The sequence below is a fragment of the Monodon monoceros genome, unplaced genomic scaffold (assembly GCF_005190385.1).
Source record: "Monodon monoceros isolate NGI ecotype Baffin Bay Population unplaced genomic scaffold, NGI_Narwhal_1 Super_Scaffold_13, whole genome shotgun sequence".
NCBI classification, from domain to species: Eukaryota; Metazoa; Chordata; class Mammalia; order Artiodactyla; family Monodontidae; genus Monodon; species Monodon monoceros.
This window is the reverse complement of record NW_021703769.1, coordinates 70,542,967-70,680,819: the sequence shown is the minus strand read 5'-3', so window position 1 is coordinate 70,680,819 and position 137,853 is coordinate 70,542,967. Positions and strand designations below refer to the sequence as shown.

General features: G+C 48.9%; 10 protein-coding genes across 14 annotated transcripts; 7 read left to right on the top strand and 3 right to left on the bottom strand.

Annotated features, from left to right (window-relative positions):
- The first annotated feature begins 15,971 nt into the window (after positions 1-15,971).
- On the top strand, positions 15,972-18,226 carry SEPHS2 (selenophosphate synthetase 2). The gene has a single exon (XM_029222238.1). It carries the CDS (start codon positions 16,130-16,132, stop codon positions 17,483-17,485), a length of 1,356 nt encoding a protein of 451 aa, XP_029078071.1. The 5' UTR covers positions 15,972-16,129; the 3' UTR covers positions 17,486-18,226.
- An 8,340-nt stretch (positions 18,227-26,566) lies between these two features.
- DCTPP1 (dCTP pyrophosphatase 1) lies at positions 26,567-29,637 on the top strand. Its single transcript, XM_029221389.1, has 3 exons — positions 26,567-26,697; positions 27,385-27,495; positions 29,143-29,637. The coding sequence occupies exons 1-3, from the start codon at positions 26,600-26,602 to the stop codon at positions 29,441-29,443; spliced, it is 510 nt and encodes a 169-aa protein (XP_029077222.1). The 5' UTR covers positions 26,567-26,599; the 3' UTR covers positions 29,444-29,637.
- Positions 29,638-32,528: 2,891 nt separating this feature from the next.
- On the bottom strand, positions 32,529-40,960 carry ZNF771 (zinc finger protein 771). 3 transcript variants are annotated; one of them, XM_029222362.1, is made up of 3 exons: positions 40,584-40,952; positions 40,082-40,231; positions 32,529-33,586 (listed from the first exon to the last, which is right to left on the bottom strand). In XM_029222362.1, exons 2-3 carry the CDS (start codon positions 40,220-40,222, stop codon positions 32,783-32,785), a joined length of 945 nt encoding a protein of 314 aa, XP_029078195.1. In that variant the 5' UTR covers positions 40,223-40,231; positions 40,584-40,952; the 3' UTR covers positions 32,529-32,782. The 3 variants fall into 3 exon arrangements, with proteins under 3 accessions (XP_029078195.1, XP_029078196.1, XP_029078198.1); XM_029222363.1 differs by having other exon boundaries at positions 32,532-33,586; positions 40,882-40,960; XM_029222365.1 differs by having other exon boundaries at positions 32,532-33,586; positions 40,082-40,244; positions 40,584-40,829.
- A 3,737-nt stretch (positions 40,961-44,697) lies between these two features.
- Positions 44,698-48,836, bottom strand: ZNF48 (zinc finger protein 48). Its single transcript, XM_029222361.1, has 3 exons — positions 48,670-48,836; positions 48,416-48,509; positions 44,698-47,296 (listed from the first exon to the last, which is right to left on the bottom strand). The coding sequence occupies exons 2-3, from the start codon at positions 48,492-48,494 to the stop codon at positions 45,495-45,497; spliced, it is 1,881 nt and encodes a 626-aa protein (XP_029078194.1). The 5' UTR covers positions 48,495-48,509; positions 48,670-48,836; the 3' UTR covers positions 44,698-45,494.
- A 7,183-nt stretch (positions 48,837-56,019) lies between these two features.
- On the top strand, positions 56,020-60,056 carry SEPTIN1 (septin 1). Its single transcript, XM_029221955.1, has 11 exons — positions 56,020-56,405; positions 56,577-56,667; positions 56,760-56,846; positions 57,096-57,219; positions 57,526-57,660; positions 57,760-57,877; positions 58,531-58,632; positions 58,753-58,852; positions 59,035-59,200; positions 59,432-59,522; positions 59,631-60,056. The coding sequence occupies exons 1-11, from the start codon at positions 56,403-56,405 to the stop codon at positions 59,715-59,717; spliced, it is 1,104 nt and encodes a 367-aa protein (XP_029077788.1). The 5' UTR covers positions 56,020-56,402; the 3' UTR covers positions 59,718-60,056.
- Positions 60,057-60,243: 187 nt separating this feature from the next.
- Positions 60,244-62,505, bottom strand: MYLPF (myosin light chain, phosphorylatable, fast skeletal muscle). Its single transcript, XM_029221173.1, has 7 exons — positions 62,411-62,505; positions 61,689-61,784; positions 61,361-61,436; positions 61,056-61,160; positions 60,868-60,946; positions 60,533-60,581; positions 60,244-60,441 (listed from the first exon to the last, which is right to left on the bottom strand). Exons 1-7 carry the CDS (start codon positions 62,411-62,413, stop codon positions 60,337-60,339), a joined length of 513 nt encoding a protein of 170 aa, XP_029077006.1. The 5' UTR covers positions 62,414-62,505; the 3' UTR covers positions 60,244-60,336.
- Positions 62,506-66,290: 3,785 nt separating this feature from the next.
- On the top strand, positions 66,291-78,368 carry TBC1D10B (TBC1 domain family member 10B). The gene is made up of 9 exons (XM_029220321.1): positions 66,291-67,234; positions 70,664-70,763; positions 71,069-71,176; positions 71,278-71,384; positions 74,628-74,742; positions 74,869-74,934; positions 75,154-75,343; positions 75,672-75,826; positions 75,915-78,368. Exons 1-9 carry the CDS (start codon positions 66,291-66,293, stop codon positions 76,482-76,484), a joined length of 2,355 nt encoding a protein of 784 aa, XP_029076154.1. The 3' UTR covers positions 76,485-78,368.
- A 691-nt stretch (positions 78,369-79,059) lies between these two features.
- CD2BP2 (CD2 cytoplasmic tail binding protein 2) lies at positions 79,060-83,608 on the top strand. 2 transcript variants are annotated; one of them, XM_029220323.1, is made up of 7 exons: positions 79,060-79,208; positions 79,746-79,849; positions 80,076-80,208; positions 80,336-80,493; positions 80,578-81,013; positions 81,095-81,201; positions 81,289-83,608. In XM_029220323.1, exons 2-7 carry the CDS (start codon positions 79,772-79,774, stop codon positions 81,397-81,399), a joined length of 1,023 nt encoding a protein of 340 aa, XP_029076156.1. In that variant the 5' UTR covers positions 79,060-79,208; positions 79,746-79,771; the 3' UTR covers positions 81,400-83,608. The 2 variants fall into 2 exon arrangements, with proteins under 2 accessions (XP_029076156.1, XP_029076155.1); XM_029220322.1 differs by lacking the exon at positions 79,060-79,208 and adding an exon at positions 79,215-79,392.
- A 30,725-nt stretch (positions 83,609-114,333) lies between these two features.
- SPN (sialophorin) lies at positions 114,334-117,852 on the top strand. The gene is made up of 2 exons (XM_029219355.1): positions 114,334-114,455; positions 114,841-117,852. The coding sequence occupies exons 1-2, from the start codon at positions 114,334-114,336 to the stop codon at positions 116,144-116,146; spliced, it is 1,428 nt and encodes a 475-aa protein (XP_029075188.1). The 3' UTR covers positions 116,147-117,852.
- Positions 117,853-120,956: 3,104 nt separating this feature from the next.
- QPRT (quinolinate phosphoribosyltransferase) lies at positions 120,957-134,487 on the top strand. 2 transcript variants are annotated; one of them, XM_029221125.1, is made up of 4 exons: positions 120,957-121,015; positions 132,526-133,061; positions 133,637-133,768; positions 133,848-134,340. In XM_029221125.1, exons 1-4 carry the CDS (start codon positions 121,003-121,005, stop codon positions 134,064-134,066), a joined length of 900 nt encoding a protein of 299 aa, XP_029076958.1. In that variant the 5' UTR covers positions 120,957-121,002; the 3' UTR covers positions 134,067-134,340. The 2 variants fall into 2 exon arrangements, with proteins under 2 accessions (XP_029076958.1, XP_029076957.1); XM_029221124.1 differs by having other exon boundaries at positions 133,637-134,487.
- Positions 134,488-137,853: the final 3,366 nt, after the last annotated feature.

Here is a 137,853-nt window from a genome sequence, read left to right as displayed (position 1 = left end):
GGGTGTATAACTTGGGTAATTAAAAAAAATAAAAATATTAAAAGCACAACAGAATAGAGGAAGTGTATTTGTTTATGGGAAAGCAATACTGATACACTTCTTATTCTCTCTGTTGTGAGGAAATCCTGCTCAACCTGCAAGGCCACTTCCAGTGTCACTGCCCTGGAGAAGGCTTTTGCAGTCAGATTACCCATAATTTACCGCCAGGCAGTTACAACTTGACAAGCTGGCTCTTGTTAATTAGATGATATTAAACAGCCTTTTTCAAATTCAGTTAAAATCAGATAAGTCAGACTGATTTCTTTGATTCTCTGTACAGCAGTTTCAATTTACAGCTAACCAAATTCTTTTGTTTTGTTCTGAAATTACAAAAAGAATATACATTTTAAAATTCAAACATCACAGAAGTGTATGAAGTAAAAGGATAAAAACTCTAGAATAACCATGGTTACCAGTTTGGAGCCCTACGTCCTTCATGACAAAAAATTATTAGTTCTAGTAGTTAACCATACAGGTTTGATCTGTTTGGAAAAACTATAATTCTCCTCTCACCACGGAACATCTAATCCAGAATTAATAGTCAAGTTAGCCATCTCCAGTGTGAAGGTTTTCCTTTACACCAGCTTCAAATTTTAGATGCTTGAGTTAGGGCTTAAGTTTATAGAAACTTTAAGTGTATCAGTAGCAACGAATAGAACACCTGGGATGAAAGGATTCAGGAAACAATCTCAGAGTCTCCATTGCTTGGATTATATTAGTTTATGTGTATGTTTCAGTAGGTGGGTATACTCATTTGTGTATTTATCATGTTCTGGTTTTCAGTTTAAAAAAACAAAAGAACTATACATATATATATATTATATATATATATATTTTTCCCCCCACTTCTTTTCAAGGTTTATAAGGCTGAGGAACTATAAAGTACAAGTAAGCCCCAAAGATTCTAGGAAGTCAGGGGCCCAGTGCAGGAGAGAGCAGGTGATTCCCCTGAAGAGCTGGGCTGCAAGGATCTCAGGCTGAGATCACATGGGGAAGGCCTGAGGGGCAGGATGCACCTTACATACACACAGACACACACACACAACTTCTTCCCTAGTCATGTTCGCCAGCTGCCTTCATCATAACTGAGACTGTCAGTTCTCTGAGGGCCCAGATCCTCTGAACTGTCTCTCAATTCCATCCCTTCTGTTAGAACCTCCATCGGTTTTCACCTGAACAATTTATTGCCACTGCAGCTCTTCTTTCTCTCAGTCCCCTCCCCCTAGAGAAGGTTCTACCTCCCAGCTACTCGCACAGTAGCCTTGAGAAACCTGAGCATGTCTCTCTCACACTTTAAAACCCCTGATGATTCCCCTTTTGCCCACACAAGATTGAGTCTGAGCTCCTTGGTATGGCTTTCAGGGGCCTTGTTGCCTCTCTGTGCCCCATGGTCTAACCTACTGAATGTCTGCTCAGTGGGCAAACAGACCGAGCATCTAGAGAAAAGTTTATGAAACACAAAGTGTTGGCCATACTCGCACCCCTTTCTGAGGAAAGCAGCTTCAATAGGTGGTTTCTGTATGATGTCATATTGACTGCATCAGATGAACAGTGTGGAACGGATTCTGTTGGCATGGTGATGGCTGAATGGACCTGAGGTGATGCCTGGGGCAAAGATGGCCACGGATAGACTGGACCCAACACATGCAGCTCTCTCCAGGATGGCTTGGTTTTTCCACTTATGAATTGTTCCCCACAGGGTCATGAAAATGGACTCAAACATATCATGTCACAGAGGAGTGACAAATGAGATCTCAGATTGGGAAGTTCCAGGTTACACAGAATCCACGCAACTAAGACTGAGCCAGTGGGCTGGATGCCTCAAGTCTGTGTGTCCTCTGCGGGGTAAAATGACCTTAATGATGTCTTATTTTTCTGTAGGTTCATCTGAAAACGATGAGAGAGAATTTTCTCTTGCTCCACTCAAGAGAGCAAACAGGACTTTGTATCATGCTCTTTTGTATCTTCATCACTGCTCATTCCATGGTCCAAGCCATCACCATCTTGTGCCCAGATTTTTTTTTTTTTGCATCAGATTATTTTATATTTTTTGATAAATATATCAATGCAAATAATACTGTAATCCATGTTCCCTTCTCCTTATGCCCTAGAAGCAATAATTACAATTGTTTGAGGGTAATGATGCTTTTATATTTTAGTATGTATAAGTATCACAATATATATATCTATATATGTGTGATATTTATGACTTTTAATTGACATAAAATGATTTCAAAACTGTATAAAATGTTCTGCACTTTGGTAACTCATTATTATGTCTATGAGATCAATCAAAGTGAATATATATAATTCTGGTTTATTCATTTTGATAGCTGTATAATATTCCATTGTTTTGATATGCTCATATGCAGTCTTCCTTTTCTGATAGATGTTGAGTTGCAATGTTTCAGTAAAAATCCTAATATATGTCTTTTTGTATATTTTTATAAATTCCCTTATGGTATACCCCCAAGGATAAATTTTAAGTCATAAGGCATACACACCTTCAAAGACAATGTATAATAATACCTGATAATAAATTGTCTTTCAGAGTAGTTACGGCAATTCTACCAATTCTCCTTTTCTTTATTTGTCAATATCTATCTCACTTTTTTCCCCTTGATGTTGTTGTTGACTGAAAAAACACTGCACACCGTAAAAGCAGTGAGTTTCAGTTTTTGGTTTTTTTTTAATTTTATTTATTTATTTATTTATTTTGGCTGTGTTGGGTCTTCGTTTCTGTGCGTGGGCTTTCTCCAGTTGCGGCGAGCGGGGGCCACTCTTCATCGTGGTGCGCGGGCCTCTCACTGTCGCGGCCTCTCTTGTTGCAGAGCTCCAGACGTGCAGGCTCAGTAGTTGTGGCACCCGGGCCTAGTAGCTCCGCAGCATGTGGGATCTTCCCAGACCAGGGCTCGTGTCCCTTGCATTGGAAGGCAGATTCTCAACCACTGTGCCACCAGGGAAGCCCGAGTTTCAGTTTTATTGGGGGACCTTATTGAGAACTATAGCCCAGGAGACAGCCTCTCAGATTGCTCTGAAGGGGTAGGGGAGGACCCAGTATATATGTGATTTTTTTGGCTGGGAAAGACATGTAGTCAAGCATATATCTTGGTAAAAGATTACTAATCTAATCATAAAACCCAGATACCTCAAGTTAATGATCTTAGTATTTTCTGTGTCTGGGAAGATGCAAGAATCTAGGGTCATTGACATTCTCCCTTAGATATGCATCTTAATTATCTATATCCAAAACACAGGAAGCTCCATCTTACATTTCTCCTTCCGGAATTCCCTTCCAGGGGCACTGTTGGTGGGCAACTGCAGTGGGTTGCAACTTAATCCTTATAGAACTGGAATGGTGGGGGGCAACATTCTTTGTTTACCTTGTAATGTCCAGTTCTGTCTATTAAGCCATATATGTAAATATATATATATCTATCTTATTAACTTAATTTCCCTTCTCTGATAGACCTAGTGGCAGGGCAGGAATAAAGACGCAGGTGTAGAGAATGGACTTGAGGACAAGGGGTGAAAGGGGAGGCTGGGACGTAGTGAGAGAGTGGCATGGACATACGTACACTACCAAATATAAAATAAATAGTTAGTGGGAAGCAGCCGCAAAGCACAGAGAGATCAGCTCGATGCATTGTGACCACCTAGAGGGGTGGGATAGGGAGGGTGGGAGGGAGGTTCAAGAAGGAGAGGATATGGGGATATATGTATACGTGTAGCTGATTCACTTTGTTGTACAGCAGAAACTAACACAACATTGTAAATCAATTATACTCCAATAAAGATGTATAAAAAAATTTCCCTTCTTTTACAAAGTTATAACAGATGATAAAGTAGGAGATTTAGATCACTGGCTTATTATAAAAAACTATAGTTCAGGAGCAGTCAGATGGGAAAATTGCACAGGGCAGGGTGTGAGGAGTTTCCCTGCCCTCTCCAGGCACCTCCACATGCTCACCAACCCAGAAGCTCCTTGTGCCCAGATTTTGTGGCAGTTTCCTAACTAATGGGTCCTGCTTCCAACCTTGCCTCTGCTACAGTCAGAGGGGTCCTTTAAAAATATGTCAGATCGGGGGCTTCGCTGGTGGCGCAGTGGTTGCGAGTCCGCCTGCCGATGCAGGGGACGCGGGTTCGTGCCCCGGTCCGGGAAGATCCCACATGCCGCGGAGCGGCTGGGCCAGTGAGCCATGGCCTCTGAGCCTGCGCGTCTGGAGCCTGTGCTCCGCAATGGGAGAGGCCACAACAGTGAGAAGGCCCGCATGCTGCAAAAAAAAAAAAAAAAAAATGCCAGATCACGTCACTTTCTTGCACAAAACCTTCCAGTGGTTCCTCATGTCACTCAAAATACCAGCCAAAGTTCTCACCAGGTCCCACAAAGGCTTAACTCATCAGACATCTTACCATCTGTTTGAGCTCATCCCCCTCCAGCTTACTCCTTTCCAGCCTCACTGCTGTCCCGGCCCTTTGATCATCCATCACTCCTTTGCCTCAGGGCACTTGTTCTCCTGCAGGCTCCTTCCCTCATCTCCTCGAGGTCTTTGTTCCTTAGCACTTATAAACTGCTTCTACTGTCTAATTTCCTTATTCATCCAGTTTATTGTCCATCTTCCCTACTGGAATGTAAACTCCACTTGGACAGTTGTTGTTCACTGCTGTACACCCAGTACCTAGAACAGTGCTTGGAACAGAGTGGATAAATACTGAATCAGTAAATGTTTACTAAATGAATGAATGCTCGGGGCTGCCCTTGTCCCTAAGGTTAGTTAAGAGGCTTTTGCTTTCCAAGGTCTAGGCTCTCGGAAGCAAAAAGCTGTATCATTTTAAAACGGAGAGGCTGAAGGAGTTGAAAGAAGAGGGCTGGGGGCTTCCCTGGTGGCACAGTGGTTAAGAATCTGCCTGCCAATGCAGGGGACACAGGTTTGTGCCCCGGTCCGGGAAGATACCACGTGCTGCAGAGCGGCTGGGCCCGTGAGCCATGGTCACTGAGCCTGTGCGTCCAGAGCCTGTGCTCCGCAGTGGGAGGGGCCACAGCAGTGAGAGGCCTGTGTACCACAAACAACAACAACAAACAAAACCAAACAAACAAACAAAAAAGAGGGCTGAGTTCCCAGAGCCAGGAATTTATTTAATGACTATATAAAATGACATAATACACTGGGGGCAGGTAAGCAATCTGTTGGCTCCTTCCAGACTGTGAACTGGAGAATAGAGAGAGGATTGGCCAGTTATAAGAGAGGAGAGGGCAGTTCAGACATTCATAGAAATATGTGTCATGAGAGATATAAATATGAGCTCCGTGAATGAGGAACAGCGATAACTTGGAGGGCGGCGTCCATTCCTAATGGCCTCTCTAGCCCCAGTTCACATGGACCCTCCTGCTGAAACTTTTCTCTCCTGTGGCTCTTGGATGAATAAAATATTGACTAGGCAAGGGTGTGGCAGTAGGAAGCTTCTGGGCGCTCAGGGACCAGCGGGCCTCTGGCTGATGTAGTTGGCATTAGGAAACACAGGCTGGGGCCTCCCAGCCTCCCACATGAAACCACAAGGCCCAACTGTCTCGAAACCCAAGACAAATCAGGGCAAAGTTCTCTTTTCAGATTCACATGGAAGATCCGCTGGTGCAAATGCTGCTGGCCGCCATCAGCTGTCTTCTCTCGGCCCAGGCTCTTCACCCACGACTTCCTCTTGGGTGCATCAACACAAGCTGCTTTGGCCCGGATGGTTCTGACACAAGTGTCTGGGTCACCACAGGGCTCTTTCCCCTTCTTCCCACCTGCCAGGAGGTTAGAAGGAGAAACTCCCCAGAGGAGGAGTTGGAGCCTCGGGGGAGAGGAGGTCACTAAGGCCACCACCCTATTCCAAGGCCCTTATGATCTCATGGCTAGGTGGACCGTGCATTCTAAGGTTCTAGAAACTCTACCTGGGTTTTCCCTTTACCTGGAGGGAGGGTTGAGCTGAACACACCACAGGTAGGGATCTTCTAAGGATGGCACCCCTTGGGCATTCACCTGTAGTCCATGGGGCCCCCTGTTGTCCCTGATTGACCTCACTTCGAGGGCTCCATTTCCAGCATCTGGGTGTGGGGTTCATTTTTGTGGCCAACAGAGCATACAGTTCAGGGCCAGCAATCTGGGAATCAGTTCTGGGCCGTATTGTCTGGCTATGTTGTGCCAGTGAATCTCTTCACCTCTCTGGGCCTTGGTTCCTTCTTCTGTACATCGCCCAGACTTCCACGGGACTCACTAGTCTGTGAGCTCAGATAGGATCGTATTCATCTTCATACCCCCATGTTGTTGCTTTATGACCCCCACCTGCTAGTACAAGATCTCCAGCTTCCTGCAAATCTTCTGTGCTATTTCAGGAAGTCTCACATACCATTCCCTGGTGTGTAAGCTGCTCCAGACTTCATACCTTGGCTGCTCTAGCCTAGATAATAGCCACTGTGTATAAGAAGGATCTCTACTCCCCTATGACAACTAAGACTTCATTCCTGGGTCAAGCTCATTGTCATATGAGTCTCCCCCACCTTCAGGAAGCTCCTCTGCTCCCTCTTGAAAACGTCTTCTATAGGGTCACCTTGGAAGTTTTCCAGGCATGCCCAGGCATTCTTGAACTTCCAAAGTGGCCACAACCCAGGTTTGGCCTGCTTTGTGTACAATGAAGATATCAGTAATGCCCACCTGATAAAATTTTTTCCAACAAGGAAAAATTTGTTAAAACAAGGAAAATGACTCCCTGCCATCACTATACCTCAGTGAGAAAAAAGAAAACATTTCCCATCTTCTCACTGGGTAGCTTGAGTCCATCTAGAAAATAGGTCAAGAGAATTCCCTGGTGGTACAGTGGTTAGGACTCCGCGCCTTCACTCCTGCGGGTCCAGGTTTGATCTCTCGTCCGGGAACTAAGATCCCACAAGCCGTGCCGCATGGCCAAAAAAGAAGAAAAAAGAAAAACAGAAAAACAGAACCTGGAAGGCTGGTTATTGTAGGATGTGTTTGCACGGTCTGAAGCGTTTGGGGGAATACCTAAATCATTAGGAAGGCCTCCTCCCAGGTCTCACGACCAATCAGACTCTCCTCAACCCTTTCTGCCGTCCCTCCTCCAGCTGAATATTCCTGAAGCTCCTTCAGGAACTATGGGCGACTCCCTTCAAGGCCTCGGATGACTCCCTATGAATTTGGAGGGTCTCGGCCAAATCTCACATTGCGGTAAGTAATAGGAGCCCATTTGAACTGGCTAAAATTAAAAGAATAAATTTGTTTGAAGAATATCACAAAACCCTTAGGGGAACCCCAAAACAACTGGGTCCTCTGGGTGGCTGGAGAGGGCACCCCATCTTCCCCCATTCTTCCCTTCCTCTCTGCAGGCCACCATTCTCTGCAGCTTCAACAAAGCTCAGAAAAGTTTGCCCTTTATTGACCACCTCATCCCAACTTTATATATGCTTAATCGAGGGGCTAAGATCTCTGAATTTCCACACCCTTAGGAGGGAGAATCTGACTGACCAGCTAGAGTCAAATGTCAACCCCACAGTAACCAGCTGAGGCCAAGGGAACAGAGTCACATCCTAAATACAAACCAGCATCTGGCCACCTCGTCCTCAATCTCTGGGTGGAAGTAGTCCTCAAGCAGAGGTTGTGGGGCTAGGGCGAGGCAGAAACGCCAAAAGTTATTTGTTTCGTGGGGTAAATTTCAGTCTTACAACATAACTTGGCTCAAACTTTCTTTAGCCTCACGTCCCACTTTTTCTTCCTCAATCTCTCATCAGCCTATCCCACTTGCCTAAAATGTGCATTCCCCATCACCACGTGTCAAAATCTGCCCAAGATCTTCTCTAAGGCTTTAAAATAAATAAATTTGGGCTTCCCTGGTGGCGCAGTGGTTGAGAGTCCACCTGCCGATGCAGGGGACACGGGTTCATGCCCTGGTCCGGGAAGATCCCACATGCTGCGGAGCAGCTGGGCCCGTGAGCCTTTCTCTGAGGCTTCATGCCAACTTCTCCATGCCATCCTTTATGATAGTTTCCACTAGAAGTGTAGTAAAAACAATTTCAGATATGAAAGATCTCCTGAATTCTCCTGAATTCAACCCTCCCTCGTCTCACACAAGTCCCTTATGTATTACCTCCCACTAAATCTTCAACCAGGCCCCGCTCACACACCTCCAGAGCTGGGATGCTCATGACTTCTCAAAGAGATCCATTGTGTCTCCGGTGTCTCTGCCTGTAGGAAAATGCTTTCTTGTATTACACGCCAATTTGCCTTCCTGTGACTTCCATGCTTTAGACTTGGTTCTGCCCTGTGGAAATGCCTAGGACTAATCTTTTCACCTTCCCACCAGGAAACCCCTCAGCAATTTGGATATGGCTCATGTCAACCCTTAGTCTTCTCTCTTCCAGGCTGAACATCCTCAGTTATGTCTAATATTCCCCATAAAACAGTCTCAAGTCCTCTGACTATCCTAGGAGGAACACGTGTCAACTACCCTCCTAAAATCTGGTGTCTCAAAATAAATACAACAGGGATATTCAAGGAAATCTTTAAATTTTTTTTTAAAAAAGGAAGAAAATAAATTAAATCTCCAACATAATAAGAATTTGGTTATATCGATTAAACAAATCGATTTTATACAATACTATTCAGCCTTTATCAAAATACGGTAGATTTACATATACTAGCATAGAAAGATTGTCATGGTAGAAAAAAAGCAAGTTACAGAGCAGTGTGTGTTACATCTTATTTGTCTGCTAGGCAGGAAGTCTATCTTTCTCAGCTTCTCTCTCTCCCATCTCTCTGTCTCTTAAACATTTCGTTTTTTCGTGTATATATAAAACAAATTAGGGGGAGGATAATGACTGAACTCTGCATAGTTATTTCTAAATTCTAGAGATGTCTTGAGTTATTTCTAGAATATAGAGGATAAGGTTTGGGGGATCTTTCATGCTATGATTGTTATGTCTGTAATTTTTTTTTTTTTTTGTAAAGAGCACATATTACTTTCATAATCAGAGAACAACAACAGCACTAATAAAGGATTTGCAATGCTTTGGTGAGCTCTGAATATCAGGGTGTTGATCTATTTCCTCCTTCAGATTCTTTTCATTTATTCATTCAACCAACGCTCTCTAAGGCCTTCTCTGTGCCAGACCTGGTGCTGGGCCTCGGGCTTCTAGAGGCTAGTGAGGTGTGATTCCACCTGTGAGAAGCTCACAGATGTCAGAGAAAACCTAGCATGATAAATGCTAGAACAGAGGAAATCACAGAGCTGAGGGATCACAGTGGGGGGACTTCCTGGAGTCTTGAAGATAATAGTGTTTGTTGGCCATAAAGGGCTTTTGGGTGATTGAGAGCAGCCTTGCAAAGGCCTGGAGGCAGGGAGAGCTGTGCTGTCCTCCGTCCAACCCCTCCACCTTCTTCCCTCTAGTCCAAGCCACCACCATCCCTCACCATCCTCTGCAGAATTCTTCCCCTCCAGTCTCTTTTCAACCTAGCAGCCAGAGTGATCTCTCAAAAACACAAAGGCAACCATGTCATCCCCCTGCTCAAAACTAATCTTGTGGCTTCCTCTTTCTATTAGGAGAAAAAGTCCAAAAATCCTCCACATGACCCATCAGATCTTGCACTCAAGCCATCAGGAAATCTGCTGGTTTCAAAAAATACCCTGACTCTGACTGCCTCTTACCATCTTCACTGTAGCCACTGGTGCAAACCACCATTGTCTCTCTCCTGGGTTTTTGCAGGAGCCTTCTCACTGTCCCTATGATTCCACCTCCCGAGCCCATCTGCCCTTACCTTAGGCAGAGTCATCATGTCAGTCCTCCAGTCTAAACCCTCCAATGGCTCCTACCTCACCCAGAGCCAGAGCTAAAGGCCTTATAGTGGCCCACAGGCCCTGCATATCAGGCCTTTCATTGCCCCTCTGACATCACCTCTTCCTGCCCTTCTCTTGCCCAGCCACTGGCCTCCTTACTCTTTCGCCATCGCATCAGGGCCTTTGCTCTGGGTGTTTCTCTGTTTGGAATGCTGTTTCCCCAGATGATCACATGACTCCCTCCCTCCTCATCTTCAAAGCCGCTCTGGTGATCTCTATCTCTGTCTCAGAATCCTCCATTCCCTGAGTTCTGCCCTCACCCCAAGTCTCTTTCTCTCTCTAGGTCTTATGGCAGGAGTTCACTCACTAGGGTTTCTCACATTTGCCCCAGACACAAAGATGAAACTTCCTGGCATTTGGGATGGTGGAAGGTGGTTAACAGTGTGAGAGCTGTGGCCATGAGTGTCATTTCTCAAGTCTTCTGAGGCAGAGCCTGTTGCTAAAAATCCCATGAGGCACGTCCAGGAGAGGTGGGAGTTGGGAACTAGGGCTGAACCTGGCCTGGGTCAGGTCCAAGGCAGGGACCACCAATGGGGACACTGACCTGGGTGTCAGGCCAGAGCGGTGGGGGCTCAGGCCGATGGGAAAAGTTTTGGACCTTTGGGGTTTGACTGCAGACTAAAAACCATAACAAAGTTAGATTATGTCACTCCTACAATGACCTGTGAAGCACTCTGTCCTGTGCTACCTCCTCCCTACCCTGTGCCACATCTGTCTGACTTCATTTCCTTTAACACTCCCTACTCACTATGCAGCAGTCACCCTGACCCCCTTGTTGTTCCTAAACCACCCCAGGCACACTCCTTCCTGCCCCAGGACCTTTGAACTTGCCAGTCTCTCTGCCTGAAACACTCTTTCCCAAATACCTGCATCCTTATTCCTCTCTTCAGTCAGGTCTTTATTTCAAAGTCACCTTCTCAGTGAGGCCTTCCCTGACCACAATCATACAATACACACTCACATGCAAGAATTCTTACCTCCTTCTCTCCAGACTTTATTTTTTCTCCTTAATATCTATCCCTAACCAACAAAGGATTGCTCTTATCTAGTGCTATCCCTCTCTTCACTAACATGTCAGCTCCATGAGGACAGGGATTGCTGTCTGTTGTGTCCACTGATATAGCTCCAATATCCAGTGCAGTGGCTAGCACAAAGGAGGTCTTCTATACATTTTTGTGAATGAACCCAGGGAGAGTCTCCAGCATCTATTACATGCCAGATATTTTTCAGCCATTATTTTATTTCTTACTAGAAATAAATGGGATGATCCCATTTTTGTTTAAAAAAAAAAAAAAGTGTATATAATACACAGAGCACACACTATGTCGCTCCGTACAGCCTGGAGGGAATGGCTGGGCGCCCCCTGGGGCCCATTGTGAGGTGGTGGCCCTCCATATAGCATGGAAAGAAAAATGTCTAAACTTAGCTCTGCTCCACTAAGGTTCAATAGCAATTCTCTCTGGGAGGAGGGATTTCAAGTGGTTTTAACTTTTTTCCTTTTTACTAAGTTGCATTTTGTGATTTTTCTACAATGACAAGACAGTGATTTTGTAACAAGAAAAAATTTTAATGGAGAGTGTACTGAGCCTACTGAAGTATTTTCAGTGTACTGAAAATGCACTAAATGTATATTTTCAGGAATTCCCTGGTGGTCCAGTTGTTAGGACTCTGTGCTTCCACTGCAGGGGGCGCAGGTTCTTTCCCTGGTCGGGGAACTAAGATCCCACATGCCTCGAGGTGTGGGGCAGGCCCCCTCCCCAAAAAAGTGTACTGAACCCTAAAGTGCAGTGTTATAATTCTGAATGATTATCATAATGGAAAAAAGCCCCAAGGCTCTTGTTGTATGTGAAAATCAAATGGGGGTGGGTGAGGGGTGAGATAGGAGTAGGGGATTAAGAGGTACAAACTACTATGTATAAAATAAGTAAGCTACAGGATGTATTGTACAGCACAGGGAATACAGCCAATATTTTATAATAACTTTATTTTTTTAAATATTTATTTATTTTGGCTGCACCGGGCCTTAGTTGTGGCACACTGGATATTTGTAGTGGCGTGCAGGATCTTTAGTTGCGGCATGTGGACTCTTAGTTGCAGCATGCATGAAGGATCTAGCTCCTCGACCAGGGATTGAACCTGGGACCCCTGCATTGGGAGCACCGAGTCTTAGCCACTGCACCACCAAGGAAGTCCATAAAATAACTTTAAATGGAGTAAATCTATGAAAGTTTTGAATCACAATGCTGTACACTTGAAACTAATATATTGTAAATCAACTATACCTCAGATTCTCTTATTCTTTAAAACCCCTCTTTCTTCTCCTTTGCCTGCTCTCCCAACCCCACCTCCAGGTTTTTACCTTTGCAGTCTTTGACCCAAATGGTAAATGTAGTTCAATGAATCTCTCAGTGGAAAAATAAGAAGAAGATAAAAAGGATACTTTCGAAAGCTCATGATCCACCCGGGTGGATGGCCTGCACAAAGGCACGTGAACCCGTCGTTCTGGCCCAGTAGGTTGGTCACTGGCCAAGGCAAATTCATGACTTTTTTTGCACTGGCCCGGGTGAACATTGCTCCCAGGTAGAAGTGACAGGGAGGGATATGGATGCAAATCTTCCCCCAAAAGAGTCCTGCTTCCTTGAGGGGCGTGGTAAGGGTTGTTAGTATTATCAAGGGGACCCCTGGAATGAGGGGTAGAGCACCAGCCTTCCAGTCAGACAGACTTGGGTTTACAGTTCTCACTAGGTTGATTCCCAGCTGGTGACTCTGTGCAAGACTCCTAACCTATCAGGGACCTCAGTTTCTGCATCTGTAAAATGGAGTTAAGAAAGCCAATTTCCTGGGGCTGCTCTGAGGAGGAAATGAGGAGATAAATAAATGTAAAATGCTCAGCACCATCATATGGCTCATTATATGTGCTCAGCAAACTGTATTGTATAAAATGATGTATTCATTCAACAAATGTTATTGCCATGTAAAGTGCTAGGGTGGACGAAACAGAGCAGCCCCTGCTCTGTGGAGCTTACAGACTAGTGGAACAGATAGTCGTGTAATCACGTGAATAAAGAATTACAATTGCACTAAATACTGAGAAGGAAAAGTCCAAAGAACTAAGAGAACATATAACCAGGGGCACCTGACCTAGCCACTTTTTAACCCAGAAAAGGTGACTACAGATGAAATGGAATGCTTTTGTTTTTCCCTTAATGATAAGAGAATCCTTCACATGTACAATATGCTGAACGTTTTGCAAAGAACTTTTCGTGGATGAGATTTTCATACGATCCAAAGCAGAGATGATGACCCTCATTTTACAGAAGTGGAAACTAGGGTGTAGAGAGGTTATATAACTTCCTTAAGGCCAGACAGCTCATTGATAGCACACCCAGAGATCAGACAAAACCCAGAAGTCCTTTGCTTCCACATCTATTGCTTTTTTAGTATATCATTTATTTAAAATTCTGAAATACAGCATACTTCCTTCTTTTTAAAATGTTGAAATATAGTTTACTTACAAAAAGCATGGGGAAATATATGTGTATGGTTTAAGGAGTACCTATGTAACTACCACCCAGCCCAAGGAACAGAATTTAACATAGCTCAGAAGTCCCCTTATATACACTTCCCCAGAAGTAACTCCTATGTTAAATTTTGTTAATCATTCATTCTCTTACCTTTTAAAAGAGTTTTTATCATTTATGCATCTCAGTGATATATTATTGCTTATTTATAAATGGCATCTTAGTTTATGTTTTCTATAGCTCGCTTCTTACTGCCAACATTTTGTTTTTGAGATTATTCATGTTGATGATGCCTATATCTCATTTTTACAAATAAATAATATTCCATTGTGTGATTATTTGTGCACTCCCCTGCTAACAGACATTTGGATCATTTCCAGTGTTTTACCATTATAGCTCTTCTTTTTCCTTTGGGAGATAAATGAATTTGTTTTTATAAAAAACTTTTGAAGATGTTATAAGTTTTGTGAATTTAAAGTCCAGTTCCTACACCCACATTATCAGTGCTGTATGATAGTAGGTCCTATCATTTATTTTGAGTTTACCATCAGCCAGGAACTGCGTTAGGAGATTTACACACATTTTAAAAATTTAATTCTCCTAACATTCTTATTTGATATGTATTATTATCTTCAGGTGAAAGGACTATTTTTTTTTAGGCAATGAAACTGAGGTCCCTAGAGGTTAGACAATTAGCCTAAGGTCATTAGGAGAGCCAAGATTGCAACTCGGTCTAATTCTAACGTTCTGGTTCCTTCCAATTCACTCCAGGACTTAATACCGTATTGTGCAGTAATAAAAACCAAATGTAATAATGAACTATACTATCTATAATTATCTACTCTATTTTTTATATTTGTGATTGTGGTAAAACACACATAACATAAAATTTACCATCTTAACCACTTTTAAGTGTACAGTTCAGTAGTGTTAAGTACATTTACATTGTCGTGCAAACATCTCCAGAGCTCTTACAGCCATTCTTGAACATATCATCTGGGGCACACGTGCAGGAGTTTTCTCCAGGACATGTCCTATGGGTGGAATTTCATGGGTTTGCATGTGTCCAACTTTATCAGTTAAGGCCAAACTTTTTTCCAAAACGTTTGCACCAATTTATACTCCCATAGGCAGTTACTTATTTTTCAAGTACGCATTACATTCAAATGTTTAAAAAAATTATTTTGAGTTCCAATGTTAAAAGAACAAAAAGACAATACAATGAAAAAATCTCCTGTCCCCTAACCACCTCATTCTCTCCCCAGAGGCAATCAAAATTACTTATTACTTATGTAATTATTAGTATAAGGTCTTTATGAGAATTAAATTAGTGAATATATGTAAAGTATTTAGAATCCTGCCTATTAGAACTGTAACTACTATCAGGATAATCACATCGATGTTTTCTCATTCTTTTTTTTTTTTTTTTTTGCGGTACGCGGGCCTCTCACTGTCGTGGCCTCTCCCGTTGCGGAGCACAGGCTCCGGACGCGCAGGCTCAGCGGCCGTGGCTCATGGGCCCAGCCGCTCCGCGGCATGTGGGATCTTCCCAGACCGGGGCATGAACCTGTGTCCCCTGCATCGGCAGGCGGACTCTCAACCACTGCGCCACCAGGGAAGCCCTCATCCTTTTTTACAGTTGCCTGATAGTCTATTATATAAATGTATCACTATTTTAATCATAATTGATAAACATTTAAGTTGTTCCTGTATGTTTATAGCACAGCAGTAAATAACTATTATTTCCCACTCACATAGGTGAGTACATCTAAAGGATAAAGTTCTGGAACTGGAACTGCTGGGTCAAAGGTATTTAACACAGTTATAATTTTAATGGATATTGGCAAACTGCCCTTCATGAATACATCACAGATTCTCATATATATTAACTTAAAGAGATAGAAACTTTGGAATAGAATAGACCTAGGTAAGCTACTTTGTTGTTCAGATGAGTCAGCTGATGCACGGGAGAGGGAAAATGACTGGCACAGGCAGTTAGTAGTGGAAACAGCACCAGAACCCATGCAGATGTCTGGACTTGGAGTCTTAAATGCTTTAAAGTCCATGTTAATATTTCATTATTTTGATGCTGCGGCTTGCTTATATAATGGTAGTAACTTAATAATTAATTTCTCACTACCCTTTCCGATTTTTCCCTGGGCTATTTTCCTACCCTGGATTGATCATGCGCGCTATCTTGGACAATTCTGACCGGCTTGAGGTTTGCCAAGTGACCCAACTGCCCTCGTCTTAGAAAATGCTGGATTTGGTAAACTGCCTCTAGGGAAACAGAGCTCCGCCAGCCACTCCCAAGAGATCATTTAAATTACATCAAGGGAAATGAACCAAGGTATTTGTTCTGTAATCTCTCCGAGGTCAATTTCCCAAGCTGGTGGTTGATTAGTTAGTAATACATCTTTTAGACCAAAGGAAGCCCGCCTCTCGAGGGCAAAGTGATCATTGGCTGGTATGGCTGTCAATCACAAGGGATATAAATAAGGGATGCCGGCGGCTCCTCCCCCCGGACGGCCAGGAGCGCGTGGGGAGGCGGCAGTCAGGCTGCGCGAGTCGTGCCGGGGAGGCGCTCTGCGGTAATATCTGACTGTTACTCCTTAATAACTGGAGTGGAAAGTAAAAAGGACCTCTGCTCCTCTCTCCTCTTTTCCCCTCCCTGCCGGGCAGGCGTGATGGCGGAAGCCGCGGCGACGGGCGCCGGCGGAGAGGCGATGGCGGCGGTGGCGGCGGGGGAAGGCTCCTCGGGCCCGACAGGCTTGCCTCTAGGCCGGGGCTTCTCGAGCTACCGGCCCTTCGAGCCCCAGGCGTTGGGCCTCAGCCCGAGCTGGCGGCTGACCGGCTTCTCCGGCATGAAGGGCTGAGGCTGCAAGGTCCCGCAGGAGACGCTGCTCAAACTCCTGGCGGGACTGACGCGGCCGGAGGTGCGGCCTCCGCCGGGCCGGGGCCTGGTCGGAGGCCATGAAGAGACGGCCCAGGAAGCCGGCCTGCCGGTTAGGGCGGAACCCAGCCCGACCTTACCAACCCTCGGCATTGGGATGGACTCGTGCGTCATACCCCTGAGGCACGGGGGCCTGTCCCTGGTGCAGACCACCGACTTCTTTTACCCCTTGGTGGAAGATCCCTACATGATGGGGCGCATAGCTTGTGCCAACGTGCTGAGTGATCTCTACGCCATGGGCATTACTGAATGTGACAACATGTTGATGCTACTCAGCGTCAGCCAGAGTATGACTGAGGAGGAACGAGAAAAGATAACACCACTCATGATCAAAGGCTTTCGGGATGCTGCAGAGGAAGGAGGGACTGCAGTGACTGGTGGGCAAACGGTGGTAAACCCTTGGATTATCGTCGGTGGAGTTGCCACTGTGGTGTGTCAACCAAATGAATTCATAATGCCTGACAGTGCTGTTGTTGGGGATGTGCTTGTGTTAACCAAACCCTTAGGAACCCAAGTTGCTGTCAATGCCCACCAATGGCTGGATAATCCTGAAAGATGGAATAAAATAAAGATGGTGGTCTCCAGAGAAGAGGTAGAGCTGGCCTATCAGGAAGCCATGTTCAACATGGCTACCCTAAATAGAATTGCTGCTGGATTAATGCACACGTTTAATGCCCATGCAGCCACAGATATAACGGGCTTTGGCATTCTGGGTCACTCCCAGAACCTTGCAAAACAGCAAAGAAATGAGGTGTCCTTTGTCATTCATAATCTGCCAATCATTGCCAAGATGGCTGCCATCAGCAAGGCCAGTGGGCGGTTCGGGCTCCTTCAAGGAACCTCAGCAGAAACTTCTGGGGGGTTACTGATTTGTCTGCCAAGAGAACAGGCAGCTCGCTTTTGTTCGGAAATCAAATCTTCAAAGTATGGAGAGGGCCACCAAGCCTGGATCGTCGGCATTGTGGAAAAGGGAAACCGGACAGCCCGGATCATTGACAAGCCTCGAGTTATCGAGGTCCTGCCTCGAGGAGCCTCTGCTACTGCTCTTGCTCCTGAGAATTCCAGTACCTCCTCTGAGCCTAGCTTGTGAGACGGAATAGGGGAAGTTGTTTGGACTGTAGAGCCTTTGTACAGAATCATGGACAATTCTCAAGAGTCGATTTTAGGAAATTTCCAAAGAAGGCTGCCTGCATAATAGTTCCAGCTGCCCTTTGTAGGTGATTTGAATCAGCCCATCAAAAGCTGCACATTCCAAGGCCAGAAGTAACATTTTGGACTTTCGGGGGGTAGGTTTGCTAATCTCTCGAGTGGAAAAAGAGCAGAAAACCCTCTGTTTCCTCTTTCCAAGAGCAAGATGAGGCTACTCAGGTTTGAGAGATTTTTCTCAGCACAGGGTTCATTGATTTCTGCCCAGGGAGTGAGATTATTTAAAATTACATAGACACCAAAAATAAGTTGCAAAAAGAAAAACAGATCAGAAGCAAATAAGTTTGGACCAGTACTGTTGATAAATCTAAATTGTTAAGGGAGATTAAAATGCAATGTCAAATTCTTATTAGATTACTCTGAAATACTGGCTCTTTCCTACTCTGGACAAGAATTGAGCAGCTTGTCCCATGACTGGGAAAGGAGGACCTCCAACCACCTTACTTGGTCTCTGTTAATGACGTCTCTCCCTCTAAACCCCTTTAAGGACTGGGAGAGGCAGAGCAAGCCCCAGAGCCCAGGCCTTGGTGGACATTAAGATGTTAAATTCTTGTGTTGAAAATTCCTGGTGATTTAATCAATAAAGTGATTTCTAATGAAATAAAGAGGATTTTGTTGAAAAATTCTTCTGGCTAATGTTTGTATCCTTGGAATTCTGATTCTTTAACAGTCTTATAAAATGAACCAACTGATACATTTAGCGTTGACAGTAAAGGACTCGAGAACAGGCATAAATCCCAAGGACTAGGGGGTGGGAGAGGAAATAGGTAAAGAAAGGTGTCAACAAATCTTGGAACATGGAAAGTGGGTGGAAGAGGGGTAACTGACTTAGAAGAACAGAGGAAGGCGAAGTATAAATGCCTTCAGAGCTGGGGAACACTAACAGGAAGCAAGGAGATACGCTCCGAATGTCCTAAGGAAGGTGGGGTCAAAGGGTGGGGATGAAAACGGAGATACTGGTTAAAAATTTATGCACAGGGCAATTAGATCTTTGCAGTTCTCAATCTTCTCCCCTGTGTCATACAACCAGGTGACTGCCTCGCACCTGTGTAGGTAAATGGAGGTTTGTTTTCTGGAAAATGTGAATTTAAAAAATATTGTAAAGTCAGGGGCACCAGGCAGAGCAGAGGACAGGGAGCCTCACCAAAAACAAGAATAAAGACAAAAATGAGATTGTCCAGCCCCCTCCCTCAGCTTAGCTATTAGAAACACTGTCCAGGAAGCTTATACCGCCCCTGCCTGGCGCAGGTGGAATATACTCCTCTGGAGAATATAAACCTGCCCAGAAAAAAGACCTATAAATACAAACATTTAGGGAGTCCCCGGTGAAAATCCCTGTACTGGGAAGCCTCCCAGTTAAAAAGCTTCACTCAAGCACGTTCTTTTTAATGCCTCATTCTCAAATATGAGCAGGCAAGGATCACCAGATATTTGAGGCAAGCCTCCAACTTGAAAGAAGTCAAAGCAAACAAACAAACTCAAGAAGGAGACAATACAGAGAGCAAAAGAAAAAAAAGAGCAGAAATAAAAGAAGATAAAGTATCCATTAAAAGATAATAAGAGAGCAAAGCACTTAGAATATAAAAATATAGCTACAATCTTAAAGTTCAGTAGAAGATTTAGACGGTAAAGTTGACATTTATCAGAAAGGAGACAAACAAAAAGATGCACGATAGAAGGAAAAAAAAGTAGGAAAATCAGAGATGAGCCAGGAGGTTCAACGTCTGAGAAGAGTCCCAGAAAGAGGTAATAAAGCAGATGGAAGAAAGAAAACGATCAAAAAATAATACAAGAAAGTTTTCTAAAGTTTAAAATTGCGACTGTCACATGCCTTTTGAATTCCCAGCATTGTGAGTGGAAAAAGGCCTACACTCATTTTACTGTTAAATTTTAAAATGCCAGGGATAAAGAGACCCTAATAATAACAATAGCAAATTCTTACCTGGTACATACTCTTTGCCAGGCACTGTTCTAAGTGCTTTTATATGTATTAACTCCTGTAAACTTCCAACCACCCCATTTCGCAAATGAGGAAGCTGAGGTACAGGGAGATTGAGAAATTTGTCCAAGGTTGCCCTGGCAGTCTCCTAAACAGCCTGGTTCCAAAGTCCAGGCTTCTAATCATTGCGCTCTCCTAAATCTTCTGGGGGGAGGGGAAGATCACAAACAAAGGTTTGGTATCAGACTTCTCAGCAGTGAATTGGAAGCTAAAAGACAACAAAGCAATGCTTTCAAAATTTTGAGGGTAAATGATCTTCTCTGTGTAATTCTATATTTAGCTACATTTTTCAAACAAATAGTATAAGGATATTTTTTAGACATGGAAGGTATCAAAGTGGTTTCATCCCATTCACTCTTTCTCAAGAAACTACTGGAAGATGTGCTCCAGAGAAACAAGGGAGCAAACAGAGAAAGAGAAAAACATGGGGTCCGGGAAACCCAACCCAGCACAGGTGGAAGGTGAAGGGAGCTCTCAAGGTAATAGCGGTCCAGCAGGCATAGAGAAGAACCAGTCCATGCTGGAGCAGAAGCCTGGAAGGCTTCCAGGAAAAGGAAAATGGAACTGATAGAGGATTGGTATGTTTAATTGTGTGATAAATTGTATTGGAAGGTTATCAGAAGATGTAAATAGAATTAGTGACAATTACCAATTATGTAGAAAATTAGCCAAAAAAAAGAATGAGGCAGTTATCAACTCCAGCCAAAAAGAAAACCTTGAAAAATAAACAAAATGTAATCTAACAACAACAACAAATAAATAATAAATAGATAAATTCAATCGGGTTTTCTCCTGCTCAGAGCTCAAAGCTCTCAAATAGCTTTCCACAAAATCCCTGCTTCATCTTGTGACCCTTCATCTCACAGCACTCTCCCTACCTCTCTCACTAAACTCTAGCCCATTAGCCTTTCCATGGTGCTTCAAACAAATCAAGATCCTTTGTTCTCCGCCTGGAACCTCACATCTATGCAGCTGGCTCACTCTTAGTCCTAATTCAGCTCAAATAAAACCTCTTCATAAAAGCCCTCTCTGACCTCAGCCAACACCCAGCTACTCTCCCAACTCATCACCGTATTTATTGGCTTCATAGCTTTTATCCTAATCTGTAATTATCTTGAAAATGTCTTAGTTTACTTTATAATTGTCCCTTTCTGCTTGTGTGTAAGCTCCAGGATGGCAGAGGATGTTCTGTATCCCAGCACTGGAACAGTGTCTGGCCCCCAGTTAGTGTTCAGAATAGTCTGGCCCACAGTTAGTGTTCGGAATATACTGAATCAATGATTGAGTGAGGTATACACTGGGGACCCCAGCACCCTCTGTTTTCACACTTTCCTTGCTCTTGGTGTCTCCTAGTGGTGGAAGTTGGTACCACCAATCTCTTAAGACAAGGCTTTGGAGAAGAAATTTGGGCCTTGGTTCTGCTTATCAATTTACACAGCTCTCTAACTGGTTTATTTTCTTGCTTGGGGTGGCCAGTAGAAAAGGGCAGGAAAATGACTGGATGCTTCCCTGGCCTGGGTCCTCTTAGTTAACCTAGAAAGGGTTAAGGGTTGGAAGCAAGGTAGGCACCCAACTATTCCTTGGGGAGGGGCTGGGCAGCAAAATGGAGGTAGCAGGTAGTGGAGGTGACAGGCCTCGGGTGGAAATCAGAACAGAATCACAGGCATAAACAGAGGTAAGAAAGGTGATGGAGGAAAAGAAAGAGGAAGAAAAGGAAAAGGGAGCCAAAGGAAGAAAAGAAAAAGGAGAGGAAATTGAAGGTAGAGAAAGAGAGAGAGGAAGATGAAAAGAAAGGACAGAAGGGCAGAAGGAAAGGCAGTGGCAAGGTGACCTCAGCAGATACCCAAGCACATGTGAGCTGCCTCCTTTACTCCTTTGTGGGGAGACGTCTTTCAGTTGCTGAAGAGCACTGGGGAGTGCTGGTGAGCTTCAGCCTTCGCCTTTCTGTGTGGTCTCAGACAAGTCTCCTGACCTCTCTGGGTCTCAGTTTCCTCATCTGTAAAATAGGTGCAGCCATACCCACCTATGGCAGGCAAGTTATGGAGAGGATCCCATGAGACCTGCTCCTCTAAATTAATATTTATTAGATCGACTCAAGTACCAGGTCCCGGGGAAACAAAAGCCGGACACTACTTTTGTTCTCCAGGAGACCCAGTCTAGGGGGAGATCTAGAACAGGAACACCAATCAGCCCCAAATTAAGGCAAGAAGTGCTAAGTGCCACGAGAGTGAGAGTGGATGAAGTGCTTTATAAAACCAAATTATGTCCTGGGAATTCCCTGGCGGTCCAGTGGTTAGGACTCTGTGCTTTCACTGACAAGGGCGCGGGTTCAATCCCTGGTCGGGAACTAATGTGGCCAAAAATAAATAAATAATAAAATAAAATAAAACCAAATTATGTTCTTTTGGAGGAAGTTTAGGAAGACTTCCCAGAGGAGGTGGCTTTGAAGCAGGGCTCTACAGGATGGGTGGAATTTGGATTTGGCTATGCAGAGAAGGGGGATGGGCATTGCAGATGGAGGGAACTATGTGAGCAAAGGCAGGGAGAGTGGGGAACACCTGCTCAGCATGTGTGTAGGGGGATACAGCTGGGTAAGTAGGTTGGGGAAGGACTTCTAAGGGTGTTGGGGACTCCCTGGCCTGACTGAGCTAGGCTAGAGGTTCCTAAAAGCCTCTGTCATGACTCCTCCTGAAAAATTTAAGAAGAAATATTTTTTTCTTTTTTTTTTTCAAGAAGAAATATTTTTAATTATAGCAGCACCCTTTCTCCTGTCCCCCAGTTCAAAACCAACAAGGCCTATGGATCTACCTCGAATAAGAACAGCACTGCAGTAGATTCTCGGGATCCAGCCATGAACAAAATATATATTGTCCTGGTCCTCCTAGCACACTTGTGGAGGCCACCTAGGCCAGACCCCCATTATATAGAGAAATTGAGGCTCAGAGAAGAGAAACAATCTTCCCAAGAGCATTGGTAGATAGGTTCCCAATCACCTGACTCCTAGTTTCCCACCACACGCTGCTGTCTCTGGGACCTCCGACTGGCTTAGGTTCCCCCACCCTGATACCACCTACCCAGCTTATGGGCTTCTGTTATTTTGTTCTCCAGCTGCTGTTGACACTTCTACTCCAGGGTTTCCCAAAGAGCCTTACTGGAACCAGCTGCATCTGTTTGGCTGTAGTGGGGAAGGTGGCCAAACTCCTGAGTACCAGAAGGGCATATGTGTGCATTGACACATTTGCCTGTTCCAGCCCGTCCACCCTGTCATTAAACATTTATTAGCCTGCACTGGGGAAAACACCTTTGGTTTGAAAAGACTAGGGCACCTAGTCTCTGGGGGGATAGACTTCTAAAGGGTTAATCACAAATGTGGACCAAAAAGCAAGACCAAGTACACTGAGGCCCTGACTAAAGAAGTCTGGTTGCCTAGATGTGACTGAGGAGAATGGAGAAAACTAACAGGATGTGGGGTGAAGGTTCAGGAAGAGCCTGGGATGAGAAGTCCAGATGATGGGGCCAATCATATATTCATGTCTGTTCCTTCTCCCTCGTGAGGGTCTCCCCCGCCCCCACCCCCAACTCCATGCCGTGCTGATGGTTGGTCTTTAGAGGATGATGCCATTGGAGCAAAGAACTTGGATGTCCCTGCAGGATGCTTTGCAGGAGCTTTACAACTCAGCCAGGGAACCTCCTAGGGGAGATGGGCAGAGGCAGTCTCAGAGAGAGCGCCTCCTCCTTCAGGTCCGTCTCCAAGGACCATCTGACCTGGGAACTCTAGAAGTCCTGGAAACCTGACTCTTCAAAAATCCGAGATGCAGAGGACTCCTGAGAAAACTGCTCTCCAAGTGATGTTTTACATTCCAGTAAGAGTTTGGGTTCTGGTCTGGAGAAGCTTAGCAAACACCAGGGAAGGTGCTAGGGGTGGTACTTGGCTCCTGAAACTTTCAGTACCCAGATCCATAAGGTAGTTCAATGCTCTGAACTTCAGACCTGTCTGTCCACCTGCCTGCTGGACATCATCTGGGTGTTCTAGAGTCATCTTGGACTCAACGTGTTCCAAACTAAAATTCGTTGTCTTCCCTCCTACCCCAACTCCCAGGTCTTCTGTGTCCTCATTTCAGCAAATGACAAAACTATCCATCCAATTTACTCAAGCCAGAAAACAAGGAGTTACCCAGGACTCCCTCTTATCTCCCGCACCCTATATCCAACTTCCATGTTGCCTAATCTAGCAAGTTCTGTGCTCTCATTTTACCCAGCAGCTCAGCCGCATCAGATGTCCACTCGTTCTGGAACACTTTCCTCCCTTAGGCTCCGTAACTTCACACTCTGTCAATTTTTCTCCTACCTCACCTTTCTCTTCTGCTCAGCTGCCAAATGTTGGAGTAGCCCAAATCTTGGTCTCGTCTACCTAGATTCTTATACTAGTTATTCTTCTCCAATTCCCTGACTTTAGGTACTGTTTAAATGACTAAGACTACCAAATCTGAATCTCTAGCCCTGATCTCTCCTCTAAAACTTAGGCTCATAAATCCACCTGCCAATTCGATACGCGTCTTCAACTTGCTTTGTCCTAAAACACGCTTCTGATGCCTCATGTGTTCAATCCTGAACCTCATCTTCCACATCCCAGTATGAATCACCATCCATCCACCAGGTTGCTCAACACTCAAAACCTGTAAGCCATGCTTGATTCTATCCTTTCTCCCATCTCACTAGTTCAAAACCACCAAAGCCTATAGATCTATCTCCAAAATATGCATCCACCTCTCTTCATCTTCACCCGCCATCAGCAGTCCAAGGCACCAACATCTGTTGCTGGAAAACTGCAGTAACTCATCTCTCTGCTTCTACTCTTGCCCTCTTCAGTTCATTTTTTTTTCTTTTTTTAAATATAAGGTCAAATTACATAGAATGCTACTTTTTAAAAAATATTTATTTATTTATTTGGTTGCACCAGGTCTTAGTTGTGGCAGGCGGGCTCCTAAGTTGCAACACGTGGGATGGAACCCGGGCCCCCTGCATTGGGAGCGTGGAGTCTTATCCACTATGCCACCAGGGAAGTCCCCCCTTCGGTTCATTCTTAACACAGCAGTCAGAGGGCTCAGAAATACAACACATGATCATACTGCTCCCCTGCCTAAAATCCTCCAAAGTGTTCCCGTAATAGTTAAAATCCAAAATAAAATAAAATATGAAATAAAATCCATGGTTGATTGATCTGATCTAGCCTCTTTTTTCTTCTCCAACACCATATCCCACCATTCTCCCCCTTGCTCACTGCATTCCTGCCATGCTGGAATTCTTTTTGCCTTTAGAACATGCCAAGCCTTTCCTGCTTTAAGCACTGGTGTTCTCTCTACCTAGTACTCTTGATTTTTCCCCTTGACTTTTACTCAGCTTAAATATCACTTTCTCAAAGACGAGTAACAACAAAAAAAACCCAAAACAAACAAACAGAAAACCCTAAAAGTGGCTTAACCAATAAAGCAATTTTTAAAAAAATATTTTATTTATTTATTTGGCTGTGCCAGGTCTTAGTTGTGGCATGCAGGATCTTCAGTTGCAGCATGCGGGATCTAGTTCCCTGACCAGGGATTGAAGCCGGGCCCCCTGCACTGGGAGCATGGAGTCTTAACCACTGAACCACCAGGGAAGTCCCTCGATAAAGGGATTTATTATATTATATAACCAGAGTCCTAAATCAGGGCATCTCTGTAACTTGTAAAAGTAAGTGGCTCAGCAATGTTATCAAGGATCCCGGTCCTTTCTGTCTTGCTACCTACCAGTCCCAGATTCTTTTTTCATCGTACTTATCACCATTTGAGACAATATGACATAGGGGTTAACAGACTCTGAAGCCAAACTGCCTGAATTTGAAATCTGGCTACCACTTTACTAGGTGTTGAGTTAAACTACTCAATCTCTCAGTTTCCGTATCTCTAAAATGTGGATGATTATTATAGTATTACCTACCTCAGAGGGTTGACTTGAGGATTGAATGAGTTGCTGTGAGGATTAAATATGTAAAATGCTTAAGCAACCTAAATGCCCATTGACAAGACAAATGGATAAGGAAGATGTGGTACATATACACAATGGAATATTACTCAGCCATAAAAAGGAAAGAAATTGGGTCATTTGTAGAGACCTGGATGGACCTAGAGACTGTCAGACAGAGTGAAGTAAGTCAGAAAAAGAAAAACAAATATCGTATGTTAACGCATATATGTGGAATCTAGAAAAATGGTACAGACGAACTGGTTTGCAAGGCAGAAATAGAGACACAGACGTAGAGAACAAACGTATGGACACCAAGGGGGGAAAGCGGCGTGGGGTGGGGGGTACGAATTGGGAGATTGGGACTGACACATATACACTAATATGTAAAAAATAGATAAGTAATAAGAACTTGCTGTATAAAAAAAATAAATAAAAATCAAAAAATAAAAAGAAACTATAGATTTAGCAGGGCCTCCAAAAAATAAATATGTAAAATGCTTGAAACAGCTACCCTACTTCTAGTTTACTCCTCAGGCTCAGCTGTATCCTGGAGACATTCCTGTATCCTTTTAATAAATTCCCCTTTCTCGTTTAAACCCTTCATTGCTGGGGTTCTCCACGGGGCTCCCCGCCATCATCTTGCTTTGGCGCCATCTGGCGCCCAAAAGGGAAGTGATGCGCCTGCGCTCTCCACTCTCTGACTTTTGTGTCTTCCCTTGGTCGAATCTGGTACCTATACCTTTAAGATGCTTGGTCAAGACTGAAGAATTAGGGGGCCGGCGCCAAAGAACGCAAGCATGAAGTCCTCTTAGGTTGGTCCTGTCCGGGTAAGGGGCGGGCTGTAGCAAACTTCACATAAGAAATTGGTCTTTCTTTTGGTTCCGCCCCCGTGAAGCAGTCATGAACGCCTGTGATTGGTCAGGCGCTCTGGAGGCGGGGGCTCCGAGCTTGGCTCCAGGTTCTTCAGCAAGTCAGGGCTGCGGCGGGGTGGGCGGTATGTCCGCGGGTGGGGAGACGCGTGGGGATGCAGGAGGAGAGGGCACTGCTGCTGCCGCCCCCTTCAGCTTCAGCTCGGAACCAACGCTCGAGGACATGTAAGCCGTCCTTGCCCAGGCTGGGCTGGGGAGATCGCCCCCTTTCTCCCTCCGTTTGGGGAGGGCCCCTCCACGTGGTCGGGAAGAAGGCTAGCTGCTGTGCTCAGGTCCTAGCTCTGCTGGCTGACCCCCCGCAGGCGAGCCTTCTAACCGCCTCCTCTGTAAAATGGGCTTAATGCACACCTGAGGCAGGGGATATACCGGAGTACGATGCTGCTTCTGCCCTGTCTCTGCCCTCCAGGAGCGGGAGGTAGGACGGTGGTAAATGTAGTGTTGAGAGGTGGGAGGCATTTCTTGCTGGAGGAAATCAAAGAGGGCTTCTTAGGGGAAGTATCCTGGAGCTGTATTCTGTAAAATCAATAGGATTTAGATATACAGAGATAGGGATATTCCAGATGGAGAAAAACTGCAGAAGCAGCAGCAGGAGGTGGAAAAACGAAAAAGAAGGTATTATTAGATTTCGATAATTTAGGGTCTGTGTAAGGTCCCACCCATTTTATAGATGAGGAAACCAAGTTCCCTAAAGAGGAAACGACTTGCTTAGGCCACCCAAGGAATTAGTTGCAGAATCCCCCCTGATGCCCATGCCCCCATTACATATCACTGAGGTACCTGCCAGGGCCCTGCATCTCCTCCCCCATCCCCTAACCTTGGGACCTGGACTTCCACCCCTTTCTCCTATTCCAGCCGCCGCCTCCATGCTGAGTTTGCTGCTGAACGAGACTGGGACCAGTTCCACCAACCTCGGAACCTCCTCCTGGCCTTGGTGGGGGAAGTAGGGGAGCTGGCAGAGCTCTTGTGAGTAGATGACAGGCTTCTGGAAGAGTCTGTGTGTTGGGGAGGGGAGGGGAGGATTTATTTGACCATTAGATATCCCTGGGTCCAATTTCCCCTCCTCACTACCAAGCTCTGTACGTGGTTGCTGGGCATACAAAGATGACTTATGGGTCCCTGCCCTCTAGGGGTGCCCAGTCTCCTGGGAGAGAAAGGTGTGAAAACAGCAAGGCAGGTCCAGGTCTAAGAGGGGACAGTGGTAACTGTCCTTTACCTCTGCCTCTGGGGTGGAAAGGCAGGTATTCTATAGAAGACCTGCCTCTGGCATTCCAGACAGGGGGAGTTTACATTTGCAAAGGTAGTGAGGTGGGAAAGGGCAAGTTAAATTCAGGGAGAATATAAGATTCCTTCAGTGTAAGCTTCTTGAGGAAGAGCAAGGCTTTTGTCTGTTTTGGTCTCTGGTGTGTCCCAAGTGGCTGGGATACAATAGGCACTCAATATACTGTGGCTGTGGAGGACAGGGGTAGGATAGGAACACAGAATGATAGAATCAGGGCTGGGAAGTAATGGAGTTTGGACAGAACACCTGACCGGATTTGAATGGTAGAAAGGTCACTGTGTCTGCAGGGTGCATTGGATCCCCAAGAGAATTGGGTCAGGGGAGACCAGTGAGGAAGCTGGTGTAGATGAGGCAAAAGGTGGTGAGACCTAAGTCAGGGCAGTCACTGTGGGATGGACAAATGAGGGCACTGATGTGTGTGAGGGCAAGCCATTTGTTCATTACAGATTCATGACCACCATCTGTGTGCTATGTCCTCTAGAATCGAGATATGGCCTTGAACAAGATAGACACAGTTCCTACCATCACAGTGCAAGGAGACTGACAATAGATAAGTGAACTAATTTTAAAAGATGTGGAATTGTCACAAGTTCTATGAGGAAAGTAACACAAGGTGATGAGAAAGAAGGTAACAGAAGGGAGAAGGCTTTTCTGAGGAGGTGACATCTGAGCTGAGACCTGAGTAACAGCCAGCCATGGGAAGGATGGGGGGAAGAGCATTCAAGGCAGAGGGAGCAGTAAGTGCAAAGGCCCTGTGACAGTTTAGCCCATTTGCAAGGCAGAAAAGGCCAGAGTGGGTTTAGGTGGGGAGTGAGAGGGAGCATGGTGGTTGATGACACTGGAAGAAAGAGTCAGTTCATGCAGGACCTGGAGGGCATGGTAGGAGTTTGGATGTTATTCCAAGCACACTTGGGGGAGTTTTAAGCAGGGGAGGGACAAAATGTAATTTGTGCTTTTAAAAGATGGTGCAGGGTAAGACTAGAAGATGAGTTAGAGGCTTCTGCAGTGGTCCAGGTCCAAGGTTTAGTCTGGGGTGGCAGTGGCTAAGGCCGGCAGGGGAGGAGTAGAATTGTGTCTCGATAAGTGAAGTGTCCTTTTGGCTACTCCTTGGCTCAGGTAGGGACACAGAGGTCTGGGTGAATCATCTGATGGGGTCTCTTCCCCACCATGAAGATTCCAGGGCCTAGCTGGGTTGACTTGTCTTTGGAGGAACTTCCTAGGAGGTGGGAGTTCATTGCTGCAAGGCCTGGGGTGTGCCCCTAAGAGAGGTGGAACCCATTGGCCTAGCTAGCATCTATGTGTGTGTGCCTGTCTTTGTGTCCTGTCCCCAGTCAGTGGAAGCCGGATGAGGAGCCTGGGCCCCAAGCCTGGCCCCCCAGGGAACGAGCAGCCCTTCAAGAGGAGCTCAGTGACGTCCTCATCTACCTGGTAGCATTGGCAGCCCGCTGCCGTGTAGATCTGCCCCGAGCAGTGCTCTCCAAGATGGACACCAACCGGCGACGCTACCCAGTGCATCTGTCCCGCGGCTCTGCCCGCAAGTACACAGACTTGCCCCATGGGGCCACCTCTGAAAACCAGGCTGTGGGGCCTGCAGACCTCGCCTGTGAGTCCACAGGTCAGGCCTCAACCTAGAAACGTGGGCACAGAACCTGCAACTCAGCACGGCATCTGAGGAGCAGAGGGTGCTGCAGCCATGCTACCTCATTCTAGTCCTTTCCTAACAGATCATGGGCCTGGGCGCTACCCTTCTTGAGGTCTGAGGCCCAAGAACCTCCAGTAGGTAGCCTCCTGGTTTTTTCTCTCTCAATAAAAGTTTTGGTTAGCAACTTCTGGATTCTTCCTGGGGCAGCTGCCCTGACTTAGGCTCTCTGTCTCAGCACATGCTGGAGAGGGGTACCAGGGATACCTGTGAGCCCAAAGCCCATGTTTCTCTATTATACTTCCCACCTGCAGAGCAGAGAGATCTGATTTCTAGTAAGTTCTCTGTCTGACCTCATGCAAGTAAGTCCCTTCCCCTTATCTAAACAAGACTGGAGGCTTTATGTAGTGTTGGATAAGAGCCCAGGTTCTGGAGCCAGGCTGTATGGGTTCAAATGCCATCTTTGATACTGGATGATGTTCTGGATTATATTGGCATCTTTCTGTGCCTCCAGTTCCTCATCTAAAGTGAAAATAAGGGACTTCCCTGACGGTCCAGTGGTTAAGACTCTGCGCTTCCACTGCAGGGGGCGTGGGTTCCATCCCTGGTAGGGGAACTAAGATCCCACGTGCTGCGCAGCCAAAAATAAATTAATTAATTAATGAAATGAAATGAAAATAATGTTATCTACCTAATAGGGTTGTAAGGTTTAAGTAAGTTATTCTAAGTAGAGTGCTTAGGACAGTGTAAGTTTGCAGTTGTCATTATGTTTGCTTTTTCAACTCAAAACTTTCAGGGGCACAGAGCAGGAAGTTTCAACAGTTAAGGCAGGTGTGGGCCTTGTCCATCAGGACCCCAGCCCTGAGAGAGCTCTCTGCCCCTCTCCCTTGGCCCCCAGCACAAATCAGGGTCAGGTCTGTCTGATATGAAGCAGAACAGGGCTTCCTCTCTTTTGGGGCTTGGACCCCTTAGCCCCCTCCTTCTCTCCCAAGGCCAATTTGCTTGTTCCACTTCTACACCTAAAGATAGTGTTGGGTATGTATGATTCACCCATTGTGTGACCCCAGGCACATCACTTTCTTTTCAGAGCTACCCAGGGAACTAGCAGCCTGCCGCCTTCACAGGGTGAAACCTGATTCCACATCAGTAAAATAAAGCATTTCCCTTCACTGGCCTCACTCTTATTAATGACGTCACGTCCTCCTAACCAGTGACCTCTCTTACTTCCTAGGTAAAAGAGAATCCATCAGATTGGAACTGCTTTAGCTTTAACTTCCCAAACCCTCCTTTCCTCTGCCCACCAGTGATAGCAGGAGCCTTAGCTTATTGATCTCTTATTTCATCCTGCCTCCTTGATCAATTATCTCCTCTCTCCTCCATATAATCGAAGTCTTTTCCTTTCCATTAGCCCATCCCATTAGCACATAAAGCATACTTGAGGGCTTCCCTGGTGGTGCAGTGGTTGAGGGTCCACCTGCCGATGAAGGGGACACAGGTTCATGCCCCGGTCCGGGAGGATCCCACATGCCGCGGAGCGGCTGGGCCCGTGAGCCATGGCCGCTGAGCCTGCGCGTCCGGAGCCTGTGCTCCGCAACGGGAGAGGCCACAACAGTGAGAGGCCCGCGTACCGCAAAAAAAAAAAAAAAAAAAAAGCATACTTGAGTCTCTTTCGTATTGACAAGACAAAACCAACAAAACTCTAGCTACTTCCCTCATGCTTTTCACAGCCAAACCTCTTGAAATGGATCTACACCCATCCACTCTGCTTCTTCATTGTCTCATTTCTACCCTAACCCATTCAACGCTGGCTTTCACCCCCCACCCCTCCACTGAAACCGTTCTCATCACTTTCCCCGAATTCACACACAGTGGACACCACAGCAGCATCTGACTGAGCTGTTTCCTCCATAAAACACTTTCCTCTAGATTTCCCAGACAAGACACTTCTGCTTTTCTACCTCTGGCTGTTCTGTCACAGACTCAAGTTCTCTGCTACCCTCTTCTGGATGTGGTGCCATGCCCTCCAGACCTGATATCCCCAAGATGTTACTTCCAATCACCTCCCTGACCCGTCCACATTTACTTCACACTCAGTGTGTCCAGGTTGGGGTGTAACAATTGCTGCCACTTCAGCTCCTGCTCCTGCTCCTGTGTCCCCATCTCAATGACACTGCCTGTGGTCACCCAAGCTGAGAAATGAAATCAGCCCCATCTCTCCTTTCCGCATGTCCACTTTAACTCCTATTAATTCTAGCTCAATAATATGCCATATGCCTCCCTCCCCTCTAATCCCTCAAGGCTTCTTTGTGGCCTTGGAACCTTTAACCTGGCTTCCAGAGTCCTTAGTGGTCTGTCTCCTGCCAACGTCCTTGCTTGTTGTCCCTGCCTTCCACCCCAGAGGACATCTGCAAGCTCTAACAAGTCTGGCATGCAGGTTCAGGGGTTCTCTCCATACATCCCCAACCCCAACTCTCTTGACCTTAAGACCAGCTTAAATGCCACCTCTGAGAAGAGCCTCTCTAAACTCCAAGATTGCACTGAAGACCTCTCCTATCCAGCAACTCCCCCATCAGAGTTCCAATGACAAGGGACTGCACTTGCCTGTGTACTTGTCCTCACTGTGCCATTCACTGGCTGTCGGTACCTATTTACTCATCTGCAGAAATGGAGGTAAAAGAGTTACCTCACTTTGGGATGCTTTGAGGATGAAAATGAGCTAATAATAATGTAGCACTGAAGTTCTTTAACCTCATGCTAAAGTTTCCACTATTGCTTCTCTTTACTAGACCAAGTTCCATGAGGTTCATGCCGGCTCACTCAAAGCTCTGCAGAATGCACTGCCTGTTGATCACAAATGCGCTAAATTTATGGACCCTTCTAGGTCTGAGGTCATGAAGACATAACCAAGGGCCAAGCGTGGAATGACTCCACACACAGACAAAACCAGTTCCTGGAACACTTTTGGGCTTATAGCCCCACTTGACTCCATGACAATTCACCTAAATCACCTAAGCCTGGAGAGACCCCCAACTTTCCTCCTAATTCACACCCCACCCACCTCATTCACAGGCACGGGTGGGGTGAGGATATAATACTTTATTCACTCTAACACGGGCCGAGGGGATGTAATGAGGGGGAGGTGGGTGCGTTTCCAGGGACCCCCGGTAGGGGATCCTCCCTGTCTCCCAGTTCCAGGGCAGCCAGGCCCGCCGTCCCACCCCATCTGAGACGCAGGAGGCGGGGCGGGGAGTTGTCCAGGTTAACGCAGCCCCAGGTCGGGATACTAGCGTGCCCCTCCCCAGCTCGCACCCCGCGGAGACAAGAATGGCGGTTCAACTGCCCTCACAATCTGGGCAGCGCTCAGTGGCAGTGGCTCCGGCGGGTAGCTTGAAGTCCCGGCCGCAGCCCGCGCAGATGTAGAGACGGCGCCGCATGTGCGCGCGACGGTGGCGGATGAAGTGTGAGCTGAGGCGGAAGCGCCGGCCGCACTCGGCACATGGGTAGGGCCGCTCGCCTGTGTGCGTGCGCGCATGCTCCGCCAGGTTGGAGCGGTGGCCGAAGCCGCGGCCGCACACGGCGCAGCGGTGCGGCTTCTCGCCCGTGTGCACGCGCCGGTGCTTGGCCAGCGCCGAGCTCTGAGCGAAGCGCGTGCCGCAGTCGGCGCATGCGTACGGCCGCTCGCCCGTGTGCGTGCGTCGGTGGCGCGCCAGACACGAACTGCCGCCGAAGGCGCGTCCGCAGTCCGGGCACGAGTACGGCTTCTCGCCCGTGTGCACGCGCAGGTGCTGTGCGTAGTTGGAGCTCTGCGCGAAGCGGCGGCCGCATTGTGCGCATGCGTACGGCTTCTCGCCCGTGTGGCGCCGCCGGTGCTGCCGCAGGTTCGAGGCGGCCGAGAAGCGCTTGTCGCATTCTGGGCATTCGTAAGGCCGCTCGCCCGTATGCGTGCGGCTGTGTTTGGTCAGCGCTGACTTCTGCGAGAAGCGCCGGCCGCACTCGGTGCACGCAAAGGGCCGCTCGCCCGTGTGTATGCGGACGTGCTTGGCCAATGTGGAGCGGCGCGCAAAGGCGCGGCCGCAGTCCCGGCACGCGTGTGGGCGCGCCGGGTCCGCCGACGGCGCTGGCGCCTCGCTCGGGACCTGCGGGGAGAGGGGACAGGGGACAGGTCAGCCCTGACCGAGAGGCTCGGGAGCCAGAGACCTGGGGCTCTGCCGGCTGCAGCCTCTCCGTCCCCGTTTGTACAGTAGGAAAAGCCACGGGGTGCGCCTCTCAGGACGGTTGTGCGCTTTAAATGAGATTAACATAAACGCACATAGCACAATGCCTAGTGTAATTCTAGCTATTCTTTATTAATTCATACAGTATTTATTGAACGCGTACAATGTGCCAGACTCTGTTCTAGGAACTGGGGATTCAACATTAAATTTTTTTTTTAATTCCTAGTTTCAGGAAGAATGGGTAAGGAGTGCTGGTATTGGAGGGGGTGCTGCAAATTTAAATAGGGTTGAGGAACCTCGCTGATGTCACATGAGCGAAGACCTAAGGAGGTGAGAGAGCAGGTTCCAGAGGGAAAAGCAAGGCCCTGAGACAGGAGTTTTCCTGTTCTACGAATGGCCAGAAACTGCTTAGGGCGGACGGCAGGAGGGGAAGAGTAATCCATGGAGTGGTCCTGAAGGGGATATCTTAGCATAGGGCCTTGCATGTGAATGAGGTGAGGACTCAATAGAGATGTTAGACGGTTTTGAGCAAGGAGGGGAACAGATTAGACTCATATTTTAAAAGGTTTCAGGGGCTTCCCTGGTGGTGCAGTGGTTAAGAATCCGCCTGCCAATGCAGGGGACAAGGGTTCAAGCCCTGGTCCGTGAAGATCCCACATGCTCCAGAGCAATTAAGCCTGTGAGCCACAGCTACTGAGCCCACATGCCTGGAGCCTGTGCTCCGCAACAAGAGAAGCCCACGCACCACAACAAAGAGTAGCCCCTGCTCGCCGCAACTAGAGAAAGTCCATGCGCAGCAACAAAGAACCAACGCAGCCAAAAAAATAATTAATTAAAAAAAAGAAAAAAGAATAAAGGAGGGGAGGGGGCAGGAACCCAGTGAGGAGGCTACTGTACTGCAAGCCAGAGAAGACAGTGGCTTGGACCCAGTGACAAAGTTGGGAAGTGAAGGTGGTGAGAAGTGGTCTGCTTCTGGACATATTCTGCAGTTTGAGACAGCAAATTTGATAGTAGATTAGACATGAGGTGTAAAGAAAGGAGTAAAAATGACTCCAAGGATTTTGAGCTTGGCAACTGCTAAGGCGGAATTGCCATCTACAGAGCTGAGGGTGGAGGGAGGCGCAAGTTGGTACCTACTATCCGTTTCTGATCTTATCTGCAGTTCTCCTTGACACATCTGGAGCTCAGGAGAGAGGCCCAGGCTGGAGATGTTAATTGGGAAGGCATCAGCGTGGAGGTGGTTTTTAAAGCCTTGAGACTGGATGAGTTCGCCCAAGGAATAGGCAGAGAGAAATGGGGGTGGCAAGACAAAAAGCAGCCAGCAAAGGAGACTGAGCAGAAGCAGCCAGTGAAGTAAGAGACCCAGGAGAGCACGGTGTCTTAGAAACCAGGCCACCATCAAGTCCAGGCTCTCTAATAAACTTTCAAGAGCAAGCACCTATCATTTTTTAAGCTGCAAAAAAGGCAGCCAGGGTGAAACCCAAATACTATTCTGAGGCCTGAAATGAAAAAAATCAAAAATAAGCCAGTTTCATGAGGTCTGGGCCTCTGGAGATAAAATCAGAAAAAGAAATGCTTTATAAGAGGCAGATGAAGGGAAAACAGTTTGTACTAACAGTAAAGAGGAATACTGAGGAAACATTGCTTCCTCCTTAGAAAAGAGAAGGCTCATCCTAGCAAAAGTGGTGTTAAATCTCTACTATGGACTAAGCAAATAGGATATTAATTCATGACCAAATGAAAAACCAGGCACATATTAAGGATAAGACAGTGTTAGCTTCTTTCTCCCCATATTCCATCTCCACCAAGTGATTATCACTATTCTTCTTCTATAGATAAGGAAACAGGTTAAGAGAGGGTAAATGACAACTAGGGAGTGGCGAGGCCTCTTCTTTCTGAAGTTGTAAGGAGGGCACCTTCAGGGCCTTCAAGATCCTTTGTTAAAAAGACAGTAGCTTTTTGGTAACCACCTCAGAAATTTGAAAACAAGGCAGTTTGGGAAACTGGTCACCAGCCAAGGGAACTCTGGCTTAAATACTATTATCATGATAATGATAATAATGATAACATTACAGTGTAAAGATCTGACAGTGCTATGTTATGTACATTATTGTATTAAATCTTCCTGTCACTCCTCCTTGAGTCAGGCATTATCTTTTGAGAAAACTGAGCTCAGAGAGATTAAATTCACATAGCCAGTGGGAGTCAGGACTGACCTTAGAGTTCTCACCCTTAACAAGTAGGCTACACTGCTTCCCTGCACACACAGCATGAAGATGTGACAGCCGCTGGACTCCAAGTGCCTGGCACTCTCTAAGAGGGATTCAAGGTTAAAATACAACTTGATACTTTAAATCGAGAAACTCCGCACAGCAAATTCGGCAGTCTGAATTCAAGGTCATGGTTTCCAGTCTTGCCCTGGTTTTGACATCTATTTCATCACGTCAGCCATCGTGGAGAGAATTTTTCTCATTATATCTGTATTTTTTGGCCCGTTTTTCTTTGGCACCCTTCTTTAAGGTGACTTTGACCAGGCTGAGGACTTCCTTATGCTGGATTCACTATCTTGTGAAAAAGAAATCCTTCACACAAGTACCCTTGGTATCTCCAGCTCCAGGAGGAGGGGCCTTGGGTGCCCTAGGAAGAATCTTCATAAGAGGGGCTGAGTCTAGCTCATTAAGACCCCAGGCAAGTCCCTCCCTTCCCCTGCCTCAGTGGACCAAGGAAGGCAAGGTAGGCTAGGTGAGATCAATATTTCCCGACTTGAGGTATGCACATCACAGAATGCAAGAGGATTCTAAGTGTTATGTAGGCTAACTCTTATCTTACTATGATCATTATGTATTTATTTTCATGGATATTAGAAAAACAACAGATCACATGAAACCCACAATTTCATCAGTATTATTGCTCAGATGAGGGTAAATTTATTTAACAAAACAATGTGAATCTATCTGAAGAAGAGCATTAAATAAATGAGCAAACAGGTAAGTGACTGAAGCCTGGCAAATACCAGACTTACATGCCTTTTAAGTTCTACAGCTGTTAGATTTAAAAATTAGAATACAGGGTATCTGTACTATAACATTAGGGTACTAGGGGGATACATGTAGTATAAGAATATGATAATCCAAGTATTTAAAGTTAGTGATTTTGGAACTTCCCTGGTGGCACAGTGGTTAAGAATCTGCCTGCTAATGCAGGGGACACAGGTTTGAGCCCTGGTCCGGGAAGATCCCACATGCCACGGAGCAACTAAGCCCGTGCCCCACAACTACTGAGCCAGTGCTCTAGAGCCCAGAAGCCACAACTATTGAAGCCCGCGTGCCTAGAGCCCGTGCTCCACAACAAGGAAGCCACCGCAATGAGAAGCCCTGCTCACCACAACTAAAGAAAGCCTGAGTGTAGCAACAAAGACCCAATGCAGCCAAAATAAATAAATAAATAAATTTATTTTAAAAATAAATAAAAAATAAAGTTAGTGATTTCGTCTTCCTGCTTAAGGTGTTTTTGTTTTAAACCAGAGCAAACATTCCAGTTTTTTCCTCAGCCATTACTTTTCTAATTAATAACAATAACTACCACTTACTGAGCACTCACTATGTGCCAGGAAGTGTGGTAAGTGCTTTCCACCCATGTTCTTATTTTAAATTCTCACAACCCTTTGGGTTAGGCTGTATTAGCACCATTTTAAAATAAGGATATAAGACTCAGAAGTAAGTGACTACCAAGGTCCTACAGCTAATCCATCGGCAGGGTCAGGGTTTACACTGGAAGTCTGTCATTATCTAAAACACCTCTTCTCTCATAGAATGATGCAATTCTATCTCACTGAGAAGTTTAAGGTTACCTACACAGTTTGTCTCCCTCACCTGGGCTTTTTTAGCTGTCAGAATCTCCCTTCTTTTGAGTACAGAGTATAAAATACAATCCCTATCCTCTCGCTCATTGCTAAAGCAAGTGTGGTCCACAGACCAGCAGCGTCAGCATCACTGGAAACTTGTTAGAAATACAGAATCTCAAGTCCCCCCCATACCTACTGGATCAAACTCTTCAGTTTAACAAAATCCCCAGGTGATATGTACGCATGTTAAAAATGAAGAAACCTGATCTAGGAGATGCACTACTCCTAGGGAAAGCAGGTGGGAAAGGTGAAGAGGGTTTTACAGGTTGAAAGACCACATGGGCAAAGTCTTCGAGGTAAGAAGGGTCAGGTGTGTTTGAAGCTGGGGCATGGGATGGGTGCTGAGTGACTAGAGATGAAGCCATGAGGTCAGACGATGAAGACCTTTGAATGCCAGGCGCAGGAGCTGAGGGAAACAGAATACCACTCAAGGGTTCAGTTTTAAGCAGGGAGAGACAGGACTGGATGTACATAGAGCCCTCTGACAAAACCCTTCTATTCATTAAATCTAGTTTGGATTTTAATAGGCAGTGAGAGAATACTCCAGCTACTGAGTGCAGCATAATTAAGGCCTGTTCTGGACAATGACCGGCCATGGGACTGGGTGAGAGCTGAGAGTCACAGAATGTTGACACTAGAAGGAGCTTTGGAGACCACTATTTCATAGAAACCGAGACTCAGGGAGACCACACAGCAAGTTGATGAGCTATCTTGTGGGCACAGTGCTAAATCTTTGTGGGATGTGTGTGTGTAACTCTCATTTCCACCCTCCTCCAAATCCAGTCACCCACGTGATACTTAGACTGGATTTCAAAGATCTTACTTTCATTATCTCATTTTATAGATGAAAAGGCTGTCGAGGCAAAACTGGTAAATAGTGGTTAGGATTTGAGCCAATGCTTTTAACCGCTACATGATACCATTCAGAGTCTAGCTCTACAGCCTTTTCATGACTAGCCATGCCTACACCCACCCTTCCCATCCTTAGCTCCATCCAGTCCAATCAATGTTCCCCAAAACCCCCTTATTTCCATCTTCTCTCCCCTGCTGCCACTACCTTAGAGCAGGCTACCAGCCATACCTGACCTGGTCTCCCCACAGCAGCCCACGATTCTTCTAAATAGAAAATCTGATCATGTCTCTCCTCTGATTTGAGGCTTCTGATGGCACCGCATAACCTAACAGAGTATGTCCAAATTCCTAAGCTGGCTTTCAACACCTTTTACTCTCTGGCCCCGCCTACTTCTCTGGCCTTATCTTCTCTGAGCATTTGCTTTTGCTGTTTCCTCATCCTGAAATGCCCTTCCTCCTCCTCCATTTGCCAAATTCCCACTAAGTTTTCAAGGCCCATGTCAAAGTCATTTCCATGAAGCCTTCCCCACTGCCTTGAGTTATTTGCCCTCAATCCTCTAGGCCTCCATGTTCTAGGTTTCCCTGTTCACTCCCAAGCCTCAGGATTCAGCCCAGAAAGGCCTTGATAAAAATGAGTAGAAAAATCTCCAGAAGGATGACCTAGCCCAAGGTCCTGAACTTTAGGGAGAAGAATGAATAATAGCAGCAAATACTTACATAGTGTTTATTATGTGCCAGACACAGTTCTAACTCTTTACATGTATTAACTCATTTAATCCTCCCAACCCCAAGAAGTAGGTGCTATTATTATTTCCCTTGTACCAGTGAGGAAACTGAGCCACAAAGAGGTTAAACTTGCCTAAGGTGACACAGCTGGTGAGTGACAGAGTTGGAAGTCCACCCTAAACTCTGGAGTCTGAGTTCTTAACTTATAGGCCAAAGGTGGAGACCAGGGGATTCACAGGGCCGGAAGAGGCAGGCTGAGCTAGGAGGATGGGCCAAGGAAGCCTGAGAAAACAGAACTAAACGGGCCACCGCAGTGAAAGCGCAGAGTCCTAACCACTGGACCGCCTGGGAATTCCCTAAATAGTTATTTTGACTGGAAGAGGAGGCCACAGCAGCCAGCCCCCTCCCCCTAGGGCCCACCACACCCACTAGGGGGCAGCAGAACTTTCTTTTTCTGGGAACTGGCGCCTGTGCAGGAAGAAATCAGAGGGAGCCTGGGCCCACAAATCTGGCCCAGGAGTCTTCCAGCTGGACTCAGGGCTGCTCTGGCTGTGGGTGGGAGTCCTGTAGGGTTTTGGGAAGTAGAACTATACCTAGTGGCCGTTAGGGTCTCTAATGGGTAAATCTAACTCATATTTTGATCTCCTTAAAACTCCTCTCTTTAAACCTTCAACACCCTTGTCAGTCTAACCCTGCTAGACATCAAGCTCCTCGAGGAACCGAGGAGAGCGTGTACTCTCCAGCACCCAGCACAGAGCCTGGCACAGTAGGCGTGACATCTGTATGATGGCAGCATGGACTGTGGGACAGAAGGATGGGTGGCCAACCCTGAGAGTCAAGGGAAAGTAGGGACAGGATCCCTGGATTCTGTGTGAGGGAGGCTGGACCTGCACCAGGTTTAGGGGCGAAGGGACCCCAGGGTGTGGAACACGTACCTCCTTGTTGTCCATGGGGATCTTGAGTTTCACCACTTCATACTTCTCTTCACCCTCATCCTCCTCACCCTTCACCAGCAGTACCATCTCTTCTTGCATCTCTTCCTCCTCCTCCTCCTCTGTCTGCTGTTCACCGGGCATCTTGGTGTCCTGGGGCAGGGAGCTGAGTCAGAAGCTCAGGACCCGCCCCCCCACCATGGCTCTGGCCCACACAAGGCGGTGCAGCCGTGGCTTCTCCTGTGATGTTTGTGTATGACCTTCTTCCCTCTATCCCAGCCCGGCCCTAGGCCCCAGCCCTATCCCGGGACCAGCTCGGAAGACTCTCGTTCACCCCACTCATCCCGGCATTCAAGGCCCTGAACACTTCGAATCTCTAGCCCCAGTGAGTCACCACCCTCCCCGCGCTGAGTCACTCCCCGGTGCCTGGGTCCGCGGCCCGGAGCTCTAGGGCACGGGCTGGAGTCAGGATCGGGACGGAGACCCTGAGGGGGTGCGCACTCACCAGCCACAGGTTCGGGCGCTCGAGCTGCCCCAGGCCAGGGCGCCGGGCGGTTGGGCACTCTGCGACGCCGCGACTCCGGGGGCGGGGAGTAGGCGGGGCCTCGGTGACGACTGGCCATTGGTCAGAATGCCTAACCCCGCCCCCTAGGGGAGGGGCCAGAGGACCCAGGCGTCCGGCCCAAACTGCCCCGGGAGGGTGGCGAGCCGACACCCAGTGCCTTCCGCTCAACTCCGACTCCCAAAGACCCCGGGCTGCCCTACTCGGTGTTCAAGGTCCTCACAGTCCGGTAGTGACCTACCTTAAAGGCTCGTCTCCTGCGGCTGGCTCGGAGGTCTCAGCTGCGGCCAAGCGCGTCTGCTCCGCCCGAAATAGGCCACGTGCGCTCCCGCCCCTGCCTGGGCCTCTCGCTGGCGCCCCGCCTGGAGGGCGGACCCTGTTGCCTCCTCACCTCTTCCCTTCCCTCTTTTTGCCTCTTCTCCCATCTTTTCTCCTTTCGCAGCGTCGCCTTCACGGTCTCCTGGTCTCTGGAATATCTTGCTCCTCGAATACATACTTACCAACATACACCCAAGCAACCGCTGCTGTTTGTTGCGTGGTGTGCCTCTTATGCGCCATCGTTATGCTAAGCCTTTTGCACATCTGATCTCGATCCGCACAAAGGTGGGTCCGTTTCACAGATGAGCTAATTGAAATTCACAGATGAGCTAACTGAAGCTAACTGACTTGCCTAAGTTACACAGTAAGTGTTGTCACAGCATCCCCAGCAACCCAGTAGCCTAGGTGGAAAATTATGGCACACGGACCAGATCCAGTCCACAGAAGTATCTTGTTTGGCTCTCAAGCTTAAAAGTTAACTTCAAAAGAAGCACGAGAGGTCTTTTACAAAATTTAATTTCCAACATTTAAAAATTGAGATATTTCATGTAAAGATCTGTATTTTCCCACTTCTCTTGAAAAAGATACCTAATTCTCCCAATTTATGAATGGGGCAACGAAGATTCAGAAATGATGAAAGAGAAATTACATTCAGTAAGTGCTTACAATCCCTAGTTGTCTCTTTACAACAACCCTGTGGGGATCAATCATATTACCTTCCTTTGACAAATGACAGAACTAAAAACTTAAGTAATTTGCTCAAAGTCACATAGCTGGTAAGTAGCCAATTCCAAACCTCATGCTCTTCCTGTTGCACCAAATTCTCTCTCAGAAATGAGGTTACATGAGGAAATTGGTAGCAGAGCCAGGACTCAAGCCTGATCCTCAGTCTGCAGAGCCCATAACATAATTTGGATGTTGGGATTACATCTGGTCAAAGTTTTGCTCTTCCTCAGAGCTGGGAAAAGGGGGTAAATGAGTGTGATACTCACCCTCAGGATCCCAAAAGCCACTTTGATTGTGTTAATTCTCTCATCAAATACTTATTGAACCCTACTATGTACCTGGCACTATTCTAGATATTGGAGATGCAGTAGTGAACAAAAGAGACAAAAATCTTAGCTACCATGGCACTTCTCAAGGTGTAAAAAATGTCAACAAGTAAATAAGATAATTTCAGGTAACGATAGGTGTAAGAAGGAAATAGGGCCAGATGATGCACCAAGGAGTGGCTATGGTTGGGAGCTTCTTTAATGTGGGCAGGGAAGGCATCTCTTAGGATATAATATATGAGATGAAACTTGAATGATGAGAAAAAGTTAGCCATTTGAAAATCTAGATGAAGAATGTTCTAGACAGAACTACAGAGACTTTAAGGTGAGATTAAGCTTGGCATGTTTGAGGAAAAGAAAGAAGGCTTGTATGGCTGGAGCCAAGTGAGTTAATGGAAATGTAGTGTGGGAGCTGGAGAAGAGGCAGGCAGGGCCAGATTATGGCAGGAACTCTAGCGAAAGGCAAGGCGTGCTTCCCCTAATTCAGAGAATCAGTGAGGACGCTCAGCTGGGAGCAGTGAAAGTCCCTACTGGAAGGTCCTCCTACTGTGGGAGGACTTTGGAACAGATGCTTGCAAAAGGAGGAACATGTACAAGTATCTATCTGGAATCAGAGCTAGTTCTTGTTCTTGAGAATCTCACAGTCTAGTAAAGAAGGTGATTTAAAAATATATATGTATATGATATATATATTATATACATATGAAAAGGAAACAATAGGTGTTCTGACAGCCCCCTGGAAGGGAGTGGATGTTGGGTGCAGGCCTCACCAAAGAGATAAATGTAAAGGACCTTCAAAGATGAGTGGGAGTTTGCCAGATGGACAAAGAGGTAGCAGTTTGTGGGACTGTAAACTCTCGTGAAGAGCACATCATGTCCCAAGGACATCGTTCACCAAAGTATTGAGTGAGCCTTATTGTGTGCCAGGCCCCTTTTAGGACTGGGAGGTAGAAAGTTGAATGTGGAAATCTTTATCTTACTTTTCATTATTCTGCATTTCACTATTTGCCTTCAGCCTCACTAGAAGTTTACTTGAGTTCTTGAATCCCAAGGACTTGGTGCATAGAACACACCATCCGCCATCTCATCTCCCACCTCCTCCTTTCTCGGCTTATTCCAAGTCATTCTTTACGTCTTAACATAATTGCCTCTTCTTTGGAGAGGCATTGAACCATGTGGGAGTCTCTCCTGCATGCCTGCTTCCTGCATAGTCTTTACCACGCTTGAAAATATTTGTTCAATGTCTAGCTTCTGCGTAGAAACTGAGGGCAGAAACTTTGTCTTATTCATCTTTCTATGCCCAGTACCCAGCACACAGTAGGTAATGCTGTTGAGTGTCTCTTTATCCTAAAGAAGCTCTCGATGTGTTAAAGGAGCTAAACACATCATATGAAGGGGGTTCTAACCCAAGCTGGAGGTTTAGGGAAGGCTTCTGGGAGGAAGTAACACTTGAGGTGTTTGGATAGGTTAACACGTTGGGAAGGGGGGCATTCCAAGTTAACAAAAACAGAATATTTAAGAGGCACGGGTCTGAAACCACACAAGTGGAAGGCCTTGAATGCCATCTAGGAGTTAAGTTTTATAGAGAGGACATGCGCATATACGGCAGGGTTTTTAATAGGGGAGTGAAGTGGTCAGATTTTACAAAGTTCACTGCAGGCTACGTTGGAGGCCAACCTGGTAGGGAGGTGAGACACGGCAACCAGCAGGGAGGATCTTCCCAAAGCCCCAAAGGCCTCCATTCAGGTCTATGGGTGTTTGTGTGCACTTAGGACAGAAGCCGCTGAGCACTCCAGGCCTGAACTCAAAATTCTGGTATTTCGAATCTGTTTAACAACTTGGCAGGGGTGGGAGGACTGGGAGGACCCGCGCTGCAGCAAGCTTTCATTGGTTTCTAAGGAAGCCCGGCCGACGGTTAAGATGTCGCGAGAGCTTCTACCCGGGGACCGTTCCCGCACGCAAATTAGCTGAGACGCCAAGCCTGCGAAGTTGTAGGGAGTCTTGTACTTCATTTCTTAGATGGGTGAACCGCCCTAGTCTTTTTTGTCCCTGGCCAATCAGGTCAGTTCCTTTTTCCCCTTCCTCCCTATTGGCGCCCTCCTCGGAAAAAGCTAGGAGTTGGAGTCCTGCACCTAATGACGCATGGATGGCTGGGAAATACGGTTGCCTTTTCTGGGGTATAGAGACATCCCCTTGGCCCTGCCTTTGGACTATGCAGCCAAATGACCTGTTTCTCGACAAATAAAAAAAGGGTCACAGGGAGGTGGGGTTTCCCAGAAAGCAGAACATCAGTGTCGGGGTCTTCTGAGCTGGTACCAATTCCTGCCAGCCACTTTTCTCCCGGTACCTGTCGCCATAGCAACAGCGCTCGCAGAACACCCGCCCACCCCCCCACCCCCCACGCTCCCACCGAGTGTTTTTCCTTTTAAGGGTCGCGCTCGAGCCTGTGGCGTAGGTGGCTCCTGTGGGCAGCCAGAACTCAGGTCTGAGGCATCAGCTGACAGGCCTGGTGGCCGTTTTCTTAACCCGTTGTCAGAGCTAAAAAGCAGCTATGACAACCCAACTTCTTTATTTGACAGGGCTCAAAGAGAGCAAGTTTACAACATGGCTTATGGGTTTTGCCTGTGGCGACCCTTCGGCACCTTTTTCACCCCTCACCACGCACACACGCACACAAGAGTCCAAGCCTCAGACAAGAAGCAGTTTATTGGCGAGACACATGGAGATGTGGCTGTCAGGCCTTGGTGCTTCCCTGGCTTCTCATCCCTGTACTGCCCTTCTGCCAGTGTATCTCTGCTGCCATCCACCAGGACCTGGGCTTAGCACCCAGGGCAGATGACTGCTCTTTCTGCTGTCTCTGACCTGTTCTGCCGTGTCCAGGTGTCAGGGCAGTTTGGGCTTCTCCAGGGCAGATAGGTCTGGCCTCTCCAAGTGTCCTCTTCCTGGCTAAGACCACGTCCAGCAGCCTGAGGCTGGGTACTGCCTGCCTCACAATACTCCCACCATCAGTAGGGTGGTCAAGATGGCCTTGCCTCACTCTGTCACCCTAAACTTCAGAAGTCTCATTGTTGAAGCTCATAGGTCTAACAAACCCTGGTTCAGGGTGCTGGTCTCCCAGGGGCAAGGTTGGGAGGGGTCAATTTACAGGTTAAGAGGCAGCAGGAATTTAGAGTTCTTTAAGGGCCCTCAGGCTAAGGTCAGTTTGTTCATCAACAAATATTTATTGCCTACTGTATACTAGGCAGTGTTCTAGAAGCTGGGGGTATAAACCACACTGGCAAGGTCCTGACTGAGCCCAGCCAGGAGTTTCCTGAGCTTCAAGGTCATGGTCTCCAAATCTCTATTGCTATCTATCCACTCCTTTCTCCCATTTGTTTCTTCCCCTCCTTCTCCCTCCCACTGCCTCCCAGGCCCTTTCTTCTCTGCTTAAGCAGCAGATACCCTCCCCTTTGGTCTCCTGGGCCTCCACCCACCCTGGACCCCATCATTCCAGTCCCGTTGGTGGCTCCTCTTTGAGGGGCCTTGCCCGACCATCCCCTGTCCCAAAGGGCCTCAAGACCAGGTGCCCACGCTGGTGTTTGATGCGGGCAGAACTGTCACCAAAACCCTTGCCACACTCTGCACACTTGTATGGCTTCTCCCCGGTGTGTGTGCGCCTATGTTTGACTAGATCCGAGCTCCGGGGAAACTCCTTCCCACAGAAGCCACACACGTGGGGCTGGCTGGGCCCAGAGGGCTGAGCCCGGACTCGGGATCGAGGGGCCGTGGGTGCTGAGCCAGGGGGGTTGTGTGGCCTCAGGAGAGTGGATGGTGGTGGTGGCCGAGCCCGTTCACCACGGTGGGTGCGGAGATGCTTGACTCGGGCAGAGCTGTCGGCAAAACCCTTGCCGCATTCAGGGCAGAGGTAGGGTTTTTCCCCCGTGTGTACACGATGGTGTTTCACCAGGTCCGAGCTTCGGCGGAAACCCTTGCCACACTCAGGGCACTTGTGGGGCTTGTCACCCGCCAGCGGTGGAGGTGGCTCCCCAGCCTGTGGGCCCCCAGGCTCCGGCTCCAAGCCAGGCAGGCCGAAAGGGCCATCACCTGAGTGCGAAGGGCTTCGAGGCGTCAGCGGGGGGCTGGTGCCAAGGGGAGGTGGGGGTGGGCTTGAGCTGGGGGGTGGGCTGGGGATCAGGGGGGCGAGGGGGTAGCCTGGGAAGCTGAAGTCCTGGGGCTCCGCGTGAGTGAGGCGGTGGCGGAAAAGGGTGGAGCTGAGGCTGAAGGTGCGGGCACACTCTGGACAGGCATGAGGCCTCTCGCCACTGTGGGTGCGGAGGTGCTTGACCCGGGCGGAGCTGTCAGCGAAGCCCTTGCCACACTCGGGGCAGAGGTAAGGCTTCTCTCCTGTGTGTACCCGCAGGTGCTTCACCAGATCTGAGCCCCGGGCAAACTCCTTTCCACACACATCACAGCCAAAAGGCTTGGGCCCCAGGTGACTGCGCTGGTGGCTCAGGAGGCTGCAGCTGAGTACAAATCTTTTGCCACAGTCAGTGCAGATGTATGGCTTATCCTGGGCCTTAGGTCCCTGTGCGGCTGCCGTGGCTGCTCGAGATGGCAGCCGTCGGGGCACCACGGGCCGGGGGGGCTGCTCCCCCCGGTGTGTCCGCTGGTGCTTTATGCGGGCAGAACTGTCACCAAAGCCCTTGCCACAGACCCCGCACTTGTAGGGCTTCTCGCCTGTGTGTGTCCGCTGGTGTTTCACCAGGTCAGAGCTCTGCCGGAAGCTCTTGCCGCACTCACCGCAGATGGTGGGGCGCTCACCAGCAGGGATCCTGGATCGAGGAATCTTTGGGGGGCCCTGGGCTGGTGGCCGGGCTCTGTAGGGCTTTTCACCACTATGAGTTCGCTGGTGTTTGATACGGGCAGAGCTATCCCCAAAGCCCTTGCCACAGACCCCACACTTGTAGGGCTTCTCCCCTGTGTGGGTTCGCTGGTGTTTCACCAGATCTGACATCTGCCGAAAGCTCTTGCCACACTCGCCGCACACGGCAGCCCGATCACTAGCCTGGCCCCAGCGTGGTTCTCCCAGGAGCCGAGGGCCTCTGTCCCGGGCCTGTGGTTTCCCAGGTCCCACTCTCTGGACCCACAAGTCATCCCAGGTCTGAATGCCTTCGGGTTTGAGAGAGGCATTTCCTACTTCATGACCTGGGGCCAAATCTTCCTCTTCCTTGAACCCCAAGTCATCCTCCTGTGGGGCATGTTCAAACTCATCTGGCTGAGAAATCTCCACGTTCTCACTCCCTAGACCTGGGGAAAGAAAAAGGAGTTGTAGACCCTGCCCTTTGGCTATCTTTGATAGCAACCTCCCCAGAAAGGCGTCCTTGACCATCTGTGGTTGCAAGGATCTCTCTTGCTCTCTCTCCTCTGAATTTCTGAAGCACTTATTATTGTCTGTGCCTCTCAGTAACAGTAACTTCCTTTTACCGTGCCCTTCATATGTGCCAATAACTTAACCAAGCATTACTGAATCCTTGCAAACAATCCTATGAGGTAATACTGTTAACTACCCCCATTTTACCCAACATGGAGACTCTGAGAATTTAAGTCACTTGCTCAAAGTGAGTTATAAAGTAGCAAAACCAGGTTTCTAACTCAGGTCTGTCTGATTCTCAAGCCTGTGTTAACCCCTACATTATATTGCCTGGTATTTGCTAATTACATTATATCTTTTTTATATTAGCCCAGTCTGTAACTTATTACTTCAATCATCTTGTGTGTACCTGAGAGAACCCAGACACACACCTGTCCCTCAGGATGGGTAAGAGAGATAGGCACAAAAAATTATAATTGCAGGCTCAGAATAACTGTGCTGTCACGAGAGAGAGGAAATAAAGAGACAGGGCTGGGCTTTCACAGCAGAGAAAAGAGTAAACCATGGAAAGGGATGCTGAGACTAGATTAAGCATGTAAGATCTGGATTGAACACTAGGCTAAGGCTTTTAATTAGTAGCAGAAGGGAGCTAGGGAAGGTTTTTGTGAAGGGAGACAGGATTAGATCTGGACTTCGATCAATGTGGCTGCACAGTGCATCACTGGAGAGAAAAGGGCTGAGGGGAGGCTGCTGCAATTGCCGGGATGAGACAGAATGAGGCCTGAAGTAGGGCAGAGGCAGCAAGCCTGCTGATCACTGTCGGGGACGGGGAGGGAGTCCTTGAAATGATGCCCCTCAAGGCCTGGCGCATAGTAGGTGCTCAGAAACACTGGCTCCATCCCTTGGCTTTTGCTCCCCTCCTCCCCCCCCCCCCCCCCCCCCCCGGAAGCACAGTTCATGTCCGATTTTTCTGGGTCTGGGCCAGGCAGAGCCCAGCACCGGGGTCCTCACCCGGCCATTACCTGCCCACGGCGGTGCACCGCTTTGGCCCTCACCTGTGCGGGTGCCTCTCAGCTGCTCCCTGTCCTCTGAGCCATGGAGATCCGCGCCCCAGGTCCCCACCGAGCGCTCCATCGCCGGCACGCCGCCCTGAGCAAGGGGACAGACACAATTTCACGGTCACACAGCCATGTGCGGACGGCGGCGCCCTGCCCTCTGCTGGCCGGCACGGGGACCGGGCAGCGTTCGGGTCCGAGGTGCGGGCGCGGCTCCCGGTGATCCCCGCCCGCGCCGCCAGCCGCCCCTGCACCTGCTGCTCCTTCCAGAGCGCAGCCGCTCCCCTTCTCCTCCCGCCGCCGCCGCTGCAGCAGCCGCCTCCGCCACCCCGGCGCCCTCCGGAGCTCCTCGGCGGGGCTCCGTTGCCCGCGCCGCCAACGGCTCGGGGATGTGGGCTCGGCGCCAAACGGGGAGGGGCTCCGTCCCAGGCGTTCCCCTGGGGCGGCCGCCAGGGGCGGGGACGGGAAGCGGAAGCGCCGGGTGGCACCCGGCCGCTCTAGGACCTTGGAGGAGCTGCACGCTTGTGGGGGCAACCCTCGTCCTCCAGAGCTCTGTGGCCGGCGGGCAGCCGCGTGCCGCGGAGAGGGCTACTCTGAGCCGAGGACAGTTGCCCGAACTCGATGGTATTAACCGTGTGCCTCCTGGTCTGGAGCTGGATGTGGTGGGCCGAAGACTTCTTAATTGTCGCTGTGTCGGGCCACCCGCGCGGAACTCCGGAGCTGGCCAACAGCGCCAGCCACCCCGGCCCGGAGAGACAAAGAGAGATCCAAAGGCCGACCCGGGGAAAGGGGTGGGGGAAAGACCAAGGCAGACAAAGGGCGGCAGAGGGCGGCGGAGACCCCAGATGGGGCGGGGGCGGGGCGCCGAGACACGGGAAACAAAGCGGGACCGGTCGGCGAGGCAGAGGGCCGCGCGTGGGGGCTGGGCTGGGCTGGGGGAGACAGGCAGTAGCGGGAGCTAGTGGCAGACGCCAGATAAATGCTGAGGAGAGGCAGGCCGATGGACACAGACCTGGATCCGGAGTCGTAACCTAAGAGCCCTGAATCAGAGAGGATGCAAAGGCAGAGAGACAGAGACTGCAGCAGACCAGAAACACAAGAGCAAAAGATTGGCCGCCAGAAACAAACACATGTAGAAACAGATAAGAGAGACATAAAGTCGTTGAAGCAAAGTCGGAAGAACTACAAGAAAAGGCAGGGAACCTGGAGAGAAACAGAGGCAGAGGAACGAAGAGTGAAACAGGCAGAGACAAAGAGAGACAGGGACACAAAGAAAGAGGCCATGGGGAGACTAGGGACAGGTCTACAGCCCTACCAAGGGAGCCCAGGGAGAGGCTAAAACATTAAACCCTGTTTCCCAGCTTGGTGGGACCCTGGCTGGGGCTGTGTTCCAGTGGTCCCAGGGGAGTGATCCCCAGTATCTGTACTCTGGGCAAGGTTGCGTTTGGGGAGGGGGTGGGGTGCCTGTAAATGTCTGCAGCCCATCTAATGATGGAGAGGGGTAACCAAGGTTTGTATATTAATGAACATTTATTAGCACCTCAGTGCTATGTCAAGAGTTTGATAAAGAGATTAAACACGTGTAAGAGTTGTCCTTGGGGTGCTACCAGTTTAAAGGGGCAAGCAAACAAATCATGATAAATAAGAACAAAAAGGGCGTGAGAGAGTTACGTTCACCGATTCAAGATAGTAGGAAGAGTTCTTATTTGTGGGAATGAATCTGTGTGGTTTTGTGTACCTGGTATGCATGAATGTTAGACATGGGTAAACATGGAGCACAAGTCAATCAACACATACTTATGGATCATCAACCATAAGTCTAGACCCTGGAAATACAAAGAAATCCCTCAGGGAGCTCTCTCTGCTCAGTAGAACATGGAGACATACAGATGATATGACAGATTGTATACCGACCTAATAAACAAAGATGTGATAGGAATGCAGTACAGAGAGAGAGAGACCTGTAGAGTTTAGTGGCTGTAGACACTGTCTTTAAGTTCATTCATGCAGAGTTTGATTCCTGACCTTGTCATTTGCTCCCATTTAACCTTGGGTGGGGAAGTTACTTCTGTTTCCTGAACTGTAAAATGGGGATAATACTTAATTTGAATGGTTGAGGTGTAAAGTACTTAGTAAAAAATATCAGTTATTACTCTTTGGGCTGAGGTAACCAAGGAAGAAGGTGGCATTTTTGAGCTGATCCTTTCAGGACAGGTAAGATTTCAGCCAAGTCCAGAGCCTGGCTGAAGTGGGCCTAAAATGAAGAACTCCAGGCAGAGGGAATGAAATGAACAATGGCCCACATACTAATTGCAAACCTACTATGTGCTAGAAACTTGGGATCCAAAGATGATTAAGATCTATCCTCAAAGAGGAAGATAGATAATAGTTCTGTTTTAATGTGTCAGAAGTTTACATAATAGGAAAGTAGTGGAAGCTGCAGATGAGATGGTAAGTTAATCACCTGTTCCACAAACATTTCCCGGGGTCCAATATGTGCCAAGCACATGTGCTGGGAAACGGAGGTAAGAGGGCACCAAAATGGCAAAGAGCCAGCCCCTCTTGGAGGAAACCCCCAAAGGCTGGCCAGCCCGCATGCCATACTCACTTGGAGAGCTAGCTCTGACTTTGAGAAGACAAAGCCTGGAGTTATTGGGTCTGAACCTGAACTCAGGTCTAAAGACATAGAAACCCTCTCAGGGATGTCTGGTAGGGCCATAGGCAGCTATGAAGATATGATGGAGAGATGAAAAAGAACTAATCCAGATGATTATTAAATGGGAAGACTGCTGTCTACCATTCACTGCCCTATAGGAAACTCAAGGGGGGATCTTCCTTTCTACAAACAGGCCCCAAACCTTATCACAGGAATGATTGGGCATAATTTGTTGGAGTTAATAAGCATGTAAATGGAATATTGTGTCACTGCTAATTCATATCATCTCTGCACTTAACCAAGCCAAGAGCCTTTTCTGAGGGCATTTATTAGTATGCACAAACGCCTTAAATATGTGACTTCCTTTGACTCAGTAATTCCCCTTATAGAAATGAGGCCCAAGGAAATGGTTGGACAAGTGCACAATGATAGCACCACAAACACAGTCATCCCAGCTCAGTGTTGTTTATCACAGGGAAGAATGGGAATCAGCCTGAATACTAAGCATCTAGAAAAATGATAATGTAGATGTGTATTTGTGATCATAGACATAACATATAAGGTGACGGAAACAGGTTTCCAAAGTTATGATCCTAGTTTTGTGAATATATATTTATTCATATGTACAGGCATATGAGAAAATCTAGAAGGATGAAAATCAAAATGAGGATATATCATGGAATGATATTAGATGTAAATTTTTCTAACCATTTGCATATTTTTCCCTGAGAATATGTATTGGTTATACAGTAAATAAATGAATATAAATGCCATTTTTCTCTTTTTTCTTTTTTTTATTGAGGTATAGTTGATTTACAATATTATGTAAGTTTCAGATGTACAACCTAGTGATTCACAATTTTTTTGGTAAATATTTATTTTATTTATTTTCCTTATCTTTTTGGCTGCATCGGGTCTTAGTTGCAGCACACGGGATCTTCGTTGAGACATGTGGGATCTTTCAATGCGGCGTGCCATCTCCTCTTTGTGGCCCTTAGGCTTCTCTCTAGTTGTTGTGTGCGGGTTTTCTCTCTCTAGTTATGGCGCGCAGGCTCCAGAGCGCGTGGGCTCTGTAGTTTGCGGCACGCAGGCTCTCTCCTTGAGGCACGAGGGCTCAATAGTTGTGGCGCGCGGGCTTAGTTCCTCCGAGGCATGTGGGATCTTAGCTCCCCGACCAGGGATCAAACCCATGTCCCCTGCATTGGAAGGCGGATTCTTTATCACTGGACCACCAGGGAAGTCCCAGTGATTCACAATTTTTAAAGATTATACTGCATTTATAGTTATTATAAATTGGCTGTATTTCCTGTGCTGTACAATATATCCTTGTAGCTTATTTTAGTTTGTACCTCTTAATCTCTCAGCCCTATCTTGCCCTTCTCCTTTCCCTCTCCCCACTAGTTTATTCTCTAGATGTGTGAGTCTGTTTTGTTGTATTCGATAGTTTTTTTTTGTTTTTTATATTCCATATATAAGCGATAATATATAGTGTTTGTCTTTGTCTGACTTATTTCACTAAACATAACACCCTCCAAGTTCATCCATATTGTTGCAAATGGCAAAATTTCATTCATTTTTATGGCTGAGTAGGTAGTATTTCATTACGTGTGTGTGTGTTTGTGTATGTATATATATATATTTTTTATATATGTATATATAATACCATATCTTCTTTATCCATTCATCTGTTGATGGACACTTATGTTGCTTCCATATCTTGGCTATTGTAAACACTGCTGCTATGAACATTGGGGTGCACGTATCTTTTTGAATTAGTGTTTTCGTTTTCTTCGGATATATACCCAGGAGTGCTATTGCTGGATCATATGGTAGTTCTATTTTTAGTTGTTTGCAGAACCTCCATACTGTTTTCCACATTGGCTACACCAATTTATATTCCCACCAACAGTGTACAAGGGTTCCCTTTTCTCCACATCTCGCCAACATTTGTTATTTGTGGTCTTTTTGAATGATAGCCATTCTGACAGGTGTGTACATGTTATTTTCTTAAATATTATTTGAATAATTCAGGGACAAGCTGATTAGAGTCTGAACCCAGGGCAGGGGCAAGACGGTGAAGGGTGTAGAAAGGAGGGGCCAATTTTTCTCATGGATAGAAAGGACTTGGAAACCAATTGGATATACTTGTGGAGAGCAAAGGAGGGAGGAGTTCAGAGTTTTAACTAGGATGGTAGGGCTGCTCAGCCTGGTGAGAAATGCAGGGGGAAGGGTTGTGGTGCAGGGGGAAGGGTATAATTATCCCTTCCCTTGGCTTCTCAAAGTACTCTGTTTATCTCATTATTACACTACATTTTTAGCACCAGTGCCGTGTGTCACTCTTGCTTGTGGCTGTCTCTGTCTCCCCAGAGGGCGGCAACCCTGGCTGATTCACTCTCTCTGGATTCTCAGCAACTAATGCAGAAGAGCAGTAGCTAGATTGGAGCTAGCGGCACTGTTTCACCCCTCAGCTCATGTAATAGCAATAACTAGCGTTATGTGTGAGCTCATCTTTTATGCCAGGCACTGCTGAGAACTTTATATGTGTTAGGTATATAATCCTCGTCATGCCCCTATGAAGTGAAATTATTAATAGCATTATTTAACAGATACAGAAACGAAGTCACTGAAAAGCTAAAGATGCCCAAGGTCACACAGCTCTTAATTATTCTATGTCTTTATAATCATGAAACTTGAACAACTTCTGTGAATTCAGTGTGGTGGGAGCGTCCAATCCCATATGGTAGATGAGGAAAGTAAGGCCCAGAGAGGTGATTTTTCCAAGGTTACATGAAAGGAGCAGTACTAGAAATGAGGTTGAAGTAAGGAAAAGGTGGTAGCATGGATGGATCTTAAAAGATAGCGCTGATTGAAAAAAATTAACAAACAGAAATACATATTAGTATATACATATATAGCTATTTGTGTAAACATGTACTATGCACTGCACATTTTTCAAAATGTGTACAAACTAAAAAATTACACATTAAGCACATTAGAGTGGTTGCCTTAGGCTGAGGAGAGGAAATGAGTGAGCTATGAGGTGGTATAACAGAGCACCACAGACTAGGAGTCTTAATCAACAGATGTTTATTTTCTCATAGTTCTGGAGACTGGAAGTCCAAGATCAAAATGCCAGCAGGGTTGGTTTCTGGTGTGGCCTCTTTTCTTGGGTTGCAGACAGCCACATTCTCACTGTGTCCTCACGTGGCCTTTCCTTTGTGCATGTGCAGAGAGAGATTGCTGGTGTCCCTTCTTATAAGGACACCAGACCTATAGAATCAGGGCCCCACCCTTCTGACCTCACTTAACCTTATTTCCTCCTTAAAGGTCTTACCTCCAAATATAGTCATATTGGGGGTTAGGGCTCCAACACATGAAGTGGGGGGTAGGGGGACACAATTCAGTCTATAACAGGGGCTAAATGGGAAATAATAAATAGAACCATGAAGAATAGAGAAAGAAAATGGGGTTGGAGCAATAGGCAGGATCCAGATTGAGCAAGGCCTTATAGGCCATACTAAGGGGACTCGCTTTAAAGTTTCAGAGAGGTCACTCAGTTCATAAATGCTAAAGCTAGGGTATGTGTGTGTGTGTATATATATATATATATATATATATATATATATAGTATATTGTATACATAACTGATTAACTCCAAAGCCCATGTCATCCGAAACCACTCTGAGTCCTGATAACAAAATATAAATGTGTGTATTTCATCTTACTATGAAAAAAATGGAGTTCAGAGAGGGCAAATCACTTGCCCAAGGTCACACAGTAAGTGGGAGAGCTGAGGTTTGGGAAGTTCTTTCTGACTCCAAAGCCAAGCTCCTTTTTTTTTTTTTTTTTGCGGTACGCGGGCCTCTCACTGTTGTGGCCTCTCCCATTGCGGAGCACAGGCTCCAGACGCAGGCTCAGTGACCATGGCTCACGGGCCCAGCCGCTCTGCCGCATGTGGGATCTTCCCGGACTGGGGCACGAACCCGTGTCCCCTGCATCGGCAGGCGGACTCTCAACCACTGCGCCACCAGGGAAGCCCAGCCAAGCTCCTTTTACAAGTTCTGCAGCCTGCCAGCCTTTGTCCCAGACTAACTTCAATCACTCACTCTTTCGTGCATTCATTTATCTAGTATATTATTTATTGGCACCTTCTTTATTTTTTCTTTCTTTCTTTTTTTTTTGCCGTACGCAGGCCTCTCACTGTTGTGGTCTCTCCCATTGCAGAAAACAGGCTCTGGATGCACAGGCTCAGCGGCCATGGCTCATGGGCCCAGTCGCTCCGCAGCATGTGGGATCTTCCCGGGCCGGGGCACGAACCCGTGTCCCCTGCATCGGCAGGCGGACTCTTAACCACTGCGCCACCAGGGAAGCCCTATTGGCACCTTCTTTGTGCCAGGCCCTGTGCAAGACACCAGGGATATAGAAATTAGAAGACATGGTCCCTGTCCTCAGAAAACTCAGCGGGGAGTAGAAGAGACATCCAGATAAGCAAAGGTGGGCAATGGAGGGGCCTGTGAAAGGTGCTGGGGAGTCCAGAGGATGGAAAATGACTCTGCCTGGGGTGGGTGGGGAAGGTTTCATAGAGGAGGAAGAAGAGTCCTTTGAATCAAACCCTAGAAGGATAAAGAGCAGTTCACCTGGTGCAGAAGAAGGTAAAGTTCAATATACACAGAGCCTAGGATATGGGCACTCACTAAGGGTGAGTGAAAGATGGGGTGATGAGGTCAGATGGGGGAGGCTTTGGCTGCCAAGTCAGGACTCAGAATTGATTCTGAGACCACTGGGAAGCCCATGAAGGGTTTCAAGCAGGGGAGTGCCTTGGCCAGGATTCTGAAGGACAGTCTCTCTAGAAGAGGTGTCCAAAGACCTGAAGTCCTTTTAAGAATCCAGTGCAAGAGCTGGCGAGGAAAATTGATTGCCCCTCCCACCCTCAATCTTTCTTATGGCTTTTGGTCCACTCAGACCCTTGGAACATTTTTTTTTTTAACCACCTCTGTCAAAGCCTTCATCTCACTTGCTAGAGACACCAACCCACTTCCTTCCTCTCTGCTTACACCCTACCTCCCACCAGGGTGATGGGGTTACAATGGGGCTTGGAATAAAGGTGTACAGAGAACAGAGGGGTTGAAGCTTCCTATTGGGGTTATGGGCAAAGGTATCCAGGAATTGAGGACCACAGCTGTTCTTGGTCTCGGCTTTTCCCACCTGTCCGGGCCAGTTTGAGCATCTCAGCTTCCTACATTGCCCGCCCCCTTGTTTGCCGCCCTCAACTTCCTGCCCCACCAGAGGAAGTGGGGAGAGACAGCAGGTGCAGCGACAGCTATCGGGGCCATGGTGAGTCTTTATGCCCAGGAATCCAGGCATCTCTGCCCCCAGTCCCCTACCCCCAGGTTAGCCAGGTCAACCCACAATAGGCTGACTTCTCCTAGCCTCTGAGATCAGGTTATCCTGGGGGCCCTGCCTGCTGCCCCCAGCAGCCTCATATTGTCCACCCCCTGCCAACAGGACAAGGAGTATGTGGGTTTCGCCGCCCTCCCCAACCAGCTGCATCGCAAGTCCGTCAAGAAGGGGTTTGACTTCACACTCATGGTGGCAGGTCTGGGGGTTTTGGAGAGGGGCCTGGCAAGGGGTCCTCAAGAGACCTTGGCTGTCCCCTCACCTGACCAGTTGGGCCTGTCTTGTCCACAGGGGAGTCAGGCCTGGGAAAATCTACCCTCATCAACAGCCTATTTCTCACCAACCTCTATGAGGATCGGCAAGTCCCAGAGGCCAGGGGTAAGACCCCCTCCTCACCGTGCTCTCCAGGCACTCTGACCCCCTCCTCCCATGTCCCTAGACTGCACTCTCTTCCTTTCCATCTGGGTTTCCCATGACATTCTGGGGGACTCAGGCAGCTCACTGCTTTTCTCCGAGACTCACTCTCCTCCCCTGAAAAATGGGTGGAGGCAACTGTGAGCCTGAGAAAGGAAATTAGTCCTGCCTCAGGCTCCTACCCAGCTCCCTGACCTCTCCCCATCCTCATAGCTCGCTTGACACAAACACTGACCATCGAGCGCCGGGGCGTGGAGATCGAGGAGGGGGGTGTTAAGGTGAAGCTGACCCTGGTGGACACGCCTGGCTTTGGGGACTCAGTGGACTGTTCAGGCTGGTGAGGAACGGGGGAGGACCTGGGGCTCAGCTTCCCAACGTGGCTACTCTGGAGACTGAGGGGTCAGATTATGGGCTGGTCTGCCCTGCCCTACCCCCGCCCCCCGCCAAAGGTGGGGCCTGTTTCTGGTGGCCTTGTGGCCCAAAGTGCCCTGTGCTTCCCGACATCTCACCTGCCAGTTTCCTCTTATGTCTTTGGTTGGAGCCAAAGAAACTACTTCCCACACCCACAGTCCTGGCTAGCCTGTCCCCTTCCCTGTGCTGTGGTCCCTGTTCTCTGACTTGCCGCTCTCTCCCCACACCCCAGCTGGCTGCCCGTGGTGCGCTTCATTGAGGAGCAATTTGAGCAGTATCTTCGGGATGAGAGTGGCCTGAACAGGAAGAACATCCAGGATTCCCGTGTCCACTGCTGCCTCTACTTCATCTCACCTTTTGGCCGGGGGTCCGAGGGGCACCCTGGGGAGTTGGGACATTTGGGGAGGGCTGGAGGGGGAGTGTCTCTGTGCCCTGAAACTGAGCCCTGACCAATCCCTGGGTGCAGGCTCCGGCCCCTAGATGTGGCCTTCCTCCGGGCGGTGCATGAGAAGGTCAACATCATCCCAGTCATTGGCAAAGCAGATGCCCTGATGCCTAAGGAAACACAGGCCCTCAAGCAGAAGGTGTGTGTGGTGGCCTCTGACATTTGGCCTCACATGAAGCCAAAAGTCATGATCAAAATCGAACTCAGCCTTGACTTCTTTGATCTTGGGGTAGCCCTTTTGGAGCGTGATGTGTCAGGCTAGACTGTGGAAGAAAGTTTCTGAGGAAGGTGGGTCATAAGCTGCCTAAGGAAGCCATGTCTCTGGAGGTTTGGAATAGAATCCCTGGGCTGGATGCTTGGCTAAGGCCTGTCTGAGGCCAGGGGTGTAGACATAATGACCAATATTATCCTTCTGGCCCCAGGATGCTGACTGCCCCACCCCCCCACCTTCCCACCCCCCTGTGTCTTCAGAGCCCTTTCCCACTGTTTCCACTTATGCCTCTCTCTCCTGATCTTTCGGTATCTGCTCAGCTTCAAAACTTCCCAGGCATCAGTCTTCCCATTAGGGTAACTGTCTCAGTTTTTCACCATCTACGTCTCTGTCTCTCGTTGTTTGAGATTTTGTTTTCAGTCATCCCGTATGTCCATCTTTCACCATCTCTGTCTTTCATGTCTTCCTCTCTGTCTCTTCCACCCCGTGTCTGCATCTATATCTCACTGTCTCTGGTCATGCAATGCCTGTGGTTCACAGTCTCTGTGTTTCTCACCGTCTCTGCATCTGTCTCCTCCAAGATCCGGGAACAGTTGCAGGAGGAGGAGATCAATATCTACCAGTTCCCCGATTGTGACTCTGATGAGGATGAAGACTTCAAGAGGCAGGATGCGGAGATGAAGGTGCAGAGGCAAAGGAGGAAGGGGCAGAGAAGTCAGGGAGGGCGGATGTGGAGGTGGGAGCTGAGAAAGAGGTTTCTGCCCAAAGGGGACCAACGGTGATCGCTGACTCCTGCCCTCTAGGAAAGCATCCCTTTTGCTGTCGTCGGTTCCTGCGAAGTAGTGAGGGACGGCGGGACCCGACCGGTGAGGGGACGCTGCTACTCCTGGGGCACCGTGGAGGGTGAGTAAGGCCAGGAACGCATTCTGAGGCCAGCAGGGAGCCCAGGACGCCTCCGAGTCAACCGCGCCCAACAGGTGAAGTTGGGGAGAGTTCTGGTCCCGGGGGTCCTAAAAGTCAAAAGAGGGGTCCTTGGGCAGCAGACCCGACCCAAGCCCCCCGACTCTTGCCGGTCCGCCCCCCAGTGGAGAACCCACATCACTGCGATTTCCTGAACCTGCGACGGATGCTAGTGCAGACACACCTGCAGGACCTGAAGGAGGTGACGCATGATCTGCTCTACGAGGGCTACCGGGCGCGCTGCCTACAGAGCCTGGCCCGGCCTGGGGCGCGTGATCGAGCCAGCCGTAGGTGAGAGCCAGAGCTGACTCCTAGGTGCTTCCAAGGCTCCGCGCTCACCATCCATGACCCCGGCCTTCACCTTCTAGACCTCTCTCCCGGAGCCTTTCTTTCCCTACCCACTTTGCTTATGGCCTTAACCTGAAGGACATGGTCCCGCCAAACCCCAGGCCCTGCCTCGCCGCAGTGACTCACAACCACGGTTCTCGACTTTGATTCCTGCCCCTTTCCTCCACCCCCTAGCAAGCTCTCCCGCCAGAGCGCCACAGAGATCCCGCTGCCCATGCTGCCTCTGGCCGACACGGAGAAGTTGATCCGCGAGAAAGACGAAGAGGTGAGCAAGCACCTCTCTTTCCCCCAGATCAAGGCCCCAAATCCTCTTCGAAGTCCCTTTCTGGCCTTGCCCGCCCAGTCCCACTGCCTGCAATCTTGCCCCGCACAGCTGCGCCGCATGCAAGAGATGCTGGAGAAGATGCAGGCCCAGATGCAGCAGAACCAGGCTCAGGGCGAGCAGTCGGACGCTCTCTGAGACCCCCGCCCGGACCCTACTTTACCTCGCCTCCGCCTTCAGTTCGTCTCTTGTCCAATCCTCGAGCCCTAGGCTGCCCGGCGCTTAATCCCGGAGCCCCAGCCTGTAAGGCCCGCCCTTGCAAGGGGTTAGCGGGCTAGCAGGTTCTCCCAATCCTGGAGTGTGTAGCCCCGCCTTTGGCTCCGCCCCGACCCCGCCTTGGCTCCGCCCCAATCCGCCTCGGCCCACCTAGCGAGCCAGAGCTTCCCTCCCATCCCCTAACTCTCCCGGCCCCTAACTCTCCCACCCCGCCCCACTTCACCCAAACTGCGACTTCAATAAAAACTGAATTTCCCTGAGGCCACGCAAGTCTTCTCTTTCCCAGCGGGAATAAGCGGCGGGCGTAGCGGGTGGAACCGTTCCACCCAGGCCTCTGGGCCACTATTTATTCATTCATTTGCTGGGCACTCGTTTCGTGCCAGCCGGTGTTTCAGCGCAGCCTCCCACCTGAGCCCTGCTCACACAAACGCACTGAAGCCGTCGCGGATAAGAAACGAGACCAGTTTAATTTATTAGGAGTCAAGGTGGGGTGGTCGCACTGGCAGGAAGGCGTTGCCCAGCAGAGGCCTAAGAGGGTCCCCTACTCCTGGTCCTTGGCGTCGCCATGCGTGATGACGTAGCATATGTTCTTGTAGTCTACGTTGCCGCCCACGTCGGGGGGGAAGGCCGCCCACATATTCGTGATCTGGGGAAAAAACGCAGGGGTATCTCCAACCGGTTCCTTACGTTCCCCTTCCCCCAGCCCTCCGCTTCTCCTAGGCCCTTTCCCCACTCACCTCTTCGTGGGTGAAGCGGTCACACTGCGTGGTAAGCAGCTCCTCCAGGCTGGAGAGAGGTGACAGAGGTTGGGCTTCGTGATTCCTTTCCACTCCCTCCCACCTCATCCCCGTTGCCATTCCCAGTCTCGCCTTGAAAACCAGGGTTACTCTGGATTCCTCTTTGGTCTCCCAAACACTCTGGCCTCCCCCCTTTTGCCCTTCCCCCTGTGTGCTGTGAAAATTTAATCTCATCGCCACAGTCCTAATTTTTCCCTTATCTCTGGCAGTGCCTAACTCTTGGCAGGAATTTAAGGAGGCTTTCTGTGTGGGAGCAGCTGGAGGGTGTCACTTACAACTGCTTCTTGATGGTGCCCTTCCCCTCAGGGTCCAGGACCTTGAAGGCTCCAGTGATCACATCCTCAGGGTCGGCACCTGGGGGGGGGTCAGAGGGCACATGAAGCTGAAGGGTTGCTAAAGGGTCAGTCCCTGAAAGGTCTGGGGAGAGGCATCTGGGGGTTTGGACCCAGGACACTTCATTCACCTTTGAGCTTCTCCCCAAACATGGTCAGGAAGACAGTGAAGTTGATGGGCCCACTGGCTTCCTTCATCATGTCATCTAGCTCCTCATTCTTCACATTGAGACGCCCTGGAACAGGGTGGGGGAAGCATGGAGTGGAGTGGGGTCTAGGGGCCAGGGAATAATGCTTCCCATAAATTCACATCATCCCATCCATTTTTTATCTGGGTAGACTGAGGCCCAGGGTGGACCTGGCAGGGCTGGAACCTAAGGCTGCTGAATTCCCAGGACTCTGTAGCCTTGAATCTTTACAGGTGGAGTAGGCTCACCCATGGCTGCGAAGGTGTCCCGCAGGTCCTCCTTGTCGATAATGCCATCACGATTCTGGTCAATTACTGTGAAGGCCTGTGGAGGGCCAGGGTAGGGAGAGGTTAGGTCCCCCATGGCCAGGCTTCAGCATCCTTACTCTAGGCAGATCAGATTCTGAGATTCTGGCCCCCAGCCAGCCGTCCACTTCCACTCCAAGCAGGGAGGAGTACAAGGAATTCTAAACCCTTCCCCTCCCGCCAACAGGTGCACATTCCAGGGAGGGGTGGGGGGAGGGGTAGCAAGGGGAGTCTTTGGTCAGCCTTCAGTCTCCCTTCTCCCCGCCCTTACCTCCTTGAACTCCTGGATCTGGGTCTGATCGAACATGGAGAAGACATTGGAGCTTCCGCCCTCTGCCACTGCCTTTCTCCTGGCCTTCTTGGGTGCCTGAGGGATGAGGGTTGGGCAGAGGGGTTCATGGACCAATCCCTACTCCTCTCTAGAGGCGCTGGAATAGATTCAGGCTTCTTTGAGTCCATTCTTCTAAAGCAACTTTTCTGGCTCTAGGCTTCCCCTTCCTTATGCTGAGGAGACCTGCTGCAGTTGTACCCCCGAATTCCTCTGGGTAGCCCTCAAGTCCCCATCCTTCCGTCCTACCCAACAAGTGGAGTGTACCTCCCCTTCTCAGTGCCCTGACCCTGCCTCCTCTGAGTCCCAGACTTGCTGCGTGACCCTGATCACTCACTCACCTGAACCTCTACTTCCTCATTTATAAAATGGGAGTGGGAACACTTGTCTGGCTGGTCCCAGGGGTTTTAGGAAGATGGAGTGCAGGATGGAATGGAGCATGCTTTGAGAGGGACTGGGCTCCTGCGAGTGGAGTGTCTAGGCAGATTATCCTTGGTTGGATCCTCTAGGACATCATTCTGTACATTCCCCATTAGTGATATCAAGAAAGGGAAGATTCATCTTTTTTCCTCTTGCCAGACCGGGAACCAGCTACTTTCTTTCAAAGGATGAGGCTGCCCTGAGGTCTGAGGGATCTGGGCAGGGGCTGGGGGATTCTCACTCACCATATCTTAGGTCTCCTGGGGGCCAGGCAGTGGCTCTGGCTGGAAAGGAGCAGAGAGTCAGCCTGGGGCGGTCCCTCTGGAGTTATATAGTCCTGCCCCAGGGAGTAATTAACATACCAGGGTAACCTTAGCCCTGTGGGTGCCCACCCCAGATACCAAAATAGCCCAGCTCAGGGCCTCTCCTTTCTTGGGCTGGCAACAGCTGGAGCCCAGGGAGGGAGGGAGGAGGGAGGGAGTCTTGGGATGCAGGTATCACTAGGACCTGGGCAGGAAGGGATGTTCTTTTCCCCCAAAGGAGGCTGGAATGTGCCAGAGTTCAGAGAGGGCCCAGGCTGAGACACAGGACTAGGAAAGAGATGCACCAGGCTCCTGTACCCCTGTGTGGGGTGGGCCCAGATTTAAACCCAGTAAATTTATTGAGTACCTACAGTGTGCCAGGCACTGGTCCATGCTTTGCAGGTGCACTTTGACAAACACAGTCCCCCCCACTGTGGAGTTCACAGTCAAGGGTATGTATATGTGGGGGTAGTGACAGAGGTTACAGGTGGGAGAGAGCTGCCTGGGGAAGCTGAAGGATCAGGAAGCCTTCTACATCCCCTTCAAGAAGAGGGGGGATTTTTTGAAGAAAGATGTGGGGCATGGAATCACTAGGTATGAAGAGACTAGACAGCCTGGAGCAGAGAGCCTGCTCTGTGACCTTGGGCTTTGCACTCCAACTCCCTGGGCCTTGGTTTCCCCCTCTATAAAATGGGGATGTAATTCCCATCCCACAGAACTTCTGGATGTGAACACTATTTGGAAACAGTTAGTGAAGTATAATCATTATTTTTATTTTTTGGCTGCACCATATGGCTTGTGGGATCTTAGTTCCCCGACCAAGGATCAAATCCGGGCCCTTGGCAGTGAAAACCTGGAGTCCTAACCACTGGACTACCAGGGAATTCCCATAATCATTATAATTAATGTTCAGGCCCTGCCTTGGTAGAACTTACAGTCTAGATGTGGAGACAGGGTAAATGCAGAAAATGACAAACCAGCTGGTCAGGAGTACAGAAGTAGAGGGCATAGCAGCCCTATCTAGGAGTATGGGAATGACGTTATAAAGGCTGGTAGAAGTGAGTCAGGTGAAAGTGGAGGAACAGCCATGCTAAGTGGTGGGCACAGATGGGCAAAGGCCTGGCGAAGTGAAAGATCAGAAGTGTTCAGTTCGCCAGAATTGGGATGGGGCTCGAGCAGAGGATACAAGGGGCTGGACATCAGACACTGGAGGGTCTTCAAATGCCATGCTGAGGGCTGAGACCTTGGGAGCCTTGGAAAGGTTTGAAACAGGAGAAGGACATGGTCTAGTGTGAGTCTATAATCACTTTTTTGGATACTGGTGTGAAAGTTGGAACTCAGAGGAGGGGAGTCAAGGACACCAAGAGGGAAGCTAATTGGTCACCTCCTCCTCGGTGGCTGGGATGGCCAATGGCTTCTCTCTCCAATCTGGGCTAGAACCAGCTAGGCTGACTGTGTGACTTTGAGGTACGCTCTCCCACCCCTCTGGGCCTCGGTGCCCCAGTCCATTCCGTACAGTGGAGGTCTGCGGAAATTGTGGGTGAGGAAGCCCCAGGAGGCCCAAGGTTGGCAAGGACACCCGTGTCTCCTCCTCCTCCTGTTCCCTCTCCTCCTCCTCCTGTTCCCTCTAGGACCTGATGTCCTAAGGAAGTCTCCTCCTCCCCTCCCCCTCCTCCAGCCTCATACCAATGCCTCTAAGACATTTGCTTTTCTGGTCACTGGGGTCCAGGCACCTGTTGTCTCTAAGAAGAGAGACAGAGCCACCCTAAACTTAGCAGCTGCCCTTGGCCTCCTGCACTGGCCCCTCCCTGCCTCAGTCAACAGCTGCCTCACCTTATACGGTTACCATGGGGGTCCAGGCCCAGGGAGGAGCCCACTTATTACTGGGTTCTGGGAGGGGAGGAGAACTCCAAAGAGGGGGATGGGGGAAGTGCTTAGGAAGCTTGGGCCAAATGGAAAGTGGAGAAGTGGAGGAGGAGGAGATCGGGAGAGGCATATCTCAGACACTGGTTCACAGGATCTGAGTCTGAGCTGGGAGTAAGGAGCCTCAGAGAACTCAGCAACCAAGTAACTGGGAAGCTGGGAGCTAGGCCTGACTGAAATTTCAAGATGGTGGACTTTGTATGGAAATTGGAGCCCTCCTGGTGCTGAATCCTGAATCCTGGACCTAAGGGGAATGAGAGCCAGAGAGAGAAGGGGCTGGTAAAGTCAGGGCTTTGTGTTTGTGGTCTAGGGTAGCCTGGAGGGCTCATGAGATTGGGGTCTGATTTCTTAGCAGAGAATGAGGAGCACAGAGGGGTGTATCAATGAGGAGAGAGGAGTTGATGGAATGGGTCCTGGATCCCCAAAAGAACACAGATATGGGAATTCATGGTATTGGGAATTCATGATTTGGGGTCTGGGATCCCCACTAGAATGGAGGGGGCACTCAGAGGATGAGTTCCAAGGAACTGGAGCCCAGATCCTGGGGAAGAGCTCAGATAGAAGGGGCTGAGGAGAGGGACTTGGGGATTGGGATACCCACAGGAAATGGTGGATCCAGAGAGATGAGTCACTTATAGGATTTTGGGGCTCTGGTTATAGTCGCCTGGGATTTGTTGCGGGCTGGAATGAGAATTAGAGGCTGAGTGAAGGGCAAGAGTACCTGATCAGAGCACTGGATCAAGTGCCCTGTGGTGGGCTTGGGAGCTGAATAGAGAATGGGGCCCACGAGAGGACTCAGGCAGGGCAGCGTGGCGCTCTTATTGGCTAACGGTTGCACCCATGCCCCCGGTCCCCGCCCCCTCTCCGTGCTGTCCCCAACTGTCACCCCCACCTCCCGCGCTTGTCTCCGGTTGTCACCGACATCCCTGGCTTGGCACTGCCTGCTGGCAGCACCCCTTCCCTTTGGATGCTGCATTGGCTGAGACAGCTGTCTATCTTCCTCCTTTTGCTAAAGTGAGAGAATGCATTCATTGGCTGACGAGGTAAATTAATCGCAAATTTGACTCTCCCCTCCCAGCTGTCATTTCTTCCTGACCTTCTCGGGAGACCCAAAAAATCCCTCAGCTCCTATCGACTGCGGATGCTGTCTGTCACCGCCCAAATAGACATCACTGTCTGTCAATTTGACCTCCGCCTACTCCCCTTTTCATTGGCTCCCTTTTAACCATTCCTATTAGGCAGGCCCGCCTCTTCTCGCACAGCACCCGCCTCCTTCTACATCTTTCACTCTTCAGCCATCTTTATTGGCCAGGAGGTTCATCTTCCTGCTTTTCTATTAGTTACTCCCTTCGTCCCGCCTCCTCCTGCCTTCACTCGCCCTCTCATTGGTTTTATAACCTCCGCCTTGTCTGTTTCTTCTTCCCAAATTACCCACCCCTTTCCCGCCTCCAGCCCCACCCACACTTCCAACGATTGGCAGAAACCCAGTTCTCTCTCCTATTATTCGTCCAAGCCCTCTGACGAGGCGGGAGAAAAAAGGAGCGCGATGGGGCCGCCCGCGCGCAGGCGTGAAGCGCCGAAACGCTGGCCTCTTGGCCGGCACCGGGGCTTGTGCGCAGGCGCGAGGTGGGCCGCTCGCCCGAAGCGGGAGGGAGGGGGTGGCGGCGAGAGTGCGAAAGAGGGGAGAGGGCGCGAGCGAGACCCCGGCGCCTGGCGCCCCGGGACCCGTGCCCCGGCTCCGCGCGCCGGGTGGCCCCCCGCGCGCCAGCAACGACCCCGGCGCGCGCCGGGCCGCGCCCTTCGCCCTTTCCCCTTCCTCGGCGGGCGGTGGGGAGCGGCCTGAGGGGCGGCGCCTTTTGCGGCCGCCGCGGCGGGGGGATGTGAGGGGCGGCCCGCGGTCATGGAGACGGGCCCGGCGCCCCTGGTGGCCCCGCCGCGCCGTCATGGCGCCCCCGCGGCCCCGTCGCCGCCGCCCCGCGGCTCCCGGGCCGGGCCCGTCGTGGTGGTAGCTCCGGGGCCGCCAGTGACCACGGCCACTTCGGCCCCGGTCACCCTGGTGGCCCCCGGGGAGGCGCGGCCCGCATGGGTACCGGGTCCAACCCAGACCTCGGACTCGGCCCTGGCCCCCGCCCCGACAGTCACCGGCAGCAAGGAGGTGGGGCTGACCCTGGAGGCCTCACCCGAAGCCCTGAGGGCTCAGGTCTCCGACCCAGAGCCCTTGGTGCCTGAGGCTGTGGCAGGAGCCGAGAGGTCCATGGCTCTGGCCCCAGGGGCAGATTCTCCGAAGACGGAGGAGGCCAGAACCTCACCCGATCCTGGGCCAGGTACCCTCACCGGGACCTGCACCAGGACCCCTTCAAGAACGGCTCCTGGGGCCCTGACCGCCAAACCCCCGCTTGCCCCCAAGCCGGGAACCACTGTGGCCTCAGGAGTGACTGCACGGGTTGCAGCAGTGACAGCAGGACAGGTGACAAGTGGACATGGAGCTGCAGCATCAGCATCAACAGGACAGGCACCAGAGGACCCCTCAGGGCCTGGCACAGGCCCTTCAGGGACATGTGAGGCCCTGGTAGCTGTCGTGACGGTGACCCCGGCTCTGGAGCCTGCTGAAAACTCTCAGGACCTAGGCTCCACGTCCAGCCTGGGACCTGGAATCTCTGGGCCTCGAGGGCAGGCTCCAGACACTCTGAGCTACTTGGACTCCGTGAGCCTCATGTCTGGGACCTTAGAGTCCTTGGCGGATGATGTGAGCTCCATGGGCTCAGACTCGGAGATCAATGGGCTGGCCCTGCGCAAGACGGACAAGTACGGCTTCCTTGGGGGCAGCCAGTATTCGGGCAGCCTGTGAGTACCCAGTGGGCACCCAGCGGGCCTGCTTCATGGAAGTAGAGGTTGCAGGGTGGGGGGGATGAAACACCTTGCCCACGCTCTCGCTGCCCATCCTCCTCTGAGGATCCACGGGGTGATTAGTGGGAATGGGAATGCTTAACAATCCTTATCATGCCTAGAGTTTCCTGAGGTTTCTGTGGCACCAGCGTGTTAGGGTTTGAGACCAGGTGTTGGGAGTCCTGGGTTTGAGCCTAAGCCTTGCCTTTGGTGTGTGTGTGCCCTTGAGTTAGTGCCTTCCACATTTGAGTTAGTGCCTCACTTTCCTCCTCTGTGAAGTGAAAGGTTGAATGAAATTGTACCTCAGGTTGTCCCAGCTCCTTGGTGGGAAACTCCAGCTACAGGTCAGATATTCTGGAGGGTTGGCTGGACAGGGGTTCTGGTAGAGATCTTTGGTTCCTTAGGGAGAAAGTCTGGAGGGATGCAGGCAGCTCCCTTCCCCCATAGCCTTAGGTCTGATGTGGTGGTGAGGTGGGGAAGTCTGTTTGATGGAGGAGAGACTCTGAAGGTAGGGCCCGTCTGTGAAACAGAAGAGCAGTCTTGTGTTTTCACTGAAGGAAAGGGGGTGGAGGAGGCCTCTTCCCCATTTCCTCATCTCCCCAGCCGGGCTTACTCTTTCCTAGTTCCCTCCAGGGGCCTGAGTCACTTCTGAGGTGAGGGTGTGATTGCTTCTGACTTCTTCCTTCCCTCTCTTTGGATCATTGTTCCTGTACCCCTTTAACCTGCTGGTCAGTTCAGTTTACAGCACTGCCTGAGAACCCCCAGTGCCAGGCCCTGTGCTGGGTACTAAGGATAAAATAATCATTTCAAGGTGCTCATCATCTAGAGGAGAGACAAATACTTAAACAGTTGGTTTCAATATAATACATTAGGTTTAGCCTGGAGATCATCACAGGGTTTTGTGAGCAGCTAGGGAAGGGATCTTTTGCCCAGTCTGGGAATTCAGCTGGACTGATCTGAATTGTGAAGAATGAGTAGGATTTAGTCATGGCTGTGCTTGTTGGGGTGAGGGGGACCTGCCTGGTGTTGGGGGAAGCCCTGTGGGAGGGATTGTAATCCAACAAAAAAATCAGAAAATCTTTGAGTACCAACATTCTCGGTCCTGTGTGGGGAGGGCAACTTAAGTTTGACCCTGGTGCTTTCCCATGCATGAGGGGTGCTTTCCCATGCATGAGGGATGCATTGCTGTACCTAATTTATAGATGAAGAAACAGGATTAGAGCAGTTGAGTGACTTGCCCCACTCAAACAATTTGGATCTGAGTGACCAATGGCACTCTCCTCAGTACTCTGCTGCCCTGAGGAACTTGGATTGAATTGGGTTTTAGTGAGCCCCTCTTGTGTACCAGGCACGGTGCGGGGTGCTAATTCTCTGCTTTTTTTTTTTTTTTTTTTTTTTTTTTTTACGGTACGTGGACCTCTCACTGTTGTGGCCTCTCCCGTTGCGGAGCACAGGCTCCGGACGCGCAGGCCCAGCGGGCATGGCTCACGGGCCCAGCCGCTCCGCGGCACGTGGGATCCTCCCGGACCGGGGCACGAACCCGTGAACCCTGCATCGGCAGGCGGACTCTCAACCACTGCGCCACCAGGGAAGCCCTAATACTCTGCTTTTAATTTTGTCCCTCTAAAATCCATCTTCCATGCTGGCAGAATCAACTTCTGAGGCAAGGCTGACTGTGGCACACGTTACCTTAAAAGCTGTTAGCAGCTCAGCACTGTCCACAGGATAAAGTGCAAGCGCTTTAGCCTGCGCACAGGCTCCTTATGTTCTGGCTCTGCCAGCCTCTCTGGTCTTCTTTTCCACCACCTTCTCACCATGCACTGTGTGCTGTGGTCCTGTTGAAGTGATTGTAGTCTTTCTCCCTTCATACTCAGGCTGTACCATCAGCCAGGAATGCCCTTCTCCCAGTCTTTCCCTGCCATGTTCTACTCAGTCCTTCATGGCTTACCTCAAGATGTCCCTTCCTCCAGGAAACCTTCCCTGATATCCATTGCCCCTACTCCGATTAGGTGCCTCTTCTGTGCATCTTTGTAATTGCATTTCCCTCACATATTGCAATTATCTCCCCTGCTAGCTTGTGACCTTTTGAGGGCAGGAAAGGTATCTTACTCTTCCTGGCCTTTAGTAGAGTTTGGAATTGCCTTATGATAGAGATGAATGAGAAATCACCTTTTTTTTTTTTTTTGGCGGTACGCGGGCCTCTCACTGTTGTGGCCTCTCCTGTTGCGGAGCACAGGCTCCAGACGCGCAGGCTCAGCGGCCGTGGCTCACGGGCCCAGCCGCTCCGCGGCATGTGGGATCCTCCCGGACTGGGGCACGAACCCGTGTCCCCTGCATTGGCAGGCGGACTCTTAACTACTGCGCCACCAGGGAAGCCCGAGAAATCACCTTTTAGTTTAAGGAGTTTCTGGGACAAAAGAAACTAACTTTAAACCTCCCATTTAACAGTCCTTTGTATACAGTTTCTCAATAGTCCTCTCATAACTTTGTGATGTAGGTGGTGGCATTCCTTTTTACATTTATAAGGAAGAGACTTAGGTTATCACTTGCCAAGACTCCCCAACTTCTAAGGGACAACTGGGCTTTGAGCTCAGGTCTATCTGGAAACCCAAGCTCTTTCTTCCATTCCACTCACCTGGTACTGGCTCCTACAACTAACTGTTTCAAGACTGATGGGGTATCTCGAGTGCGAAGCTCTGACAGAACAGTGAGCAAACAGTGCAAGGAGAGCTTCATTTGCTTGGGAATGTGGGGTGATTTCAGGGAGGAGGAGGTAGCGGAAATTGCAGATGGTGCAAGGGATCTTGAGTCTTGTAGAAGGAAACTCAGACAGTTGCTTCTAAGGGGACAGGGAAGTATGTTTGTTATGTATTTTATTTTATGGATAATAATTGCTGTTACTTAGTCGCTGCTATGTGTTATCTCATATAACCTCTTAGGTAGATACTATTTTTCTCTCCATCTTACACATGAGGAAATTGAGGCTTAGAGAGTGACTTGCCCAAGGCCACACAGTGAATAGGTGGCAAACCTAGAACTTGGATCCAGGTCTAATGCAAAGTGTAGCTTTTCAGTATTCCGTGCTCTCTCCCCAAACTTGGATGTGTCTTAAGTGGGATTTGAACACAGCCTCTGTATAGCGGTCCAACATGAGAATGTGATCTCTGTTCAGAGATTCCAAGGAAATTCCATTTAGTGTGGTGAACTAGGACCTTGGATGGCCAGAATGACCAGACATCCTAATGTTTGGTATTGGTAGCTCACAAAATGCTTTTATGGTCTGATCTCTCATTTTTGAGCTTGGGGAAGTGGCTTGCCTCAGTTCCCCCAGCAATCTAGATTTTATACTACTGCTACTGACCTCTTCCATACTCCCCATATCCTCAGAGAGAGCTCCATTCCTGTGGATGTGGCTCGGCAGCGGGAGCTCAAATGGCTGGAGATGTTCAGTCACTGGGATAAGTGGCTGTCACGGCGTTTCCAGAAGGTTTGAGAAGGCTGTGGTGGGCAGGGCAATGGACATGGTGGGGGTGGGGAGGACAGGGTGGGCCCATGTGCTCTGGGGAAGCCCAGGAACCTGATAGTATTTGCTCTCCGGACCATGTTGGGGGTAGGTGGTACTTGGGCCTTGGGGGAGGAGTAGCTTTAAAGATAGAAGGCCAGGCGGGGTCCAGTGGAGTGAAGCCTATGGGATGTGGGACGAGTGTCCCAGGGAGCCCAAGGACTGCTGGGGAAAGCTTGGAGGCTGTGCCTGCCACTGAAGCTGTTCCCCTGCCTGCCACTCTGCCTTAGGTGAAGCTGCGCTGCCGGAAGGGGATCCCATCCTCCCTCAGAGCCAAGGCCTGGCAGTACTTGTCCAATAGCAAGGAACTCCTGGAGCAGAACCCGGGCAAGTTTGAGGTGCGCACAGCTCCAGGGTGTGGAGACGTGTGACAGTGTCTGTGTGAAGGGTATCATCAGTTCCCCCAGATCCTGAGATAATCTCAGCTGTTCCACTGCAGGAGCTGGAACGGGCTCCTGGGGACCCTAAGTGGCTGGATGTGATTGAGAAGGACCTGCACCGTCAGTTCCCTTTCCATGAGATGTTTGCTGCTCGAGGCGGGCATGGGTAAGGCGACCTGACTATGTGAGTCAGTGGTGGATACAGGGCTGGGTTGAAAGCAGTCTTGCCTTCCAGAACTTCTACAGGAGTGGTCCTTAATGGATTGAGTGTCTAGCCATGTTGAAGGAAGGCTCCTGGGAGGGAGACTGTGATTCAGGGTGATGGGGGTGGGGTGGGGTGCTGGTGAGGGGAAGGGGAGGCACATCAAGGGCTCATTGAAGAGGTTGCATTTGAACTAGGTTTTAAAGGATAGATGGGAGCAGAGCAAGGGGCAGGTTTTTCCTGGCTTGGGGGTTATGTAAGCTGTGTCTGGGCAGTGGGGTTGGGTAGAGCTGAGGCTGGAAAAGCAATTAAGGGCCCTTAAATGCTGTGCCCAGGCCCTTCGATCTTTGTTCTGTTTGCCCGGCTTCCTCACGAAGGCTATAGATCGCTTCCTAGTAGTGTGCGATGTTTTTAGGTGGTTCTCAGCTCCTTGTGGGAGCATGTGGATGGACATTTAACAGTAAGTTCATCCTTTCAGCAAATATTAGTCAAGCGTCTGCTATCTGCCAGGTACTGTTTTAGCTACAGATGACAGCTGCCCCCTCAGGGCTTATATTTTAGTAAGGATAGACAATAAATAAAAGAATGAAAGTATGTTGTATGTACAATGGTGGTAAATAGAAGTGTTTAAAGCAAGAAAGGGGAAAAGAGAATGTGAGCCGAGATTTGGTTACAAGTGACCTGATCTGACTTGTGTTTTAAAAAGATCATTCTGGCACTTCCCTGGCCGTCTAGTGGTTAAGACTCTGTGCTTCCACTGCGGGGGGCATGGGTTTGATCCCTGGTCAGGGAACTAAGATCCCACATGCTGCGCAGCACGGCTAGAAGAAAAAAAAAAAGGATCATTTCTGGCTGCTGTGCTGACAATAGACTGTAGGAGACAAGGGCAGAAGCAGAGAGACCAGGTAGACTATTTCCATAATCCAGGAAAGAGATGATGATAGATAGACCAGGATGGTAGCCGTGAAACTGGATATATTTTGAAGGTAAAGCCAAAAGAATTTGCCAGTGGATTAGATGTGGAGAGAGAGAGAGTGTGTGTGTGTGTGTGTGTGTGTGTGTGTGTGTGTGTGTGTGTGTGAGAGAGAGAGAGAGAGAGAGAGAGAGTAGTTAAGGAAGACTCTCAAGGTTTTTGGTCTTAGAAACTAGAATGAATGGAGTTGCAATATACTGATATGGATGGGAAAACTGGGGGGGATGTAGGCTTGAAGGGTATATCAGGAGCTCATTTTTGGAATGTGAAGTTTGAAATACTCACTGGATATCCAGATGGAGATGCCAAGTAAGCTGGATGTACAGTGGACACAACATCCAGGGTGAGGTTTAAACTGGAGACAGATTGGAAATTGAGAGTTGTCAGGCTCTACACGGGACCAGATCTCACCCATGGGACTAGATGAGGTCATCAAGGCAGCAAGTATAGATACGAAAGGAAGCTGTTCAAAGACTGAGCCCTGCAGCTCCACCATTTCAAGAATGGGAAGATGAGAAAGAACCTGTAAAGGAGCCTGGAAGAAGCTGGTGAGGTATAACGAAAACCAGGAGAGTGTGATTCCTGGAAGCAAAGTGAAGAGGGGTTTCGGGATCAGCTGTATGAAATGCTGCTGACGGGTCAAGTAAAGTGAAGTCTGCAAATCGACCTCTGGATTTAGCAATGTGGAGGTTATTGGTGACCTTGATAAAAGCAGTTTTGTGTGGAGCAGTGGGCTAAAGCCTGACTGGAGGATGGGAGGAAAGAACTTGAAGATAGCAAGTCTGTACTCTAGGTGGGTTTGGCTGAATAGGTAGGAAAGAAACGGTGTGGTATTCAGAGGGGAAGGCTGGGTAGAGAGAGGTTTTTGTTTGTTTTTTGGCCATGCCCTGTGGCATGCGGGGTCTTATTTTCCCGACCAGGGCTCGAACCCGCACCCCCTGCAGTGGAAGCATGGAGTCTTAACCATTGGGCTGCCAGGGAAGTCACAAGAGGTGTTTTTTTTTTTTTAAGCTAGAAGAAATGACAGGTTGGTATGCCAGCCTCTGTAGTTAGAGAAAAATGGATGACGCACAAACAATGGGAAGGTTGCTGGAGGGATGGCCTGTGTAGGCGAGAGGGGATGGGACCCAGTGTCCAAGTGGAAAGGCTGTGGTTGGCCAGGATCACAGATAGTTCACCCATAGCAACAGGGGAGAAGGCAGGGGCACAGAAGCAGGCAGGTGGGTGAATGTAGCATGGGAGCTTAGGGAAGTTACATGTTTATTTTAATATATATTAGATGAAATAACTAGTATATCAAACCTGTCATTTCATGGACATTATTACAAAGTGGAGAAAAAATAAATAATAGTGGGGTGGTGTGCAGATAAAGCACAAATGAAGATCACACTCCAGTGACTGAATTTTGAGAAACACTGTGTAAGCAGTGGTTAGGAGTGTGTGACTGGAGGCAGGGAGAGGATCTGGGAGGTTATTACATCGTCCTGGTTAAGAGATGAAGGTCTGAGCTGCTCAGTGGCTGTGGCGGCGGAGAGAGGGAATAGACGTGAATAAAATTCAGAAGGTAGTGTTGATACGACTTGATAATTAGCTGTGGGGAGTGATGGAAGGCTCGCTGTTTTCTGATGTGGGGCTGAGGGGATGGGATTCCCACACACAGCGATGGGGCACCCTCAGGGAAGAGGAACAGATCTAGGGCAGAGAGTTTATTCTTTTGGATGCAGAGACAAGAGAAAGGTCTGAGGCACAGCTGGCTTCCCAAGCCTACACCGAGAACCAGGGCTCTGCCCGGGGTGACTGATGAAATCCAGACAGATAAGGCAGGGCCTGCCCTGGGAGAGCGCCTGCTCTGGGGCAGTATAAGCATTCAGACAGTGCCAGAGGAGGGCTGTCGCTGTTGAAAAGCTTCCTGAAGAAGATGACCTTGAAGGTTTACGGGATGGGAGCAGACAGAGAGAGAGCACAGCCCGTGTGGGGACACGGGTGGGGAGCACGTGGGTGTGCAGGCAAGGGCGGAAGCCTAGAGCCTGGAACAAAGCTTAGGTTACGGTCTGAGTCTTTGGCTTAAGCTTGATAGGCAGGATTAGGAAGGTGGATAGAGGTTGTGGTGGTAAAGCTCTGGGGTTGATCTGCCATGGGATATACGGGGGCTCTGGGGGGGGGTGCAGGTTAGTTTGGGGGCGAGAGCTCCCAACTCCTGTGACTTTCCTCATGGTCTTTCCCCATACCCACAGGCAACAGGACCTGTATCGAATCCTGAAGGCCTACACTATCTACCGGCCTGACGAGGGCTACTGCCAGGCCCAGGCCCCCGTGGCCGCAGTGTTGCTCATGCACATGCCTGCTGAGGTCAGCAGATGCTGGGCCTGGGTGGGGAGGGGCTGGGAGGATCTTGGCCTACAGTGGTGATGGGGGAGCTCCCTCCTCCCTGTTTCTCAGGCCCCATCCCTCCCTCCTTGTTCTTGCCCTTCTCAGCAAGCCTTTTGGTGCCTGGTGCAGATCTGCGACAAGTACCTCCCCGGTTACTATAGTGCAGGGCTGGTGAGTGTCTGGAGGCTGGGTGCAACTGGGGCTGTGACTTTTCCCCAAGACTGCAGGGTGGTCCTTGTCCTGCCCCACGCTGTACCATTCTGTCCCTCTGTTCTGGGCCTCTCCTACTGAGGTGAGGATCCCACTTCATGGATGGGTACTGACTACCAGGGCCGGTTCTACCCCAAGGGTCCACAGCAGGCCTCTTCTCATGGTTTGTCCCACTTCCAGGAGGCCATTCAACTGGATGGAGAAATCTTTTTTGCGCTATTGCGCCGGGCCTCCCCACTGGCACATCGGCACCTGCGACGGCAGCGCATTGACCCCGTGCTGTACATGACAGAATGGTTCATGTGCATCTTTGCCCGCACCCTTCCCTGGGCTTCAGTGCTACGTGTCTGGGATATGTTCTTCTGTGAAGGTACTTCTGTAGCCATTTCAGGCCATGACGGGGCTGCAGTTTCCATGGTGGCTGCCAGAGGGTGGCCTGCTGACATAAGGCTTCACTGGAAGATGTCTTGGGGCTGGAGAAGCTGAGGCCTGATCTTGTTGGCTCTGCCAGCAGCCCACAGCTTGCTTTACCTCCCAGGAACCTAAAACCCATGGCAGCTTGTTTCCCTTCTTGGGGCCTCAGTTTCTTCATTTGTAAGGTTGGCAGTAGACAGGGATGGGGGCTGTGAGTCCCTCCTAAATGGGACAGGCTGAGATCCTGGGCTGATCATCCAGCCTCTCTTCCTTGGACCCTGCAGGCGTCAAGATCATCTTCCGGGTGGCTCTGGTGCTGCTGCGGCACACGCTGGGCTCTGTGGAGAAGCTGCGCTCCTGCCAAGGCATGTATGAAACCATGGAGCAGCTGCGCAATCTGCCCCAACAGTGCATGCAGGAGGACTTCCTGGTGCATGAGGTAGGTCCTAGCCTTAGCATACCTCACACCTGCTTTGGCCCATCCCCATCCCCAATCTTATTCCGGTATCTGTTTCTTCTCCGTCTAGGTGACCAACCTCCCAGTGACAGAAGCACTGATTGAGCGAGAGAACTCGGCCCAGCTCAAGAAGTGGCGGGAAACCCGGGGCGAGCTGCAGTATCGGCCCTCACGGAGACTACACGGTTCCCGGGCGATCCATGAGGAGCGTCGGCGGCAGCAGCCACCCCTGGGCCCCTCCTCCAGCCTCCTCAGCCTCCCTGGCCTCAAGAGCCGAGGCTCTCGGGCAGCTGGAGGGGCCCCCTCTCCACCCCCTCCTGTCCGCAGGGCCAGTGCTGGGCCTGCCCCAGGGCCTCTGGTCACCGCTGAGGGACTGCATCCATCCCTTCCTTCGCCTACCGGCAACAGCACCCCACTGGCTCCCAGCAAGGAGGCCCGGAGGCAGGAGAAGGAGCGGCAGAAACAGGAAAAGGAACGCGAGAAGGAGCGGCAGAAGCAGGAGAAGGAGCGGCAGAAGCAGGAGAAGAAGGCTCAGGGCAGGAAGCTCTCGCTGCGTCGGAAGGCAGATGGACCCCCCGCCCCCCAGGATGGCGGGGACAGGTCCTCAGCATCAGAGGCCCGGCAGGATGCTTACTTCTGACCTCTGCCCTGGGGCTGGACTGCAGGGCCCTCTCTTCTTCCCTCAGCCAAGAGCAGGCCTTGGCCTGGGGTGCTGCTCCCGGCCCCCTTGGCAGGCTGTCCCTCCTTCTGAGGAAAGTGGCTTGATTCCCCGTCTCCTTGCCAGCTGCTGATCCCTACATGGCCAGGACAGTCAGAGTACGTGGGGCAGCTGCATTTCCCTGGGGCAGCAGCGAACAAGTCTGGAGCCCTCACCTCCAGTTAGGCCCAGCTGGGGTCTCTGTCACTCCTGCCCCGATTCCCTCTGGGATCCCTTCCCAGGTGCTGTCCTGATTGGCCTTTTGTCACCACAGGGGTGACTTGGCAATGGGAGTCAGTGGTTTTCAGATTCTTACACTCCAGTCACTCCCCTTACCCATGAAGTGGAGCTGGGTTCCTTTTCCCTTCTTCAGTCCTGCCTGTCTCCCCCCACTTCCTGGCGGGGGGCCCAGGCTCTTCGTGTTCTCCTTCTGGACATCTCTGTGTTGTAATTATGTACGGAGGACCCGGTTGGCCCAGGGTGGGGGTGTTCACTCTCTTCTGTCCTTTGGTTTTCCTCCACCATGTTCTTGCACGCTGGTTTATTTAAGGGGACATGCACTGGAGCAGGAAATGTCCCCCACTTCCCCACCACCACCCTCCTTGCTCTCCTTCCTCTTCACCTACCTTTCTCTGTATTCTCAGGCCTCCCCTGCTTTGTCTCACCAGGGCTCCCACCTTTCACCTTGTTCCCTTCCAACCCTCCAGCCCCTACCTGGGTAAGGGGTCTTCCCTTGAGCTCCAGGGGGTGAAACCCAATGTTTACATTTTCTTCTGTCTCTGCCCCCACCCTGTGCGGCGCTTTGAGGAACCGGAAAAGAACCTGCTGTTGTACCTGGGCCTGTCTCCTGCATTGTTATTTGATGAAGGGGGTTAGAATAAGGACAAGGAGGGAGGAAGTGACGGAGCTAGTCAGGATCTGGGTGTCTCTTGAAGCAATCGGCTGGTCTCCTGGTCTCGGCAGGTAGGTACCTTTTGGCCTTTGGTCTATTAGTCACTCATCAACAGACAGTAGTTGAGCTCCCACTCCACCTCTGCCTGGGATCCGCTCCCTCCGTTGTCACTGGCCTCCTGGAGCTGTCTGTGCGCCGCCTGCAGCACCCGGATCTCCTTCCCAGAGTGCTCGTGCAACTCCTGCAAGCTGGAGAGGGTACTGCCCTCTCTGTACTGTGGGGAGCCACAGTCCTCTGGGGGTGAGCTGGTCTCTTGTCCAGCTGCCTGGCACAGCTCCTGGTGCTGGGCCTCCAGAGAGCGTAGCAGCACAGCCAGGCTCCCAGCTTCTCCTGATTTTCTGCTGCCGGCTTGTAGGCCTGCTCACCTTCTACCCATGGGGTCAGGATGGTAAAGGCATAGGGTTCTGTGGCCCCAAGGCGTGGCTTCACTGGCAGTTCTCTAACAGGATGAGGCTCAGGGGTGTGTGGGTCAGCCTGGTACCAGTTCCAGGTAGAAGAGGAGGTTTCCCCGGAGGATGAACCAGCGGTGCTGGTAGCTGGTATTTCTGGCCCCCTTCTTTAGCAGGATGCCCTCTCGGTCCAGAGCCTGTGTTCTGTAGCCACGGAAGAAACTGAGCACGGACTTGTGGTGCAGTTTCATGGTAGTCCATTCTGGGAGGAAACCCTAGGGGCAAGAGAAAGGAGGGGTGGACCATCTGGTATCCTAGGGACCCCAGTGCCCTCCTCTGGCTCCAGTAGGCTCTTTCTGGGCCCAGCCTTGGCCTACTGGGATTCAGACTCTGAGTATCCTCAAGAGGTAGAGGTCTTATACCCTGAGCACTGGGACCTACTCCCACTTTCCAACCCCAGCTCTGCCCCTTGGGACAGAGTACAAAACCTGGGCAGGGGCTGCTGGGCTGGGGTCCTGTTTTGGCGGGGGTGGGGGGCACGGGTATCCACTACTGCCCTTTTCCAGGCGTACCTGAGATGAGGGCACAAGGGACCTCTGGCCTCGGTACTGGGCACAGGTGCCACTGCCACCTCTCCTATTATGGCTCTTCCCACCTCAGAAACCAGGAAATTGCCCAGGTGGTAGGCGTGGGGTAAATGACTTCCCCTGGGTCCTAAAAGGAGCTGGGCTGGGAAGGTGCCCCAGGAGAACCGAGCAACCCCTCTGGGACAAGAGCGAGGCCGCACCTCGAACTAGGAGAGGGCGAACAACGGAACGCTGAGCGTAGGAAGGCAGGATGTCTAATGAGATGATGAAAGGCGCAGAGCCAGCCCTGGAGAAAACGAGACTCAACCGGGGAAAGGGAAACAAGGGCAGGGACCCAGCGGCCCTGCTGGGACTTTGCCCCTCCATCGTGACTCTGGGCGCCCCTTTAGGTAAAGCGCGCTCCGCTTTCTCTCCAGAGCCTCTACTGCTGTAGGAGGGAATCGAGACCACTTCCGGCCATCCCTCTCGTCCGATCAGGGTCTAGGCGTTCATACGCCCCCTCTGCTCGCCATCGTCGCCCCACACGTCTCACGTCACTTCTGGGAGGGGGTGTTTTTCCCCGCTCAGCGCGTACTTCCGCCCTCTCCTTCAGTTAGTCCTCTAGCACGAGTGAAGCCACTTCCGGCCTTCCCTGGCGCCTTCCGCAGTTCTCTTCCGGGTGGTGGCGGGCGGGTGACCCGGATGTAGCCCTGGCGAAAACCAGTCGCCCTGGATTCCCCCGCCTTTCCTGGGTCTTTAGGTGAGCGCGCGCCGGCGGGGTTGCTGGAGTCCTCATGGCTCTGCCGCCTCTCTGATTTGTACACAGCCCAGGACAGTTGGGGGTCACCCCACGGAGTCGGGAGTTCGGCGCAGGGAGGAGCGGGGCTGCCAGGGTGCCAGGTCCTGGGTTCGCCGAGGCCCCGCGGGCTGCGAGGAAGCTGGAGGTGGTTGAGCGGGTGTCTGCTCGCGGAGCAACGTCGCGCCCAGGACTGCGGGGGCCGGGAATGGTGGTGGTCACGCGGGGGAGCCCGTCTCAAGGGGGGGGGGGTGCCCGTGGGGAGCTCCTCCGCGCGTCCACCTCTCCGTCCCCGCTCCAGCAGCTCTTTCGGATGCCAGACCAAGTTCTGGGGGCCTCTTGGCTGCCAGCTCCCCTTTCGGTTCCTGATTCTGTGCTCCCTCCCCTCCCAAACTGGATCCAGTACCGGCTAAGGGAAAGATATGTTGTGCGGGAGACCCTCTCGCGGTGAGTATTCTCCTCACGCAGTTTCTTTAATCTGCACCCTTTTCCTCGGCTCAGCTTGAGAAAGGCTCGTCTGTCCAGTCATGCCAAAGAGGAAAGTGACCTTCCAAGGCGTGGGAGATGAGGATGATGAGGATGAAATCAGTCCCCCCAAGAAAAAGGTGAGGGGGCCGGATGCCTGCATTCTGGGGAGGAGTGACGGGAAGAAAAAAAGCTAGAAGCCAGGAGAGAAATCTGGAGGGACAAAGAAAAGGTGGAAAGGGCTAGCTTTTCTATGTGCTCTGAGAAATGGGTTTGCAGGATTTTCAGTTTGAGTCTAGATCCTAGAGTATTTTGAGTAATAGCCAGTAACCTGCCTCTCTCTCGATTTCTGACTGCTGCCCACAGTTGGTGGACCCTGTGGCTGGGGCAGGAGGTCCTGGGAGCCGCTTCAAAGGCAAACACTCTTTGGACAGCGATGAGGAGGATGATGAGGAAGGGTCCAGCAAATACGACATCCTGGCCTCAGAAGATGTAGAAGGTGAGCTGCAGCCAAGAACAGACTTTCTGCTGGAGGACCAAATAGGGGTTTCTGAGGTCACAGAGCACAGGAGGCTCCTGTCTCTTCTTTGCATTCCTAGCATGGGACGCCTGTGTCTTTGGTGCAGGTCAGGAAGCAGCCACACTCCCCAGTGAGGGAGGTGTGCGGATCACACCCTTCAACCTGCAGGAAGAGATGGAGGAAGGCCACTTTGATGCTGATGGCAACTATTTCCTGAACCGGGAAGCTCAGATCCGAGACAGCTGGCTGGACAACATTGATTGGGTGAGGCCCAGAGGCTGGCGTGGCTGGGCCTGGGCCTTGCTGGCAGTTTGTCAGAAACAAAACCCTCCCATTTTTACGTTGCAGGTAAAGATCAGGGAACGGCCGCCCAATCAGCGGCCGCCGTCAGACTCAGAGGAGGAGGACAGCTTGGGCCAGACGCCAATGAGCGCCCAAGCCCTCCTGGAGGGCCTTCTGGAGCTGATGTTGCCAAGAGAGACAGTGGCTGGGGCACTGAGGCGCCTGGGAGCCCGAGGAGGAGGCAAAGGGGGCAGCAAGGGGCCTGGGCGGCCCAGTTCCCCCCAGCGCCTGGACCGGCTCTCCGGGTTGGCTGACCAGATGGTGGCTCGGGGCAACCTCGGAGTGTATCAGGAGACAAGGGAGCGATTGGCCATGCGGCTGAAGGGGTTGGGGTGCCAGACCCAGGGACCCCGTGACCCCACAGCCCCACCCTCCCTGGACATGTTTGCTGAGGAAGTGGCTGAGGGGGAGCTGGAGACCCCAACCCCTGCCCAGAGAGGAGGTAAGATTGAAGGGCAGAGGAGGGATGTTGTGGGCAGGGGCAGGCCCCTTGAGGTCCAGATGGCTCTGCCTGTTATTTTAGACACAGAGTCGCCCGGAGATGGTCTGGCCGATGTGATGTGGGAATATAAGTGGGAGAACACAGGGGATGCTGAGCTGTATGGACCCTTCTCCAGCACCCAGATGCAGGTAAAATCCTTTCTTCTTCACTTTGCCTCTTCTCTCCCTCCCCCCACCCCATTAGTCCTCCCCCAGCTCTGCCCTCTCTTCTTGCAGACCTGGGTGAATGAAGGCTATTTCCCGGACGGTGTGTATTGCCGGAAGCTGGACACCCCTGGCGGACAGTTCTACAATTCCAAACGGATTGATTTTGACCTCTACACCTGAGCCTACTGAGGGCTGAGTTTGGTGGCCCCTTCTTTCCTGGATTCTGCGGAGGAGGCCCCAGTTGCCTTAGGCAGTGAGGATATCGGGGGCCACTTTTCAGTCAACTTCCTTTTCCCAATAAAAGCCTTTAGTTGTGTATTAGGGCATTGGCTGGGCTGATGGCCAGAAGTCGGGAACGTTTTCCAGACCCCTTTGGACTTGCTTTGGCCCTTGAGTGTTTCTTTTCATGAAGTTCCTCCTTGGGAGTTTGTTTCTGGTCCCTTGAACCACTTCATCTTTGTTTACCAGTCCTCGGGGCAGAGCTGGGCCTGTCAGGTGTCCTGTGGCCTCCCAACCTGACTTCGTTCACCATCTAAAAATCTCTCCACTCACATGCCGTTCTCCAGAGTTCTCTGGCGGTTCTTGTTTTGCTGTTTTTAGGTCTTTGGCTTTTAGGACCTAAGATGCTCTGCTTTTCAGCCAGTGCAGGACAGAACCCCAGAAGTGGAGACTTTAGGCCTGGAAAGGCTGGGACATCTGTTGGGAGTGAGCAGGAAAGCTGATACTCACTGGCTCCCCACTGCCTCAGACTTCTTAGAAGTGGATAGAAACGGCCTCTTAGGTAAAGTCTAGACTCAATGTTGGCACTTGAAGGACCTTTCAAGGCCACCTGGGCCAGTCATGCTTTGTACAGGCACAGAGATGGGCAGTGTCTCACCGGAGGTTACACAGCACGTCAGAGGGCGGGCCCAGACCCAGTGGGCTCCCTTCGAAGACCTTTCTTGGCACCAGGGCTTTTCTGTCTAGCCTTGGAAGCCCTGTGGCTTCCGTTTCCTGGGCTTCCACAATGTGTCTGACACTGGTTAGTGCCTTGAGGGAACTGAGAGAACTGGGCTGGTCACCTCCCAGGAATTTAGAGTCAGGGGGAGGGATTGGGAGGAAGACTGATATGCATAATTGTATAGTCTGAACCAAACACCTTCCACCTCCCACCGGTGCTGCCTTATGCCTCTCCTCACTCACACCAGTTAGTTCTCTACCTTGGCTCTCTGTTGGAGTTTTATGGGGAGCTGTAACATCACTCCGCAGAGATTCTGAATGAATTGATCTAAGTAATGGCCTGGTGTTTGGGGCTTTAAAAAGCTCCCAGGTGTTTCCCACGTGCAGCCAGGTGGAAAACCACTGGGCCTGACTCCAGGACTGAGGTTACACCTGGGGAAAGGGGCCGTTTCGTGGACCCTGCTGTGGTGGAGCTGATCATGGGTGTGGCCGGGGCTCTGGTGGAGTCTGTTACCTATGGGAGAGTCAAGCGCCAGAGCCATGGGGGCAGATGGGAGGGTGGAAGGAGTCAGGCTTGGAACCAGGAAAGGCTGGAGGGGCGGCGTGGGGATACTTGATGCTCTAGTGAGGCACCCAACTTATAGAATAATTAACTACTATAATAATTAGGCTCATTCTAGTGCCAGCCCAGACCTGGATTTCATTGACTTCAAGATGCCCTCAGTTATAAGATGTCTTACTTTATGTGTCAGTTAGAAAGAAAAGCCTGCGCATTGCAGTTGTAAGATGTCATTGATTCAGAGCTGCCTCCTGATTTCAGGAATGTTCCAAAGTGAAAAACAGATGTCTTAGGACCAGTGAAATAGTGTTCACGTTTATATCCCCAGTGACCGACTCATGGGAGGTACTTAGTGTTTGGTGAATAGATGGAAGCTATGGGGGGCAGTTCCCCTGCATGTCCCAAAGGCACCCCGGGCTCCACAATCCAAAGCTGATCTCACCTTCCCCACCCGTACAGCCTCCTGTGTTCACCTCCCTGAAGACATCATGTGTAGGCAGAATAATGGCCCCCAGAGATGGCCACTTGTGAATATATGACTGTATGGCAAAAGGGACCTTGAAATGTGATTATGTTAATGACTGAGATGGGGGGATTATTCTGGATTATTGAGGTGGGCCTAGTGTAACCACAAGAGTCCTATTACATGAAAGGGACTGAGGCGGGTCAAAGTGAGAGGGAGATGATGTTATACCCACGGCTGGGTTTGAAGATGGAAGAAGGGGCCATGTACCGAGGAATGCAGCAGCCTGTAGAAGCTGGAAGAGGCAAGAAAACGGTTCTTCCCAGAGTCTCCACAAAGAAATGCAGCCCCACTGTGGGTTTTAGCCCAGTGAAAACCATTTTGGACTTTTGACCTCTTCTAGAACTAATAAAATCATGTTGTTTTAAGTTAAGTTTGGGGTCACTTGTTATAGCCTCAATAGGAAACTAACACACCATCCAGCTGAATGCCTCTCCTTCATGAGCGTCAGTAAATTCTCTCTCCCTCCGCCATGTCCCTATTTCAAGCCCCTATCAACACTTAACTCCCTTGCCTTTAAAAAAACAAACTGTGCATATATTTATGTGTGTGTACATATATAATTTTATATAAGCTTTGTATATCTTACAGTAGTTTTGTAGATTCACAGAAAATTTCCAAAAATAGTACAGAGTTACGCAGCTTCCCCTATTGTTAACATCTTTCAGTAGTACGTTTGTTAACAACCAATGTACCAATGACCTTGCTATTTTTAAACAGCTTTATTGAGATAGAATCCACCCGTTTAAAGTACCATTGTTTTTAGTACATTCACAGGGTTGTGCAACCATTGCTACAATCTCATTTTAGAACATTTTTCTCTAAAAGAAACCCCACCTGTCAGCAGTTCCTCCCTATTCTCCATCCCCCCTCACCCTCCAGTCCCTGCCAACCTCTAATCTACTTCCTGTCCCGGTAGATTTGCCTATTCTGGACATTTCCTACAAATGGAATCATACCGTACGTGGTCTGTGTTTTCTGTGTCCGCTGCTTCTACTTAGCATGTTTTCAAGATTCATCCATGTAATGTGTAACAGTACTTTATTCTTTTTTATTGTTGACTAACATTCCATTGTATGGACGGATTACCGCTCACTAAACCTCACACTTTATTTATATTTTACTAGCTTTTCCTTAATGCCTCTCTTCTGTTTCAGTGTCCCGATCTGGGACACTGCAGGACATTTAGCTGTCATGTCTCCTTAGCTTCCTATGTTCTGTCTGGTCCTCAGACTTGTTTTCACTGACCTTGACCAGTTTGAGGAGTGCTGGTTAGGTATTTTGTCAAATTCCTAAAGTTTGGGCTTGTCTGGTATTACCCCCATGATTAGTTTGGGTTATGGGTTTGGGGGAGGAAGACCACAGAAGTGAAGTCCCTTGCCTTTCACTGAAACTTTTTTTTTTTATAGGCATCACTTTTTTTTTTTTTAATTTATCTTTGGCTGTGTTGGGTCTTCGTTGCTGCGCGCGGGCTTTCTCTAGATGCGGCGAGCGGGGGCTCCTCTTGGTTGTGCGCGGGCTTCTCATTGCGGTGGCTTCTCTTGTTGTGGAGCATGGGCTCTAGGCACATGGGCTTCAGTAGTTGTGGCTCGCGGGCTCTAGAGCGCAGGTTCAGTAGTTGTGGCGCACGGGATTAGTTGCTCCATGGCATGTGGGATCTTCCCGGACCAGGGCTCGAACCCGTGTTCCCTGCATTGGGTCCTTAACCACGGCGCCACCAGGGAGGCCCCTCACTGAAACTTTTAAAGGCTCCACATTGCCCTCAAAGTTCGAAAGCTTGAAGCTGATAGGTTTTCCGTGGCCTGGCCTAAGCCAGCCCCTCCGCCTCCACAGCTGCCTTTGCTTTCCTTCCTCCCGGCCGCCCCTGACACCAGGCTCTAGGCTCCGGCCTGCTCCCAGAACAGGACAAATAACTCACTTCTCCAGGCCTGGCCAGTGATGCCCTTCTCTCTTCTCAGACTCTCCAGGGTGACCAGTGACTATGTGTCTGTCGTGCCTTAGCTCTAGGCCTCCTTTTCCTAAAGGCTTCCTGACTCCCACTCCCACTTCCCATGTTGGTCAGCATTTCTTCCACAGCGCCCAGTAGCACAGACGTCTGACGCAACACCCAGAGCGGTTTTTCCTGGCCTGTCTTCACCAGTTAGCCTGAGACAGGGAATCAGTGCTGATGAATGAATAGGGAATGAGCCATTTCTTTCCCCCTCCTGTGTGTCAGGGGGACAGCGCCTTCCTGAGCCAGACTGGGGAAGTGGGAACCTGTGGGGCTGTTTGTCTTTGTTGCCCCAGAGGGGGTGAGGTGTGACCTGGATGGGCAGTGTGCAGGTGTCTAGACCCAAGCATCCCCCAGAGGGGCAGGGTGGAGGGGTCTTTAGGGTCATTCTAACTCCTGGGGGTGTCACTGACCCATGGGCAAATTTATAGGAGGGGTTCAAGGTCAAACCCTTGACACCTGCAGGTGTCATCGCTGCATCTGGGACACCAGACCCTCTGAAATGCAGCTTCTTGCCTTTGGCAGGCCATTTTCCAGAAGAGTAGCAAGAGTGGGGGAGGGTGAGTCTAGACACTCCTGGTGGAGGGCTGGGGTATCACTCTGCCCTGGGCATCTGGTGGGGCCCTGGGGGAGACAAGGACTGGGAAAGAGCCCAAAAGGGGTTAAGATTAATGAAGAATCAGCATCCAGAAAGCCTGAGGAGTTTGGGCACCTTCACACCTTTGACACACCTGCCACCCCTTCCAGACCCGCCTGGCTGGCTCTCATTGCACAGTCACTGAACCCCAAGCTCCCAGGCAGTGGGGAGACCTGAACCTGGCAGCTTGCCTTCCACTCTGCTTCCAGCCAGAACCAAGCTGGAGCCCTGGAGATGCCAAGCTCTTTCTGGTGCTGAGACCCGAGAGGAATTCCTCTCAAGGGTGGATTGATTGATTGATTGATTGATTGATTTATACATACATGCATACATACATACATACCTCGCGGCTTGCAGGATCTTAGTTCCCTGACGAGGAACTGAACCCGTGTCCTAATCAGTGAAAACGTGGAGTCCTAACCACTGGACCGCCAGGGAACTCCCTCAAGGGGGGATTTAGTAGCAGATGTTTTGCGCAGGATTCCAGGGTGGATAATGTTCCTTCAAGTCAGTAGCCATTTCTGAACTCCCTGTGGAGGCTGGGCTGCCCCTGGCCCTTTTTGGCCATTCCCCAAGTTCAATGATACACTTTCATTGTGGTGGGTTCACCACTTCCCAGACCAGCTTCAACCTCCTCCCGGGGGAGCTTCCCAGCACACATCTCCAGCTGGCTGGCTGGGGGCTGCTGCTGCCCTGTTCTCTAGGAGGCTTGTCTGGCTCAGCCTGCCCTGTAGGTAAGACCCCACCTCCCTGTGTAAATACTGCATGTGACAAGTGTGTAAAACCTAGCTGCAGACGCTGATGCTGAGATTTGCTTGGGCAGCCTCTGGTTTTCCTGTTCTGATGCTATCATCCTCGTTCTTACTTTCCTGTTCTCCACCCACTACCCCACATATCTCTACCCAGAGTATCTCTGAAGCTCTCAGTGGCATCAGGCCCTGCGGCTCCCATGCCCTATTTTGGACACATTTCTCTGTCTCAGCCTCTTCACACTCACTTCGACACAATGTGGGCTTTTGCCCTCTGGCCTAAGGGCGCTGCTGCCTCTTACCTGACCCAGACTTCTGAGGCTAAACCCATCTCTACTTGATAAGAGAAGAGGAGGGTGTTTGACATTTTTTTTTTCCGGTCGTGTGGGGTGAGATAGGGGTAGAGGATTAAAAGGTACAAACTACTATGTATAAAATAAGTAAGCTAGTGGTTAAGAATCTGCCTGCCAATGCAGGCGACACAGGTTCGAGCCCTGGTCCGGGAAGATCCCACATGCCGCGGAGCAACTAAGCCCGTGCGCCACAAGTACTGAAGCCCGCGTGCCACAAGTACTGAAGCCCGCGCGCCTAGAGCCCGTGCTCTGCAACAAGAGAAGCCACCACAATGAGAAGCCCACGCACCACAACGAAGAATAGCCCCCGCTGACTGCAACTAGAGAAAGCCGCGCGCAGCAACAAAGACCCAACGCAGTCAAAAATAAATAAATTTTAAAAAATAAGTAAGCTGCAGGATGTATTGTACAGCACAGGGAATATAGCCAATATTTTATAATAACTTTAAATGGAGTAAATCTATAAAAGTTTTGAATCACTATAAGATATGCCTGAAACTAATATCATATTGTAAATCAACTGTACCCCAATTAAAAAAATAAAGTGACAGGCTGGTACTCAGATCCTCTTATTCTATTTTTTTTTTTTTTTTGGCCATGCTGCGAGGCTTGTAAGATCTTAGTTTCCCAACCAGGGATTGAATCCAGACCCTAGGCAGTGAGAGTGTGGTGTCCTAACCACTGCACCGCCAGGGAATTCCTGACATTCCTTAAGTATCTAAATAAGTTAGGAACATTATGTTTAATCTCCCCGACTACCTACTATTTAGTTACGTATTTTCCCCATCTTGCTGATGCGAAAAATGAGGCTTAGAGAGATGAAGTAAACTGACCTGCCCAATATGGCAAAGTCTGAAAATGGTAGAGCTAGGATTTGAACCCAGGCCTGTGTGATCCTAAAGTCCAGACAGAATTTTTGGTGAGCTGTCTGTTCCAATTTATGGCCTATTTTTAAATTGGGTCTTCTTCTTGAGTTGTGAGACCTTAATATATCTCAGATACAAGGGCTGTGTCAGATACATATTTTGCAAATATTATCTCTCAGTCCATAGTTTTTCATTTCATTTTTAAAAATCAGTATCTTTTGAAGAACAACAAATTTTTAATTTTGATGAGTTCAATTTGGTAATTTTTTTTCTTTTATAGTTTGTGTTTTTTGTGTCCTATTTAAGAAATCTTCATCAAACCCGGGGTAACTAAGATTTTCTATGTTTTCTTCTAGAAGCTTTATAGTTTTAGCTTTAACATTTGGGTTTATGATACATTCAACTTAGCTTTTGTATATGATTCATTTCTTTTTTTTTTTGCATATGGCTATCCAATTGTTTCAGCACCATTTATTGAGAATATTCTCCTTTCCCCCATCGTATTGCCCTGCCACCTTTGCTAAACATCAATTGACCACATATATGTTCATCTTTTTCTGAATTATTTATTTAATTTCATTAATTTATATGTTTATCTCTACACCAAAACCATGTCTTGATAACTGTAGCTGTATAGTGACTCTTGATATCATGTAATGTACTTCCTCTTTTTTCTTTTTAAAAATTGTTTTGGCTAGTCTATGTCTTTGGCTTTCTATATAAATTTTAGAATCAGCTTGTCGGTTTCTCAAAAACCTTGTTGGGATTAGACTGGGATAATGTTAAGTCATGTAGAATTGATATCTATTTCTTCCTAATAATATTTATTGATATTATTGAGTTCTTCCTTAAATATTTGGTAGAATTTACCAGTGGAGCCATCTGTGCCTGGAGTTTTCTTTGTAGGAAAGTTTTTTTCCTTTCCTGAATATTTCCATTTATTACCTTCAGTTTATGGGGAATGTGAAGGAATTCAACTGACTTTACAATGTCACCAGGAAAGAAATGCTGGAAACCTGAGGGTGAATCCTTTATGCTTCCAAATATTTTGAAAGTTGGCTCATGTAGAGACAAAAACAAAAACAACAACAACAGCAAAACCACACCCCAAAACCCTCCAAACCAATAAATTTTGTATGATGAAAGAGTATTTCTGGGAATGAAAAAGAAAAAACTCTGCCTCTCAATGCCTAGAGGTCTGTGCTAGTTTTTGCTGTTGTTGTTTTGCGGTACGCGGGCCTCTCACTGTTGTGGCCTCTCCCGTTGCAGAGCACAAGCTCCAGACGCGCAGGCTCAGCGGCCATGGCTCACGGGCCCAGCCGCTCCGCGGCATGTGGGATCTTCCTGGACCAGGGCACGAACCCGTGTCCCCTGCATTGGCAGGTGGACTCTCAACCACCGCGCCACCAGGGAAGCCCAGTCTGTGAAGGTTTGAAGATAAAGCTTTTATTTTAGGCACAGTGCTCAAATTGATTTCATAGGAAGGTTTAACTACAAATTGTTTCATTAATTATGTAAGGCTAATTCAAGTTTTCTTTTTTTTTTTAATATGTATTTATTTATTTAGGCTGCGCCGGACCTTAGTTGCAGCATGCAAACTCTTAGTTGCAGCATGCATGTGGGATCTAGTTCCCTGACGAGGGATCGAACCCAGGCCCCCTGCAATGGGAGCACAGAGTCTTACCCACTGGATCACCAGGGCAGTCCCCAAGTTTTCTATTCTTGAGTGAGCTTTGGTAGTTTATTATTTTTAAGGAATGTTTCCATTTCATCTATGTGGTTGAATTTACTGGCACAAAGTCGTTTATGGAATTGCTTTCTTTCTTTCTTTTTCTTTTTTTCTCTTTTTGCTGTGCAGCTTGCGGGATCTTAGTTACCTGACCAGGGATTGAACCCAGGCCCTCGGCAGTGAGAGTGTAGAGTCCTAACCACTGGACCACCAGGGAATTCCCTGGAATTGCTTTCTTAATTTCATTTTTGAATTGTTTGTTGCACTTTGCATAAGTCATTCTACTACCTTCTGGTCTCCATTGTTTCAGATGCAAAGTCGGCGTATATCAGTATTGATGCTTCCCTACACGTGATGAGTCTTTTGTATTTGCTGCTTTTATGATTTTTCTTGTTGTCTTTCAACAGTTTGGCTATAATGTGTCTGACCATGGATCTTTTTGTATGTATCCTACATGGTATTCATTGAGTTTCTCAGATGTGTAGATTATTTTTTCATCACATTTGGGAAGTTTTTGGCTATCGTGTCTTTTTTTTCCTTTTCCCTGGTAAAATACTTTATGTTACTAGTTTCTATGAAGACATATTCCATGAGCAAAGTGATTAAGATTTTGGTTTCTTAGTCAGATAGTCCTGGGTTTGAATTCCAGCTTTGCTACTTCTTAGTGGAAGACAAGTCACTTCATTGCTTTGTGTCTAGGTTTTTGTTTGCCAGTTTATTATACAGAATACTATAGAGGATATAGATGAACACCCAGATGAAGAAGTACATAGGGCAGGGTCTGGAAGGGTCCTGAGCACAGGAGATTCTGTCCCCATGAAACTGGATGTGCCACCCTCCCAGTATGTAGATATGTTCACCAACTGGGAATCTCTGCCATTGTTTCTTCAAATATTTTTTTCCGCCCTTTTCTCTTTTTCCTTTCCTGTTGGGACTCCCACTATGCTTATGTTGGGACACCTGTTGTTCCATAGATAACTGAGCAAAGACTTATTTTTTAAAAAATATATTTATTGGGCTTCCCTGGTGGTGCAGTGGTTGGGAGTCCGCCTGCGGATACAGGGGCCACGGGTTCGTGCCCCGGTCCAGGGGGAATCCCACGTGCCGCAGAGCAGTTGGGCCTGTGGGCCATGGCCGCAGGGCCTGCGCATCCGGAGCCTGTGCTCCGCGGTGGGAGAGGCCACAGCAGTGAGAGGCCCACGTGCCACACACACAAAATATATATATATATTTATATTTATTTATTTATTTATTTAATTTATTTATTTTGTCTGCTCCAGATCTTCATTGCGGTGCACAGGATCTTTAGTTGCGGCATGCGGACTTCTTAGTTGTGGCATGCAGGTGGGATCTAGTTCCCCGACCAGGGAAAAAACCAGGGCCCCCTGCATTGGGAACACAGAGTCCTATGCACTGGACCACCAGGGAAGTCCCATGACTCATTTTTATTTGCCTTTTCCCTCTATGTTCTTCAGATTGGATAGTTTCTACTGACCCATCTTCAAGTTCACTGATTCTATCATCTGTCATCTTAAATCTGTTGTTGAGTCCCTTTAGTGAATATTTCACTTCGGTTATTATTGTTACTCTCAACTCCAGAATTCCTTTTTTTTTTTTAATGATGGGAGTATGGTTTATTAGGCTGCACCTTAGTACAGGCGCTGGGGCTTGCCCATGGTGCTCTTAATGTACAAAGTCCGGATGTTCTGCCAATTTTTCTTGAGCAATGACACCAGGAAGTTGACAGCTGATTGTATGTTGTGCACAAGCTCATCATCTTTCACCTTCATGTGGCCAACAGCCACTGCCAGACACAGTACCTTCTTTATCTGGAACTTGATCATGGACTTCACTTCATCAACTTTGGCCACCGTGTTCTCATTGTGGGTCAGTTAGGAAGGGAACTTGCCAGACTTATTCAGGCCTGCACCCAGGATTCATGGGATCCGCTTGATCAGAGACTCTGAAGCCAAAAACGCATCATACTTTTTGGCCAGCTTCTTGACCAGTTTCTTATTCTTGTTGAGTTTCTTCGGCACCTTGATGTCCATTTCCAGAAGTTTTTCATCATTCCAACAGACACTCTGTACCCTAACTAAAAAACTCCCCATTCCTCTCTCCCTCCAGTCCCTGATAATCTCTATTTTTTCTGTTTCTATGAATTTGCCTATTCTAGGTACCTCATATAAGTGGAATCATACAATATTTGTCCTTTTGTGTCCAGTTTATTTCACTTAACATACTATTTTGAAGGTTCATCCATGTTGTAGCATGTATCAGAACTTTTCTGTAAAAAAAAAAATACACGATTTCTACCCCCTTATCAAGATGATCTATTTTTGATTCATTGTTGTTACACTTTTCTTTGAATCTTTCTTTTGCTGTCACACTTCTTTGTTTAGTTCTTTGAACATATTTATAATAGCTACTTCAAAGCCTTGGTCTATTAAATGCAACATCTGGGGGCATTCAGAGACAATGCCTACTGATTACTTTTTTCCCCTGAGTTTAGACTGGATTCTGATGCCCCCAAAGGTTATTGTTGTCATGGTATGTTTGTTTGTTTAATAATTGGCCTAGGCAAAATCTGTGAAATCTGCCTCCTTCATGGTGTGTGGCCACTGACCTTTCTACCCTGTTTTTTTTTTTTTAATTAATTAATTAATTAGATCTATTTTTGGCTGCGTTGGGTCTTTGTTGTGGCATGCGGGCTTTTCATTGCAGTGGCTTCTCTTGTTGCGGAGCACGGGCTCTAGGCACGTGGGCTTCAGTAGTTGTGGCGCATGGGCTTAGTTGCTCCACAGCATGTGGGATCTTCCTGGACCAGGGCTCGAACCTGTGTCCCCTGCATTGGCAGGCGGATTCTTAGCCACTGCACTACCAGGGAAGTCCCTACCATGTTTTAAAAAATTCTTTTTTTTTTTTTTTTAATTTTAAAGTTTGGGTTCCTAGGTAGACCTCTGTGTCAGTGTAGCTTAATGGTCAGCCAATTATTGGATGGAGGTTGTACTCAGTTACTTTGCGTCAGTGAGAATTCTGTCTCTGCCAATGGATCTGTGTGTGGGTAGGAGAGCACAAAGTTCCCGTTGTTTTCAAGTTGGCCCCAGCCTTACTTTCCACTGAGCCCTTCTGAGTCTTCTCTGTACATGTAGCCCCAGGATTAGCCAAGCGTGTAAGGGTGGAGCGGGCCCTCTGCCCTCTGCGGCAAATGCACACAGCCTCAGCTAGGAGTATGCTTGCCTCGTCCACAGCCACAGCGTCAGGCTCTTCACTTGCATGCCACACATTTAGCTACTTATATCGGCAACGTCGCTTGGCATGGGCATTGTCTGGGTCTCTAAATCCAATGAGTCCCCTTCAGCAGTGAAGCTGCTGGTCCTCAAGACCTGCCCCACCTTGGCAGAACCTATCAAGCTGGGAAGGGGGCACGATGGAGCAACCCCAAGCAAGAACACCACAGACTCTCACTGTTCTAACTCAGAGTTGAGCAGTTTTCAACCCAATTTGCTTCTTGGGTTGGGGTATGCCTTTGGTCGATCTCAGAGCCCTGAAGTAGCTGTTTTGTCTAGTTTGCCCAGATTTACAGTTACTTTTGGAGAGAGGATTTGCTGACCTCCTCACTCAACCATAGGTGGAAATCTCCTCCTCCTTATTTTGGGGCAGGGGTAGCTGTGCCACACAGCATGCGGGATCTTAGTTCCCTGAACGAACCCGTGCCCCCTGCAGTAGAAGCGCGGAGTCCTAACCACTGGACCACCGGGAATTCCCGGAAATCTCCTCCTTTAAATATTTTGAACTTTATTGTGGTAAACAGTTATGTTACTTGGCCAAGCAGTTCCGGGGAGTCTTAATGCCTTGGAAACAGTTTGATTCTTTCAAGACTTGCTTTTACAATTTGTTAGGACCAGAATAGCCTTTAGTCTAGGGTTAATTTGGCCCCCATGCTGAGGCAATGCCCTTCTGAATCCTCTACCAGATGCCCATGTGTTTGGAGGTCTTTTCACTCTCCCCAGTGGGACCAGCAGCTACTCCCACTCCGCATGAGCCCTGGGGATTTTTTCCCCTGCTCAGTACTCAGCTGAAGTCTCATGGCAACCCTCTGCCAGGGTCCAGGGTTCCCTCTTGGTGCAGTTCCCTCCTTCATTACTCTGCCCTGTGAATTCTGATGGCCATGGCCTCCACAAATTCTCAATGTCTCCTCCTCAACTCAGGGAGACTGCTGGAGTCTATTTGGGTTCTCTCTTCCTGTGCTTCCTGGGAATTCTCTCCCAGAGAAGAATAAACTAGGGCACAGAGCTCATCATCCTGCACTGCCTGTTGTCCAGTGTCTGAAAATCCTAGATTTTGGGTGGCTTTTTACTTGTTTAAGATAGGTAAGTATATCCAGCCCCCACTACTCCATTGTGGTCAGAGCCCCAGTCAGGCTCTCTTATTACACTGTGCTGCACCCCAGCCCAGCCCCACCTTGTGCCCCAGTATCAGTGGCAGAAGAGGCAGTAAACGGCAGCTCCTGGTTTTCTACAAATGTCTCCAAAGTTCTCCATGGAAGTCAGCAGGAGGGCCCATTCTCTGTGTTCATGAGCACCCATGCAATGTGGGTGAGAGGCAGGCATGGGGGAGCAGGGTGGTGGAAGGACCTGGGCCTTGAATGTCATGGCCATGGGCTTTTTACTGAATTCAGGTAAGGCTGCTCATTGCTCAAGAGTCCAATACTTAGAGACAAGTGTTGTGTAAAAGGAAAGATAGCTTTATCGAGGAAGCCAACAATCCTGGGGAGAAGGTGGACTCATGTCCCAAAGAACCACTCCCCATTCCCCAAGTTTTGCTTGGAGATTATATAGGGAAATGAGGAAGGGGCTACATGCTGAGGAGAGGGTTGCAGGGTGCATGATCAGTTCGTGGACATTTTTCTGATTTGTTGGTGGTGAGGTAACCGGGAGTCAATATCATCAACCTTCTGCTTCCAACCGGTCTGGGGTCAAAGTTCTTGGGGCAATATACAGTTAACTTCTTCCACCTGGTATCTGCAAAAGAGCTCAAAATATTATCTATAGCCCTTGAGGAGGAACTAAATGTCCTTGACTTTGTTTAATGCCTAAACTATTATTATTTTGTCTTGCTTGACTATTTTCCTTTGTTTCTGCATTTTCTCATTTCTCTGACTAAAGTTATTCTTTGGAGCTTGGGGAAGGCCAGAAGGCTAAAGTTTTTCTATAGGAAAAAGGCAGGCACAGGATGGGCAAGGGGCAGGGAGCTGTCCTGGGAGGGCCCCATAGGGTCCTGCTCAGTTACAGGCTCCCTGCAGTCCTTCTGCCACCAACTATTCTGGGATTCATGAGGAGGCAGGACATGTAACATCTACCTGAAACCCACAGGAGGTTTATCTTCTGGGGAGCAGACTTTGCTCTGAAGTTGTCTTGGTGATAATAATAATAGCCTACATTCATTGAGTACTAATAATGTGCATTTAGGCACTAGGCTTAATTGTACATACATTAGTCCTCATGATAACACAGGGGCAGGGTGTACTATTGCTCTTCAGGTGTGCAAACCTATCAGTAGCAGGAATGTGGGCCCTTCTGGAGTTTCCTGAAGGAGTAGCCAGAGTGCCTGGTGTGGGGGTTACTGGAAGGATTTCTTGGGCCAGTGGCTCTTTTTTAATTTTTCTTTTTGGCCACGCCGTGCAGCATGCAGGATCTTATTTCCCCAGCCAGGGATCAAACCCGCGCCCTCCTGCAGTGGAAGCGTGGAGTCTCAACCACTGGACCACCAGGGAAGTCCTGGGCCAGTGGCTCTTTACGTAGAGGTACAGAACTATTCCAGTATCTTAACAATTGGAGAGCTGCACCAGTGTGTGCCGACTCAACTTTTGTGGGGAATCTCAGGAAGACACTGGTGTTTGCAAGTTCTAACATAAGCAGTAAATGGCAGGGCACCAGCATGACACTGCCTGGGGTGCCATTACTGTCAAGGCTGCCTGTGGATCCCAGGCCTGCCACAGAATAGGAAGCTTGGCAGGTTTGTTATTGCCTGTCCTAACAAGGCCCTCAGGCCTGTGTTTACTGCTCACAGCACATCGCCCGCCCCACATGCCAGTCACAGTGAGTTGCTTCCAGCAACTTCTACACCACAGGCTCCTTATTGCCTCCAGGCCTTTGCTAAAGCTCTTACCTCTTCTTGGAGTTCTCTACCCTCTTCTCTCTGCCTGGTTCACTTCTACTATTCATCCTTCAGGTACAGTGAATGTATCACTTCCTCCAGGATGCCTTCCTTGACCCTCAGGTTTGAGTAGGGGCTTCTGTTATGTGGTCTCATAGGTCTGTGCTTCCCCTTCGTAACTCTTGTCAATGGCTGGAGTAAGTTCCATGAGAGCCAGAAACCCTGCAGAGCCCGTGTACCTCCAGCACTGAGTGCCATGCCTGGCACACAGTAGGTGCTCAATAAATATTCATTGAAAAGGGTTTTGAAGAGTGGTCTGAGATGGAGGCCAGGCCGGCTTATAACCCAACAGTCTCAGCAGATAGATAACAGCCCAAGGGAGGAAACTGAGACCTGGGGTCCAAGGGACCATGAAAAATTGAGAATTGGGATTTTGTCTATCCATGCGTTAGTTGATGGACACGTAGGTTGTTTCCACTTTTTGGCAATTAGAAATAATGCACATTGTGAACAAGTTTTTGCATATGTATAAGTTTTTATGTTTTCAGTTCTCTTGGGTATATACCCAAAAGTGGGGTTGTTGGGTCATATGGTTATAAACGTTTAGTATGTAAAGGAACTGCCAAATTTTTCCAAGGTGGCTGCACTGTTGCATGTTCCCGCCCTCAGTGTATGAGGGTTAAACATTATGTCTTCTTTTTTTTTAGGAATTCATTTATTGGACTTCCCAGATGGTGCAGTGGTTAAGAATCCGCCTGCCAGTGCAGGGGACGTGGGTTCGAGCCCTGGTCCGGGAGGATCCCACATGCCACAGAGCAACTGAGCCCATGCGCCACAACTACTGAGCCCACACGCCTACAGCAGCAAGAGAATCCACCGCAATGAGAAGGCTGCGCACCACAGCAAAGAGTAGCTTCTGCTCACAACAACTAGAGAAAGCCCGCGTGCAGCAACGAAGACCCAACAGAGCCAAAAATAAATAAATTAATAAATTAAATTTAAAAAGAAAGTACATATGCCAAAAAAAAAAAAAGAATTTATTTATTTATTTGGTCGTGCCACGCAGCATGTGGGACCTTAGTTCCCTGACCAGGGATCGAACCCATGCCCCCTGCAGTGGAAATGTGGATTCTAAACCACTGAACCACCACGTAAGTCCCTAAACATTATGTCTTGAATACCTGTTAGAATAGTTGAAAACAAATGACAGTTTAAACTGGATTCCCAAATATATAAACCAGATAAAAGTGCCTTGGGGGCTTCCCTGGTGGCGCAGTGGTTAAGAATCTGCCTGCCAATGCAGGGGACACGGGTTCGAGTCCTGGTCTGGGAAGATCCCATATGCTGCGGAGCAACTAAGCCCGTGAGCCACAACTACTGAGCCTGCGCGTCTGGAGCCTGTGCTCCACAACAAGAGAGGCCACGACAGTGAGAGGCCTGCGCATCGTGATGAAGAGTGGCCCCGGCTCACCGCAACTGGATAAAGCCCTTGCACAGAAACGAAGACCCAACACAGTCAAAAATAAATATAAATTAATTAATTAATTAAAAAAAATGGTCCACATCAAAAAATAAAAAAAGTGCCTTGGTTCTGACGGATGTGGGGGAAGGTAGGTACCAGTCCAGCCCAACAGGAAACAGAGTCTAACTCAGCTGGTTCTAGAGCAGTGCTGTCCAATAGAACCACCTGTCATGATCAGATTTCTATATCTGCACTGTTCAAAATGGTAGCCACTATCCACGTTGGCTACTGAACACTTGAAATGTGTCTAGTGCAATGGAGGAACTGCATTTTAAATTGTATTTAATTTAATTATTGTAATTTAAATTCAAATACCTACATGTAGCCAGTGGTTATTATATTGGACAGCACAATTCCAGAGGCTTTAATATAGGGACTCCTGGTAGAGATATGTGTATGGTTAAAGGAGGCTACAGAGAGGACTTCCCTGGTGGTGCAGTGGTTAAGAATCCACCTGCCAATGCAGGGGACACAGGTTCGAGCCCTGGTCTGGGAAGATCTCACATGCCATGGAGCAACTAAGCCCATGAGCCACAAATACTGAGCCTGCGCTCTAGAGCCCACGAGCCACAACTACTGAGCCCACGTGCTGCAACTACTGAAGCCCACGCCTAGAGCCCGTGCTCCACAAGAGAAGCCACCGCAATGAGAAGCCCGAGCACCAAAACGAAGAGTAGCCCCCGCTCGCCACAACCAGAGAAAGCCCACGTGCAGCAACAAAGACCCAACGCTGCCAAAGAAAGGAACCTACAAAGGATGTTGCCTCCAAGGACTAAAGGAGAAGAGGAAGAAATAGTGTCGCTGAACCCCAGTGAAAGCTGGAGACATAGAGGAGGAGGTAAAATTCTGATCATCAATTCCAGTGTGTGTGTGTGTGTGTGTGTGTGTGTGTGTGTGTGTGGTTTGGGGAGCTCCATGCCAGAAACGGGGACAAAGGTCAAATGTATATTTCTTATTGCAAATCACAATATCACAGGAGGCCAACTCACAGATGCTATAGACATGGGTAGGGAGATAAAGCCACTGCCAGAGGCGTGATCCAGAGCAGGGGAGAAATGTCTTGACTCTCTTCACTCTTCCTCTGATCTCCAGGCTGTCCTACCTTTAGCTGAACCCAAGTGGGAGCCAGAGGGCAAGGGAGCCTCCAGGGCAGAGAGCAGGGCAGAGAAGGGATCTGGGGAGGGCAGCTGTCAACCAGCCCAGGGTGACAAGCCCCAAAGCACCACCTCTGAACCCCAGGGTGGAACTCTGTCCTAGGTGGGACAAGTCAAACTGAATAAATTCCTGGGGTAGGGGCAGGAGGGAACCCTTGGAAGTCATATGGCTTCCATATTCTTAATGGCTGAGGCATGAGATGAAAAATAAATTAAACTCTGTGCCAGGGCTTGCCGTAAGCTGAGTGACCTCACTGATATTTTCTTGTTTAACCTTATAACAGTCCTGGAGAGATGAGCACCATTACCTTTAATTTAGGATTGGGATGAGGGCAAGTAGTTGGTGACAACTATTGGTGAGATTTTTCCAGACTGGAGGAAGGCTGCAGGGGTGTAATACCGAGTACTCCACTAATTGTTCTGGGGCTGGGATGGATCCAAAATCATGTCTTAATGTTCAATATCTCCAACTTTCATAATCTAGTATTTTGAGTCCTATCACCTCCGGCTTTGCAAAGCACACAGATCTGCCCTGTCTCCGTGTGTGGGAATCCCATCAGACGTCCAGGCCCAACCCTGGACTCCTGATTCTCTAGCTGTTTTCAAAGCTCAGCTGAGAAACAACCGAGGGCTTCGGAACCTGAATGAACACCAGTTAAATCCTCTAAGTGTTCTAAATTATAGCCCTGGCTCAAATTAGATCAAAAGAAGCTTATATAGACGACTCTAAAGGAGTATTGAAAGATTCGAACTAGGACCTGGGTTTGAATGCAGATTCTACCCCCTTACTAGCCATGTGATCTTGGGCAAGTCACTTAAACTCTCTGAGCCACCATGGCCCTCTCTGTAACTGCAGTAACACCGATCTCACATGTCAGTTCTGGTCCTCTTCTGTTAATCAACACTCACTCTTGAGGTGAGCTCATCCAGACTCACAGCTTTAAACACCAACCAGATGCTGATGGCCCCCAAATTTACACCTTCAATGTGGGTCTCTTCTGGGAGTTCCTCACTTGCTCCTAGAGAATTGCTTACTTGAAACCTCCACTTGGGTGTCTAATAGGCATATCAAACTTAGCATGTTTGATCAATGCTATATCTTCTCCCCCAAACCTGCTCCATCCCCAGCCTTTCCATATCAGAAAACGACAATTTGGTTCTTACAGTCAGGCCAGAAACCTTGGTGCTGTCAGATCCCCTCTCTCACACCCCCATATCCAATGTGTTAAGAAATCCCATTGGTTCTACCTCAGACGATAGTCAGCAGCTGACCACTTCCCTCTCATCACCCATCATCCTGGTTGCCTAACCCTTAACTTTATAAGTGAGTGTCAGGAAAACACTGACTCCTCTGAGGAACTACTGTGTTTCTTCCTCTTTGACTAGGAAAACTCATCATGTAAATTGTCCCTTTAGGGGCCAGCCCCAGGAAGCTCATAGTCAAATGTGAAGTGGGTTACTCTATTTGCTCTTTCTTAGGCTTGGATTTTTTCCTCTCACTTTTGTTAACTTCACCAGTGTTTTAAAGTTTTAATTGAGATATATTGTCTTATGACAGGATATTGGTTTGAGGTGTGCAACATAATGATTTGATATTTGTACATGTTGCAAAATCATCACCACACCAAGTCTAGTTAGCATCCATCACCACACGTAGTTTTGTCTCTTGTGATAAGAGACTTTAAGATTTACTCAGCAACCTTTAAAAAGGCGATACAATATTATGAACTGTAGTCATCATGCTGTATATTATATTCCCAGGACTGATTTATTTTATAACTGGAAGTTTGTATCTTTGACCCCCTTCACCCACCCCTGACACCCCCGCCTCTGGCAACCACCAGTCTGTTCTCTGTATCTATGAGGTTTTTTGTTTGTTTTTTATTTTTAAGATTCCACATATAAGTGAGGTCATCCAGTATTTGTGTTTCTCTGTGTTTCACTTAGCATAATGCCCTCAAGGTCCATCTCTGTTGTCACAATGGCAAGATTTCCTTCTTTTTTAATGGCTTAATAATCTTCCTGTATATAAGTATATACATCTCTCTTCCTCTCTCTCTCTCTCTCTCTCTCTCTCTCTATATATATATATATATATATATATATATATATGTATATGACACTTAGGTTGCATCAGTGTCTTGGCTATTATAAATAATATTGCAATGAACATGAGGGCACAATGTATCTTTTTGAGTTAGTGTTTTCATTTCCTTTGGGTAAATACCCAGCAGTGGAATTGCTGGATCATGTGGTAGTTCTATTTTTAATTGTTTGAGGAACCTCCATACTGTTTTCTATACTAGCTGCAACAGTTTATATTTCCATCAATGGTGCGCAAGGGTTCCATTTTCTCCACATCTTTGTCAAACTTAGTTCTTGTTTTATGATAATAGCTATTCTAACAGGTATGAGGTGGTATCTCATTGTGGTTTCGATTTGCATTTCCCTCATGATTAGTGACGTTGAGCATCTTCTCACGTGTCTGTTGACCATCTGTATGTCTTCTTTGGGAAAAAGTATATTCAGATCCTCAGCCCGTTTTAATTTTATTATTTATTATTTTTTAATTTTTAAAAATATTTATTTATTTATTTATTTGCCTGTGCTGGGTCTTAGTTGCAGCATGAAGGATCTTTAATTGAGGCATGTGAACGCTTAGTTGCAGCATATGGGATCTGGTTCCCTGACAAGGGATCGAACCCAGGCCCCGCTGCATTGGGAGCATGAAGTCTTAGCCACTGGACCACCAGGGAATTCCTTATTTAAAATTTTTTTTTTGGCCACACTCCATGGCTTGCAGGATCTTAGTTCCCCAACCGTGGATTGAACCAATGCCCCCTGCAGTGGGAGCATGAAGCCCTAACCACTGGACTGCCAGGGAATTCCCCAACTATTTTTTAAAAATTAATTAATTAATTTATTTATTTTTGGTTGCGTTGGATCTTCATTGCTGCATGCAGGCTTTCTCTAGTTGCGGTGAGCGGGGGCTACTCTTCGTTGTGGTGTGTGAGCTTCTCATCGCGGTGGCTTCTCTTGTTGTGGAGCATGGGCTCTAGGCGCCCGGGCTTCAGTAGTTGTGGCATACAGGCTCAGTAGCTGTGGCTCGTGGGCTCTAGAGCACAGGCTCAGTAGTTATGGCGCATGGGCTTAGTTGCTCCATGGCATGTGGGATCTTCCCAGACCAGGGCTTGAACCCGTGTCCCCTGCATTGGCAGGCGGATTCTAAACCACTGCACCACCAGGGAAGTCCCCCCACCCATTTTTAAATCAGATTTATTTTTGGTCTTACAATGTGGTTGTATGAATTATTTATATGTTTTGGATATTAAACCCTTATCAGATATATGATTTGCAAATATTTTCTCCCATTCTGTAGGTTGCCTTTTCATTTTGTTGATGGTTTCCTTTGTGCAGAAGCTTTCTAGTTTGATGTAGTCCCACTTATTTATGTTTGTTTTTGGTGTCAAGTCCAAAAAGTCATTGTCAAGACCAATGTCAAGGAGCTTATTGCCTATGTTTTCTTCTAGGAGTTTTATGGTTTCAGGACTTACCTTCAAGCCTTGACCCATTTTGTATTATTTTTTGTGTATGGTGTAAGAGAGGGGTGCAGGTTAATTATTTTGCATATGGCTGTCCAGTTTTCTTAACACCATTTATTGAAGAGACTTTCCTTTCCTCACTGTATATTCTTAGCTTTGTTGTAGTAAATTAATTGACCATATTTTGTGGATTTATTTCTGGGCTCTCTATTCTGTTCCATTGATCTATGTGTCTTTTTTTATGCCAATGCTATACTGTTTTGATTATTTTACCTTTGTAATATAGTTTTAAATCAGGAAGTGTGATACCTCCAGCTTTATTCTTCTTTCTCAAGACTGCATTGGCTCTTAGGGTCTTTTGTGGTTCCATGCAAATTTTAGAATTGTTTGTTCTGTTTCTGTGAAAAATGCCACTGGAATTTTGATATGGATTACATATAATGTAGATTATTTTGGATGGTATGGACATTTTAACAATATTAATTCTTCCAATCCACAAGCATGAAATATCTTTCCATTTTTGCCTTCTTCAGTTTCTTTCATGAATGTTTTACAGTTTTCAGTGTACAGATATTTCACTTCCTTGGTTAAATTTATTCCTAGGTATTTTACTCTTTTTGATGCAGTTGTAAATAAGATTGTTTTCTTAATTTCTTGTTCTGATAGTTTGTTATTAGTGTATATAAACACAACTGATTTTTTTAAATAAATTTATTATTTATTTATTTTTGGCTGCGTTGGGTCTTTGTTGCTGCACGCGGGCTTTCTCTAGTTGTGGCGAGCAGGGGCTACTCTTCGTTGAGGTGCACAGGCTTCTCATTGCAGTGGTTTCCCTTGTTGTGGAGCACGGGCTCTAGGCGCATGGGCTTCGGTAATTGTGGCACGCGGGCTCAGTAGTTGTGGCTCACAGGCTATAGAGCACAGGCTCAGTAGTTGTGGCACACAGGCTTAGTTGCTCCGCAGCACATGGGATCTTCCCAGACCAGGGCTTGAACCCATGTGCCCTGCATTGGCAGGCGGATTCTTAACCACTGCGCCACCAGGGAAGTCCCCACAACTGATTTTTGTACATTGATTTTGTATTCTGCACTTTTATGAGCTAATAAGAGGCCCACAGAAGGGGACAAGTGGGATTCAGGGCCCACTGATCCAGCTTTCATAATGCCTCCAGGATCCCTTGCTGTTTGACTCCATTCTCTGCACCCACAACGTTGTCAGCATCCTAGGGCTGGTTCTTCTCAGAGTTGTAGGATGTGTCTTTAATCATGGCTGGTGGGAAAGAGAAGTCATTTCCCTTATTTTTTGTTTTTGTTTTAAGGAAGAACTTTTGAACCTTAACGAAGTTGCATCTCAGTGGCTAGAATGGGGTCACAATCTCTTTCCTGATCTAATCGTGGATGGAGGTGGTGGTGGTTACTTTAGATTAATTAGACTTTCTCCTGGAGCTGAAGGAGGGGGTTGGTGTCCCTGATGTGCAGTGTCCCTGATGAACAAACTAGGGTTCTGTTAGAAAGGAGGGAGGCAGGATGGATGACAGGGTTGGTTTTTCTGGGTGCTTTCTTTTCATGTTTCAGTGCTTTTTTGAATGTCTGGTATGTCTTTAACGTCCGTTCATACTTTGGAGTGAGCTAATAAAAAGCTAACTGGGGTTTTAGCTACCGGAGTAGGGCTTCCCAGTTAGAAGACTGAACTTACAAATTTTTCCTTTTTTTTTTCTTTTGAGAAAAAACCCTTGGATTAGCATCAGACTTTTCATCAGCAAAATCAAGTATTCAGATCCTAAAAGAAAATGAGTCAATGACTTCTAGGTTCTAAAGAAAATATTTTTTAGCCTACCTACAATTCTATATCAAGCAAATGTGAGAATAAAATAAAGACATATTAGGGTGCAAGATTATTTAGAAAGTTTAACTTCTTCTCAGGAATGTCACTGTCTTAGGAAGTGACTTGAGGATGTGCTCCAGCAAAAATGAGGAGATAAGCCAGGAAAGAAGAGGATGAGAGGTATAGGAAACAGGGGATCTCACTTGGGAGAGAAATAACCCCAGTCCCAGCATGAAGCTGTACAGCCATAGGGAGAGGCAGGGGGACAGATAGGCCACTCAGAGCAAGCAACTAGGAAAAGCAATTAGAAATTCTAGGAAAAATTAAAAGATATATAATTAAGGGTGGGTAATCCTAGTAAACTATTGGTTGTACACTGAACAGCATTTATATAATCTTAAAAAGGAAATAAAATTAATAGTTTTCCATTTTTAGACTCAAACTCTGGACCAGACAGGGCTGATCCTGAATTTCTGAGATGATGGAAATATTCTACCTTTGTGTTATCTAGTATGGTAGCCATTAGCCACATGTGGTTTTTGAGCACTTGAAATGTGGCTGGCTAGTTGCTACCAAGGAGCTGAATTTTAAATTTTTTTTTTTTTTTTTTTGCCGTGCCATGCAGCTTGAGGGATCTTAGTTCCCTGACCAGGGATTGAACCAGTGCCCCTGTAGAGGAAGCATGAAGTCCTAACTACTGGACCGCCAGGGAATTCCCTAAATCTTTTTTTTTCTTTTAATTTGAAGTATAGTTGATTTACAGTGTTGTGTTAGTTTCAGGTGTACAGCAAAGTGATTCAGATATGTATATTCTTTTAAAAATTCTTTTCCATTATAGGTTATTACAAGATATTGAGTACTGTTTCCTGTGCTCTACAGTAGATCCTTGTTGTTTATCTATTTTATATGTATCAGTGTGTATCTGTTAATAAACTCCTAATTTATCCCTCCCCCGTCCCTTTCCCTTTTGGTAACCATAAGTTTGTTTTCTATGTCTGTGAGTCTATTTCTGTTTTGTAAATAAGTTTATTTGTATCATTTTTTTAGATTCCACGTAAAAGTGACATCATATGACATTTGTCTTTCTCTGTCTGACTTATTTCACTTAGGATGATAATCTGTAGGTCTATCCATGTTGCTGCAAATGGTATTATTTCATTTTTTTTATGGCTGGGTAAGATTCAATTGTATACATATACCACATCTTTTTTATCCATTGAATTTTAAATCTTAATGAATTTTAATGAATTTAAATTAAAATAGTTCCACATGGTTAGTGGCTGCTGTATTGGACAGTGAAGCTCTAGACAATACAAAGAAGAGAATGCAAGTGTTAGCTACTTTAAGCATTATAAAAGTAAATGTAGGGACTTCCCTGGTGGCGCAGTAGTTGAGGGTCCGCCTGCCAGTGCAGGGGACACGGGTTTGAGCCCCGGTTTGGGAAGATCCCACATGCCGTGGAGCAACTGAGCCCGTGCGCCACAACTGCTGAGCCCTTGCACCACAACTACTGAAGCCACGCGCCTACAATCCAGGCTCCACAGCAAGAGAAGCCACCGCAGTGAGAAGCCCACACACTGCGATGAAGAGTAGCCCCTGCTTGCCTCAATTAGAGAAAGCCCACACACAGCAACGAAGACCCAACGCAGCCAAAAAAAAAAACACAACATTTGAGTACTTAAAAAAAAAATGAGGCAACAGGCCCAAATGGAGTCACTTGTGTTAAGCTGAGTCACCAAAACCAAAACTTAATACCTAACCTAATTGCAGTTTCAGCTGCTCCCAGGCATGGAATTTTAAATTAATCAGCCTGGAGCTTCTTTTTTTTTTTTTCAATTTATTTTATTTATTTATTTTTGGCTGCGTTGGGTCTTCGTTGCTGCGCACGGGCTTTCTCTAGTTGTGGAGAGCGGGGGCTACTTTTTGTTGCGGTGCGCAAGCTTATTGCGGTGACTTCTCTTGTTGAGGAGCATGGGCTCTAGGTGTGTGGGCTTCAGTAGTTGTGGCGAACGGGCTTAGTTGTTCCGCAGCATGTGGGATCTTCCCGGGACCAGGTCTCGGACCCATGTGCCCTGCATTGGCAGGCGGATTCTTTTTTTTTTTTTTTTGCAGGCGGATTCTTAACTACTGCACCACCAGAGAAGCCCAGTCTGGAACTTGTTGATAAACACTAGTGAGGTAATTTCCTTGAAAAGACCCTTACCTTTCCTGACCGCTGCCTCTAAGGGAAGATGTCCTCGCCTAAAATAATCCTTTTCTTTTGCTGATCACCTCCTCATCCCACCCCACTTCTGCCTATAAAAGCCTTCCATTTGTACAGCCCCTCAGAGAGCCTTTCTACTTGCTAGGTGGGATGCTACCCAATTAATGAGTCGTTTAATAAAGCCAATTAGATCCTCAGTTGAATTGTGCTGTTTAACAGGTCGCTGGCACTGTTCCCAGAGCACCCCGTGTCCTAGCTCACTGAATTCTCAGGACGAGGCTAACCCTTCTCACAGATCAGGAACCTGAGGCACAGGAAGGTGACATTTGTTGCCCAGGGTCACAAGCTCAGTCAGTGGCTGAGCCTGGGTCTGGCCCCAGGAAGTCTGGCCCCAGAGTTCCCTCCCTTAACCACTGTGCCGCCACACATGACAGCTGATACTGAAAATGACCATGGAGAGTTATTATACTTGCAGCAACAAAAACAACTTTAGTTACGGTTACAAAGAGCCTAAAAAGAGGGATGTAGCTGACCCGGGAAGTGGGACAGGGCCAGTGGGTCAAATGCTCTCCTATTGGAGCTAGAAACCAGTAGATTAATGGCAGGCAGGATGGATACATAAAAAAATAGCAGAATTAGCATGTCGTTGAGGGATGTGGACCCACCAGAAGAGCTGAGACTAAAATAAATTAAAGGGATTAAAAAATGGTTCCTTTCCAGGACCATGACTTGGGAGGGAAAGGGGAGGAGTATTACCATTCATGATAAACACTCTGTGCTTGTAATATGCGATACTTAGATAAAAATTAAGAAACCATTATGTTCAACCATAGATTAGTATGTAAACACCTCTCTGACCAGAATGAAATTCCCCGGGGCTGGGGGTGGCCAATGGCTGCCTGACTTGTCAATCCTGTTCCTAGAGAGGGTTGTGGATGGGAGGAAAAGGCCCCAGGCCTTGGAGGATCAGATGGGACAACACAACGCACCTCTTTTAACATCAGCTATTGTTTATTAGGCTCTTACTAAGGGATTCCACACCCCCCTTCACACTATCTAACTTAATCCTCCCAAGAACTTTGAAAAATAGTATTATCATTCTTATTTACAGATGAAGAAACTAAGGCAAAGAGATGACATGACTGACCCAAGGCCACACAGGGGCAGGGAGGTCTGCCCCTCAGAGACCTGCAGGAGGTCAGAGCTGAAAGTCCAGACCCTAGGGAGGGAAGAAACATCTTCATGGAACATGAGTTGGTTGTCCCACTGTTGCACCTGCAGACCTCTGATGACCTCCTTCCTGGAGGTCTGTGGTCTGGGTGAAGCCTTCACAGTTTCAGGCACACCCAGTGCTCTCAGTGCCCCACCCCTACCTGGTCCCTTTCTGGTCCTTGCCTTCAAGGGCACAGTTCGTCACCCAGCGCCCTCTTCCTTCTCGCAGCCAGAGAGCTCCACGTCAGCCAATAAACATCACTGAGTGCCGACTGTTTACCAAGCACTTTCAGTGGTACAGCAACCAACAGACACACACCCATGCTCTCGCGGGGCTTATGCTCCAGTGGGGGTAGAAAGACAAAACAAAATAAGCAAGTAAATGAGAAGTGCCATAGAGAGAAAGCAGAGGTGGGAGCTGGGTAGTGCAGGCCAGGGGGAAGGGGTACAATTTTAAATAGCCAGGCAAAGCCATACTAAGAAGATGACATTTGAGCCGTTTAGCTATCTGGGTGAAGAGCCTTCCAGGCACAGCTACAGATGGCACAAAGCCCCCAGGGCTCAGATTCTCTGGGGATGAGATGGAGGCCTTGGTGGCAGGAGCAGAGGGAATGAGGACAGGAGGGGAGGGTGGGTCAGACTGGGTGTGGTCTTGTGGTCCATTTTGAGCACTTGGGCTCTGAGTGGGGTGGAAGCTGTCTCAGGGTTCGGAGCAGGGGACAGATGGAATCAGATGTTTGATCTGGGTCCCACTGGCTGCTTTGTGGCTAAGAGCCTGAAGCAGGTGAGGAAAGACAAGGTTTAGGGCAGGGGGACAGCAGTGAAGGTGGGGAACAGTAGTCAGATTCCAGATCTTTTTATTTTTTAACATGTTTTTTTTTTTTGGCCCCGCCTCACAGCTTGTGGGATCTCAGTTCCCTGACCAGGGATGGAACCTGCGTCCTTGACAGTGAAAGTGCAGAGTCCTAACCACTGGACTGCCAGGGAATTCCCAGTATGTTCCTTTATTTTGAAAATTTTCAAACTCAGAAAAGTCACAAGAACAATACAGTTAATACCCATAGACCCTTCACATGGCTTCACCATTTGTTTTTTTAAACATGCCCTTTAGTTAGATGCCCGAGCACATAATAGACAGGTGATGGAATTACATTTTCAGTACGGCATCTGGATACATCTTTAAAACTCTGTAGTTCTCAGAAGTGTCTGGGTCCCCTTTGTTCCTGACTTTGGGGAAATATATGACCCCATTCAGCGTTTTTGTTAAAGACCACTAACTAGAAACCTTTTTTTCTCTTCTTTTATGAGCACCTGAGGAGAAATGGAGATTTGCAAGATATGCATTCTTGCTTTTTCATTTCAAAGTTGAGTGCTTCTCAAATATCAGGTCAGGTGCTAAATAAATAGAGGGAAATGGGGCTCAGGAAAACGTTAAGATATATTAGATTACTGGTTTGTTATAAAAGTATATAACGCAGGAACAGTGAGATGGAAGAGGCGTATAGGGCAAGGTCTGGGGAAAAGGGGCGGAGCTTCCACGCTCCCCGCCCCCCCATCTCTCCTGCATCTGTGTGTTCATCAACCTGGAAGCCCCCTCACTTCATATTATTTTGCCACACTTGCGTTTTCTCTTCCAAGTTTTAAATTTTTTATTGTTATTATTGTGTGTGTGAAACATTTAAGAGGAACTTGCTGCATTATGCACCATCACTCCTACATTCTTCAAACATGTATTTCCTGCAAATTAGGAATATAATCATAACATACTTATCAAAATCAGGAAAGTTAATGTTAATTCAACACTATTATCTACTCTACAGTCTATTCGAATTTTGCCAGTTATCCCCATGGTGTCCTTTATAGCATCTTTTTTTCCAATCCAGGATCCCATATTGCATTTATTTATCTATTTATTATTTATTTATTTATTTAATTTTTTTTTTTAAGGTCAAGTCTTTTATTTATTTATTTATTTATTGGCTGCATTGGGTCTTTGTTACTGCGCGTGGGCTTTCTCTAGTTGCGGCGAGTGGGGGCTACTCTTCCTTGCAGTGCGTAGGCTTCTCATTGCGGTGGCTTCTTTTTTGCAGAGCACAGGCTCTAGGCGCGTGGGCTTCAGTTGTTGTGGCGCATGGGCTCTAGAGCACAGGCTCAGTAGTTGTGGCGAACGGGTTTAGTTGCTCCGCGGCATGTGGGATCTTCCCGGACCAGGGCTTGAACCCGGCTCCCCTGCATTGACAGGCGGATTCTTAACCACTGCGCCACCAAGGAAGCCCCCCATATTGCATTTTAAAAAAATAAATTTATTTATTCACTTATTTATTTTGGCTGTGTTGGGTCTTCGTTTCTGTGCGAGGGCTTTCTCCAGTTGCGGCGAGCAGGGGCCACTCCTCATCGCGGTGCGCAGGCCTCTCACCGTCGTGGTCTCTCCCGTTGCGGAGCATTAGGCTCCAGACGCGCAGGCTCAGTAGTTGTGGCTCACGGGCCCAGCTGCTCCGCAGCATGTGGGATCCTCCCGGACCGGGGCACGAACCGGTGTCCCCTGCATCGGCAGGCAGACTCTCAACCACTGCGCCACCAGGGAAGCCCTAAATTGGTCATTTTTAAACTCTACATTCCTCTACAATTATATGTTAGGCTTCCAATTGTAGAAGAACTTTCCCTACACCCTTTCCTCCCTTCCACCCCCTCCCTTCCTCCTTCACTCTGTGTCTCTCTCTAACATTTTCAGAATCAGTATGAACTCATGGGTTCTTTTTTTATTCAGTGCTTTAGTTGATCACAGCCGTTATTCATTCTGATGCTCAAAGTGTCCCTGCCTTGGCCATCAGGAACTCCTTCAAGCTGATTCTTTGTCCTTTGACATGTTTCCATCATTCCTTGAGCACTGCCTTACTTTTGTGATGCAACGAGATGTTCCAGGCTCTTCTTTTCTTCCCCCTGCTTATTTATTTATTGAAGTATAATTGACCTACAACACTGTTAGTCCCAGATGCATAACAGTGATTTTATGTTTCTATACAATACAGAATTTATCAACATGATAAGTCTAGTTACCATCTGTTACCACACAAAGTTATTACAATGTTATTGACTCTATCCCCCATGACTCTTTGATTTTTGTACTGGAAGTTTGTACCTCTTAATGTCCCTCACCTATTTCATGCACCCCCCACCCCTCTGGCAACTACCAATTTGTTCTCTGTATCTATGAGTCTGTTTCTGCTTTGTTATGTTTGTTCATTTGTTTTGTTTTTTAGATTCCACATATAAGTGAAATAATGTGTTATTTGTCTTTCTCTGTCTGACTTATTTCACTAAACGTAACACCCACTAGGTCCATCCATGTTGCCGCAATGGCAAGATTTCATTCTTTTTTTTATGGCTGAGTAATATTCCATTGTATGACACTTAGGTTACTTACATATCTTGGCTATTGTAAATAATGCTGCAATGAATATAGGGGTGCACATATCTTTTCTTTCTTTTCTTTTTTGTTTTTGGCTGTGTTAGGTCTTCGTTGCTGCACGCAGGCTTTCTCTAGCTGCAGCAAGTGGGGGCTAATCTTCGTTGAGGTGCGCAGTCTTCTCATTGCAGTGGATTCTCTTGTTGCAGAGCACTGGCTCTAGGCACGTGGGCTTCAGTAGTTGTAGCACGTGGGCTCAGTAGTTGTGGCTCATGGGCTCTTGAGCGCAGGCTCAGTAGTTGTGGTGGATGGGCTTAGTTGCTCTGCGGCATGTGAGATTTTCTCAGACCAGGGGTCAAACCCGTGTCCCCTGCATTGGCAGGTGGATTCTTAACCACTGAGCCACCAGGGAAGTCCCCTCATTGCAGTTTTGATTTGATTAGTGATGTTGAACCTCTTTTCATGTGTCTCTTGACCATCTGTATGTCTTCTTTGAAAAAAATGTATATTTGGGTCCTTTGCCTATTTTAAATCAGATTTTTTTGTTGTTATTGAGTTGTATGAGCTCTTTATATAGTTTGGATGTTAATTCCTTATCAGATATGATTTGCAAATATTTTCTCCCATTCTGTAGGTTGCCTTTTCATTTTGTTGATGGCTTCCTTTCTGCAGAAGCTTTCTAGTTTGGGGGCTCCGGACGCGCAGGCTCAGTGGCCATGGCTCACGGGCCCAGCCGCTCCACAGCATGTGGGATCTTCCTGGACCGGGGCACGAACCCGTGTCCCCTGCATCAGCAGGCGGACTCTCAACCACTGCACCACCAGGGAAGCCCCATACTGTTTTGATTACTGTAGTTTTGTAGTATAGTGTGAAATCAGGGAACATGATACCTCTTCAGGTTCATCTTGTTCTTTCCCTGCTCCAGCCCTGGAATCAGCCATTTTCCAAAGAGCCTTGGTTCCTTTCCAAGGAGAGTGGTTTTTAGAAGCCAATATTTGGCTGTCAAGCATGGCCCCATTTTGAAGGTAGAAAGAGCAGAATTTACAGATTGGATGTAGGCTATAAGAGAAAGAGAAGCGACCAGATACCCTTCAGCTTTTTAAGACATTTCTTCTCTGGAGTCTTCTTAGACCCTCCCTCAGGCTGAATCTTGCCCCTATTGAAGCAAGTATTCTATTATTTGCATTATTTATACACAAGCATGTCTCTAAATGTATCATAGTTATTAAGTATCAGCTTGTGGTACTACCTGGGAGATCCTTATCCTTGGCCTCGATCCCTTAGACCAACATGGTTTTGAAGCTCATCTCTAGCACTTGCTGGTTGTCTGAGCCTCAGCAAGTCTCTTAACTGTTTTTTCTCAGTTTCTTCACCTGTAAAGTTAGGGTAATGATATGAATCTCACAGGGTTGTTGTGAAGAGTGAGTGCTATGTGAATGCAATGTGCTGGGCACGCCAGCCTGGCCCATTCTAAATGCCTAGGGCACATTACTTAACCTCTCTGTACCTTGACTTCCTCACCTGTAAAATGGGCTTGCCGTGAGGAATGGCTGGAATCATGCACAGAGAATGTTTTTTTCTGTACTTGGCCAACTGCTACTATAGAGTTTTCTAAGTATTGTTCTTCTGGGATGTCTTGAGGGCAGTGACCACCCCTTGTTCACATTTTCATCATCTCTCCCTGCACCCCAGGGTCTACGCTCTGTGCTGGTCAGACTGTTTTCTTGAGCACTCTGGGCTAGAGCCTGGACCCATCCACATCCTCTCCACTCTCCCCAGAACTGGAGCCTGACATTGAGCCCGGGGAGCGTACAACTTTGTCAGCAGCAATTTGGTTGAAATGAAAATTTTGTCAACAATGTGTTTTGCTTCAGTGATTTTTTTTAAAGGTTGAGAAATTGGGAATCTATATACAGTCTTTTTATTTATTTAATTTATTTATTTTCGGCTGTGTTGGGTTTTCATTGTTGCACGCGGGCTTTCTCTAGTTGTAGTGAGTGGGGCCTACTCTTCGTTGCGGTGTGCAGGCTTCTCATTGCGGTGGCTCCTCTTGTTGCGGAGCACGGGCTCTAGGTGTGCTGGCTTCAGTAGTTGTGGCACACGGGCTTTGTTGCTCCGCAGCATGTGGGATCTTCCCGGACCAGGGCTCAAACCCACGTCCCCTGCACTGACAGGTGGATTCGTATCCACTGCGCCACCAGGGAAGTCCTATATGCAGTCTTACAAATATTTTTGTTGATTTTCTTCTTAATTAAAAAAATTTTTTTAACCTCCAATTACTTTGCAGCCAATTATTCCTACTTTTCTGTTTGCAACAGCAAAATGTTGAAACAACCTAATGTCTGACAATGAAATGTTTTCCTTCCTTCCTCCCTTTTGTTCAGTAAAAAAAAGAAAAGCAAGGAACATTATGTATAATAAAATCTAATACTATAAAAAATACATGTGTATATGCATATATACCCTGTTACCAGGGTCTATCTGGTGGTGTCGGTATGGAGCTTTTTCACTTTATACACTAATGCCTGGTGGGAGAGGCAATCCACCCCAGCCCCGAGCTTCCCTGCACACTCTTGCTGATATGCCCGCAACACAAGGTCCTGGCCGCTCTACATCCAGGCCGTTTCTCAAGGTTGTGTTTGCAGTGAGTAACGCTGAGGGATGAAGTAATGTCTCCCTTCAGGACAAAGAGCAAGCTTGCTTACCACCTACTCGAAAAGAAGGAAATTCTCCAAGCTCAGTGTTCCTCAGCTGTGGGGCAAGCCTCTCCGTGGTCACCCCTGTGGGGCTCAGGGGGGTAAGTGGAACTGAAGCAGACGGCGCTCCTGCTGAGCAATGAGTTTGCTGAGCAATGAGTAGTGGATTCCTATGTCTGTGATCCAGGAGTCTCACATCTTTGTCAGACTAACTCGTTAGCTTGTGAGTGGGGTACAATCCCAGGCCCTGACATTGGCCTGTTTCAATCATCTATCATGTACATGCATTATTACTTTTACAACATAAAAATCAGTTTTGATTTTTTTAAAAGAAAGGCAAAAAACCGTACACATACTGAGAGTCAAAGCTTACAAATTAAAGGAAAATAAGAAAACATCAAACACCCAAAGAAGAAAGTAAAGAATTCTCTACTCATACCTACCCAGTGAAACTTGTTAATACCTCAGTGAATACCTTTTCAGACTGCCTTCCATGTAGATTCCCACATTTTTATTAGTCTTCTGCAAAAGTAAGATCATAGCATATACATTGCTTAATAACCACGACTGGGGGCCATTGTAGTGACCTACCCCTGCAAGCTTCTTGAGAAGTCAAGAGCCCACCAGGGATTTCACACAGCCTGCAAAGCCTTCCACTGCCCCAGCCAGAGTCGAGGGCTTCCTCTTGCCCTGGTACTTCCTGGGAGCTCTTGGGGCAGGAGAAGTGTTAGCCTTGGGTGCTGGCCTAACAGCTCAGGGACCACAAAGGCAAAGGAAACCACCTTCCCCTCCCATCTCCTCCTCTGCACCCCCTGGTTCTCAAGCATGCATTTCCACCACCCCTGCTCTGACACATATCCCTATCCCAGCTTCACGGCTTGCCATCCCATTTTCCAGAGGAGACCCGGGAATCCCCATTCCAGACCCCGCCCACCATCCCCACCTGCTTCAGCTGAGACCCCAGAGCCCCTGTCATCATCTCAGACCCTGAAAGAGCGAGTGATGCCTCTCTCATCACACGGCAATGTAGGAGCAGGGCGGGTGGGGCAGGATGCTGGGGTGGGTGGAGCCAGGGCCACTTCCTTTCCCCTTGAGGCCCCACCACCAGTCTTGCCCCAGCTTCAGGAGTTGGAGCAGCCTGGTCCCAGCCCTGTGCCCTTATCCACTGAGCTGGTAAGTGGTGTGACCTGGTGGGGCAGGGGCTTCGGTGGACCTGGGAATGTGCCTCTGGCTTGAGAAGACCTTGATAGATAATGGGAAAAGAGGACGAGGAGCCATTGGGGCTGAATGGGGTCAGCGCAGGCCAGGAGGGGGTGGGCTGTTGCTGGAGCCGGGGCTGCCAACGCCCAAGGGGGCCTATGGGGTAGATTCGATGGGGGAGCTGCCAGCGTCTTGTTACTTCTGATACTAGTAAAAGCAAGGGTGGAAAAAGCCGTTGAACCGCAGAGTTGGGCCCGGCAGTTGGCAGGGAAGTGGGCAGGAGGGAGGGCCTGGCTAGGTCCTGCCCCCCGCCCCCAGCTCCTTATGTATTCTATTTCTTCAACTTCCCCACCCTCAGGTCCCAACTCCTGCTCATGCCTGTTGCTTTGGAAATGATCCTGCTTCTCCTCCTCTTTGGGAGCGTCTGGGCCCAAAACACGAGCTCAGAGTCTCCGGATGGCACAATTACTTTGCAGGAGTTGGAACCCACAGGGTCCTCTGCTTCTTTGGTCTCAAATATCTATGAGACCACAAAATTCAACTCAATGACATCTAATTTTGCAACAACCGAGGTCCCTAAGACAGATGACAGCACTGAGCACAAGATCTTCCCGCCTTCCTCAATTCCCTATACAGCCAATGAGGTTTCCTCTCCTGGGACTTCCATTGCTGCCAGCAGGGGCCCTCCTGTAAATGAGTCAATAATCTCCCAGAAAGATTCCGCCAAAACATTATCAATGCCCCTGGAAATCTCTAATGCAACCAGTATACCTGCTGTCCCAGTAGTGAAGTCTGCAGGATTCCACACTACGACTGGTGAGACCATGGCAACTAGCCCTCTGGAGACCTCCAGTGGGACCAGTGGACCCCCTGTCACCACAGCTACTAGCCCTCTGGAGACCTCCAGTGGGACCAGTGGACCCCCTGTCACCACAGCTACTAGCTCTCTGGAGACCTCCGATGGGACCAGCGGACCCCCTGTCACCACAGCAGTTAGCTCTCTGAAGACCTCCAATGTGACCAGCGGACCCCCCGTCATCATGGAAACTAGCTCCCTAAAGACCTCCAAGGAGACCAGTGGACTTCCTGTCACCACGGCAACTACGTCTCTGAAGACCCCCCTGGGGACCAGTGGCTCCCCCACCTTTGGAGTAAAAATATCCAGCCCAACGTCCTCCCCAAGCAGTAGGTCCTCCCCAAATTCAGGTTGGGAGACAAATGGCACCTTGCTGGTAGCTGTGCTTGTGGCCCTGCTGGTGGTCATTTTCCTCATGGCACTACTCCTGCTGTGGCGCCAGCGGCAGAGGCGGAAGACAGGAGTACTGACACTCAGCAGGGGTGGGAAACACAACGGGGTGGCAAATGCCTGGGCTGGGGTAGCCCAGGTGTCTCATGAGGAGGCCGCGATAATAACAGAGGGAGCGTCTGGGGGTAACAATGACTCTGGGGTCCCCCAGGGGGAGGGGTCTGGCCAGCGGCCCACACTTACCACTTTCTTTGGTAGACGGAAGTCTCGCCAGGGCTCCGTGGCGCTGGAGGAGCTAAAGCCTGGGCCATCCTCCAGCCTAAAGGGGGAGGAAGAGCCACTGGTGGGCAGCAAGGATGAGGCTGTGGAGACCTCTGCTTCTGATGGGCCAGGAGAGAGAGATGTGGAGGCCCCTTAACGTTTGAGAATAATAAGACTGGAGCTCAGAATCGTTCCCGCTTTCATCACCTTCCCTCCTGTCATCATCACCCAGCATTCTCACCCAGCACCCTTTGGATTTTCACCCAGCATCTTCACCCTGAATCATCATTCAGCTCTTCTAGCCAGCAGCCCATGCAGCACCCACATCCAGAGCGTAGATCAGGGCTGACACCCACTGAACCCTTGTAGATTGAATGAACGAACTTTCCTCATCAACCCCTACTTCTCCCCATCACATTTTCTCCACATTTCTGTCCTTGAAACCAGCTGTTGAGTCTCCGTAAAGGCCAAACTTCCTTGACTTACGATTTCTCAGAGGATTCCCCAGGAATACCAGAGTCTGGGAAGAAGAGGAAATGGCAACCCAGCAAACTCCCACCTTAGGATTACTCTGGAAAGTACATTTGGCCCCATGGATTAGGACAGTCCTACCGGCTCAGCCCATGAACTGCCTTTAACTCCAGGCCCCAGTGCTCTGTGCTAGGCCAGCCTGGAGCATGGGCTGGGTGGTGTCACCCAGCTGTGGTCTCAGGTGCGTCTGAGACGGCCTCTGGACCCTAGGCTGGCTCACGGTCCCAGCCACCACATTCTCCCCCAACTCTGGACTGAGGCAGCCAGAGGCTTCAGCTGTTTCTCCTCCCAAGAGCAGAGGTGAGAAGAGCTTCTGGGCAGATGTAGTTCTTAGAAGTCTCGGCATCTACGTGGCTCCACTCATGCATGCAGTTTGTGTGCAAGAGGCGAGGACTTGGTGATGCTTGTGAAGGGCAGTGGCGAGTACAGTTGGGTGAGGGAGGGGGCAGGAAGGGCTGCAGAGGCTGAGGAGATGCCACCCTCAGGAGGTGCTGAGAACATAGGCACCCTCGTCTTTGCTCCGATGGGGTGGAGGTGGAAGATTAAATTCCGTCTGTGGCAGGGCTTGACAGAAAGACTGCATGTGTGACCAAGTGTGGTTCTTCAGCTCAGCCGCTATGTCCCTTCCTCAAAGCCCCCCCCCCCCCCCCCCCCCCCCCCCCGTGCACACACGAGAGTCCCAGGTCATGCTGATGCTGTTACAAGTTTAATGTGTTTGTCTGTATCCCCTCTTCCATTCTACAAGGAGGGTCAGTGAGAGAGTGAGCTGTGACAGGCCTCCAGAACCAGGGGCATCCCTGTGGCTCTGGGATGGAGAGGAGGGGACAAGACCCAACTGTGCTATCTCTGAGACCAGCCCAGGCCAGAACCCAGGGCACCGCATGGACCAGAGGCCGTTGGTATTTCCCCAGGGCAAAGAGGAAATTTGCAAAGAGGAAGTTGTTGAGTCAGAGGAGCAGTGGATGAGAGCAGACACATTGACCTACAAAAGGAGAGGCCACGCAACTCCACGAGAGCGTGACTGCCAGGTGGTTTGGATTGGAGGGGACACCAGAGGCTGGGAAAGGGCCCCCAGGTGGGTCAGTTCATGGGGGTGTGGAAGAGGGATGAGGAGAGAAGCGGCGGAAAGTGGCCACGGATCCGCCCGGAATTCTGCCACCCATGCCTGGGCGAGCTGGGGTGGAAATCCAGCCTTGACCACGCAAACCTGGGCGCCTTTTCTTTTTCTTTCTTGGACGTGCCACACAGGCACAACGGGTCTTAGTTCCCCGACCAGGGATCGAACCTGCACACCCCTCCTCACCCCGGCCAAAATAAATAAATAATAAAATATTGAAAATACTAATTTTGTCCTGACAGTAAAATAACATTTTTCTTCTTTTGCAAAACTACCAGCACATTCTAGTTTCTTAAATAACAGCATTCTCGGGCTTCCCTGGTGGCGCAGTGGTTGAAAGTCCGCCTGCCGATGCAGGGGACGCGGGTTCGTGCCCCAGTCCGGGAAGATCCCACATGCCGCGGAGCGGCTAGGCCTGTGAGCCATGGCCGCTGAGCCTGCGCGTCCGGAGCCTGTGCTCCGCAACGGGAGAGGCCGCAACAGTGAGAGGGCCGCGTACCGCAAAAACAAACAAACAAACAAACAAAAAAAACAGGATTTTCTCTCACACACAACCATATACAGTGTATTATTCTTCATCTTATATTTTAAAATGCATGTTTCTATTTTATTTTCAATAGTACACATTAAGATCATGGTTACAAATACAGCTTTGTCATCCAGTGCAAACTCCAGATGGAAGAAGGATTTGGATGGGGATGGTCTTGAGAAGTCTATTAATGTAATTCACTTTTGCAGACAGGAAAAGGGCCTCCGAGCATGGTTCTATGGACATTTCATTTCTGAAAATGGACATTTACGCCTCATTTTCCTCTGCATCCGTATTTCTGCTCCTGTTCTGGGGAGGTTGGGGGTCGAGCCATTAGCCATCAGAAAACCCAGGGTATTTTGGAGACCATCTACATGTCCCCAGCAATGAGCTGCCAATGGGTGCCTGTGTGCCTTAGCCCCTTGGGGTGCTTAGCATCTGCCTGCCCAGCTAGTGGCTTCAGGACAGCCTAGCTGGACCATGCCCCAGATCCCCAAAGCTGCCGGCCATGGAAAGGGCCACATGCTCACTCCTGCGTTTGCGCATGCTCTGCCAGAAGCCTGTGCACCCCCGTCCTGTCCCACCACACACACATCTTGACTTCCCGCCAAACTCCTCTCAACCATCAAGATGTAGTTCAAATGTCACTGCCTTTGCGAAGCCGCCCCTGCTGCCTCTATCCCAAACAGATAGAGTATTTCTCTTCCACTCTTACAGCACCTTGCGTGACAGTACAAACAACTGGACTGTAATCACGTGAAGGTGTCCCCCATTCATTAGGGTGTAGCCCCTTCAAGTCCACCTGTCATCTTTGTGGCTCCAGAGGCCAGAGCCTGGCATGTCTACCTAATATATGTTTACTGAATGGAGAGGTGAATGGATTAATGAATGAGCAAACAATGGTTTTCAAGTAAACCATGGCAAGGTCAGATCTGTCCTTTGAATGAAACTGGCATCCAGGAGCATGGCCTGAGGCAGTGGGACCTGAGACGGGAGCATTAGTCTAGTTCAAGTTAGATAGAGTGGGAGTCTGGCCTAAGGTGAAAGAAGAGGTCAGGTTTGAAATATATTTATTCAGAGAATAAGGTTTTTAGAACTAATTGACTATTGAGGTGATGGGGGAAGAATGAGGTTAGACTCTTAAAGTTTCTGTCTTGGAAAATGGAGGAGATGCTGACATCACTATGTGGAAATGCAAAGAGGTGAGCAGTTTGGGGGGAAAACATGAGTATTTATTTATTTATTTTTTATTTATATTTTGGCCACACCGCGCACTTTGCAGGATCTTAGTTCCCCGACCAGGGATTGAATCTGGGCCACAGCAGTGAAAACGCTGAATCCTAGCCACTCGACAACCAGGGGACTCCCCATGAGGGGTGTTAGAAGTAGAGTCCTGGAAGTTGCAAGGGAAGTCAGAGCTGGAGATATAGATTAAGGAGTTATCTGATGTTAGATAGCAATTTAAATAATGGCATTGGTGGATAAATGCATAAACTGTGTAGAATGAGAAAAGGAGAGAGCTGTGGAGAGAAGCTTCATGTGTTAGTCAGGGCAGGCTAAGTGCTGTAACAAACAACCCCCAATTCTCAGGGGTAGAACTCAAGAGAAGCTTTTTCCTTGCTTATGTAACAATTTAATGTTGGCATTTGGAGGGTGACCTTCCATGAGGTCATTCAGGGACCCAGACTCCTTCCATCTTGTGGCTCTGTCATTCCCAGGGCGGATCATGGGAAGACTAGAGCGACACGCATCACTTTTGCTCACATTCCATTGGACAGAATTCAGTCATATGGTGGCCTCCATGCAAAGGAGGCTGGGAAATGTAGTTTAGCTTGTGCCCAAGAGGAAAAGAGGAACAGTCCCGCCACACTGAGGGGACACCACAGTTTGAGGGCTGCCTGTAGGAAGAAGGACCTGTAGGAAACAGAAAAGAGCCTTTAGGAGAGAAACCAGGAGAAAATGACATCTCGGGGGGAAAAAGGGAGAAATAGTTTGGAGAAGGGCTGTCAGGAGCTGACCTGGACTACAGTGAGGCAAGCAAGGCAGTAAGGTGTAAAATGGAGCTTGAGAGTGAGACCTTCTTCAGTTTTGTGCCCCAGGACCCTTGCTTGCCTCACCCAAGTCCAAGTCCTGGCAGGGTCACATGCTGCAGAGGCAGAAATGGGAGAAGGCTGGGAAGAGGCCAGTGTCTGGCAATCAGTGGTCCCAGAGACTTTAGCAAGTGGTTCTGATGAAGAACTAGAGTCCCCAGCACTTCTGGGACAGGAACTTGCCTGAAGTCACAGTACAATAATTGGCAGTTTCCTGGTTTTCTTGTTCAGAAGCCCGGCTCTGATCTGCTCAGGGCCCTTAAAGTACCTTGGGAAGAAGGAAGAGAAGGAAATGGCTTTTTGTTGAGTTTCTACTCTGTGTCACCTGCAGAGTTTTTTCACTTGATTCTCAGTTGAAGCCATGAGGTTGGTATTATCCCATTTTACAGCTAAGGAAATGGAGGCGCAGAAAAAGGTAAAGAAGTACTTGAGATCAAAAAGAAGGGAAGTAGGATTTTCCCAGTGCACCATCAAAAACGCTCTCCAGCCATCACAGGGAGCACACCCTGGGGCAGGGTCAAGGAGGATGGGTGAGTGGAGAGAACAGGGCCGAGGCTCAGAGAGGAGAGGACTTCTGAGTTATATGACTGAGTGTCCTGGAGGCCAGAGGGAGAACCAGGGCAGGGCCAGTCAGGGCTGGTCAGACCGGCCCCTCCCCCTCCCGCCCCACCCCCTCCCCCAGTCTCCGGCCTCTCCAAACACTAGACGGAGCTGTGGGCACACCAGTCGGCCAGCTCCAGGCTGTCATGGACCCTGAAGGTAAAGAAGCCTCCCAGACCTCTCTCCCCTGTATCCCTACATCACCACCTGCCCCTCTCCTGCCCATCACCCATCCCATCTTATCTCCGTCCCCATCCCCCACCTTCCCCAAGTCTTCGCTGGTCTCTAACTACTCTCTTACCCCTCCCCCATCTCCCTCCAACCTCTCTGAACCCAAGCACTCCTTTCTGCCCTGCAAAGACCTCTTCTCACTCTTCTTTATCCTTCTACGATAGGTTCCCAAGTGAGCTCTGGGGAAGAAAGGGGCTTGAGCCCCAGGAAATTCAGGGGTGGCCTGGAGTAGGCCACATCTCCTGGGGACTGAAGTGGCCGGGCAGTGGGAGGCTGGACCTGGAGCAGCTCTGGACTTTGCCCCTCACTAGCAGCTCTGGAGGAGTGAGGCAAAGTCCTGTCCCATCTGCCTCGGGGTGGGGGAAGGGAGCCTGAGTCCTGTGATCCCTGTGATTCCTGTGCACTTGGGGAGTGACATTGTGAAGGAGGCTGGATGCAGGATGATACACGCCAGGCTCTGGAGTCAAAAGGCTCCTGTTTGAATCCCAGCTCCACCAGGAACAGACTGTGTGTTCTTGAGCAAGTCACTTGATGTCTCAGAGCCTCACTTCCTTGTATTGCAGTATCTGCAAAATGACAATAATAGTTCCCTGCTCACCAGGTTGGGGATGCGGGCGGGCGGGAAACGACATGAGCGTGGAGGGCTCCCTGCAGTTCCACATTCCCCTCCCTGGGCTTCTCCTTCCCCAGCTCTGACCTTCCTCCCCTGGTCTAGGGCTTCTGCTGGCCCCATACCCAGCCCTTCTGGCTTGGCCGTGGAACCAGCTTTTGGGGGTCCAGACTACTTCTTGGTTTAGAAATGATCTCAGAGTCAGAGCCTGGGTTCAAGTCCCATCCCTGCCACCTGCTAGTTGTGTGACAAGATGCTTAGCCTCGCTGTGCCTCGGTTTCCTCATTGATCAGGTGAAAGCAGTGTCTTCCCTTGGGTTGTTGTGAGGATGAAATGAGATCATACACGTCAAGCGGCTGGCACAGAAATCACTCAGTAGTTATGCTGGAGTCACATCCATCACTCCAGTCTGCCTCTCCAGTCCTGAGCCTGTCCCAGGTTCCAGTTCCATTTTGGGGACATGTCCCTGGCGTGTCAAAATCAAAGTCCTCCCCTACGCCAGTTCCGTTTCTATTCGTGCCTCACCAGCCTCCTACTCGGACTGGAAACCTCAGGGTCACCTTTGACAGCTCACTCTCCCTTGAACCCCAGTGTCCAGAAAGTTGCTGCATCCTATGGATTTACCTCCACGTCTTTCTGTTCCCACCTCCCTCTGACGGAGCCTTCCTCTGCCTGGCAGCCTTCACGCACGTGATGACACTGATGTTTAACTCTGGGCCAGGCCAGAAGTGTCGGCTCTGGGATCACTGACCTGCGGGAATTAAACCAGGAGGGAGTAGTCGAGTCAGGGGGTGAGGCAAAGGCTGGGGACGTGGGGCAAAGGAGGGGCGAGGACAGAGTTGGGGCAGAAGCAGATGGCAGGCTGGGGGCCAAGGTGTGAGGGGGCGGGGCCAGGTCTGGAGGCATGGTGTGCAGGGAGCGGTCCCCTTACAGATGCCCTGCCCTTACATTTTACCGGGACTCACTGCTTCCTGGTCCAGGCTGTTGCAACAGCCTTGCAACTTATATCTTTCAAAAATGCTAGGCACAACTTAAACATTTAAACTCACAAGTGCATTTTTGATCAAGTGACTTCTGATCAAAAGTCTTACGGATTTTCCATTGCTTATTTAATGAGAACCTAACTGTTTCCTATCATTCAGGGCCTGCTCAGTCTGGCCCCGTCCTACCACTCAGCCCTCTCTCTCGCTACCCTCCACGTGCAACTTCACCGACTTATACCCCAGGCCTCCCACTGCTGGGCCTTTGCTCTCTCCCATTCTCTCTGCTTGGGGGGCCTTCCTCTCACCTGTCCAATGCCAGCCTATTCTCAGAGCCAACCTTCCTGAGTCTTCTCTTACTGCTCTTGTATCTTAACGACAGGTCATCTCTCCTTGCTCTGAAACCCTATAGGTCATTTTACCACTTGTGTGATGGGCAATCGCATCTGGCTCTATTTGGAGGTCATTTCTCCTCTCTAGGGAGAGAAGGGGAAAAGGAAAGAACATTTATCTGGAAGCTGGGGTGCTAACCAGCCTCTGTCTCCCTCTGGTGTTTGCCAAATGGATCAACAAATAAATAGATGGGAGAACAAAATTGCTGCGAGTCAGACACCTGGGTTCAAAGGCATCTGGCTGGGCATTGGCTCAGGCACTTGACGTGAATCACCCATTCCCTCCTCGTTGTAGCCCTGTGACTTCCTCATGAAACTGACTCTCAGAGAGGTTAGGAAATTGCCTAGGGTCACCCAGCATGTAGGTGATGGAGCTGGGATTCAAACCAGGCGTTTCTGAACCCCCAACCCAAGCTCTTCCTACTACACCAGTGACAGAGCCCTGGATTCTTGGGTGTGGCTTGTAGAGCTCTGTGAATAGTGATATAATAAATATATAATAATTTTAAGTATAATTTTGTGCTCAGTGTGGTGAGGTTGGGTACATGAGGGGACTCTGGGGCCAGCCCGCCTAGACTTATGATCTTGCCTCCACACTTCCCAGCTGTGTGAACTTTGGGCAAATTACTTGCTTCTTCAGTGCCTCAGTTTCCTTATCTGTAAAATGGAGATAATAATGGTACCTCCTTATGAGGGTTGTTGTGAGGATTAAATGTGTTAATATATAGAATATGCTGGGAACAGTGCTTGGGAAGGACCATAAAAGTGTTAGCTGTTATTATTATTACACATGATGTCACTCTAGATTCTATTATAGACAAGTGGTAGCAGGCACCAGAGTTGGGTTTTTTTGTTTTTTTTTTTTGCGGTACGCGGGCCTCTCACTGTTGTGGCCTCTGCCGTTGCGGAGCACAGGCTCCGGACGCGCAGGCTCAGCAGCCATGGCTCACGGGCCCAGCCGCTCTGCGGCATGTGGGATCTTCCCGGACCGGGGCACGAACCCGTGTCTCTGGCATCGGCAGGCGGACTCTCAACCACTGCCCCACCAGGGAAGCCCAGCACCAGAGTTTTAAGAAAAACTTATAAAGGCAAAATCTTTAAAACTGACGTCTATCTATTTAATTTTTTTTCCTGTAAATTGGGGAAAACAATCATTACTTGGTTTTAGCTGGAACACTTTGTCAGCCTCGTATAACATCACTGTTGCTGCAAGCACAGGCCACATGGTTACACGTGGTTACACATCAAATTAAGAACAAAAACTTGTGATAATTTGTTTTAGGTGCATTTGCAGACCCTGACTTTGTGCCCGCCCATCAAAGGCATGAATGAGTGTTTATTAAATGACTGAAGGAAAGATGCAGAGATGGAAGTTCTGATTCTGGCCCAGTCTCTCCCGGTACAGAGCCACTGGCCAGTTAGGGCAATATAGAAACACAGTAAAAGTCAGTCAACAATCCAGACAAGAACGGCACAAGTGCCAGTGGGGGAAAATGTCTTCAAATATTCTGCCAGAGTCAGTTTATCTATATCGTTTTACATTATTTGTAAAGAGACAAATGCAGGAAATTTCCAGATGCTTTTCCCTCAAAAACAGTGGCACCAATTTTAATAAAATTTAATAAATTAAATTTAATAAAATTCTGGAATAACCAACTAAGAAAGGATTGCCTCGAGAGATCAAGGTTATACCCCACAGGGTAACACTGTAATCTCTGAAGTCCAGGCATCTTGAGAGAATATTTACATATAACAACGGCAAGAATAAAAAGGGGACAGGGCGTTACAGCTGTTTCCTCTGTGCAGCCACTTCTCCTCAGGCAGCTGCAAAAACAGCCCCACTCCTCTCTGCAGTTCCTTTCGCGACAGTGGCTAATTAGGGGAGCCCTTATTTTCAAAGCCACCCACAGGAATCCCTTTTGTTGGAAATGCACGAGAGAGTTGGGGCCTAAAGAAAACCAGATGTATTTATTTTTCACGAACATTCTGCATTTACAATAGGCGATCAGAACAGCTGATCTTGCCTAAGTGGGCAAGAGAGTAACCCGTGGGTGAAGGCTGTGTGGTTCTAAAACCACCTTCTGTGTGTGGACAGGGAAGACCAGAGTCCATGTCAATCATTTTCTTTTCTCTTTAATGTTTTGAATGGTTTGTTTGTTTTTTTGCCTCGCTGCATGGCCTGTGGGATCTCAGTTCCCCAACCAGGGATCGAACCCGTGCCTCCTGCAGGGAAAGCACAGAGTCCTGACCACTGGATGGCCAGGGAATTCCCATTTTCTAGCTCTGCTCTTTAGGTAATTTCTCTTTGCATTTCTGAGCCTAGGTTCTCTGCCTACAAATGGCCTTTACCATGAAGAAGGACAGGTGGGATTTGTGACATTGTATATACAGCAAGTGCCCGGCATCTGGTAGGCACCAGTGTATGGTAGCTATTGTTCTCTTCCTGCGATTCAGAAGCTCTCAACTCTGCTACAAATTAGAATTAAATTACCACATTCCAGACCAGTTATATCAGAATCTCTGTGGGTGGGACCCAGACATTGCATTTGGCAAGCCTCTCCAGATAATTCCATTGTGTAGTCAAGGTTGAGAATCACTGCTCTATTCATCCTAAAAACACTTTCCTTGGGACTTCCCTGGTGGTCCAGTGGTTAAGACCCCATGTTTCCAATGCAGGGGGCGTGGGTTCGATCCCTTTTCAAGGAACTAAGATCCCGCATGGCATGCGGCGTGGCTGAAAAAAACAAAACTAAACTAAAAACTTTCCTTCACCTTATCTTAAGTGAGGGCCCTCTCTCTCCTCTTCTTATTTACCTATTTATTTTACTTTTTTATTATAGAGAATTTAAAACGTACACAAAAATAAACAGAAAAGTATGATGAATCCTCATGTACCCATCATCCAGCTTCAACAACCACCAAATTTTGGCCAAGCCAGTCCCATCCATACCTTTGCTTTTCTTTTCTTTTTTTTTTGGCTGCGCCACACGGCTTGTGGGATATTAGTTCCTCAACCAGGGATCGAACCTGTGCCCCCTGAAGTGGAAGCATGGATTCTTAACCACTGGACTGTCAGGGATGTCCCCACACCCTTTCTAATTTCTACCTTCCAAGATTACCTTAAAGTAAAACCAGCTGTCAAGTCTCTTCATACATAAACATCTCAGTATTTTAATATTTTTTATTATTTTTAAAAGATAAGGACTTTTAAAAATTAATTAATTATTGGCTGCGTTGGGTCTTTTTTTAAAATTTTAATTTAATTTTTATTTATTTTATTTTTGGCTGAGTTGGGTCTTCGTTGTTGCGCGCGGGCTTTCTCTAGTTGCCGCGAGCGGGGGCTACAGTTCCTTGCAGTACGTGGGCTTCTTATTGTGGTGGCTTCTCTTTGTTGTGTAGCACGGGTGTTAGGCGCTCGGGCTTCAGTAGTTGTGGCACGTGGGCTCCTTAGTTGTGGCTCGTGGGGTCTAGAGCACAGGCTCAGTAGTTGTGGCGCATGGGCTTAGTTGCTCCGCGGCATGTGGAATGTTCCCGGGCCAGGGCTCGAATCCATGTCCCCTGCATCGGCAAGTGGATTCTTAACCACCGCGCCACCAGGGAAGGCCCAGGACTTTTCTTTTTATCACAACCATAACCCACTTCAAAAAAATGTCCTTAATGTTACCAAATACCCAGTCGGCATTCAGATTTTCAGTTGTTTCATAAAAGTTCTAATTTGGTTTCAATTTGTTTGTTTGAAGTAGTATCCAAATAAGATCCATACATTAGTTTTTCCCCAGCTCTGCCACTGGTTAGTATGCATTTTCGACTCTTTCAATCTTTTGTTTTCCTTGCAATGTATGTGTTGAAGAAATTAGGTTATCTTCTGGAGAGTTTCCTATGGTTGTATCCCCGTGGTATAGTTTAACATGTTCCTCTGTCTTCTGGTTTTCTTGTAATTGGTGGTTGCATCTAGAAGTCTGATCTGACTCCGGTTCAGCTGTTTTGGCAAGAGTATTGCATAGGTCGGGGGATGTTCCATCAGGACCGCCTAGTATCTTTCTTCTGATGTTGGCTTTTGATCCAATACCTGGATTCACTGGGTTATTAGGGTTGCAAAATAGTTTCCTGCCTTTTGGCAGAGCATTGGTTCTTGTTCGTTTGTTCAAGTGGACAATTCAAAGCTTTTTAGTAAATTTACTGAGTTTATGCCACCATCATCATAGGCCATTTCCATCACCCCAGTAAGATCCCACGTCATTTAATTTCCAGCCCCAGACCACCACTATTCTGATGTCTGTCTCTCTTAATTTGCCTTTTCTGGATGTTTCTTATAAACGGAGGGATACAACATATGGTCTTGTGTGGGCATTGGTTGTTAACCTTTCTGTGCATCTGAATCCCAGGTGGAGCATCTCCAAAACCTGGATGCATGGGAACCACCCCGGAAAGATTCTGATTCAGTTGATCTGGAATGCACCTGAGCAGCAGAGTTCAAAAAGCTCCGCACGTGATTCCAACGTGCAGCCCAGGCAGGGGGCCCTGCTTTCTCAACTTCTGCAGAGAGGAGCTGTCCACACCCCTCCCCCGCTTCCTCACCTCCTGTCTGTTCCTTGACCATGACAATGTGGCTTCTGCCCCTACCACAAGGCATTAAGACTGCCCTGGCAAAGCCCTCCCAGGGGCTAAGTGCAATGCTCACTTTCAGCCTTCTTTCTTCTTTTTTTTCTCTCAGCCTTTCTTCTGCTTTGCTTCTGCTCACACCCTAATTGCAACCCTCTTCTCCTTCCAGACATCCACTCCCTCCTGGTGGGACTTCTGTTTTTGACAGCCACGCCTCTGTGTGACATTCAAATCCTGGCGTTTCCCACAGCCCTCCTCTTTCACCCTGCCCTGGTGATCTTACCCACTCAGTGACCATCTGCACATGCTGGTGGCTCCAATTTCTCCATTCCTCACCCCCAAATCTCCTCTGAACTCCAGAACATTCTTCTACCTGTCCTCTGTGCACAGCCACCCACGTTTCCTGATGGCATCTCGACCTTAACATCTGCAAGACCAAAGGCATTCTGTTTATTTATTTATTTATTGGCCATACTGCGTGGCTTGCAGGATCTTAGTTCCCCGACCAGGGATCGAACCCGCACCCCTGGCAGTGGAAGCATGGAGTTCTAACCACTGGACCTCCGGGAAATTCCCCCAAAGTCATTCCTTTTCCCCAGCTCTGCCGCTCTGTCATACGCTCTGACCCACCCGGAGATCCAGTTTCTGTACCTGTAAAATGGGAATGAGCCTCTGTGGTGAGTTCCAAACGAGAGAGCGTCAGGGAGCTGAGGTGCCGTCGACTGGCCATCACAGGGGCGCAGCCTGTGTGGGTTGCTGATTGCTGCCGAACCCCTCCTCCTCCCCAGCCTACCCTGAACAATTCCTTATGTCAGTTTTCAGCTACCCAGGATGGAAACCCCAGGCTTCTACGTCGTATTAGCTGCCAATTCCAGTAGATTCTACCTTAGAAAATACTCTCCCATTTGCCCCGGCTTGCTCTTCCTTTGGTTACTGCCCCAATTTGGGCCTTCATCAGTTTCTGTCTGGCCAACCGCCCCAGCCTCCTTTTGTCTCCCAGCCCATCTCCATTTGGTGGTTGAAGTGACCTTTCTAGAACAAAATCATATCATTCCCTCATTTAAAATTCTGTGATGGCTCCCGTGCTCTGTCCACATTCCTCAGGCAATTGGTTTAGTCCCTTTTTCACTCTGGCCTCAGGCCCGAGACATTTCTCCCTTGAATCCTACTCAGCACCCCGTCACCTCCTCGCTCAATTTTCTTGCTTTTGAACCTTGAACACGTGCTGTTTCAGTCCGAAATGTCTTGCCCTCCCTCCTCCCCACCCCCCACCCCTGCCTGGCAAACATTACTCATCCTTCAAGGCCACTAAAACTTCCCCCTTCCCCAGGGACATTTAGTCATTTCTTCCTCTTTGCTCCCACGACTCTTGGTAAATACTTCAGTCATCTCACCAGCAAACACACCTACAATGTTCCTGAAGGCTTTGCAAATATTAACTCCCTTAATTTTCATAACAAGCCTATGAGGTGATCAGTGTTATTATCCCCGTTACAGTTGGGACAATGAAGGCCCCCGACAGGTTGAGTCTCTTGCCCAAGATCACTTAGCTCAAAGTGACAGAGGCAGTACTGGAACCCAGGCCGAGTGGCCCCGGAGTCTGGGCTGTGATTCCACAGCGCGTCCTCTCTGCTCAGAGAACTATCATCAAGCACTTAGTATTAAACTAAACGATATGAAATTGCCGGTGTTTGACCGTTGACCTATACAAGCAGCACATTTGTCTTTGTCTGGGTCAGCGTGCTGGGCACTTGGGATACAGCGGGAAACTCAGTGGACATTTTGGTCCCAGACAGAAAACACCAGCGGAGGATGACATTGGGGGACGAACAAGGAGCTGGGTGAGCATGTGACCTGATTTAGGAGGTCTGTGAGAGCACCCGGCTGAGGAAGTGATATCTAAGAGAAGGTCTGAAGTTGAGTGAGAGGTGAAGAGGCAGTTTGGGGTGAGGGTGAGGAAAGGGACTTCTAGGAGAAGGCTCAGCCTTGGAACAGCATAAGCGAAGGCCTGAAAGCTAAGAGAAGGAGCTGCTCTCTCTGTCACCTAGCAATGAAGACGTGGCACAGAGCAGGTGCTCAACAAGGATTTGTCCAAAGAATCAATGAAAAATGGAAAGAAGTCAAGAGAGCTGGCGCTAATACAATGAAAGTGAGGCTTTAAGCAGGAGAGTGATCCGCTTAAATTTCCTTTTTCTATGGTTTGATTTTAAAGTCAGGTTTAATGAGGTATAACCACAGACAGTAAAATTCACCCTTTTCTGTGTAAAGCTTTATGAGTCTTGACAAATGCATCAGTGTTATAGCCACCATCACAGACGAGATCTAGACTAGTTCAATCACATCCCAAACTTGGTGCTGCCCCCTTTGTGGCCAGCCCCTCCGCTCCCCCCTCCCCAGGCAGCCACTAGTCTGTTCTCTGTTGCTATCTTTTTTTTTTTTTCCAGAATATAGTCATATAGATGGACACAAATAGCATGTCACCTTTTGAATCTGGCTTCATAGAATAATACATTTGAGATGTGTGCCTATTGGGTATATCAATAGTTGGTTCCTTTTTTTTTTATTGCCGAGTAGAATTCTACTGTATACATGCATCACAGTTTTTGTTTATCCAATACTCACCAGTCCAAGGATTCAAATTCACTTTAAAAGCAAACAGTGAATCTAAAAAAAAAAAAAAAAAAAGAGTGGATATATGTATATGTATAACTGATTTACTTTGCTGTACACCTGAAACTCACACAACATGTGAATCAAATATACTCCAGTAAAAATTAAAAAAAAAAAAAGCAAACATCACGGCACCTGGTCTGAATGGAGTGGGGGCCTTTGCATCCATCTGTGCTGTTCGTTCGCTGGCCTTCTGCCTGGCAGGACCGCGAACGGTGGAGGTAGGGACTATATTTTTCTCCCTATCACCGACTTTGTTCTTAGCATCTGGCCCACAGCTGGCTCTGAGTGAGAATGAAAGCCACGTGGGGCAGCTGTGGGCGGGAACTTTGGGGAGGAGGGTCAGGTGCGATAACTGAGGTCTGCGGCTGCTGGTGGGGGACAGGCTCTTGTCTTTGGGGAAGAAGGGCTGGACAAGAAGGGCCCTCCTTCTGCGAGTAGAGCAAGCCAGAATGTCTGGCCTTAACTTCAGCTTGGAGCAAAAGTGGGGGAAACAAAACTAAACTAAATAATACCCCTTCACATGCTATCGAATTGTCTACCCCTCCACCTATGGCACCGCCCACGAGACTGCAGGTCTTCTCTTGGCCGACAGATGGCGATGTTGCACTGCGCCTGAGCTCGGCCTCTGCGGTCACCCCATTCATTTCGACAGAGGCAGCGGTCCATCAACGTGGCACGCCGGCGGGAAGGACCTCAGAGACCACCTTGTCCTTAACACTTATTTTACAGGCAAAGGGCTCACCCACACTCCTGAAGCTCTGTCTCGCAGAGCAGGGGCTCAAACCCAATTTCCCCGTGCTCTTTCCTCCTTATACAACCCCATCTCTAGAGAGGTGACAGTTTTTTTAAACATCAGGTGAAGGAGAGGTTTTCAAGCTAGAGGGCAAAGGTGGAGGAACAGATGTCCATGGCCACAAGGCCTGGCCAGTCTCGCTCTGCTGTCAATATGCTGTGCGACCTCAGCTGACTTGCCTTTCTTCTCTGGCCCTCAGTCTCCACATCTGTAAAAAGCTGAACTTCCAGCTTTAAAATTCTTGGTGCTATAGAGAAGGCAGGGATGGGAAAGACACACAGCTTACGTTCTCCTGGGGGCTTCAGCTAGTAAATAACTGATCCTTCTATGCAAGGCAGACGGAAAGTCAAGAGTGGCTTTTAAAATTTATTTTTTATTCGTTTTAAAATAAATTTTATTTATTTATGTATATATGTATGTATGTATTGTCTGCGTCCGGTCTTCCTCGCTGCGCATGGGCTTTCTCTAGATGTGGCGAGCGGGGGCTACTCTTCGTTGTAGTGCACAGGCTTCTCATTGCAGTGGCTTCTTTTGTTGTGAGCATGCGCTCTAGGCGCGCAGGCTTCAGCAGTTGTGGCGCGTGGGCTCAGTAGTTATGGCTCGTGGGCTCTAGAGCTCAGGCTCAGTAGTTGTGGCGCATGGGCTTAGTTGCCCACAGCATGTGGGATCTTCCCGGACCAGGGCTCGAACCCGTGTCTCCTGCATTGGCAGGCAGATTCTTTTTTTTTTTTTTTTTGCGGTACGTGGGCCTTTCACTGCTGTGGCCTCTCCCGTTGCGGAGCACAGGCTCCGGACGTGCAGGCTCAGCGGCCATGGCTCACGGGCCCAGCCGCTCTGCGGCATGTGGGATCTTCCCAGACCGGGGCACGAACCCGTGTCCCCTGCATCGGCAGGCGGACTCTCAACCACTGCGCCACCGGGGAAGCCCGGCAGGCAGATTCTTAACCACTGCACCATCAGGGAAGCCCAGAGTGGCTTTTAGGTGGCTGCATTTCTCTTCCACTGGTGAATAGCTGTTGGTCTAGCACTAGGTTTACCAGATAAATTACAGGGCACTCGGTTAAATTTGAATTTCAGATAACTGACAGATAATTTTAAGAATAAGTATGTTCTAAATATAGCCTAGAATATATTTATACTAAAAAAGCTTTGATGTTTGTCAGAAATTTAAATTTAACTAGGTGTCCTATATTTTCATTTGGTCAACTGACAACCTTGTTCAGCTCACAAGGCCCACCCAGTGCCTCAGCCCCTCTCCTGGAACCCCCAGGTCTTCACCCTGATTGGCTAGTGCCCAATTCAGCCTGTTGTTAGGTATTTTGACAATCATCCCTGACTACCAGAAAGGCAGCCAAAATGTAACACTGCTCTCCTTTTTTCCCTCCTAGGCCTGGCACTCCTGCTGCCCCCTGCCACTCTGGCCGCCTTGGCAGAAAGCTGGCTTCGAGAGGACTGCCCAGGCCTCAACCACATGGCCTTGGTCACGGGGGCAGCCTCCTCACAGGCGGTGCTGTGGGCCAAGTCCCCCGGAGTGCTGGCTGGGAGGCCCTTCTTTGATGCCATCTTTGCCCAAGTCAACTGCCAGGTCTCCTGGTTCCTCCCCAAGGGATCAAAGCTGGTGCCTGTGGCCAAGGTGGCTGAGGTCCGGGGCCCTGCCCACTGCCTGCTGCTGGGGGAGCGGGTGGCCCTTAATATGTTGGCCCGCTGCAGTGGAGTTGCCAGCGCTGCCGCTGCTGCTGTGGAGACCGCCAGGGGGACCGGCTGGGCCGGGCACGTGGCAGGCACGAGGAAGACGACGCCAGGCTTCCGGCTGGTGGAGAAGTATGGGCTCCTAGTGGGCGGGGCCGCCTCCCACCGCTACGACTTGGGAGGGCTGGTGATGGTGAAGGACAACCACGTCGTGGCAGCTGGTGGTGTGGAAAAGGTGTCTGTCTGCCCAGCTGAGCCCCTGCCCTGGCCCTGCTCCAGCCACCCCGCCAGCATTGCCCTTCCCTCTACCAGGGACCCCCAACCACCCCCTGGCAAATAGTGATGGCCTGGGAGTTGGGACACGCAAGACTCCTTGACCCCTCAGTGGTTCCATCTGTAAAATGAACGGTTGGACTTGCTTCTTCACCAGCGTTCTTCTGCTGGTCGGTATGATATTCAAGGGAAAAGGACCAACTATTGGGAACCCAGTGTTGGGCAGGTCACTCTAGCTCCCTGGACCTGTTTCCCGTCTATGAAAATGTTCTTGAAGACCCTTTCCAGTCTTAATGTTCTGAGTCAATTGAACTCAGGTCCAAATGCCAAATAGTTCTGGATTTGGCCATTTTCCTAACCCACAAAAGTGGTAATTTCACTTGGTTTCACCTAATATGCGAGAAGCCATTTCGACGCCTGGTTTCCTCATTAACCCCAAGCTCGTTATCCATCTGGAGCCTCTCGAATGCCAGTCCCAGCTCACTTGCCCAGGGCTGGTTGCCACCCGTGCTCACTCTCACCCTTGCCACCTGACAGGCGGTGAGGGGGGCCCGGCAGGCGGCCGACTTCTCCCTGAAGGTGGAGCTCGAGTGCAGCAGCCTGCAGGAGGCTGCGGAGGCGGCCGAGGCAGGAGCAGACCTCGTCTTGCTGGACAACTTCAGGCCTGAGGTGAGGCGGCGTCTGCTTCCTGGGAAGGGGAAGGGGCTGGGGCGGGGGCTCTCACCTCTCGCTGGCTTGTGTCCCACAGGAGCTGCACCCCACGGCCGCGGCGCTGAAGGCCCGGTTCCCGAACGTGGGCGTGGAGGCGAGCGGAGGCATCACGCTGGACAGCCTCCCTCAGTTCTGTGGGCCCCATATCGATGTCATCTCTTTGGGGATGCTGACCCAGGCTGCCCCGGCCCTCGATTTCTCCCTCAAGCTGTTTGCCAAAGGGGCCACTCCAGTGCCCTACGCCCACCGCCCCTAAAGCCAAGGAGGCTACGCTGGCAGTGGGATAACACGGTTTCATGCAACTCTCACGATTTCACTTCTTTAAGTCCAGTGGCCAACAGAACACTCTCAAGTTAGCCTGGGCTAAAGTCCCACTCTGTCATGTACTGCTTGTGGGACCTCAAAGGACTGACTTCACCTCTGCTCACCTCAGTTTCCTAATCTGTAAAATGGGTCTAGCCAACCTTATGGATTTCTTTGGATGATAATTAACGCAGAGTAAGTGCTTAGTAAATGTTAGAAATTACCATTATTGGGCTTCCCTGGTGGCACAGTGGTTAAGAATCCACCTGCCAACGCAGGGGAAACAGGTTTGAGTCCTGGTCCCACATGCCACGGGGCAACTAAGCCCGTGCGCCACAACTACTGAGCCTGTGCTCTAGAGCCTGCGAGCCACAACTACTGAGCCCATGTGCCACAACTACTGAAGCCCACGTGCCTAGAGCCCGTGCTCCACAACAATAGAAGCCACCGCAATTAGAAGCCTGCGCACCGCAACAGAGTAGCCCCCACTCGCCGCAACTAGAGAAAGCCACGCACAGCAACAAAGAACCAAAGTAGCCAAAAATAAGTAAATAAAATAAATAAAGTTATTAAAAAAAAATTACCATCATTCATCTGTTCTAAGAAGCACTTTTCCCCCACACACACTGAAGTCATATTTGGTGTGTGGGAACAGATGGTGTAATCAAGGGTGTCTAATGGTCACTGTCAGCCAGGCATTGGTTGTCACGTAGCCGTGTGGCCTGTGCCTGTGGCTTGTAGATCCAACATGATAACGATCTATGTGGAAAAGAACTCTTTCAACATGTATAAAATAGAAATTGTAAGTGATAAGAAAGCACTGGTTTGACAATTTTCTTTTTGAGTAATAGTATGTGTGTTTTACAATCAATGGCATCTTATATTTGAGGATATGTGATACCCGTTTTGATGTTCAGCTGGAACATTACACTTGGTTGATGCCCATGTTGTACTGGTTACTAAGTATTTCACCTCTTGCCTGTGGCTGCTGTTACCACCTTTTTGGTTGGAGGTGAGAAACCTGCTTATTTTTCACTCCTGGGCTCCCAAACAGACTCCATCACGCATCCCTCCCAAAATGAGACCCCCATTGGGTGCTGAAGGCCCTTTAGGATTTGGTTCCATGGGGATATCATTAGTTGGGAGAGGTACAGAGCAGCTGGGGCCAGAGCCAAGGTCAGTTAGGGAGTGAGGGAGGGTGGTGGGAGTCCGTGTTCAGACATCAAACTTCCTTCCATTTTGAGTAAGGACTCAGAAGTCTAAGCAGTGGGTCTAAATCCAGTCCCCCAAATATGCATACAAACACACACTCCCCTGAGGTCTTGCCCACCTGTGTGGCCCCTCCTACCCTCACCTCAAGCCTAGGGTTCGCCTCTCTCTAACCCTTCTGGGTGGATCTGGGAGAAACCAGAGCATGAGGGCTCCCAAGGGTGAAGGTGGTCCCCAAGGTGACTCCTCCTGGAAGGGCTCCAGTCTGGAGCTGCCTCTCCCCTCCCAGAACCTACTCTCTCCTCTGCCCTTTGCCAGGAGGAGAGAAAAATGGGTCTCATCCACAGAGGTTCCTTCTTCAGGGGGAGTCTGGGGGTGCCAGTCTGCCCTGAGGGAGCTATTCTACCCCTTTGCTCCTTTCTCAACCTTGGAGACCAGCAATGGGCCAGGGACAGATGAGCTACCTCAGATGTGAAAGCTCCAGACCGACCAAGACCTTCACCCTTCAAGCACCAAACATACGCTGAGGAGCACCCTGGACTCCGTGCTTTCACTGCTGAGGGCCTGGGTTCAATCCCTGGGTGCAGCCAAAAACAAAACAAACAAAAAACCCACAACAATGCTGGGCAGAAGTGGACACTGCGTTTGGTGATGTCCTGAACTGAAGGGGCCATTCTCATAGGGCACAGCCCAGAGATGCCAACTGGGGCTGTACCTGTGTTCTGTAATACACACCTCCATCTCGGGGCTCTCCTGTCCTTTTTCCAGGGAAAACATGGACACGCTCAGCTAGGCAGCCTTCCCTGCTCCAGGAAATTTAGATCTCTGAGTCCCAGCTCCTCAGATCTGAAGGGGAATTAACTGAACCTTCAGAGAACTAGGGGCACTTCTGGGTGTCAGGACAGGACAGGGAAGTGGGGACCCAGGAAGAGCAGGGAACTGAAAGGCAAAACCTTGGGGATCTAGGAGGGAATCAGAGCCTAGTAGAGGCAGAAGGGAGGTGTGTACCGGGAGTCTCAAACTCAAATGCCTCTAGGACTCAAGCAGATGTGACAGATGGGGGAGGCTAGAATAAGACATAGGGGCCCATGTAGCCAACTGGAGAATGCAGGCTGCACCCACAGCATCCCGATTAAAAAAGGAAAAAGCAAGCTCCCAGGCTGAGTCTCCAGCTCACCCTTGATCACAGAAGTGAACCAGTCCTACAGGAAGATCCCAGATTTGAGCCCTGGGTGGGGATTCCCTCACCAGTGGAAAAGAAAATGGATCCTGGGCAGGCAAAAGCAATCCATGCCCTTCTGGCAGGGGATGGATTTCTAGGCAGAGGAGACTGTGTGGGCAAAGGTTCAGGAGAGGGAAATGGCTAGGATTGTTTGGTGTAAGATTTGAATCTGGGATCAGGAGAGGCGAGATGACTAGATGCTGGGCTGGGTCCAGACCACAAAATGGTAGGTCAGAGGACTTGGACTCTGTCCCGAGAACAGTCAGATTGAAGCTGGAAAGTGAGGTAAGCATATTTGCGGGAAGATCTATTTGCGGGGGCCGGGGTGGCTGCAGGCAGACCAAGAGGAGGCTGATGCGGCCACTCAGAGGGCTTGAATGGGGGTCACGGCAATGCGTCGGCAAGAAGGGAAGGTAGGCGAGGGAAACAGCAAAAGCTCAGAGGGCAGATGGAGCCTGATGGCTTCAGCGCAGAGGGAAGAGTGGGGTGTGGCTGTGAGAGTGGGGAGACGGGGTGAGTGGCAGGAGAGGAATCTCCCATTTCACCTGGTGTCTCTCTGGCTACACTGCCTTCTTGCCTGACCCGCCTGGGACTAGGCTTGGCCGATTTCCCCAGGCTGCCCCACATGCAGTATAAAGCCCATGCCCGTTAGAGCAAATGTGCCCATCGAATCAGGTGCAAATCAGGTCAGCATGTAACGCATCATCACCGCCAGCTGGTGGGTGAGAAGGGAACACACATTTGACTGAGGGCTCCTGCTCAGCGCGTAGGTCTCTTTCTCAGTTAATGCTGGTGGGGGCAGGGATGTTAGCGTCTCCATTTGACTCATGAGGAAACTGAGGCTTTATGAAGTTAAGAATGCTGCTCAGGGTCATAGATCAATAAAATGGTGAAGCAGGATTCAAAACTAAGTATTTGTTGAATGTCTACTACGTGCCAGGCACTATTCTAGACGCTGGATATACAACAATGAGTAAACAGTGAAGAAGCCCTGTCCTCATGGAGTTTATATTCTAGCGGGGCTCTGTGGGAGCCTGGGGGTGTGGAGTGGGGGAGGGGAGAACAGACAATGAAAAAAATAGCTAAGAATACCGTCAAATCCCCTATGGCCACCAGAGGACTCTTCAGTCACACCACCTTCCAATTCCATCTTCTGATTCCATCTTCCTTCCAGGTTCCAAAGATATTAGCCAAGGAGGCTGTGAATACTGTATAGCGTCTGCTCAAGAAGGAAAGCTGAGGGGGGGTTGCAGCAGTCTCATCTTCCACCCACTTTTCCAGCTTCATCTCCTCATCAGATCCCCACCCA

Excerpts from the sequence above, each read along its gene's own strand:
- SEPTIN1 (XM_029221955.1), top strand. Across the intron at positions 56,668-56,759 it reads CTTCACACTCATGGTGGCAG|GGGAGTCAGGCCTGGGAAAA; the intron begins GTCTGGGGGTTT and ends TCTTGTCCACAG. Across the intron at positions 57,220-57,525 it reads TCAGTGGACTGTTCAGGCTG|CTGGCTGCCCGTGGTGCGCT; the intron begins GTGAGGAACGGG and ends CCCACACCCCAG.
- TBC1D10B (XM_029220321.1), top strand. The coding sequence starts at position 66,291 with ATGGAGACGGGCCCGGCGCCCCTGGTGGCCCCGCCGCGCCGTCATGGC. Across the intron at positions 70,764-71,068 it reads TGTCACGGCGTTTCCAGAAG|GTGAAGCTGCGCTGCCGGAA; the intron begins GTTTGAGAAGGC and ends ACTCTGCCTTAG. Across the intron at positions 75,827-75,914 it reads AGGACTTCCTGGTGCATGAG|GTGACCAACCTCCCAGTGAC; the intron begins GTAGGTCCTAGC and ends TTCTCCGTCTAG.
- SPN (XM_029219355.1), top strand. The coding sequence starts at position 114,334 with ATGCTGGGGTGGGTGGAGCCAGGGCCACTTCCTTTCCCCTTGAGGCCC. Across the intron at positions 114,456-114,840 it reads TGCCCTTATCCACTGAGCTG|GTCCCAACTCCTGCTCATGC; the intron begins GTAAGTGGTGTG and ends CCCCACCCTCAG.
- MYLPF (XM_029221173.1), bottom strand. Across the intron at positions 60,582-60,867 it reads GGCACCATCAAGAAGCAGTT|CCTGGAGGAGCTGCTTACCA; the intron begins GTAAGTGACACC and ends ACCTCTCTCCAG. Across the intron at positions 60,442-60,532 it reads ACCGCTTCACCCACGAAGAG|ATCACGAATATGTGGGCGGC; the intron begins GTGAGTGGGGAA and ends TTTTTTCCCCAG.
- DCTPP1 (XM_029221389.1), top strand. The coding sequence starts at position 26,600 with ATGTCCGCGGGTGGGGAGACGCGTGGGGATGCAGGAGGAGAGGGCACT. Across the intron at positions 26,698-27,384 it reads GAACCAACGCTCGAGGACAT|CCGCCGCCTCCATGCTGAGT; the intron begins GTAAGCCGTCCT and ends CTCCTATTCCAG. Across the intron at positions 27,496-29,142 it reads GGGGAGCTGGCAGAGCTCTT|TCAGTGGAAGCCGGATGAGG; the intron begins GTGAGTAGATGA and ends TCCTGTCCCCAG.
- ZNF48 (XM_029222361.1), bottom strand. The coding sequence starts at position 48,494 with ATGGAGCGCTCGGTGGGGACCTGGGGCGCGGATCTCCATGGCTCAGAG. Across the intron at positions 47,297-48,415 it reads GCTGAGAGGCACCCGCACAG|GTCTAGGGAGTGAGAACGTG; the intron begins GTGAGGGCCAAA and ends TTCTTTCCCCAG.
- ZNF771 (XM_029222363.1), bottom strand. The coding sequence starts at position 40,222 with ATGCCCGGTGAACAGCAGACAGAGGAGGAGGAGGAGGAAGAGATGCAA. Across the intron at positions 33,587-40,081 it reads TCCCCATGGACAACAAGGAG|GTCCCGAGCGAGGCGCCAGC; the intron begins GTACGTGTTCCA and ends CTCTCCCCGCAG.
- CD2BP2 (XM_029220323.1), top strand. The coding sequence starts at position 79,772 with ATGCCAAAGAGGAAAGTGACCTTCCAAGGCGTGGGAGATGAGGATGAT. Across the intron at positions 79,850-80,075 it reads TCAGTCCCCCCAAGAAAAAG|TTGGTGGACCCTGTGGCTGG; the intron begins GTGAGGGGGCCG and ends TGCTGCCCACAG. Across the intron at positions 80,494-80,577 it reads GGCTGGACAACATTGATTGG|GTAAAGATCAGGGAACGGCC; the intron begins GTGAGGCCCAGA and ends TTTACGTTGCAG.
- QPRT (XM_029221124.1), top strand. Across the intron at positions 133,062-133,636 it reads CAGCTGGTGGTGTGGAAAAG|GCGGTGAGGGGGGCCCGGCA; the intron begins GTGTCTGTCTGC and ends GCCACCTGACAG.